The sequence below is a fragment of the Acomys minous genome, assembly GCF_964271855.1.
Source record: "Acomys minous genome assembly, chromosome: 10".
Classification (NCBI taxonomy): Eukaryota; Metazoa; Chordata; class Mammalia; order Rodentia; family Muridae; genus Acomys; species Acomys minous.
In genome coordinates, this window is record NC_140491.1 from 34,330,410 (window position 1) to 34,439,929 (window position 109,520).

Genomic DNA, 109,520 nt, shown 5'->3' on the forward strand with positions numbered 1-109,520 from the left:
TCCCACCAATCCTCTATGGAAATCCCTTTTCTGGAAAGCTCCGCCCCCCGAGAAATCCTATATAAGCCCTGCCTACTTTTCAATTCCCCGCTGTTTCTCCTGGGACCAGAGGTAGCACCAACCTCGAATTCTTCCTTCTCAACTAATCTCCTGTGTGAGATTTGCTGTGGAGTGTGACTTCATGGAAGCTGTAACACTTTCATTAGAGCAGAGCAAAACTGTTACACTCTTCCTAGCAGAGCAGAGCTGCAACACTTACAGCCAGGCTTTCGCGGATCTTGCTTAAGGTTTAATTAAGACACAGAAGTATCTATATAGTTTAAGTTTTGCTGGGATCGTCTCTTAGCTATCAAAACTTATCCTGACTTCTCCACCATCCCAGCTTCTCACGGCTTCCTTCCAGCTCAGTCCGGCTCCCAGGTAGGACTCTTGTGTCTCTCTGCCTGTATCCCTGCCTGCCAGGAAGTCCCGCCTCCTTTCGTATTTCCTGCCCCAGCTCTTGCCCTCAGCTCTTTATTATACAAATAGCCATATTCCAATCTGAACCAATCAGCAACAAGACAACACCTCATCCATCTCTTAGGCTTGCCTTTAAAAGCACTGGGGGCTGCTTTCATTTGCAGCGAGAGACTGGACTCCATTCATCCCTTGAGAAGGCGCTACACATGCTGGGACTTGTGGTCCCTGGAGGAAAAGCCCCGGTGGCACGCTGGGACTGGTAGTCCATTGGCTTGGCTCGCCCCTCACCTGGCCGGGGCTGGTGCACCCAGGCCAATGGGAGCCTTGCCGGCCGGCTGGCCCGCCCCGCCCCGCCCCGCGCCTCGGGACGTCTGTGCCAAGACTTGGCCGCTGCTAATACCGGGTCCTTGAGCTGAGCGCCTGCTGCCGGAACCAACCGCGGCCGTCAACCGTCCGGCGGGCCGGGCTCAGACACCGGGACGGCGGAGAGCTACCGAGGAAGCGGAGGCCGCTGTAGGACGCCGCCGCGGCGGGCGCATGGCGTCCATCTTGCTCAGGAGCTGCCGCGGCCGGGGGCCTGCTCGCCTCGCGCCGCCCCGCGCCGCCTCCCCGCGGGGTAAGCTGCCGCCTTGCACGGGACCTGTTGTGGGGCGACCATGTGCCCGCATGGGGACCCTTCCGTGCAGCTCCGAGGCAGTGCGGCGATGACAAGCACTCGGCTGCTTTGCGCCGCCCGGACTGGGCAGCTTCGCTGTGACCTTAGTTTCCCTGGTCGCCGCAGGTCACCGCTACCGACAGCGGCGTTGGGAAAGTTCCTTAGGGCTGTGGCTTCCCTGGCGCTCCTTTCGTTGATGAGCCGAGCCTAGGCGTGCCCTTTGGCCAGCTCAGGCCTAGAAGCCGGAACTCCGGGACAAGGAGATTGGGTTGTGGGTGATGCCAGCATAGTGGGCTGCCCCTTGGGGTGGGGTGGCCGCTAACTGGGCTTCCTAAGGAAACTTGTATGTGTCCTGTTTGTAAGTTACGGTAAGGATGAAACTTGGTCTATGAGAGTGGGACCCAAGACTTTATGGCTTCCTGGCAAAAGCCAGTTCTTACCACCTTAACAGTATTGGAGAGCCAGGCGTGGTGGCACACGCCTTTAATCCCAGCACCCTGGACGCAGAGACAGGTGGAACTCAGTTCCGGGCCACCCTGGTCTGCATTTCGAGTTTCAGGCCAAGCATGGCACAACTGTCTCAAAAAAAAAAAACAAGGAACAAAACCAGTTATGATGAGTGGAAAGACAGCAAGGTCTGCCCGGGTTTGGTGCGGTTTCTCAAGCTGCCTCTGCCGTAAGAGCTGTCTACCTGTTGACTTGTTCAGCATGCCGTAAAGCACTTCTGCCCTTCTGTGGCATGTTTATGGCTTTAAAATTAGCTGATATTTTTTTTTTTGTGTGTGTGTGTTCTTATTGTTCAAGGCACAAGAATCGTTTCTGTAGTTAACTTAATTCCCCTGAACAAAAATAACTACTTCTCTGACAGTGGGTTACTCAGCTGCTTAGTTGTGGACCGAACAGGGCTGGACTGGGTAGCAGGTCCCTGCATACCCTGGGATGATGCACTGGCAGAGACAGCACGCATAGGATGAACGTCCTACTTTTTAGTCATAGCGAATAAATCGAGGCCAACATTGTATCAAAATTCTCTTTATTCTTGATACTTACCTTATTCTGCACTTTTGTGTGGCATACTTTATCCTGAGGTTCTCTTTCTGTCTCTCTGTCTTCTTAGGAGATACCACACTACATTAGTCCTTGTAATGCTCAAAATGTAGCGGCTTCCCGGACTTTGTTTGTTTTCCATGACTTTGACAGTTCTAATGAGTACTTAGGTCAAGGTGTATTGTAGGATTCTTCATCGGTGTTTTGTTAATGAGTTCTGGAGTGGAAGGCCATGGGTGTTAAGTGCTTTCGCTCATCACGTGCTGCCGAGGCTCCACAGTTAAGGTTAAACTCGTCGTTGTTGATGTTGACATGGGTCCCCAGCTGGAGTGTGCTTGTCAGGTGTCCACTGTGAAGTCCCTTCCCCTTCCTATGCTGTTCTCTATGAAAGGAACATAGTGACAGATCCTGGAGTTTGTGGGACAGAAGCATCCAGTCCAGAGGCTGCAGTGCCATTTTGTAAACCTGTGAGGACTAGTCAAAGCTCAGGAAAAAGTAAAAGAGGACTGACTTGGAGTGAGACAAGTTCCTGCAGCTGTTGACAGGCGCAAGGTGCACCAGACCTGGAGGCTTTGTGTGAGGGTCAGGGAAGACAGGGTCTGGGTGTAAAGGTCTCCTGGAGGCCAGGAAAGCCGGGGAAGGCATTTGGTCTTTATCCCTGTTCCTGACACTGAGCTCCTAAAGCTTTGGGAGCGATAGGTAGCAATGGGTTTGTTGCTCTTAGCCCTTTCTATCCCACCTGAAAAGTGGGGCGTCGGGCCAGCTAGGTGAGAGAGGTCTGCTGCAGTGACATTAGAAGGCTGGAACTTGAGCTTACCCTCCAGGGAGGTGCAGAGTGTAGAGTGGTTGGTGGGCCAGAGGAAAGAACACAGAAAGGACCCTCCTGGTCACAGTCCCTGTCCCCTTCTCCGCCTACATACTTGTGTCCTTTATAATAAACTGATTATTCTGGGGTCTGTGACTTGTTCTAGCAATTTAGCAAAACCAAGAGCGCCTTGAGAACCCTTCAAATTTGTTTTGTTTGTTTGTTTTTTTCCCACAAGACAGGATTTCTCTGTGTAGCCTTGGCTGTCCTTTGTAGACCAGGCTGTCCTAGAGCTCAAAGAGATCCACCTGCCTCTGCCTCCCAAGTACTGGGATTATGAGTGTGTCCCACCACACCCAGCTAAATGTGTTTTATTTTATTTATTTATTTATTTTTAGTTTTTCAAGACAGGGTTTCTCTGTATAGCTTGGTTATCTTGGAGTTCACTCTGTAGACCAGGCTGGCCTCGAATTTACAGAGATCCACCTGCCTCTGCCTCCTGAGTGTTGGGATTAAAGGCATGGGCCACCACCACCTGGCTCAATTTTATTTGTTTATTTTAGTTTTTTAAATGTATGTATACTTGTGTATCTGTGTGGGTATGTGTACTGTATGAGATCAGGTGCCCATGGAGGCCAGAAGAAGAAGTCATAGACCTGGACTTACAGGCAGTTATGAACCAGCCAATAGGAGTGTTGGGAACTAAATCCAAGTCCTCTGCAAGAGCAGCAAGTGCTTTTAACTGCTGAACCGTCTCTTCAGCCCAAATCCCAAGTTTACAGAGAGCAGAAATGCCGGCAGCCTGGGCAGCTCCAGTGGAGTATGGACCTGTGAACCTATCACCCTGCATGGCTTTGACAATGGAGCAGGAACAGCCTTCAGATGTTATTTGGGGGAGAGCCCAGGAAGAGACCTGGTAGGACAGAAACATCTGAATAAGATCTACCTCTGGGTGCTGTGGGGTGTTTCTGAGCCAAATCCTATAGGAGTAGGGTTGGAAGGGGCAGAGAGGAAGTTCTGGGCCTCTTTGGATTAAGAAAAGTCTGGAAGGGCTTGGGTGACCTTGGTCTGTGCCTGAGGGCAGGGTGCACAGGGAGGCAGAGGTAGGTGGATTGCCATGAGTTTGAGGCCAGCCTGGTCTACAAAGTGAGTTTAGGGTAGCAAGGCTACACAGAGAAACTCTGTCTCGAAGGGGGAAAAAAAAGTAACATTTGCTACTTGTAAGAATGTAGCTGAGGTACAGCTACAGGCTCAGGTTCACATTTTCTGACTATAAGTCCCAGGCCCCATGTGCTGGAAGGAGAGAACCAAATCTTGTGAGTTGTCCTCTGGCCTCTGAATCAGTGTACACACAATAAATACATGCAAAATAAAAGTTAAAAACATGATTTTTATTAAAGAAAAAAAATTTATCCAAAATCTTTGTTATGATTTGTGAATAGTGTTGAAGGAACCAGAGTTCTCCCAGTGCTCCCAGACCCTGAGTATGACCTCTTTCCCCATAGAGCCAGAAGAGCTCCCTCCTGACATAAAATGGTAAACGCCTTTACTGCTACTCCTGCTTGGAGGACTGGGGCAGAGCATCACCTGCTGCCTTGCTGGCCCCTGCTCTTGCCTGAAATCTACATGGGCCACATGGTCTCTGTTGAGAATGGTACCTCTGGCTCCTACTGCAGGGAGTCTTCTTTCTGTCCCCTGCCTCACACAACAGTGGTGTGAGTAAACTCTCAACTTCATGTATTTGGAGAATTAGAGTGGATTAGGAAAAGCATCAAAAGTGTATTTTATCACTACTGTTTTTCTAGAAATGCCTTCTTTCAAAATTGCTGCTTTAATTACATTTATTGTTTGTGTGTGTACATGTGTGCCTGGACATGCCACGGCATGCTTATGTAGGCCACAAGACAATTTGTTGGGAATTATTTTACCTACCATGTGGGCTCTGGAATTGAACTCAGGTCTTGTTGGCAAGTGCTTTTATCCACTGAGCCATCTTGCATGCCCTGTAGGGTCTTCTTGGCATTTGTTTTCCCAGTAGTTGTCAGCCCTTGTCCCTTGGAATTGTTTTTTTGTTTGTTTGTTTGTAGGATAGCTATCAGTTTGCTAAGAGTCAGTGTGAGCTTGCCCCTGCCTACCAACACCAACTATAGTTGTAAGGGGTCCCACATTGGGAGAAGCCCCTGGGCCTTCAGTGCTCCCTCCTGGGGCCTTAACCTGAGGACCAGTTCCCAACCTGGGGAGAGCAGATGCTGTGCCTCACCGTCCTCCTCCGTCATTCACAGCAGTCCCCCAGAAACTTACCTTCGAAAGATGCCTGGTTGACACCTGTTTGCTTACCTTCTCTTTGTTTCTGTCGTAGGTAGTCTGAGGGACCGAGCTTGTCTCAGTTGTACCAGGACCGTGAGGTTGAAAAGCCATGAGTAAGTAAGCCCATCACCGAATGTGTCACCGTACATGCCTGCTTGAGGACTTATGCTTTGTCAGGGAACCGGCAGCTACTTTCTCCTTATTCCTTGTTCTTGTTTCTTTTAAATCTCCCTGTGTTTACTTTGGTGGTTATAACCACATAATGCTGGTGAATTAAGAGAGTAAGTACTGACAATCCCAGCACCAGTTATGCGCACTGCTGGCATTCTGGTGTGCTTCCCTTTTGGTTGTTGTTTCTGTCTGGTTGGTTCGATTTTGTTTGTTTGTTTTGTTTTGTTTTGTGAGACAGAGTCTCCATAGACTATGCGGCTTAGGCTGGCCTTGAGTTTTTGACAACCCTCCTGCCTAGCCTTCCATGTGCTGGAATTATACACGTGCTCCAGCATGCCCAGCCTGACATTTTTACTTAGGTAGCTGGTTTTTTGTGTAGTTGTTACCACTGTAGTTTTGTCTACTCAGAATGACTAACGTTCCCGTGCTTACACAGAGGTCCTCTTTATTGGCTTTCCACAGAATCCTGCCTAGTTCTTCTCAGCTGTGGGTGGTAGTGTTAGAACTGCTGGGATCTGTCCATGATGAGGCAGACCTTCTCTTGAATACTTTGCTCTCTCAAGGGCACCTGCCTCGGGGATGCTCACAGCATGCTCCTCGCCTCACTCCGGATGCCTAGAGAGTATGGTGTAGTTAGCCTACAAGATGGCAGTGCCTGTGAGATGGGAGCAGCTTCTCAGGCAAAGCTTTGGTGGCATTGCAAGGCCAGGCTCAGTGGAGCTTCTTCAAGAAAGTGGTGCCCACACTCTGTTGTATTGTAGACTTGGCCTACCCCCAGGGCTGCTGTACTTCTTAAACTGCCCTGCACCCCATGTCTCTTACTGTAAGGGCAGGCCAGGAGCTGCTCTCTGCTGTCAGTTCAGATCACTGAAAGGGGGTTCATCTCGTCCCACTTCCCTGTCCCTGTCCCTTCCTCTGGAGAGCTGGATACCACACTTCCCTGTCCCTGTCCCTTCTTCTGGAGAGCTGGATACCAGCACTACCTTCTGTGCACTTCCCTGCCTCTTGAGCTCTCATCTCTGGAGGTGGCTGTGTTCACGTAAAGCTGTTAACTAATTCCTCAGCTCTGAAACATAACTGGTGGTGCTTCTTGAGACAGGTATAAGTCCCTAAAATAAAGACAAGTCATCTGTGGAGACTTGGTTTCTGTTTCAGCACATTGTGGAGTGCTGGGGTGAATAGGAAGACCTGCAGGCTTCTTGGACAAGGCAGCATTTCTGCGACTGAACTGCACACACATCATTTGGTCAGATTCTCTCCCACACAGCTGACTTAGAGAGTCCTTGTGTGTGGGCTCCCACCATGTGCCTGTTGGGTGAAATGTTCATTAGATTTCTCTTTGGATAGTCAAGGCGTCTGTTATGGAATCTTCTTTGTGCCAGTAATGGTATCAATGTCTGTGTACAGAGCTTCTTTCATTCTTGTTTGTTTGTTTATTTGCTTGTTTTTCAAGACTGGGTTTCACTGTGCTACAGCCCTGGCTGTCCTGGAATTTGTTTGTACACCAGGCTGGCCTCAAACTCACATAGGCCCACCTGCCTCTGCCTCTGTTTTTGCCTCCTGAGTTCTGGGATTAAAGCATGTACCACCATGCCTAGCTTAGCGTCCTTTGCTCTCCCTAAAGTGTGCTGTGGGGCCTCACACACCCTGCTTTGAGGCTCAGGAGAAGTTAGAATAGGATTTGGTATGAAGTCTCTGGTTTTTGTGTTGTTGTTACTGTTTGTTTTGTTTTCAAGGAGTCTCTGGTTTTAAAGTGGAGTGCTCTGTGGACTCAGTTTCCCTTCATAAGTCCATGAAGGTGTGGGATATAGGTACTATGATTTCTGACTGAACTGGCCTAATGTTAGTCTTTGCAGATGGCAGTGCACATGGCTAGTACTGAGATCCACCATCTGCCATTTCCTGACTAAGTTCTCTAGTTAGCACTTGTGTAGGGGACAGTTCCTCGTCTTTATTCCTCTGAGAATTTGAGTGTCCTAGATGAACTCGTTAGTTCTTCCAGTCTAATAAAACAACCTTTGGGGCTGAAACAATACCAAACCCCTTGAGATTGGCAGCTTTTTGTTTTGTATTGTGGAGTTGGGAATAGACCCTAAAGCCTTGGGCTTGCTAGATGAGTAGGGTACCAGCAAGTACATCCACAGCCCCAAGATTAGCAGCTTCTTGTTCTGTTTAAAAACAGAACCTCCTATAGCTAAGCCTGGCCTTTAACTCTTGGTCCTGCCACCCCATCTTCCAGGATTTGTAGTTTAGAAGTAAGGATGGTAGCTGGGCATGGTGGCACACAACTTTGATCCCATCAGAGGCAGGCACAGATCTCTATGAGTTCCAGGACACCCAGAGCTATATAGTCAGGCCCTGCCTCCCCCAACTCCCCACCCCCCCAAAAAAATACTTTTCCCTTTTCTTTCAGAAAAAGTGGTGTCACTTCTTTTAGGTCATGAGCTTGGCCTTTGAGGCAGCCCTCATTATTCTTTCCTTCTGCCTTGCCAAGTGCTTGCTGCTGCCAGTCTAGTTGTCTATAGAGTCTGGCCACTTCACACCACTGTGTTTGCTTCCTGCTCAGCTCACATGGCAGCACAGGCTCAGGTTATGGCTGGAATATTGATGGCCTCAACAGTGCCCGTCTCCCCTCGAGTAGGGCCTGTGTCTCTGTAATTTCAGGGCCTGCCTCAGCAGCAGGTTCCGCACCAGGCCGGCTTCAGCCATCGGCCCAGCATGGCAGCCTCAGAGCGAGCTTAGCAGTGCTCATCTTGCTGAGTTTTAGCATTGAGGTGTCATTCCTGTCTACCCAGCTGCTTGTTCTTATTAAAGCGTTCTCATCAGAACCGGATGGTACATTTGTCAAGTACCTTTTTAGCATTTAAGATTCATTAAAATATAATGAGTTGTACTTTATTAATTAAAAAATGTTTTTATTTTCAGTGCTGGGAATCAAAACCAGGGTCTTGTACTGCTAGACAGGTGTTCTCCATCCTCAGGCCTTGTTTGGTGTGAGACAGTCTCACTATGTAATCCAGGTTAGTCTACATTACCCTACATCACAGTTACCCTACATTACAGTACTGGGATTACAGATATGTGCCACCATGCCCAGCTTAAACTTTTTTCTTGTAAGTTAACCATGTTGGACATTTGCTTTGAAAGCTAACAGTAATAACTGTGAAGTTCTGTCGAGCAACTTACACATTTTAAATGAACACTTATGGATGAGCAGCAAAAATACTCATTTTAGCTATGCAGGGTAAGAGATCCACCAACCTCTGCCTCCTGAGTGGTAGGATTAAAGGAATAAAAGAGTGTACCACCTTACCCGGCTGGCTATATTTATGTTTATATACATACAACATACCTATGTGTGTGAGTGTTCATGTGTCATGATGTAATGAAAGTTAGAGAACAACTTTTGGGAGTTGGTTCTTCCACTTCATGGGTCCAAGGGATTGAACTTGGGTCTTCAGGCTTTGCCCATTGAGCCTTCCTGCCACTGACCAGTTTTAGTTCTTCAGTGTGTGTGTGTGTGTGTGTGTGTGTGTGTGTGTGTGTGTGTGTGTGTGTGAGAGAGAGAGGGGGGGGGAGGGGACAGAGAGAGGAGGGAACGTGTGTGTACGTACATGTTAAAGTGCAGGTGTGAGGTTGGAGGACAACTTGGTGGGATTTAGATCTTTCCTTCCACCATGAGGATCTCTGGCTTAGTAGCTAGTGCCTGTTTCTGGTGAGCCATCTAGCCAACTCCTACACTACAGTTAGTGCTCGGTGGCAAAAATCTGCTTTGGGAAATTGTACCATGCTAATGGGTATCCCTGCAGAGCATAAGTCAAGCTCAAAACCTCATGTCATGGGCTGGACCAGGTGCTGTAGATTCTATTATATTTTACTGGTTTTTTCCTGTGTCGTCTAGTTTCTCAGTCAGGAAGCAAGTGTGGACTTATGTGGTATAACCACAGGCCTCTAAGTTACAGTTGTCCACACTTCTGGAATCATCTTTTTTTTTTTTTAATCATCTTTTGTTTTTGGAGGCTGTTGCTCCATGGTTCTTCCTTTTTGCTGAGGATGACTTGGTTCCTTGACATCACTTTCATGAAAAACAAGGTGACTTATCCTGGTCAGTAGGTTATTAGCTTGCTTTATGCCTTTCTAGGGGTAGCCTGTGCTGGGGGCGCTGAGGTGCCTCAAGGGAGTTTTCCTTGTAGGAGTGGCCATATAGGCATACCTCTGACATTGGTGTAATGCTGTTTAGAGTTAGAAACATGGACAGAAGAAGAGGTATCTGTGTCCTTGTGTGTGAGTGAGTGAGTGAGTGTGTGTGTGTGTTTATGTCAGTCCTTGTGTCCCATTCCTGTTCCTGACTGCCAGACAGCTGAGAATATGTAGCTGATATTGTAAGGATCATACACAGCCCTCTTATGTTAGGTGGTCTTTAGTCTTCCTGCTCCAGACACGAAGGCTGAACATTCAAACTGGGCAGGATGTAGGCTCAGGATCCTTATGTAAATGGTCATCCTTGGTAAGATTCCCAACCTCAGCCGGGCGTGGTGGCTCACGCCTTTAATCGCAGCACTCGGGAGGCAGAGGTAGGTGGATCGCTGTGAGTTCAAGGCCAGCCTGGTCTACAGAGCGAGTCCAGGACAGCCAAGGATAACACATAGAGACCCTGTCTCGAAAAATCAAAAAAAAAAATTTTTTTTCCCAGCCTCATAACATAGGTAGATGGGTGCTGTATGGTCAGCCATCCTAGCGCGCATGTGCGTGTGTCTTTCGCATTTATTTATTCTTTATATGTTTGGGGGGGAATGACATGTATGTGGGTGAACCTGTGGTATGGTGCATGTGTGGAGATCAGAGGATAAACTGGAAGCCAGTTATCTTCTACCATGGATCTCAGGGATTAAACTGAGGTCATGAGACCTGATGGCACGCACCCTTACCCACTGAGCCATCCTGCCAGCCTCATGGGTGTACTGTGCTTAGTTGGTGCTGTTTCACTCCACTTGGAGGGCGATTTCCAAAAGGGAAAGACAAAAACAAGAGGAAGTCACAGGCAGGATGATGGAAGCTGAGCCCCTAGTCTGGCCCTTTGGTGAGTGCTAGTTGAGCACCAGCAGGACCATGATTAGTTCTGTATTGGTAGAAAAATTAAGAATGTTATATAATTTGGGCTGAAGAGTAGTTCAGTGGTCAGCACTTAGCCTAGCATGTGCGAGGCCCTAGGTTCTATTCTTAGCACTGGCCCAAAAAAAAATAGAAGAGAGAGAGAGAAATTACTTGGTTTTCCACTGATTGAAAATGGTAAAACAGGCCGGGCGTGGTGGCACACGCCTTTAATCCCAGCACTCGGGAGGCAGAGGTAGGCGGATCGCTGTGAGTTCGAGACCAGCCTGGTCTACAAAGTGAGTCTAGGACAGCCAAGGCTACACAGAGAGACCCTGTCTTGAAAAACAAAACAAAACAAACAAACAAACAAAAAAAACACAGGGGCTGGAGAGATTCTCCAAAGGTCCTGAGTTCAATTCCCAGCAAGTACATGGTGGCTCGTAACCATCTATAATGTGATCTACTACCCTATTCTGGTCTGCAGGGGTACAAGCAGGCAAAGCACTGTATATATAATAAACAAATAAATATTTTTTTTAAAAAAGAAAATGGCAAAACAAGGCTGGGCCGGGTGGTGCACACTATATATATAATAAACAAATAAATATTTTAAAAAAAAATGGCAAAACAAGGCTGGGCCGGGTGGTGCACGTCTTTAATCCCAGCACTCAGGAGGCAGAGGCAGGTGGATTGCTGTGAGTTCAAGGCCAGCTTGGTCTACAAAGTGAGTCCAGGACAGCCAAGGCTACACAGAGAGACCCTGTTTTGAAAAATCAAAAAAAGAAAAAAGAAGATGGCAAAACATTATGTGTAAGTTGTTGGTAATGCTAGTTAGGAACCTCTCTGATGGCTGTGATGATGGCTCAGTGAGTAGAGGCCTCTGACACCAAACCTGTTGAGCTGAGTTTGATCCCTGAGAGCCACGTGATGAAAGGAAAGATAGGACTCCTGAAAAGTGACCTCTGACCCAGGAGGCTCTTACACCCCATCTTCCCCCAACAGCAACGAACTCCCTGATGAGTTTAAGAAGAGCAAGATCTTGGCCCGGCCCTTACCCAGAATGCTGTGTTGCCTGCTTCATCTTTGTATATACATCTTTGCCTTGGCCTGTTGGCTGCCTTGCGCCTGCAGGTGTCAAGCCTTCTGTAGAGGCCACACTCTTCATCACTGAAGATGGGAAACTGATATTTAACCCGATGATGCACTTGTCCCATGTGCAGAGCTGAACAAAATCTCTAATGTCACATGTCCAGTGCAGATGAAGTCTGCTTTTAGCTAACAGCTTCTGGCTGTGGCCTCACCTTTTTAGGACTCTTGTGGTAAAAGGGTGTAGACCTGATGACACATGTGCCCCTCACCTCTCTGTGGCAGGCGTGGCATAGGTACATGCACTAAGGGGGAAGTGGGCAGAGTGGGGAGTCATGCTAAAGCCAGGTAAAGGAACGGGCCCTGGACGCTCCTTTGAGGCTTCCCATTTGTTCCAGTGCCTTCTGTCAACCAGGAGTCACCTGTTGAGTGGGAATATGCAAACTGGACGGAGTCTTGACTTTGCTCCCCATATCATCAAGCCCCAAAGTCATGAATATCATTTCCTATGTCAGACTCCGCTGAGTGTGCTTGTCCACATGACTGACGTGTGTCTTTGGGGGCTTAAGAGTTAGGCCATCAAGGCTTGGGCCTAGCCTCATGTGTAAGCCCCCCCAAAGGCTCCTTCCAAGGAAGTAGGTGGGATACAGAATTTGAGCCACCGTATAGTTTGGTATTTGGTTCTGAGTGGTCAGATAGGTGGGAAATTCTCATCCCTGCTTTTCTGTTTTGTTGTTGTTGTTGTTTCTTTTCTTTTCAAGGAGTGTTCTGTCTCGCTGTTGTACTCCAGCCAAGCCTGTGTACCTCTGCTTCAAAGGGGAGCCCCTCAGCTCTTGGACTCAGAGGCCTGAGTGCCAGGGCCCCTTGGCAAGGGCAACATGGACACCTGCCTCTGCAAGATTGGTTGTTACAGGACCTCAGTACCTTCCTGTGCGCGGCTGGCACTCATCACCCCCCCTAGGAGAGGACTCTGTGATAGAGAAGTCCCTCAAGTCCTTAAAGGACAAGAATAAGAAGCTGGAGGAGGGTGGCCCCGTGTACAGCCCGCCAGCGCAGGTGGTGGTGAAGAAGTCCCTTGGGCAGAAGGTCCTGGACGAGCTGAAGCACTACTACCATGGCTTCCGCCTGCTCTGGATCGACACCAAGATAGCCGCCCGCATGCTGTGGCGCATCCTCAATGGCCACACACTGACCCGCCGGGAGCGCAGGCAGGTATGGGACACACCATACTCTTCTTCCTACTTCTTTTGATAAAAAACAGTGCTGACGTGCTGTTTCCTCCTTTGGTGGTTTTCCTGCAGCCTTGCCCTTTGTCCCTGTTTTGCTGCTTCTAGTATGTCTTCAGAGACACAGATGCTACGTGTGGTGGCACACAGCTTTAATCCCAGCACTTGGGAGGCAGAGGCAGGCAGATCTCTGTGAGTTCGAGGCCAGCCTGGTCTACAAAGTGAGTCTAGGACAGCCAAGGCTACACAGAGAGACCCTGTCTCGAAAACCACCAAAAACAAAACAAAACAGATACAGTGTCTCTCTAGGGAAGTCTCTTAAAGTTATTTCTTTGGCCCTGTGGACCTGGTGTGTAGTTGCTTTTGACCTTAATGCTCTGAAAAGGCCCTTCCTGGGGCTAGAGAGATGGCTCTCTAAAAGCAAATGCTTTTAATGATTTTTTCAAAGGACCTGGGTTCAATTTCTAGCACCCACATAAGTGGCTCACAGCTGCACTGTGTGTGTAACTCCAGTTCCAGGGAATCCCATACCTTCTTCTGGCTTACCAAGCCAGGCACACATGTAGTACCCTCACATGCATGCAGGTAAAACATTTACTGGGTTTCTCTGTGTATCCTTGGCTGTCCTGGACTTTGTAGACCAGGCTGGCCTTGAACTCAACAGTAATCTGCTTGCCTCTGCCTCCTGGGTGCTGGGATTAAAGGCGTGTGCCACCACCACCTGGCTACCTCAACTCTTGTAAAAATAACACATTTACTTGGGGTTTGCTTACAGTGTCAGAGCTTTAGTTCATTGTCATCATGGTGGGAAGCATGGCAGTATGCAGGCAGACATGGTGTTGGAGGGAGGAGCTGAGAGCCCCATATCTAGATCCACAGACAGCAAGAAGAGACACACAGTGCCTAAGCATTCAAGTACCTGAGCCTAGGAGTCTATTCTTACTCTCCAGGCAAGCACTCTATCAACTGCTATATTCTCAGCCCTGTTTAGTGATCTGTGCTATGAGTTTATTTTCAAAGGAATCTTAGCTAGGGGAACCCTGCGTGGTTTAAGAGCTAAGCCCTTTCTCCAGTGCAGCTACTGTTTTCTCTGAGTGCTGTGAGATCTCTGGGGCTGTGGAGGAAGCAGCCCTCGGTGGGAAGTGTATCTTTCCCACATGCATTCTCCTGACCCCCTTAACATCTACTTGTTTCTAGCTCCTGGGGATCTCCAATCTTTTTTTCATAGGCTTTAGTTTTATTTATTAATGATCTTTTTGTGGGTTGGGGGGGTTCAAGACAGGGTTTCTCTGTGTAGCCTAGGCTGTTCTGGACTTGTTTTGTAGACCAGGCTGGCCTCGAACTCACAGCAATCTGCCGGCCTCTGCCTCCAGAGTGCTGGGATTAAAGGCATGCCAGCATGCCCATCCCAAAGATTTATTACATGCCCATTTGCCCGCATGCCAGAGGAGGGCAGCAGATCCATCTCTCCAGCTCCTTTAGTTTTATTTTTAAATAAATCTTTAACTTTAGAATAACTTTAGATTTATAGCAAAATCTTAGTGACGGTGCTGTGCTTGGACCTCTCAGTCCTCTCATGTTTCACCCTCATGGTCATGGCTTAGCTTCCTACTTTGCTAAAACTCCAGACTTGATTCAGTTTTCCAGCTTTCCCACCAATAATCTTCTCCTGGTCCAGGACCTCACATTGTGTCCTGAGGGCTCCACTGCCCTGTGGGGAACACTTGCTAGTGTCCTGAGTTCATTTTGGGCTTATTAGGCATTTGTCTGAAGCACAGGCAGGTGACTTTTTACACCTCCTAGAGTGGGACATAACAAGGCATTTGGCCCAGGTGGCATCACCTTCCTTCTTAGGACACAGAAACCCCATCTGCAGCTGATGTCCTTACACCTGTGTCGCTCCCAGCCTGGCCTCTGCCCTCACCATGCGTACTGCTCTCTCTGTAGTCTCAGGGTCAGAATGGATGTGCAGAACAGACTTAGGTCCTCCCCCCCCCCCCAACTCCTGTACATCTCTGGGAAGCCTCTGCTGCTGTCATCTCAGCATAGCAGTCAGTCCTTGCTGGTGCTCAGGGTGAAGCTGTGCCAGCCCTGAAAACCAGTGTTCTTCTCGGGTGCCTAGCAGCTATCCAAACTCTCAAACAGAACCCAGGGCCAATGCTTCATACTGCTTAACCCTGTTGCCCTGCATTGTGGGCAGAGGGGCCGCCTGTCTCTGCACCCTAGCAGCAGCAGGCTTTTAAACTAGTAAGATGTGTCCTTCGGGGTCCTCTTCCTAGGTGAAGGCAACCCTCTAAGCAGCAGTCCGACCACATGCCCCAGCCTTAGCCTGACCTTACTTTCTCTCCCAGTTGCCCCATGTCAGCTCCTGGGTGTGCTTTTGTGCTGTTCAAAGACCGACTGTACCATCTTGTCAGACCTCTCCAGTAGGCAGGCTGAAGACCCAGTGCTTGTGTGTTTATTACAGCCTGATTGGCACTTGCAGATCCCCACAGGACTAGCATAAATTGGAAGTGGTAGTCCAGGATGGTGGCAAACACACCTTTAAGCTCAGAGCTTGGAAGGTAGGGGCAGGAGGACCTCTGTGATCTCAAGGCCAGGCTGGTCTACATAATGAGTTCCAGGCCTTTGAGGGGTATATAGTGAGAAGCAATAAACAGACAACAAATAAATGAAAAAGGAAAGAAACTAGAAATAAACTAAAGAAAGAAAAAAGAAACATAGATGGGCATTTAACCACTGAGCCATTTCTTTAGCCCCAGCCCCAACCTTTCAATTTATTTTTGAGACAGAGATGGCTGGTGTTGGCCTGGAATTCAGTATTTTTTTTTTTTTTTTTTTTGAGACAAGGTTTCTCTGTGTAGCTTTGGCTGTCCTAGACTCATTTTGTAGATCAGGCTGGCCTCGAACTCACAGCAATCCACCTGCCTCTGCCTCCCAAGTGCTGGGATTAAAGGCATGCGCCACCACGCCTAGCTGGAATTCAGTCTTGCTTAGCCTTTTCAGTACTCAGATAAAAACCTAATTAACTATTATTATCATGATGATGATGATGGTGGTGGTGGTGGTGGTGGTGGTAGTGGTATATAAAAGCAAAAAATTGATTATTTACATGTTGGAGATGGCTCAGAGGACCAGGGTTTGATTCCTAGCACCTGGTTCACAGCCTTCTGTAAGTCTGGTTCTAGGGAATCTGACACCATCCTAGCCTCCATTGGCACCAGGCACATAATACATAATATAGACAAGCCACCTACATACATAAAATTAAATAAACCTAAAATTATATATATATTGTTACTTTAAGTTGTATCCGTTCGGCACCAGATCTCATTATAGATGATTGTGAGCCACCATGCGAATGCTGGGAATTGAACTCAGGACCTCTGGAGGAGCAGCCAATGCCCTTAACTTCTGAACCATCTTTCCAGCCCCTAAAATTTTTTAAAAATTAAATATTTATGATTAACATGATATTTTAGTACAGGTTTTTTGGTACGGGGCCTTACTGTGTGGCCCAGGCTTACCTTGAATTTGAAATCTTGCCTCAGATTTTTTCAAGACAGGGTTTTTCTGTGTAGCCTTGGCTGTCCTAGACTCTGTAGACCAGGCTGGCCCTGAACTCACAGCAATCCACCTGCCTCTGCCTCCAGAGTACTGAGATTAAAGGCATGCACCACTGCCCGGCCTGCCTGAGATTCTTTTTTTTAAGATTTATTATTTATTTATTATCATGTATACAGTGTTCTGCCTGCATGTACACCTGCAGGCCAGAAGAGGGCATCAGATCACATCATATAGATGTGTGGTTGCTGGGACTTGAACTCAGGACCTCTGGAGGAGCAGTTGGTGCCCTTAGCCTCTGAGCCATCTCTCCAGCCCCTGCCTCAGATTATTTTTTAAAGATTTGTTTATTTATTTTTTATTATTATACAGTGTTCTGCCTCCATGTACACCTGCACACTAGAAGAGAACATCAGATCACATTATAGATGGTTGTGAGCCACCATGTGGTTGCTGGGAATTGAACTCAGGACCTTTGGAAGAGCAGGCGGAACTCCTAACCTCTGAGCCATCTCTCCAGCCCCTGCCTCAGATTTTAAAAAGCTAGGATTATAGGTGTGTGCCACCTCTATGCCTGGCACAGTCACCTTCTGTTTAAAGATAATTATAGAGTATTTAAGGTACCATACAACAAGTAGTTAAACTTTTTGGGGGAGAGTTTCGAGACAGGGTTTCTCTGTGTAGCCTTGGCTGTCCTGGACTCACTTTGTAGACCAGGCTGGCCTCAAACTCACAGCGATCCACCTGCCCCTGCCTCCCGAGTGCTGGGATTATAGGCGTGCGCCACCATGCCCAGCTACAAGTGATTAAACTTTTTTTTTTTTAAAGTAATTAAACTTTTGCTTTTGGTTTTTGTTGTGGTGGTTTGGGAGTTTTTTGTTTGTTTGTTTGTTTCTTGTTTTGTTGTTGTTTTTCAAGACAGAGTTTCTCTGTGTAACCTGGCCATCCTGTAGATCGGGCTGGCCTTGAACTTGGAAATACACCTGTCTCTGCCTCCCAAGTGCTGATTAAAGGCATGCACCACCACTGGTGTGTAGTAGTTTAGACTCTGAGAAAGAACTGGGTTTCTGAAGGGATCTGCTCAGAGCTCTTGAGGCGCCCTGTGGCTCGGTCTGTAGTGATGGTAGGAGAAATGCTCCTGCCCTCTTCCGTTCTGCTGATGTGCCTATGTCTTTGCAGTTTCTCCGGATTTGTGCAGACCTCTTCCGCCTAGTGCCCTTCCTGGTGTTCGTGGTGGTGCCCTTCATGGAATTCCTGCTGCCTGTGGTTGTGAAGCTCTTCCCCAACATGCTGCCGTCCACGTTTGAGACGCAATCCATCAAGGTGAGGGTACTGGGGCTTCGAGTACGCTTGACAATGAGTCTGAGAACTGGGGAGATGGCTGGGTGGGTAAAGAAAGCACTTGCACAGAAACACAAGGCCTTGAATTAAATCCCTGGAACTGTGTACTGGGTAGTGCATCTGTGCTCCTGTGGCAAAATGTAAGGTAGAGTCAGGACAATTCCCAAAGATCGTGTGCCAGCTAGTGTCAGACAACAAAGAAGAGACCCTGTCTCAAGCAGGTGGATGGTATGGTGAGGGCCAAGGTGCCCTCTGATCTTCCACACACAGTGTCTACACTCAGTAAGTCAACACACACACACACACACACACACACACACACACACACACACAAATAACAGAAAGAAAGAAAGGGAATCTAAAACTCCTCCTAGACCTCACACTGTTACCTATGTGTTGACTGCTCTTTTGTGAAGCACCAGCTGAGTCAAGTATGTCAGACCAAGTGACCCGTGAGGCCCCAGAGCCTCGCTGTCTGGCCCCTTGTGAAACAAGTTTACCACTTCTGCTATTGAGATAGGGGTGGGGTTTCACACCAATATATATTTTTTAAACTGTGAGCTAGAGTTTGAGGATGTATCACACTTAGATTGTGTTCCTTGAAGGGTACGGGATGTGGGAGACTTGCCTTGCAGTAGGCAGTAGTCTAAGCAGGCTTCGAGACTACTTTCCACGGTAGAGGCAGGTAGTGGTGGAATGCAGGCGGGGCGCCGCAGGGCCGGGTGGGGTGGGGCGGGGCGGGGCGGGGCGGGGCTGGAGTACAACCTCACTTTGTCTCACAGGAGGAAAGGCTCAAGAAGGAGCTTCGGGTGAAGCTGGAGCTAGCCAAGTTTCTCCAGGACACCATAGAGGAAATGGCCCTGAAGAACAAAGCAGCCAAGGGGAACGCCACCAAAGATTTCTCTGCATTTTTCCAGAAGGTGTAGTACTCCTCTGTCAGAGGACAATTCGGGTGTCAAGCACTTTTAGACACTTTCTTCCTTCTTCTTTCCTTTACCTTTTTTTTTTTTTGTACTCAGCAGAATAAAGGTCCAAGCTGCAAGGACAGAGCTTAAGCTAACTGCCTACTCCTTGTGTCCCTTTCAAGGGAGCTGTAGGTATATAAAAATGTGGCCTCTTGCCACATTTGGCAAGGAGAAACCTGGGTGTGGCATGAGAGCCGGGGCACTGCCCCACAGCTAGCATCCCCCGCCTCCTGGTGGACAACAGCCTGGATGGTACTGCAGGGATTGATGCTGCGTATGTTAGGGCATAGCACAGGCTTGGCGTGCCTGAGCTGCGACAGCTCCCTAGAGAGCCGGTGAGAGGTAGCTGGTCCAGCCCCCTGCATTCACTCTCTGTCGGTTCCTTCCTGCTGGGACCAGAGGCTACCTCTGGGAGCAGGAGAATGCATAGTTTGGACCCAGTGTAAAATACTTGGAATTGCTTCTGCAGATCCGGGAGACAGGAGAGAGGCCCAGCAATGAAGAAATCATGCGCTTTTCCAAATTATTTGAGGATGAACTGACCCTGGATAACCTCACGAGGCCTCAGCTGGTGGCGCTGTGCAAGCTGCTGGAGCTTCAGTCCATCGGCACCAACAACTTCCTGCGTTTCCAGCTCACCATGCGCCTGAGGTCCATAAAGGCTGATGATAAAGTGAGTTGGGCCAAAGGTTGAACCTACTGTAGTACTGTTGTGGCCGTGTGAGGTACCTTCTTGTCTTTGTTTTGTGCACACGTGTCCTGTTTACACTTTCTGTCTGCAACACTGTGTCTTCTTGTTTTTCTTTCTCATTTTCTGTCTCACATAGCTCAGGCTGGCCTAGAATTTACTAAGTGGCCCAGGCTAGCCCCACATTTGTGTCAATCCTCCTGTCCCCCAGGCTCCTCAGTGCTAAGATTATAAATATACCTGGTATGTTTTTTCCTTTGTCCTGAGGCTTGAGCCCAGAGCCTCACATGCTGTGTCAGCACTCTAGCCCTGAGCTCTATCCTCAGCCCTCTTTTCTTTTTTCTTTACCTCTTTAGATTTATTTACTTTATATGTAGGGATGTTTTGCCTGCATGTGTCTGTGTGTGCCTGGTGTCTTCAGTTCAGGACAGGGCATCTGTTGAGACACATCTTACAAGCCCTGCTCCATTTTTTTTTTACATTTCCCACCATTTTTTCATGTGTGTGTAGTATTTATGTGTGTTCGAATGTGTCTGGGGTGTATGTGTAGTGGGTTCACATGCATGTGGAAGCCCAAGGATGGTGTCGGGAATCATCCTTGATTGTTTCTCCATCTTACTCAGTGCAGCAGGCTCTTCCAGTCAAACCCAAGCTCACCACTATGACTACTCTCCTCTCCTCTCCTCCCCTCTCCTCTCCTCCCCTCTCCTCCCCTCCCCTCCCCTCCCCTCCCCTCCCCTCTCCTCCCCTCTCCTCTCCTCCCCTCTCCTCCCCTCTCCTCCCCTCTCCTCCCCTCCCCTCCCCTCTCCTCCCCTCTCCTCCCCTCTCCTCTCCTCTCCTCCCCTCTCCTCCCCTCCCCTCCCCTCCCCTCCCCTCCCCTCCCCTCCCCTCCCCTCTCCTCCCTTCTCCTCCCCTCCCCTCCCCTCTCCTCCCCTCCCCTCTCCTCCCCTCCCCTCCCCTCTCCTCCCCTCTCCTCCCCTCCCCTCCCCTCCCCTCCCCTCTCCTCCCCTCTCCTCCCCTCCCCTCCCCTCTCCTCCCCTCCCCTCCCCTCCCCTCCCCTCCCCTCTCCTCCCCTCTCCTCTCCTCCCCTCTCCTCCCCTCTCCTCCCCTCTCCTCCCCTCCCCTCCCCTCTCCTCCCCTCTCCTCCCCTCTCCTCTCCTCTCCTCCCCTCTCCTCCCCTCCCCTCCCCTCCCCTCCCCTCCCCTCTCCTCCCCTCTCCTCCCCTCTCCTCCCCTCCCCTCCCCTCTCCTCTCCTCTCCTCCCCTCTCCTCTCCTCTCCTCCCCTCCCCTCCCCTCCCCTCCCCTCTCCTCTCCTCCCCTCCCCTCCCCTCCCCTCTCCTCCCCTCTCCTCCCCTCCCCTCCCCTCCCCTCTCCTCTCCTCCCCTCCCCTCCCCTCTTCTATCTATCTATCTATCCATCTATTTTGAGACGCGCCAGGGCTCTCTACTTAGCCCTGGCTGTCCTAGAACTCACTATGTAGCCCAGGCTGGCTTTGACTTTACAGAGATCTGCCTCCCTCTCCCTCTGATACTAAGGTGTGCGTTACCGTGCCTGGCCCTTTTTCTTTCCCAGATATGCTAATTATAGCCCCTACTCACTGCACAGGACTGGGGGTCTGTGGCTCTTCGCCTTTGTTGTCCTTCTTGGTTTTGTTTGTTTGCTGTATTTCATGTTTCTGAAATACAGGCACTGACTGTACTGCTGGAGAGTCTTCTCTCAGAAGGGGCTTGGTGAGCAAGCTCAGAGGCTAGCGACCTCCACTCCTACCAGGATGGCCTTGGACTGGGAAGGAGTCAGGAAACTAGGAAGAAGGAAGCTAGTAAGGAGCTGACTCAGCAGGCAGTAACGTGTTGGGCCTCCTTTCCACCCAGGTGTCATTAGAGACAGTGTCAGGAGGGGTCAGCAGAGGCCCAGTGGAGTCAGGACCTTACACTTGTCCAGCAGGAACAAGACCAGCTTCTGTGGTATCACTTGGAGCTAGGTGGGAAGCGATAATGAGGAACTTCTGCCCTGGCTCCCAGGGTGTCTGCAGAAGTGGAGTAGGGGTGCAAACCACCCTTATAGTCATACTAGAGGTGTGTTTACCTTAGCGAGTCAGCCAGTGAAAAATGGGGATCCTATGCCCTCCCTTTTTCTAAAATTCACCCTTTAACTACATGGAAACTGGCTGTGGAGTAGGGAGAGAGAGCATGAGGAACTGCACCATGCCTTTGTTCCCTGTGGGGAGCAGACAGGGCGGTTTTGACTGTAGGACATGATCAGAAAGATGAAGGTTTGTGTTTGGTTGAGAAAACTAGATCATAGAGCAACTATGGCATCTGTGAAAATGGTACCCCAGACCTCTCAGTGTCAGAGCAGGCCAGGGAGGCAGAAGTCGAATCCCACCCAGATTCTTCTGCCATGTCCCCGTGTGTCTGGGTTTCATTGAAAAACCACCTTTCGGGCTGGAGAGATGACTCTGTGGCTAAGGCCCTTGCTGTCTTTACATTGAATGTGAGTTTGGCTTAACACTCACATGGTGGCTCACAGCTATCTGCACCTCCTGATCCAGGTTTTCTTTTTTCTTCTTGGCTTTTCAAAAGGATTCTCTGTGTAGTTCTACCTGTCCTGGATCTTGCTCTGTAGATCAGGTTAGCCTCGAACTCAAAGATCATCTGCCTCTGCCTGCTGGAATTAAAGGCATGTGCCACCACCACCTAGCTCCAGAAGATTCAATACCTCTTCTGACCTCTTTAGGCACCAGGCACACATGTGGTACACATACATATATGCAGGCAAAACACTCATGCACATAACATAAGTCTTTAAAAATTAAAAAGGGGGCTGGAGAGGTGGCTCAACAGTGAAGAGCACACTGACTGTTCTAGAGGTCTGGAGTTCATTTCCAGCAACCACATGGTGGCTCACAACCTTCTATAATGCGATTGGATGCCCTCTTCTGGCCTGTCAGTGTATATGCAGACAGAGCAATGTATACATAAAATAAATAAACAAATCAAAAAATAAAAAATAAAAATTATTAAGAAAGGGAAAAAGGAAGAGAAATCACTTGTCATGCCAAGAACCAGGAAGTGGTCCATAGGTAGAGAAAGGCAATGAGTGGATGCCAGTGTTGAGAGGTGGGTGCTGGAAAAACTGGAGAGATTTTGTTCTTACTTTGTTTTGAGAGAGCAGTCTTGCTTTGCTGCCCAAGCCAAGATTAAACTCCAGCCTCAGGCTTCTAGAACCACAGACACACACCACTGTACCGAGCTTCTGATAGAGACCTTGAAGCAGCCATTATATAGATGTTTAAACCTTACACACTGAACTAAGGGAAAGTCTCCTCAAGTGCAGAAGGGTGTAGAGAGTCGCAGGAAAAGCTACAGCCATGCAGGAAGCCTGGTGGTGGGGTGCAGCAGTGGTGGGACCATGGGCAGGAGTTGCCTCTGGGTGGCAGGCAGAAGACAGTAAAATATGAACAGCAGCACACTCTCTGTTCACAGCACAATGTCCAGTGTTTTTGTTGGAAGAACCCAGAGGACTTGAGAAACAGGGTGACCAGGACCACAAGAACCTGGAAGAAATAATGACCTTAAGCTTTCCAAATTCAACAGAATATATGCATTTATGACATTAAGAGACAGAGTGAACTTAGTGGTAGTGGTGCAGGCCTTTTATCTCAGGACTCGGGAGGCAGAGGCAAGTGGATCTGAGTTTAAGGACAGCCTGGTCTACAATGTAAGTTCCAGAGCAGCCAGGACTATACAGAGAAACCCTGTCTCAGAAATAATAATAATAATAATAATAATAATAATAATAATAATAATAATAATAATAATAATAATAATAATAATAATAATAATAATAAAAGAAAGAGGAGGAGGAAGAACAAGAAAGAAGAGGAGTAAACCTCTAACGGTATATCTGAACAAATTCCTACCTTGATGCTCCAGTTCGAACTAACAAGCACAGAGTGGAGAGCAGTAAGAGGGAGGGATGTGTCTCCCTGGAGGGAAAGAGCAGAGGGACAGTGGTTTCCTCGAAGAAGCTGAGGAGCCTAGGAAAGCTGGATGACTTTGCCCATACTGACTTCTGTTTGCAGCCAAAAAGTCCCATAAGAATAAGGAACAGTGCTGAACAGTAGTGGTGCACGCCTTTAAATCCCAGTATTTGGTAAACAGAGGCAGGCGGATCTTTGAGTTCACTACAGCCAGGGCTACACAGAGAAACCTTGTTTTGAAAAACCAAAACAGAAAGGAATGCGCACAACCAAGACGGTCTCAGGTGAAAGAACACGGGAGCATAAAGATTGAGATCCACAGAACTCACGTGAAAAGTGTGGCACTGAGGTCCGAGCCTGTAAACCCAGCACTGGTGTAGGCAGAGGCAGTGGCTCCCTGAAGCTTATTAGCCAGGCAGTCTAGCTAAATTGATGAGCTTAAGGTTCCGTTAGACTCTTGTCTCCAAAGAAACAGAGTGATCAAGGAAAGACACCCCACATATAATTCTGGCCTCCAAATCCACATGCACACATGTATACACATTAATGGGTAAAAACATTTGTAAATATGTATAACACAGTATACACACACATACTCTCTCATACACATAAATGCCAAGGAAAGTTTTCTACCCAAAATTAGTATACAATGGAAGATGAGCCTTTGGGGTGAGTATCAGAAGAAGAGGCAGGTCAGCCTTCACTACTACTTTCTAGTGAGTTGGAGGCCTACAGAGCTTGTGGTGTGGTTCTCTGAGAGAAGAGGAAATAGATAAGATGCCCAGATGAGGAATGGGAGAAGGCAAAGGAAGGCGAGCAGCTGCCCGTTGGTCCACTCTGTAAGTTGTGACCACAGTGTGCTCTATTCCAAGAGCACTCCTATATTCCCAGAAAATGCTGCAGTAGCCAGAGGGAAACAGATGCAAGAAAACCAACCAAAAAATAGTTTTTTTCATAGTTAATAAACTAGATATAGCCCCATCTTACTGGGAGAACAGGTAAGCAGAATTATCTACCCCGCCTGTGAGAAGCTGTCTATCAGTCAGAAGCCATCTTTGATGCCCACAGCAGCCAGATGTGTCCTCAGGAACTCCAGAGGTTCTTACCGGGTGGTTTCTGTGTTCCCACATGGATGGTGTTCTTTAAATAACAGGTGAGAGCCATGGGAGTCAGGTGTGTGCAAAAGGCAGCATAAGGAGTCCTTACTCAGGGGCACGAGGTCGGCCTGTCTAGAGTGAGAAGGTGCGTGCAGGTGGTGCGGTAGGTTAGCTGTACAAGGGCTCGGGAGTTGCCGAGCACAAAATGGCGCCCCAGTGTTTGTCTCATTTCTTCTCTCTCTCACCTGTTACTTCCTCTGGTCTGCAGGTCGCCTGCATTGCACACCGAGGTCACTGTGACCTGCAGAACCACAGACTGAAGCAGAGGAAACACCTGAGTATGAGGCCAAGGTGCCCTCACGGTCATGGGCCTCTCAGTATGTGGGCACTGAAGAGTCTGTGGCAGGTCCTGGGCAGGCAGGGCAGGGCTGGTTCTGCTGACAGGACAAAGTTCTGTCACGAGAAGGAGCAGGTCCTTCCTAGCATCGCATCTAGGGGGCTTTTTGACATCTTGGGGTCAAGTCTGGCCATTGTATGCTTTCAAGGTCCTTATCTTCTGTGGATGGCTCAGGTCATTGAGACTAAGAACTTGCTCTGGTGGCACTGTTTTGTCTTTTTCCTTTTTTCTGGTGCCAGGAAGAAACCCTTGAGTCTCAAGGCACTGGGCTATACCTTATAGCAATACTATAGCAAACATCAGGAAAATGGCTGCTGCTGCTGCTGCTTCCTCTTCTTCCTCCTGCCACTCCTCTTCCTGCTCTTCTTTTAGCTTTCTTTTTAAAATTAATTTATTCAGATTACAACTCAACTGCCATCCCATCACACGTATCCTCCCATTCTTCCCTCCCTCCCGCTCTCACCCTATTCCCCTCCCCTAGGTCTATGACCAAGGGGGACCTCCTCCCCCACTATATGGTCACAGGCTAACAAGTCTCATCTTGGTAGCCTGCTTATTCTTTCTCTGAATGCCACCAGGGCTCCCCTTCTTTTAGCTTTTAAAATTGTATGTGTATGAATGGTTTGCCCACCTGAGTGCCTGGTGCCCATGGAGGTCAGAAGAGGGCACCAGACCAGCCGGAACTATAGGTGGTTGTGAGCCACCATGTGGGCGCTGGGGCCAAATCCAGGTCTTCTACAAGGGCAACAGGTGCTCGCCACTCTCTAGAGCCAGGAAAATGGTTTCTAATTCAAATTTTTAAAAAAGATTTATTTATTATGTATACAATGTTTTGCCTGCACATACAACTGTAGGCCAGAAGAGGGCACCAGATCTCATAGATGGTTGTGAGCCAACATGTGGTTGCTGGGAATTGAACTCAGGACCTTTAGAAGAGCAGGCAGTGCTCTCAACCACTGAGCCATCTCTCTAGCCTTCAATATGCTTTTTTACCCAAGTTGTGTTAACAGCCGTGTTGTAGATCTTGCATGATCTTGAAAAGCATTCATTGCCTCGCTTACTTTCTTTTCCAGCTGATTTCTGAGGAAGGAGTGAACAGTCTGACTGTCAAGGAATTGCAGGCAGCATGTCGGGCGCGAGGCATGCGAGCACTTGGCGTCACAGAAGACCGTCTGAGAGGCCAGTTAAAACAGGTATGTGGCCTCAGTGGCTGCTTGGGGCAGGTTTATAACTTTCTCCTTTTGTCTACCTTTGCTCCAGACTGGCACAGGCTGTGTGTGTGTGTGTGTGTGTGTGCGTGTGTGTGTGTGTTGAGGGGAGGAGGTATCTTCAAACTAGAAGCAGGCAGACCACTGTGAATTAGAGTCCAGCCTTGTCTATATGGTAACTTACAGGCCAGCCAGAGCTACATATCAAGGCCTTGTCTTATTATAATAATAATAATAATAATAATAATAATAATAATAATAATAATAATTATTATTATTATTATTATTATTATTATTATTATTATTATTATTATTCCATCCTCAACACCACATGGAAGCATGCGTACTCACCAGCTTGAATGCAGTGGCACATGCTGAAACAGAGGGATCACTGAGTTTTATCCCAGAACAAGCAAGCAGAGAGAAAGAAAGAGGTCTTTAAAGATTCATTTACTGTACGTTTATGTACATGAGTGTTTTGCCTGCGTGTATGTATATGTATCACTTGCATTCCTGGTGCCCTCGAAGGTTAAGAGAAGGTGTTGGGCCCCCTGGAACTACAGTCACAGACAGTTGTGAGCTGCCATGTGGGTGCTGGGAACTGAGCCCAGGACCTCTACCAGATCAAGCGCTGCCAACCGCTGAGCTGTCTCTCTGGCCCCTCTTATCTGTTACCCTGTGTTCAGTGTGTGAACAAAACATAGCAGCCTTTTCTGAAAGCCTGTCTTGGTGTCACTAAAGTACCCTGATACCCTGACCAGGCTGGCCTCGAACTCACAGAGATCCACCCGCCTCTGCCTCTCGAGTGCTGGGATTAAAGGTGTGCGCCACCAACCAGCTCTTTTTTTTAATTTTGTAAAGCATCGGGTTATATAGCCCAGGCTGCCATGAAATGTGTGGTTCTCCTGCCTCAGCTAGCACAGGGATTATGGCCAGTATGCCAGCCGGAGGTTTGGGGTTTGGGTTTTTTTTTTTTTTTTTTTTTGATTTTTCGAGACAGGGTTTCTCTGTGTAGCCTTGGCTGTCCTGGACTAACTTTGTAGACCAGGCTGGCCTCGAACTCACAGCGATTCGCCTGCCTCTGCCTCCCAAGTGCTGGGATTAAAGGCGTGCGCCACCACGCCCGGCTTTTTTTGTTTTTTGTTTTGTTTTGTTTTGTTTTTGGTGGGGTTTGGGTTTTTTGAGATAGACTTTCTCTGTGTAGCCTTGGCTGTCCTGGACTTACTTTGCAGAGGCCACCAGGTTGGCCTTAAACTCAAAGCAGTCCACCTGCCTCAGTCTCCCTGGGATCACAGGTGTGTGCTACCACGCCTGGCTGGGTTTTTTGTTTTGTTTTGTTTTTTTCTGTTTTTTTGAGATAGGGTTTCTCTGTATAGCCTTGGCTGGGCTGGACTCACTTTGTAGACCAGGCTGGCCTTGAACTCACAGTGATCCACCAGCCTCTGCCTCCCGAGTGCTGGGATTAAAGGCATGCGCCACCACTGCCTGGCTTTGCCCGGCTGTTTTTAAGAACAGAACACACTAACCATTCTCAAGGTACCTGGAGCTGATTACTCAGTTGTTCAGTTTACTGAAGGGTGGGTTTGTATGTATGTACACTTTATACTATATATATTGAATTTTTAAATGTATATTTTCCCTGTATGGGTATTGTGTGTATGTTTGTGTACCTCATGCATGCAAGTGCCCATGGAGGCCAGAAGAGGGTGTCAGATCCCCTAGACCTGGAGTTAAAAATCGTTGTGAGCTGCCATGTGAATGCTGCTCCTCTGCAGGAGCGGCAGGTGCTGTTTTCAGCCCCCAAAAGATAGTTTTGAAAATTCACTTTTGGGAAATGCACTTTATTGACTTAATAAAGTATTTACTCAAGTCACATTTGCTTGTGGCACTCAGAATCTGTATCTGTCAGCTAAGCAACAGAAGGGAACCCTGGGGTGGACAGCCCAGCGCCTCGCAGGAGACATGGGGCTGCGGGTCAGGCAAGGACAGCCTGGGCAATGAATGTGCTTTGGTTCCAGTGGCTGGACTTGCACCTGCATCACGAGATCCCCACATCACTGCTCATACTGTCCCGGGCTATGTACCTCCCAGACACCCTCTCACCTGCCGACCAGCTCAAGTCCACCTTGCAGACCCTTCCAGAAATTGTGGTATGTGTTGTCAGAAGACCTTTGACTTGTTATCTCTGTGGGGTTGGGATTGGGACCGTCACCTCCAAGAGACCTTGGTCTTGTCCTCTTCATTAGCTCCCTGCTGTCTCCCTGCCCTGCCCCTATATGGCGCAGTCTCAGGCACAGCAGTGCCAAGGTGGTGTATTTGAGTTCTGCTTATGATGTAACTCAACAGTGCTCTGGTGGAGGGGAACCTTCCCCTTGGAAGCTTGGGGCCTCTAAACAATTAGGAGGCAACATGGATTAGTTACTTTCTTGCTTTGTGGGAAGGCCTTCCGGGTGGTAACAATGCTCAGAGGTAAGGGCAGCATGTCTGGCACTTCCAGCTCTCTGCAGTTACCTTCTCCTTTCTCCTTTCCTCTGAAGGCAAAGGAAGCCCAGGTGAAAGCCGCAGAGGTGGAGGGCGAACAGGTAGACAACAAGGCAAAGCTGGAGGCCACGCTGCAGGAGGAGGCGGCCATCCAGCAGGAACACTTGGAAGAGCTGCAGAGGGCTGCTGAGGCTGTGGTGAGCAGGCTGCACTGGCTGACACTCTGGGACTCAGGATGGTCCCGTCCAAGCTCCTTAGAGCCTGCCTTGTGGCCATGCATGTGCTCTCAGTCCGATCTTGTCTTTCCCTGCAGGGGTCAAATAGTGCCACACAGGAGTGCTTGACTGTAGAGCTACAGCTGTCAGGGACAGTGCAATAGAAGACATGATGTGCTTCTAACCCTGGTCACCATTACCATAGGAGCGGCCAGCTTAGCACCCAAGCAGGAGTCACCAAGGGACCCAGCTTCTCAGGGTCGTTTTCCTAAGAGTTGCTGCCTCCCTGTGGTGGGTGTGTGGGTACTCACCTCTTGGCTCCCTGGTCTCAGAAGCTGCAGCAAGCTGTGCTGTGACTGGGGCTTGGAGTTGCCTGGGTTATTCATGCACATACCTTCACCTAGACTCCATCCAGAGATGAGGAGCATGCTCTGACTGAATCTGTGGAGGGGCCTCAGCAGCCTGCTCATCCTGGCGCGGGAACTGCTGCTTCTAGGCAGCAATCAGTAGGTCTCCTTTACCACTTAGCGGAAGATTCCAGGTCTGACCTGCCAAGGCCACCTGCTGAACTTGGAGCCAAAGCCTAGTAACCAGGGTGACTGTAGTACTGCTTACATTCCAGAAGGACGTCCGGCCAGAAGTAGCAGAAGCCGCCGTCCCTGCGAAGCCAGGGGCCGAGCTTCAGCCAGAGGTGTCTGATGTGCTCCTGCCCTCAGAGGTACTGAAGGACACGGCACCTGTGCTGGAAGGTTTGAAGGTGAGTCACACCTGACTAGGGCAGGGGGAGGGCTGGGCTGTGTGGTCCCTTATCTCCTAAAGAGGTCTTGCTGGTCTTACCGTCCAGCCAGTCTACACTCAGACCCTCCCAGAGATCACAGTATGTTTTGTCAGAAAACCCCTTTGACTCATTCATTCTATGTATTGGAGTACGGAGGTGGGCCTCTCCTCCACAGCCGAGGGGCCCCCAGGAATACTTGTAGCCTCTGGTGCGATGTAGTGGTGACCATGAATATGAGAAGCTTAGAGCCTCTGACGCTGAACTTAGGCTGCCGTGCCACTCCAGGGTTTCTAGGCCTTTGTCCCTCTGTTGGGCAGTGGGAGGAGATGAGGGCTGGGCCTTCACATCCTAGCTTCCTCTGCAGAGGCCCACCCTGGTGTCATTTGTTGGGTGATTAGGTGTGATTCTTCTTGAGACAACCCTGTCAGCTTGTTGTCAGTGAACTGGTCAGAACATGAAAAACCTTCAGGGACCTTCTGTCCTGATATGTCAGGTGATTCCACATGCAGGAGCAGATGTTCCAGGTGTGCTGGGCAGATGAAAACTCTCCTAAGTGGATGGGGACAACTTGGTAGCTGACAGACAGACAGACAGACACCTAGATGAAGCTGTGAGTTCAGGAAGGTCTCTGCCTGGGGTCCTGTAGGACAGCAGAAGCCCTGAATGTCTTGAAGAGAATAGATGATCAGGATCACATGCAGGGCTCAGAGAAGGGGAAGGCTCGTTCTTGATGCGAGCAGAAGTGTGGAGGGCTGCCTCTGGCAGACGGTGGCCTTTGCAAGACATAGGAGCAAGTGTCCGACCCTGGCCTGGCTACCGATACTCTGCTGTGCTGAGAAGGGGAAGAAAGCATGGGCGGGCCCAGCAGAGCCTAGAGGGTTCCTCTGAAAATTGGCCTATAAAAAGCAGGCTGAGCCTTTAATCCCAGCACTGGCAAGGCAGAGGCAGGATCTCTGTGCGTTCAAGGACAGCCTGGTCTACAAAGTAAGGACAGCCAGGACAAGAGAAAGAAACCCTATGGGGGGGGCGGGGGGGTGAGGGGTAGGGGGGATAGGGGGAGACTGCCCAGGAGACCCCAGAACAGACATACGGCATGATCAAGGCTAGGTAGTGGCAGAAGTCCACAAAACCTGGACTCAAGGTCAGGCCTGGACATTGCTGCAGAAGCAGACTGTGAGGCAGAGGCAGGGTGACCCTTGGGGTTTGATGGCCAGCCTAGCTGAATTGATAACCTCCAAGTCCTACCCTGCAGAAGAAAGTGGAGGGTGGTGAGATGGCTTACCAGCTGCACCGTTCTTGCAGAGGACTTCAAGTTCTGTTCTCAGCTCACAACCATCTTTAGCTCTAGCTGCAGGGGCCTGATACCTCTGCTCGCCTTGAGCGCCTACACTCATGTGCACATTCCCACGCACACATACAGTTAAAAGGGTAACTTTAAAAAGTGCACACCCAACAAAACAGTCATGCCTTCAATTCCAGTACTCAGGAGGCAGACACACACTACTACTAGTGTTAGTACAAGTGCTGCTGCTGCTGCTGCTACTACTACTACTACTACTACTACTAATAATAATAATAATAATAATAATAATAATAATAACAACAACAACAACAGTAACCATAACAATAAATAAAAATAGTAAATAAGCTTCTCACAACTTAGTAAACAAGAAGAATATATTTTGGAATTATCAAGACTGAGCCAGCTTCTCAAGAGCCTCTCAAGTTCAAAGACAGCCAGGGCAATTTAGTGAAAGGCTGTATCCAAATAAAGAGTAAAATAGCAGAGTTAGGGAAACAGCTCAGAGGTTAAGAGCACTGACTGGGGGCTAGAGAGATGGCTCAGAGGCTAAGAGCACCGCCTGCTCTTCCAGAGGTTCTGAGTTCAATTCCCAGCACCCACATGGTGGCTCACAACCATCTGTAATGAGATCTGGTGCCCTCATCTGGACTGCAAGCAGAACACTGTAAACATAATAAATAAATAAATCTTTAGAAAGGGGGGGAGGCACTGACTGTTCTTCCATAAGACAAGGTTTGATTCTCAGCAGCCACAGGGCAGCTCACAGCTGTCTGTAACTCCAGTCTCAGGGGATCCAGTGCCCTCTTCTGGTCTCCTCAGGAGTAAAGCAGACATGTGGTGCACAGACATACATGTAGGCAAAACACACCTATGCAGATACATATAGAAACAAACAACTTTTAAAATGTAAAATAAGGTTGAGGATGAGATTCCATTAGAGTGCTTGCATAGCATGCACCCAGTGTTGGTGAGGATATGGAGGGCTGAGATCACTTTGGATATCACTTTTGTGGTTTCTTTTTCTTTCTTTCTTTGTTTTTTGTCTTTGTTATTGTTGTTGTTTTGTTTTTTGTCTGGGTGTTTGTTTTTATCAAGACAGGGTTTCTCTGTGTAGCCTTGGCTGTCCTAGATTTGCTTTGTAGACCAGGCTGGCCTCTAACTCACAGTGATCCACCTGCCTCTGCTTCCGAGTGCTGAGATTAAAGGGATGTGCCATGCTGGGCGGTGGTGGCGCACGCCTTTAATCCCACCACTTGGGAGGCAGAGGCAGGCGGATCGCTGTGAGTTAGAGGCCAGCCTGGTCTACAAAGTGAGTCTAGGACAGCCAAGGCTACACAGAGAAACCCTGTCTCGAAAAACCAAAAAAAAAGGGGGGGGGATGTGCCGATGTGCCACCTGCCTGGCCCCTTTCTTTTTCTTCTTTCTTTCTTTTTTCTTAAGATTTATTTATTATGTATGCAGTGTTCTGCCTGCGTGTATGCCTGCTCACCAGAAGAGGGCACCAGATCTCATTATAGACGGCTGTGAGCCACCATGTGGTTGCTGGGAATTAAACTCAGGACCTCTGGAAGAGCAACCACTGCTCTTAACCTCTGAGCCATCTCTCCAGTACAACTTTGATTTTTTTTTTAAAAACAGCAAACTCATACCCTGTGAGTTTGCTTTACTCCAATACACAGACATTCACAGCAGTTGTCATTATGGTCACTGAAAGCCAATAGGAAGGAGGAAGATGTGCTTTGATGTTGCTGTCCAGATTAGAATACTTCACCATTTGATGTCAAAATAGGTGAGTTGATCAAGAGGCAGAGCTGGTTTTCCTTCTCCTATAAAGTTCTGGAAAATAAAGGCTGTCCTACAGAGCAGAAGGCAAGTCAGTCATGCCTGGGGATGGAATCCTGGGGACTATAAGGGAGCATCTGGGAACAACCAGTGTACTCAGTCTGCTGGCACACCAAGAAGACACCGACAGCCGCGCCACAGCCAGCACAGCTGAGTTGCAGCTCACTTGAGGTTTCCTCAGCTGCTTGCCTATGTGGTGTGAGCAGAAAGGCTTTCAACGTTTAGAAACAGAAGCTCTTTGTTCCCTTGACGTGGGTTTATGTACTTATGCATTTCTTCCAGGGAGAAGAGATAACCAAGGAGGAGATTGACATCCTCAGCGATGCCTGCTCTAAGCTGCAGGAGCAGAAGAAGTCTCTGACCAAGGAGAAGGAGGAGCTGGAGCTGCTGAAAGAGGATGTCCAGGACTACAGTGAGGTGGGTGGCTCTCCATCAGCCGCTCAGGGCCTGGGCTGACACTGAAGAGGGGCAGGGAATAGAGCTTTATTAGACCCCAAATCATGGAGAAACATTGCTGTCACATATATAACAAGCTAGCCGGAGAGAATTCGGAGAAAATCAAATGGAATGTAAATTTTAACCAGGGATCTAGTTGAACAGTAGAGTACAAGGCTTGGACAAGCCCTGAGGTTAGAGACCCAGCACCAGAGAAGAAAGGTCATCCCAGAGCACTTCACTGTGACTCTAACTGGGTCGCCTTGTCGTAAATGATCTTTGCTGCGGCTGAGTAGATAGTGATGGACATCAAAACCTAGGTGCCACGTAAGCGGCTTGGCCACTTCATACTTGAGATCTTACTTTCATTCATGACCCTCCGAGGTTCCTATCTAGTGGTTGTCCCTCCCTTCCCTCTTTCCCTCCCTCCCTCCTTTTCTCTCTTTCATAGTACCAGGACTGACCCCGGGCCTTGAGTGTGCTAGACTAGTGCTGTTCCACTAAGACACCCTCAGCCCCATCACACATTGATTTCTGATCTGAGGTAGCAGTGCCATTACCCTCACTATATTGGGACAGTAATGATTTGGAGATTGTTAAAAATCAATTTTTAAAAATTTCACCTTCCCTGTGGTGGCTCCCTCTGGCTGTATGACTTCTCCACAGAAGCCATTTTTTCCCCCCTCGAGGCAGGGTTTCTCTGTGTAGCCTTGTCTGTCCTGGACTTAACTTTGTAGACCAGGCTGGCCTTGAACTCAGAGATCCTCTTGCCTCTGCCTCCCAACTGCTGGGATTACAGATGTGCCCCACCAGGCCCGGCAACCAAAGCCACATTTTCCACCAGACAGACAAGACAGTGCCTCAGTCCCTCTGCTCCTCACCCTGCTTATGTCCCTGTGATTGGTCACCCATGTAAAGAAAGCAGGTCCTCAGGTTTCCTGGAGCCTTTATATTTATTCTTTAGTAACTACAAAGGAAGTTGAAGTTCAGAATACATTTTTTCCCCTCTAATACAAAAAAAAAGTTTGCACTTACAAAACTAAGTTAATAACAACAAATTTGCATGATAGATATATGATCTTCCAACCTTCTGAGGCTGAGTTTAATTCTTTTGTTTGCCTGACTTTTGTTCTGTGGTGCTAGGGATCTGACACAGGACCCTGTGCGTTGTACCACTGAGCACGCCCCAGCGCAAACTAATGACGTCATTCTTTTTCAAGTTCAAATTAATGTAGAGCCTCCCTGTTTTTTGGGATAAACCTTTTTAAATTAGGACTTACAGGAGATCAAGAAGGAGCTTTCAAAGACGGGCGATGAGAAATACATAGAAGAATCCAAAGCTAGCAAGAGGCTGACAAAGCGAGTCCAGCAGATGATCGGGCAGATCGATGGCCTAATTGCACAGCTGGAGACCAGTCAACAGAATGGCAAACTGGGCCCCAAGGAGAGCTCTCCAACAGGGTAAGTGAGCCACAAGCCTCATCTCGCCTGGCCTGCAGCAGACAGGCGATAGGCTGCAATCGAATTCCAAAGCATGTCTCTTTGGCCTGTGCCTGCCCACCCCACCAAGGGCCAGGGGCAGCCAGGATCACAAGAGGCCCTCACTCTGATTTTCCTTTCTATATCCTGTGCTTGTTTTACCTAGGTAGTTCAGATGTGCCTCCTCCCTGTCCTTGTCCCCTGGTCCACCTTCCCTTCCCTTCCATGGGGCCATCCCCTTCAGCTTTAATCATAACGTCACTTGGCTCCTGGTTCTTCAAACTTTCAGGTTTTCTCCTGCTTCCTCCTATTTCTAATCCTAGTATTATGATACTGTTGTGGGCAGTCTGCCTTCCTGAGTAGCTAGCAGAAAACAGTGACACACTGCAGACTGTGGCTCAGCTACTTGCCACAAGTCCTGACCATAGAGTCTTCAGTGAGGGCAGGTGGCTGCAGCTGGGCTCCGACTCTGCTCCAAGCCTGTGTCCAGAGACCCTTGTTACCTCCAGGTGAGGATGTCTGCGCTTTGAATTGGCCATTGGCTCGCTGGAAGACTGTGGTGCTCCCCACTGTGAGGATGTGCACATGTGTGTGGTACCCATGGACTCAAGTCTTCTACAAGAGCAGTAATTGCTTTTAACCACTGAACCATCTCCAGCCTCAAGATTTTTTTTTTCTTTTTCTTTTTAAAAAAAAAATTGTATTGATGTTTTTTTCTGCATGTCTTCAAAGAGAACCATCTCCCCGCCCTCAAGTTTTTTTAAAAAGTGTGTGTGTGTGTGTGTGTGTGTGTGTGTGTGTGTAGTATGTATGAACAAGTGTGTGTGTGCTAGTATACACACTTGTGTACACATGGAGGCTGTCAACCTACAAGCCTGTGGTCTTCCTCTTTGTGCCCCCACCCAATAGCACTGGGGTTATAATAGGCACATGTATGACCACGCGCAGCTTTTTATATATGTTCTGAGGTTTTGAAGTCAGGTCCTCATGCAGAAAGAGCACTGATAGCAACTGCTGAGCAATCTCTCCAGCTTCCAGGATGCTTTCTATCAGTGTCCATGCTGGCCTTGCTTCTTAAAGGGAAAAAGCCTTAGGATCTCACTGTGGGAGAAGTTATGCCGATGTTCCCAGTTCATGCATGGCTCCAGGATCAGAGCCTACGGGAAGAGCTGTGGGTGAGGGCTGAGGCCAAGCGCCTGGCCAGTGTCCCATGCAGACTGTTCTCCCCAGGGAGAGTGTCATCAGCGTCAGTGAGCTCATCAGCGCCATGAAGCAAATCAAGCACATTCCAGAACACAAGCTGGTCAGTTTGGCCTCGGCCCTGGATGAGAACAAGGATGGCAACATCAACATCGATGACCTTGTCAAGGTGGGTCTCGGTGAGGCCTGAGCCAGGCGAGCTGGCGTGGCTGCTTTCCTGCTTTAGGGCCCAGGGATTGGGGAGGGGCTGCTTATTCGGAACCCTCAGACTATCAGGAGGGGGCTGGAGAGATGGCTCACTGGCTGTCTAGGGTTTTTTGTTTTTTGTTTGTTTGTTTTAGACAGGGTTTCTCTGTGTGGCCTTGGCTGTCCTGGACTCACTTTGTAGACCAGGCTGGCCTGGAACTCACAGCAATCTGCCTGCCTCTGCCTCTCGAGTGCTGGGATTAAAGGCGTGTGCCACCACTGCCCAGCTCCTGTTTTAGGTTTTTTGTTTGTTTGTTTGTTTGTTTGTTTAATTATTTACATTGGTATTTTATCTGCATGTATGTCTGTGTGACGGTGTCAGATCTTGCAGTTACAGACAGTTGTGAGCTGCCATGTGGGTGCTGTGAATTGAACCCTGGTCCTCTGGAAGAGCAATCAGTACTTTTAACCACTGAGCCATCTCTCCATCCTGAGTACTGGCTGTTCTTACAGAGGACTAGGGTTCAATTCCTACCCCCACATGGCAGCTCATAACTTTTTGTAACTCTGGCTCCAGGGGATCTGGCACTGTTACACATATGGAGACAGGCAAAACACCAATGCCCCTAATAAAAATAAATCCTTAAAAATAAAAAAAGACTTTATCAGGAGGTCAGGTCTGCAGGCCCAAGTGCCTCAGCCCTTTGCTCCCATTTGAAATCACACTGGGATTAAGTTACTAAAGTTACAAACATAGGTGAGATAACAAAATGAGTCCCTGCCCTGTCATAGGCCCACTCTAGCGCACCCCCTTGCACTGTTTCTGCATCCCTGCTAGATCTGGGGAGCAGGGTAAACAGCTCTACCAAGACCCCTGAGGCCGCTTGAAAACGAGAGGCACTGAGTGGGTAGAACTTGTAGGGATGGTGGCTAAGCTCCAGGTGCGTCAGCCCACAAGACCTGATTTGGGATCTAGCCGCTAGGGGGGTCTAGATTCCAGGCTGCAAATGGTCATGGACCTACTTAAATCATAAGACATGTTTTGAGGGGAAAAAATCTCTGCCCACTGTCTTCATGGTTCTCAGCACACCTGACAAGAGAGTGGGTAATTACCTTTAGTCCCATCCTTTTTTTTTTTTTTTTTAAATTTTTAACTTACGTACATTGGTGTGAGGGTGTCAGATCTTGGAGTTACAGACAGTTGTGAGCTGTCATGTGGGGGCTGGGAATTGAACCCAGGACCTTTGGAAGAACAGACAGTGCTCTTAACCACTGAACCAACTCTCCAGCCCCCTTAGCTCCATCTTTAAACAAGCACTATCAGACACCCATGCTGAGCATTTTCCATGCTTTCTCCTCAGTCCACACCACAGAGGCAGATGTACCCCAGCGTTCACCCCTTGCTGTACCGGGGAAGCCACATTCAGGGCAGATCCTAGCCTCCAGCAGTGTGGCAGGGTCATGCTGGCTGGAGTAGGGAACTGATGCCACAGCCTTGCTGTGAAGCCTGTGGCCCGTGGAGGGCTGAGGTTCTTGAGTACTAGAGCAGCAGGAGGAGCCCAGGCACCCACGGCATGCTGTAAAATGGCGAGTGCCCAGCCTAGAAGATGGCTCGGGGAGGAGTCGAGTCCTCTCCTTCCCAGAGCTGTTACGGGACAACAAGATAGTGCAGTGGTAGGGCGCCTCCTAAGTCTTCTCTCCTGTGTGTGTAGGTAATCGACTTGGTGGATAAAGAAGATATTCAGATCTCTACCACCCAAGTAGCTGAAATTGTGGCCACACTGGAAAAGGAGGAAAAGGTGGAAGAGAAGGAAAAAGCCAAGGAGAAGGCTGAGAAAGAGGCCGCAGAGGTGAAGAATTAGAGCTGCCTGGCTTTCAGCCCCACAGGGCCTGCTTTCATCATGCTACACCAGCCACAGTGGGGATGACACAAGAGTGATTGCTTTGAGGTGATTCTTAGTGGCAAATCTAATATTTTTGTCTGGAATAAATCAGAAACTTCCATAATCAAGTAAATTTTAATTTCATCATTCCACGAAGATTCAGTTAGGCTGTAGAGCCCTGGAGACCTCTGGGTGACTGCCTGGACTCACGCCATGAGTGACAGCAAATGGCCGCAACCCTTGGGTTAAGGCTACAGCCACCGATGGGATCGTAGCCCCACACTGACCTATGGCTTCAGAGAGAGCTCTGGCCAGGCTTGGTAGGAAGGCATTTCTGTGTGTGTATCCTTACTGGCTCAGGGTCCCTTGAGAAGAGAGTGAGGACCACTGGACTCCCAGCACCTGTGCGGAGCCTGTGGCTGTGCCTGCGTGTCCGCAGAGGCCTTGGCTAGGAGTTAGACAAACACAAACACAGGACTCCTCTGCTCTGAAGACGCAGTCAGTCTGAGGACTTGGGATTCCTAAATGCCAGTGTACAAAGATCTGTGTGCTCACACCTCCACAGCTGTCTTAACTACAGGTCCCTGGCAGCAGTGTCTGTTCTGCATGGATTCTGAGGCATGGTGACTGGAGCTTTCTCAATTTACCATTGATCTCCACCTAATAATTGTTTAATGGACTAGTACTCAATTTTCATACATGACCTTCCGCCTAATTCATGAGTAATTCCTGATACAGTGAGTGACACACTGAAGAGGCCTTTAAAATGAAGTATTTCCTATTGGGCTGCCCACGTTGCTGAACAGGCCTGGAGGATAGCACTGACGCCTGCAACCTGAACATACCTGAGGCTTTGTGTGGCTTTTAAGTCCTGTCACAGGACAGTGGTCAAGATGGGGCTTCATGAGGGAGTCTCAGCACGCTGCAGGCCCAGGCTTTAGCTTTTCTAGCAAAAGCTGCCCGTGGCTGTGCTCCTGCCCCCAGGGAGTGAGGACACTGTCCTGTGGTGCCACAGAGCTTTCAGCCTGGTGTTCCCTGCCTGCCAGCAGCCCTTCTCACTTGGGCAGGCCAGGGCTGGGTACCCTGTGGCCTCACCTTCCCACTGTAGCCCCATCCTAGAAGCATAGAGGGAGGAAGATGGTGAGGTCAGCTTGGACTACTTAGCAAGACCCTGTCTGGGGGAAAAATCCTTCTTGACTCCAGACAAGATTTGGAAGATGTACAGAGAAGTAGCAACTAGAAGGAACTTTGTTGGTGTGTTGACACTTCTTTCTTGAGTGTTAAGGAAGCGTGTGATGCTAAGCAGGAACAGGATGACTCTTACATGTAAACCTGTGCAGAGTAACAGTGAAGGAGCCTAGTGGATGCACGGTCACATCCGAGAATGCTGGTGCATCCTGGCAGTCTGGTTCCAGCTGTCAGGTATACTTCTGAGGACAAGACTGTGGTTGCAAATGTGTCCCCACTGTGGAGGGTGTTTCCTGTGACCAGCATTCTGGAGCCTGCCCTGTGTGCGCCCGTCGTCCTGAGTCTTTCTTGTATTACTGGGTACTGTCAGTGTACTGTGTTGGCCACTGCTGACTCGGGATTCCCTGCTGTCCCTCTACTCTGGACTCTGCCCTCACAGGTCACACCATCACCTTGTTGGAGGGCCTTAGACACGTCTTCTAGACGGCCTAGTAGTGCTTGGTTTTGGAGTTGTCCCTGCATCTGTTTGTTTCACTGATCTTACTTAGTACAGCTGGGTCCGGTTTAGAGCTGGCAGATCCACCTGGTAGTGGTGCCGATGCACGCCTTTAACCCCAGCACTCAGGAAGCAGAGGCAGGTAAGGCTCTTGAATTCCAGGACAGCCAGGGCTGTCACAGAGGAACCCTATCTTGAACCACCCAGCCCCTCCCCCAAAAGAAAAAGAAAGGAAGTTAAGGTTTCCACACAGGACTTTGGGATTCCTCACTCCACTCCAAACCACCTTCGCACACAGGATTTGGGAAGTTGGCACCTGAAGTGCAGGCTCCTCTTGCATCACAAGCCCCTTACGTGTGAAGAGCACCTTGCAGTTCTGAAAAGCCATCCTCAGCATGGCCGTGCGCTGGGCCTCCTGGGTCCCAGAGCCTCCAGCTGGGTCATGTGTAAACATCGTCCATGTTCATGTAACAGTGATGCTTCAGAACCCTGAGCAGTCTGACTAGCCGAGAAACCAAATGGAAACTCAGCACTATAAGCTCTAATGGCTGTGCTGTGGGCACCAGGTGTCCTCAGCTTTTAGAGGGGCTTCACCCTCCCCTCAGTCCCTCAGTGAGTGCCAGCTCACATTTGGGGGCTCAAGCCTGGGTTCCAGGTTATGCCTTATGGGACATCTGAGCAGGCCCATATCCCCGCACCCTGTGACAGCCCCGCTTTGTAGAGATGACAAGCAGACTCTCAGCTGACCCAGGGCCCTGTGGGGCTAGCAGGCTGCGTGGAGGCATTTTCTGAACAACTTGGTGTACTGAAGTGACTGAATAAAGTGCCACTGATGACTTGTCTGCTGTGTAATGGTTTGTCCAGGTTGGTAGCCCGACACCTAAACAGGCTGTGGGTCCTTAGAGGGCCAGAGACTAGTCACTAGTCACCTCACAGCCCTGTGTTGTGCCTGTCTTGAGGTAGCTGCCCAGGGAGACAGGCCTGTGCCCACACCAAGTCTACTACTCAGTCCAGGGCCAGGATCCAGCCACAGGAATGTGTAGAGGGTAGCAGGCCTGGTAGAGGCAGCTTCCCAGGCGCCACCTTGGTGCTTACTCTGGGGTAGCTCAGCTGGAGGAGGGTCTGGGTGTTAGGATAAAGATGTGATATTCATCCCCTGATCTCAGCAACAACCACTGCCCTAGTCCCAGGACACCAGCTTGCTGTGGGTGGCCTCCTATAGCCATTCTTGGTGTCTTTAAGAATGCTTAAGATCACACTGGTCCCCAGGCTCAAGAGACAGAAGCCTCAGGGGAAGGGTAGACTGCTTATTGGTGAGGAAGGACAGCCATTCAAAGGACACTGCGCGCCCACTGGCTATAGCAAGGACAGAGCAAACATTCAGATGAGGTGGAATCAGCAAGGTCCAGGCTAGTCCCCAAGTGACTCTTGAGGGAAGAACCTTATGTGCCAGGGAGTTGGGGGTGTGACTGCCTGAGTCACTGCAAAAATAGGACATTTAACACTCAGTATCAGTTTTTTGCCTGGTGCCCACAGAGACCAGAAGAGGTTGTCATATACCCTGGAACTTGGAGTTATGCAGTTGTGACCCTCATGTGGATGTTGTTAAACCCAGGTCCTCTGCAAGAGCGACAGTGACTGACCACCAAGCTATCCAATTCTCGTTGCTGGTCCTCAGAACACTAGGGCCTACCCCAACCCAGAATGATAGCCACAGGGGTGTCCTGGGAGCCAGCCTGTCCCTGATGCTAGCCAGAACGAGCCAGGTAACCGCCACCCATGTCCAAAAGGCAAGGCAGCTGGGTAGATATTCCTCCAGGAGATTAGACACGGCAGAAGAAAACAGACTTCATTAGGGCATGGAAGATCTGAGCACAAATCCAGAACTTGGTGGCATGGAGCCACTGTGTTCTCACTGGGCAGTGGCCACACAGGAAACCCTGGTGGTGCAGCTCAAGGCCCAAACTTTACCTCTTCCAAGGAGACAATGGCAGTGTCAGGGGCAAGAGTGGCCTAACCTATGGCTCCACCCCTCTCAGGACCACTTCTGTCCCAATGGGCCAACCAACCCCTTGGTGTTATCTTTCCTTGATCTACAAGGGCCCTGGACTTGAAAAGGGCCTCCAGGTTGCCATTCAGAGCTATGCTTGGCTTGCCACTAGGAGGCACTATAGGCCAGGAAATAGCTGGCTCAGGTAGTGCCAAGCCTGTTTCAGGGATAAGAATATATCTTTCTGGTGACACACCCCTATGCACACTTGCACGCAGCACATGCCCCATCACACACACACACACACACACACACACACACACACACACACTCCCTCTCCCTCCTCTCTGCGCTCTCCAGGTTTTAGTCAGATCCTTTAGGTGCCTCCTGCCTAGTCACTATCATCCTGTGTGTGTGGCTCTGAGTCTCTGGCATGAAACCCTGGTATCTCTTAAGAAGTTGCTATGGGTAACCAACAGACTCAGGTCTATAGGTTCTTCTTTTTTGTTTTGTTTTTTGAGACAGGGTTTCTTTGTGTAGCTCTGGCTGTCCTGGACTCACTTTGTAGACCAGGCTGGCCTCGAACTCACAGTGATCTGCCAGCCTCTGCCTCCCAAGTGCCGGGATTACAGGCGTGCGCCACCACGCCCGGCTATGGGTTCTTCTAAAACCCAGAACCTCCCTGAGGTTCCTATTTCAGTCTAGAACCAAGACTCCAGCCACCTTGGCTATAAAAAATGGCCCCTCACCTAAGGTAGGAACCAAGATGAAAGTTCATTCAGCCCCCAGGTCTTCTCCCAAGGCTAGAAAATATGACAGACAAAATGGACATAGGAAGGAGACACTCAAGTTTTCTCTACATTGTCCTGGAGCTCACTATGTAGAACAGGCTTACCTTGAACTCAGAAATTGCCTGCACCATGCCTGACCCAATAAAGATTGCTTAAACTAAGGGTTTGGCTACCTGCCCCGCCCCAAGACGTTACCCATACATTCTTAAGGATGTCCTCATGAAATCTCTCCCCTTATCAAGACAGCCATGTCCTCTTACATACCCAGGGTCCCTTCCTATGGACACAACTTTCTTGCATCCTGTCCTTGGCACCTCTGCTGACCTTGAAGTTCCGTTGCCACAGAAAGGTGGCCACAAGCTCAGCTGCCGTTACTCTGGGAAGGAAAAACCAAGACTGTCCCCTTGGAGCCTGAGACCAGCAGCTTGCTCTAGGGACCAGCCAGAGGCTATTATCCCTGTTTCCATTGGGGAGGAACCTCAGAACCTGCCCCCACAGGCAGTAAGGACACAGCTGCACATGTCCCAGAACAGAAGGTGAGGCACTCAAGGAAGTCAAAACAAGTTATCTCTTTTTTTATTTATTTATTTTTTTTTGGAAAGTTAAGTCGGCAGCATTAACAAACCACATCTGCCAGTGTGGGCTGACAACCTTGTGCTGGGCCCCAAGAGTCACCCTGAGCCACTGTCCTGGCCCTGATGACAGATAGGCAAGGGACAGCCATCAAAGCCTAGGGCCTAGTAACAGTACAAAAAGTAACAAAATTGCATTCACCACTCTCTCCCAAGCCTTGAAAGGTAGCAGGTCTAGGCTCTACAAGTCTAGAAGAACTGCATAGTAAGTGTTAAGCCTACAGCAAAACAACTTGTAAAGACTCAATAAATTATAGATAGATAAACTTGTAACATCTATTAACATCTGAACCTTCACACAGGGCCGGCCCCTCCCTGGCTACAGGCTCCTGCCTGGAATACATAGCAATTAGAATAATCTGTATGAAAAATATCAGTTCACCTTGAAATTTTAAAACATCTCCTAAAGAGAGTTCCTATATAAATCTAATCCCCCACAAAAGAGGGCCAAAGGCAATAGAAACTGTTTGCTGGAGCCACCTCTTTTTTTTTTTTTTTTTTTTTTTTTTTTTTTTTTTTTTTTTTTTGGTTTTTTGAGACAGGGTCTCTCTGTGTAGCCTTGGCTGCTCTGGACTTGCTTTGTAGACCAGGCTGGCCTCGAACTCACAGCGATCCGCCTGCCTCTGCCTCCCAAGTGCTGGGATTAAAGGCGTGCGCCACCACGCCCGGCCTGCTGGAGCCACCTCTTAACTATGAGGGCCACTTAAGCTTCCAAGGGCCGCCTTCACAGTCTCAGCAACCCCTACATTCAGCATAAACTTCTTCAGCTGTTAATAAGTTACCACTTAAATCTCTGCAATATCCTGGGGCTAAAGGCTATGAACCTGGGGTGGGGGACTGGAGCTCTGAGGGCTGATAAATAGCTTTACAAATATACAGGGTCCAGGTACAAACGAAATTGCTGTGCCAGAAAAGCCCCCTTGCTTCTCGGCTTGTTCTTGCCATCTGACGGCTGAGCCCCATGGGGTACACTCTGCCCCCCCCCTGGACCTCAGCTTTACCTTCCTCCATATAGATATTCTTATATATATGTATGTAAATATATCATACACATCTATTTATATAAATGTACATTTGCCTCTGGAATAAACCTTTCTGATAAAAGTTATGGCTCCCACCTTCAGGTACCCGTAATTTCAGTCTCTGTGGGGCAGGGTGGGAAGTAGACGGCCTGGAGGTGGAGAGCTGTGACTCACTGCCCCACCCCCACCCCAGGCACCAGGTGCCATGTAGGAGAGAGGCTTGCCACATAGGGCGGAGCTTCCCTGCAGGCTCAGCTTTGGGCACCAAAAAAGCCAAGGCCGTCCCTGGACTTAGAGTCTAGCCCTCTGCAATGGTTCCTGCAAGGTGGCAGTGGGGAGCGAGGGAGTCAGACCCCCAAGGCTGCACAGGCTGGGCCCTCTTACATTCTACAGGGCTCCTGGCCCTGACCAGTCAGGAGATCACGATTCAGCAGTGCGTGTTCCCAAGGGGCGTCTGCACCCAGGAGCCAAGGATGCACACGCAGGAAACTCCTATCTGTTGCTGGCCCATTGCACTGGGCTGGTTGGGGTCCACTGCGCACCGGCAGTAGCAGGGCGGGCTAGGGTCCGCGTAAACATTGCCTGGGACTTGGTCTGTGGGTCTGTTGGGTCTCTCACGTCCGAGGTCCCCCATTACTGGGTGGGCCTGGGGGTAGCAGGTCATGGGTGAACACAGAGTCATCCCCGGAGGAGCTGGAGCTAGGAGTATCTTGGCCACCCGGCGAGTACTGCTCAAAAGGCACTGATAGGTCCAGGTACTCCTGTTGGTGGACAAGGCTGTCAGGACTGTGCCTTGGCACACACCCTCTTCAATCCCGTGGCCATCAGGCTATGCCCCTAAAGGCCAGTCCCACCACCGCAGGAGCTCCAGGGAGCCACACCCACAGGAAGCAAAGCAGCCACAGGGGCGAGCAGGACTGAGAGGCACTTACATCAGTTGATGTCACAGTGAGTATGCGATCTAAATCCTCTACCAACTGCTTGAAAGTGGGCCTCTGGGACGGCACCGCATGCCAACATTCCCGCATGATCATGTACCTGCGGCAAGCATAGCTGTGGGTCCCTGGCCTGATGCCCATCCCTACCACCCCAGGCCACCAAGTCCCCTACTCATCCCAAGGGCCTTTGGGTAGGAATCCTGCCACTCCCAGGGACTGGGTAGAAGGTATGAGCAAGAGGTAGTCTGCTCACAGGTCATGTGTGCAGTTGGCCGGCTTGTCCATGCGATGGCCCTCTTTCAGTAACTTGAAAAGCTCTTCCACTGGGATGCCAGGATACGGTGAGCCCCCCAGCGTAAAGATCTCCCAGAGGAGGACCCCAAAGGACCAGCTGCAAGGGAGTGAGGGCGAAAGGCCTGTTATTCCTGGGCCATTGCTTCAGCAGCCCTGTACCAGGACACACAACCAATGGGCAAGGTGGGGCCCAAGGAGGGGTCCAAGACCCTGAAAAGCTGTGAGAGGTGCAATTTGCATCCTGTCTGTCCCCAGGTCTCCCTACCCCCACCCTACGTGGGGACACATACACATCACTCTGGTGGGTGTAGACTCGGTCAAATAGGGCTTCTGGTGCCATCCACTTCACAGGTAGCCGGCCCTGGACAGAGGGAGAGGTGTTGGCTCTCGGGTGTCCCCCTGATGGGGCCCTACACCCCCAAACACACAGAACTAGGGCTCACATTTGTGGTCTTCTTGTAGTAGTCCAGGTTGTGCACGTCACGGGCCAGGCCAAAGTCTGCAATCTTCATCACATTGTCCTCTGTCACCAGCACATTTCGGGCGGCCAAGTCTCTGTGTATGCACTAAGGAGACATAAAAGAAAAGAAACCTGGGCTGAGCTGACCCCTCTCCAGCCTAGGCGAGCTGGTCAGCCACTCTTCCACCCAGAGAGGGCCCCCACCACCCGGCACCTGGGCCTTGCCTCTGCTCACCTTCTGGGAAGCCAGGTATTCCATGCCCCGTGCCACCTGGTAGGCACAGGACACGAGATCCTTGCAGGTAAGCTGCTCTTCCGGCAGCCTGCAGGTGTCAAAGGAGTAGTCCATGCCTGGAGGCCGCCGCGCCCGCAGGAACTCTCGTAGGTTGCCCTTGGCTGCATACTCTACCAGGACATACAAGGGCCCTGGGAGCACAGGGGCCTTTAGAGATGCTGCTGTGTGACGCGGGAGCCCCGGTCACCTGTCCCCCCCCCCCCCCTGCCGCGCCTGCTGCACCTACCGCCCTGTGTGCAGGCCCCCAGCAGGTTGATGATGTTCTTGTGCTTGCCAATCATCTTCATCATCTCCATCTCGGACACCAGGTCCGACAGATCCTTGTCAGTGGCATCATCTACGCGGGAAGGGGATGGGGGTGTCAACTGATGGCCCCACAGCCTTCGAACGCCCCTTCTACACACACACACACACACACACACACACACACACACACACACACACACTCACTCACTCTCTCTCTCTCTCTCTCTCTCTCTCTCTCTCTCTCTCTCTCCAGAGTCTCTCTGTGTAGCCTTGGCTGTCCCACACTCACTACTTTGTAGACCAGGCTGGCCTCGAACTCACAACGAGCCACCTGCCTCTGCCTCCCAAGTGCTGGGATTAAAGGCGTGCGCCACCCACGCCCGGCTCCCCTTCTACTTCTCTGCCCCCTCACCTTTCAGCATCTTCACAGCCACGGTGACCGGCTTGGCAGTGCGCTCTTTGTCAATGCCGATAGCTTCTGCCATGACAACCTGGCCAAAGCAGCCTTCTCCAAGAGGCTTACCGAGAGTCAGCCTGGCCACAGAAACAGAGGTGATAAATACGTGCCCAACAGCCTGAACCCTCATGGTCATGCACGACTGTATCCCAGAAGCCCTAGGGGCATTTGCTGTGAAGACCAACAGTAACCTCTCAGATCTCGCCCTGCACTCCACCTCAGAGGTACCTCCACCAAGCCCCTGCCTAGCCCCATTACCAGCCATATACCAAACCCCACCAAGTACATATTGTCCCTCACCACCACTGACCGGGTCCTGGAGAGCTCCCACTTGGGGTCCGCAGGCAGCTCAAGTTCAGAAACATTGGCCAGCACAGGACCTTCTCCTGAAGACAGCCGGGCGATCCGGACGAGGGGTGTGTTGGAGTTCATAGAGGAGTTGGACTCCAAGGACACCTGCTTGGGTCATCAGGGACAGGTTGGTACCACGCAATGTAGACTGAGCATTGGAAAGGGGGTATGTACAGCCTCCAAGAATGGCAAGGTCAAGTCATCGTCGGGCAAGGTGTGGGGCCAAGAAAAGGGCTGGCTGGCTGCTCTGACTTCTATACAGTGGTGACTGAAGACTAGTAAAAGTTGCTTTGCACCTCAGAGTAACTTGGGCTCCAAATGGAGAGAAGAGATAGGTAGGGGTCAGCCCACCCAACGGCAGAGCAATGTGTCCCGGGCCCTCCTGGGATTCTAGGAGACCCAAGGCAGGACAGGGAGCTCAAAACCTGGTATCTACTTTCTGTTACCTGTCGCTTAAGCGGGAAGCGGGAGACCTTGTGCACGGTGGGCGAGCCCAGGCCCTTCTTTGGAGTGCTGCACAGGCAACAGGAAGTCACTGCTACCACCATTGGGATGAAGAGCAAGAAGACCATCCCCAGGCTGAGGATGCCTGTGTACATGCTGCCGGCCTCGCCAGCCTCCATCAGCTCCTCCTCAGCTGCAGAGACACAAAGTTTGGGGCCTCATCCAGCCTCTTCCAACTTCCCACCGGCCAGAACTACAGGTACCAGCAGGGAAGGGAAGGGCCTGGGACATTCAGAGATTGGGGGCGGGGGCAGCTGTGCCCCCCCCACTCGCCTTGGTAGTGTAGTTTAAAAAAAAAAATCGGTGAGTCAGCCAGACCCGGGAGAAAAGCCCAGCAGAGCCAGAAGCACCCATACCGCCACCCAGGCGCCCAGGAAATGCCAGAGCCTCAGATCAGGACTGTGGGAGCACAGCTGGAGGAGGAGGATCTTGCAGGACCAAGATGGGGCCAGGTTGATGTTCCAATACCAAGCACAAGGCCAGGTTAAGTTTCACAGGATGGGGGTGGGGGTGGGGGCGGGGGCGCAATTAAGCAGTAAGGGGCCCCCTTGTGGTTCCTGGAAGCTTTGGCATGTCCTGAGCCAGCACCCCAAGAAGACAGGTGCGGCGTGAGCAGCGCAGAAACCAGTACCTGGCAGCACCACCAGCCACGCAGAGTGATGAGAAAACCCGATAGAATTGCCCGCCAGGCAGGTGTACTCCCCAGCGTCCTCAAAGGTGACATTGTGCAAGGACAGAACCTCTAGCTCCTTGTCGGTGGTGTTAGCGCCTGCCGTCTACAAAGAAGAGAACAGAGCGCGATAGGCGGGCGCCAGCATCCCCCTCTGGGTACCACAGTAGTCCACACGGAGATGATCCAGCCAGGCTGCAAGGAAGACGCCGCTGCCGCCACCACCACCACCACAACCTTGGCCACCACCATGGCCCTGCCACAGCCACGGAGGCCCAGGGCCCTCTGCCTCCTGCACCGAGGCACTGAGCCTGAAGCCAGTCCCTCCACCGGTGGCGAGTCCTCTGTCCCAATGTGAGCAACTTGCAGGTGGGCAGCATGGTGCCACACAGAGGCAGCATTCAGAGTTAGTGCAGAAACAGGAGAGGTGCGGATGGAAAGATGGGCAGATAGATGTGTGAACGGGAAGCCGGAAGGCATCTACGTCAGCCAGAGATGGGGTAGGTCAATGCTCGCAAACAGCATGGGACTCGGCCCCTGGCAAGCTCTAAGGATTTTCTAAGCTTGCAAGTGGGGGATGCAAGAGGACGGCACACACCTGGGGGGCTTTGAAGCAGGTGGTCAGTCCGTGGTAGCTGGGACTACCAACAGTGCTGAGGCATCACAAGTAGAGTGCGAGCCACAGGCGGGCGGGGTCAAGCAGGACAGGGGTCGTGCAGGGCATGCAGGCAGGTGCACGGCTGGGGGCGTTGGAGCTGGAGCTCAGCGTGCCAGGCAGGCATGGGACAGAGTCGTTACCTGCTTGCGGCCCGTGAACACGCAGCCAAAAGGCCTTCTCAGCCACGCCTATGAAATTGGTGGCTCGACAGAGGTACTCGCCCCCGTCCCGCTCCGACACATTGGCCAGGCGGAGGCGTGCGTCTGCCTCCACATTCTCACTGATCCAGGACTGCGGGGACAAGAGACTGGGCTCAGGCACACCCCGAGCCAGCTCCAGAACAACATGAGGATGAGGCAGGGCAAGGGGAGACCCCCAAGGATGGGCGGGGGTGGGGGTGGCTGAGCGGCAACACCTGGAAGGCTGCCTGGAGGGGAGGCACATCACGGCAGTGGTAGGCGTGGTTTCAGAAAAGAGGCCTTCTCCATGCCCAAGACAGACACACACACACACACACACACACACACACACACACACACGTACGGAGAGAGAGGGGTGAAGAGAGGGAGAGACTATGAAGCCACAGCCTCCAAACCCTCACCCCAGGAGTCATGTTAGGGCAACTACCTTATTCTCATGAACGCCCACACCCATGGTGACAGGCACACTGGACAGGACCTCAACAGCCAGGATTCCTGTCCCAGCCAGTGCCTGCTCCCCTCTACCACCAGAGTTCCTTGTCTCTGAAGAGCTGTTTCTCTTTGGGTTTCCAGGCTCACAAAGTCTCAACTCAGGTGGCACCCCCACCCGAGGCCATGGGACAAAGGTGCACCCAGAGGAAGGCAGGGCAGAGCCAGTGCTACACCGCAAGCAGATGACATCGGCCAATCCAGGCCAGCTGGGGAGTGTCTAGCCTGTCCTCTGGGGCCCAGGGGGGCACTAACTCGGCAGTCATCCTCCAGCCCTGGGCCACCATTAACTGTCACCCAAGAGAAGACACCTGCAGGCCCGGCCCTTTGGAGCAGACTAATTCCCATGGCAGGGCACAAGTGACACAGAGCCGGCTTAGAGCTCAGAGCAGCTGAGAAACTCTGGGACTCAGCTGTCCCATCTCAGAAACTCCAACACCTGGGCCTAAATCCCAAAATATCCCTCAGCCAAGAGGGACTTGTGGACCAGAGCCAAGGCAGCCCCCACTGGCCCATCCACCCCACCCTACTCCCCCGCACCAGAAGGCAGCAGAGCCCACCTTGAGTACAGTGACGTAGGGCGTGCCATCAGGGCCCACCTTGCTGCCGTTCACCTCCACGTGCTTCAGCCACTGGATGTGTGGCTGCGCGTCACTGTACACCTTGCAGTGGAACTCCACGTCGCTGCCCAGGACGGCCGTCTGGTTGGCCGGCAGCCCAGCCTGGAGGATGGGCCGGTGTGGGGAGCGCTCTGCAAAAGGCAGCCAGGTCAGGGGCCATGGGCCGAGGGGTCCCGGCGGTACCCTGCCTTAACCGCCCGTCCTCGCCCTCACCCAGCACATCCAGGGTGTACGTCTGCCGGATGCTGCCGAACTTGTTCTCTACCACGCAGGTATAGTTGCCACGATCAGAGGGCACCACGCTCTCCATGACCAAGCTCCACTGCTGGTGCCGAAGCTGCAGGTGAAGTTGGTCTGTGAGTGGATGCAGGCTAGACGCTGCGTCCAGGCACCGCCCGGCCCTCCAGGCCCCTTCCCCAGACCCACCTTGATGCCCCCTATACGGTGCTCCCCTCGGAATTCTTTGCCATTCTTCAGCCAGGAGATGGAGGGGGTAGGGTTGCCGGCAGCTGGGCAGCGGAAGCGTACGGTGTTGGCAGCTGGCACAGCTAGCAGCTTCTTATCCATACGCTCAGGTCGGGTCCAGTAAGGGGCCCCTGATGGCAGAAGCGCCCGTCACAGCTGCCATCAGTGCACCCTTCCGAAACTTCCCTGCCTGCCCACCCTCTGACCTCTACTTCCCCTTCTGTACTGAGAGTCATTTACTTCATCCTGACAGGCTCCCCTGACGCCTCTATACTACGCATCTACAGCAACCATACTCTCAGGATTTGGACGCATCTTCTCCTCACCCTTTGGTGCAGGCCCACAGGTGCAGGTCCTCGCCTCGGGCCAGGTCATCCCACTAGTCTACAACACCTGAGCTAGCCTCCGCCAGCGCTCAGGCTCCCCCTCCACTAAGCTCCCTCACTGAGCAGGTGAGGAACGGAGCAGGGTCCAGGACAAAACAGGGAGGCAGTGACCTCATTACACTCATCACTGGACCATGTGTGTCTGTGAGAGGAGCGGCCACAGCACAGGGTTGGAGAGAGAACAGTGTGCAGACACTGGTGAGAGGCTCACTCCCCCCACCCCCCTCAAGCTGAGCCGTTCTCCCAGGCTCCCACAGTGGCCAGCAGGCTTAGCAGAGACTGCTACACTCGGAGACTACAGTGACCTAATACTGCCCGCTGCCAGGCAAGGTCCAAAAGGTGACCCTTTAGTCACCTCATAGCTAAAGGCCATGTGGGGAAAAGCCCATGTGGAGCACAGACACTAAATACAGTCTGGGAGCCGGGCGGTGGTAGCCCACGGCTTTAATCCCAGCCCTCTAGGAAGCAGAGACAGGTGGATCACTGTGTGTTCACGGCCAGCCTGGTCTACAAAGTGAGTCCAGGACAGCCAAGGCTACACAGAGAAATCTTGTCTCGAAAAGACTAAATAAATAAATAAATACAGCCTGGGAAGGCCAGGAAGGCAGAAGCAAACACAAACTCAGAGCAGGGCACTGGCAATGTGGCCAGGGCAAGAGCCGTAGGGCAACTGGGTTAGGAATTTTGCTCTGAACAACCTGAGCCAAAGGAAAAGGGGAAAGAAGTGAAACCTCTCCTCAGGACAGTAGCCTCTCCTCAGGACAGTAGCCTCTCCTCAGGACAGTAGCCTCTGTTGGCTTCAGTTCTAGATTCTAAACCCATTTCTGTGTAGATTCCAGTCTGAGGTCTCACACAAGCCCCTTTCCCACACTCTTTATCCCCACACACCCCTGAAACTAATTCCTCTGTCTTCCCATGAACTGCGTTTGATTCTCCTCAACACCTTGTCTAACTCTAGCCCCAGAATTCTCCAAGTGGTCCAAGGGCTGAGGCCACACAGCCTAGTCTCCAAGTTATAGCCTCCCCGCCCACACACACACAACGTCTTGACCCACGATGGTGCTCACACTCTGTTACATCCCTTTACAGTATAAGCCCTAGCATGGCACAGCCGCTCTCCTCCTGACGCCTGAACCAACAACCACTTCACCCTTAATCCCTGGGTCTACCTGCTCCTGGGCTCACACCACTGATTGCCCGTCCCACCAAAGTCCATACCAAAATCCCTGCAGACCAGACCCTCCCTTCCACTGCTCCTGGAGCACTGTGCTCTCCCGTCCACGCGCCTGTAGCAGTGCCTCTAAGAACCCCACCACCACGCCCCACCCCACCACCACGCCCCACCCCTGCCCTAACAGCTCAGTGCACCTGAACTCGCTCTCACCTGTGTCTTCAGCCACATCCTCCCCATCTTCATCATCTCCTGAGGACGGAGCATCTGCAATAGTTTATCAAGTGGGCAGTGGTTCTGTGACATTCCCACATCCGGAGACCTGCTGCTTCCCGTATCTGGGGGCCCACTACTCCCTTGCCTTTAGGGTCCTGCCTTCTCAAGGCCATTCATTCAGACAGCATCTACTTGGGGGTATCCCCTCCTCTCTCTATATAGCCGCAACAGTGTTGTTGTTGGTTTTTTGTTTTTTTTTTTAAGATTTATTTAATTTATTCTGTATACAGTGCTCTGCCTGCCAGTGCAACTGCAGGCCAGAAGAGGGCACCAGATCTCATTATAGATGGCTGTGAGCCACCACGTGGTTGCTGGGAATTGAACTCAGGACCTTTGGAAGAGCAGTCGGTGTTCTTAACCTCTGAGCCATCTGTCCAGCCCCAGCCAGCAACAGTCTTACTTCGGCCAGGGATGCTGCAGCTACCCTGCCCAGGAACATCCAGATCTCTCTGGCTGCTCAACATACTTGGCAGCCAGACCCAGCAGGGACTTACCTATCACACGCACACTGAAGTGGCACAGCACACGCTGAGTGGGCCGCTGCTGGTAGCTATAGACCCCTGCATCCTCCTGGGAGGCGTTCAGCACTTGGAGCCTCTGCGGCCCCACCAGGATGCGGTGGGAGGCCACCAGCACCGCCCCATCTTTAGCCCAGACGGTGGGGCCTATGGGGACACCTCCAGGTGGGTAGCAGCTCAGCTCCACAGTGTCCCCACTGCCAAAGGCCACCTGCTCCTGCTGGCTAGGTTCAGGCCCTGGAACCTCTGTGGAAGAAGTGGAAAGCTGTAGAATGAGTTCTCCAAAGCAGCATGCTGGGGGCCCAGCACTTTACTTCTAAAACACTAACAAAGGCTGTAGTAGACAAGCAAGGAGTATGGTTCCTGGGGCCTGGGGTCCTGCCAGACAATGTTCAAACCAAGGGTGGGAGACTGTTTTTGTTAAGAGCCCAGGCGTGGGCCAGGCATGGGGGCGCACGCCTTTGATCCCAGCACTTGGGAGGCAGAGGCAGGCGGATCACTGAGTTCGAGGCCAGCCTCATCTACAAAGTGAGTCTAGGACAGCCAAGGCTACACAGAGAAACCCTGTCTCAAAAAACAAAAACAAAAACAAAAACAAAAAAAAAAAAAAAAAAAGAGCCCAGGGGTGTCAGTATCAGCTCAGTCAATAGTCCGGGCTAAGGCTTCTGGCTCTGTCCCGTAGGAAGAAGCCGTCTTCCAACAACCAGCTCCGAGAGGCACACACAGCAGCCCTACCACCAACAGAAAAATCTCAAGTGCCAAGAAGGGTAGGGGGGTCAATTCCGTGGTCCAGCTCCTGCCTGGAATGTCTAGGACCCTAAGTTCATTCCCAGCACCAGGAAAAAGCCACCAATTTCTTCCTCCTCTGATCCTGCCACCATTTGGAAATGTAGAATCAATCCTTAGCTCACAGGGAAGCAACAAAAGCAGGTTGGGGACAGGCTGTCCTTCCTTGGCCCTTGGCTCAAAGCTCAGAGAAAGAATAGGGAGGCCTTTCAGGGCCCTCTTAGCACCCAACCCTCATCTTGGCTTCTGAAACAGTTTGGGTGGAGAGGCAGGGAACAGAACACACTTCAGCAGTAAGGAGAAACCTGGCTATGGTGGCTCACACACTCAGAAGACTTGAGGCAGGAGGATTACCCCAAGCTCAAAGCCAGGCTTGACTATAGACTGTCTCAAAAAACAGAATCAAGATAAACGAGAGAAGACAGCACAAGGTCATCCATGAACACGGGTGGGCGAGCCCCTCCTTGCACACACCACAGGGGCTGCTGTTCACAGGAACGGTGCACCTCCACCAGCGCCCCCAAGTATACCGGGTGAGGGAATCCTTGGGCTGGGCAGTCTGTGCCTTGCAACTTATTCCACATAGCAGCCAGTTAGGAAAACAAAACAAATATACACTAAGGACACCAATCTGGAAACTTCGGTCTCTAGGAAGTGGGCTAAGGAGCCCATATAAGCTCATAACAAGGTGGGTGGCTGAGGACATGGGACTTCCATTTCACAAATGAGGACCAGGTTTGGAGGGGGCCGTGTGAGTGGTCATGTGAGCCAAATGGGGCAAACCATCCACCCTGAGGGCTGAGAAATGCTCCTCCATTGGGCAGACACAGGTAGGACACCTCTCCCCTGCCCAGGTGCTGCCCAGCTCACAACAGGGCCCAAAGACCTCACCCTTGGGGACACACACCACCAGCTGGGCTATCTCCCTCAGGCCTCCCTGCCAGGACCTGACAATGCCCATCACAGAGCAGCTGGGCTCAGGGCCCAGGACAGGAGTGGGTGGTCCTGCTGAGCAGACCTCCTTCCTCAGATCCAGCTGGACTGGCTATAATGTCACTTGTCATTCTGCCGTCGCATGGCCTAGATTCGAGGCCCAGCTGTCCACTCTGGCCACACCAGCCCTTAGTCAGGCCCAATTCCGCCCGTCCCAGAGTCAGCCCACAAGCTCAAAGTCCACCACAACTCTGAAAGCCAGAGGGACCGGTATGTCCCCAGAGCATCCACAAAGCTCATGTCCTTCAGACTCTCACAGCTTTAAGCTGTCCTGGGCAGGTCTTCCACCTCTCCAGTCACGCTGCTATGTCCTATGGGACCACCCAATGCTGGAAGCTACTTTAACAGAAGAACAGGCTGGTCAAAAACCTCCGTCCAGGCCATTGACCCAAGGCCAACAGGCAGTTGGTTCCGGTTTGGTCTGGGCAAGACAACAGGTCAAGCCATTCACACAAGTATTTGGTTTAACCTAATCCAAAGATGAACTGGCTTGGAGATGCAGGATGCTGAGGGAAAATGTCTCAGTTAGCTCAGAGCTAACCTCTGACCTGTCCACTAGGAGCTAGCAGAAACCAGACACCTAGACTTCGGAGGCCTCAGACAATAAGGTACCCCACCAATAACCACCACCCCAGGGTCACGGGGCTTAGAGGAACTTGTGTCATAAATCAGGCAGGTAGAAGGGAAGGTACTTGAGACAACACCGAGCACAGCACACCACGTTCTGAGGCAGCAGAAGAGCACTGGACAACAGAGCTCCCACATCTTCGGCCTCCAGGAGTGCGCAGATAACTCCCTAGCCCCACCCCCCCCCCCCATCAACCAAAAGGGCCAAATGTGAGCCTGGCAGTGGTGGTGCACGCCTTTAATCCCAGCACTCGGGAGGCAGAGGTAGGCGGATCGCTGTGAGTTCAAGGCCAGCGTGGTCTACAAAGCGAGTCCAGGACAGCCAGGGCTACACAGAGAAACCCTGTCTTGAAAAAACCGAAAGAGCCAAATGCAACACAAAGGCATTGATACTTCTGCTGCGCCCACTGAGGGGGTAATGTCTCCCCCTGCAGGGACCCCCCCCAGCACCTGTCCCCACTGTCACATGGTACTGACATGGACCTGGGCACCATATTCTCACAGGTGCAGACTAAGAGATACTGTTGTCCCAGGAAGGCTGTGCTGGGCCTAGGGGTCTCCCAGATTGCCTCAGTTTTCTCCACTATGGCACAGTGGACAAATCCCAACTTGCAGACCTAAGGTCCAGATAGCCCTGGTTATGTGTCTAAAGCTTGTAAAAAGAGGTGTGGGGATAAGGGGGAACCTCTTCCTGGGCCTCTTGAATCAACCAATATAGTCAGACCACAGCTGAGCAGCTACTGGGAGGGAAGGAGGCATCCCCTGCCTGAGAGATCTGATACCCCAGTTCTGGTCACTACTGTTGAGACACAAGTGCACCCCCACAGAACTAGCATCAAATCCAGACCTGTTGCTGAGGTTGGACACCACCCCACCCCACCCCTTTGGAACGAGACCAGGACACGGATCTGCGAAACATCTGCTTTGTTAGTGAACACAGCTGGTACGGGAGGTAGGGCTAGGTGTGTAACTAAAATAGCCCAAGAGAAAGGTGGATACCCGAAGGGGCCCTGAAGCCAAGGTCTCCCTTGTCTCCCTCTTCTTCCCCACTCCCCGTCAGGAGACATTCCAGTTTCCAGAGTTTCATAACAAAGTCAGGAAAGAAAGAAAAATCCAGAGGCTGGGCGGGCTAATGAGGGCTTACTGAGGGATTGTCTGGTTTAATCCCCCGAAACAACTCTGCCATTACCAGTCCTCTTTAGCAGGACAGGTGAGGAGACTTAGGTTCTAGGACTGTACCCAAGCCTAGGCAGGCCTCAACCCCAGGTGGGTTTGCTCATACCTCAGTCAGTTCTCGGGCCACCTCTTCCTCAAAACCTCATTTCCCCCCAACCCACCCGGGGTAACTAGTTTCCCTTCAGAGATAATTGGGGGCGGGGGGGACTTGAAAGAGGTGTTCCAGCTCCCAGCGTCAGGCCCAAGTGAACCCCGGGGCCTGGAGGAAGAGGAGCTTCAAAAACTCCGCATCTCAGCATAGGACCCAAAAGCTTCAGGGTCTAAAACCAGCCTAGGTTAATGAACCACCGGGAAGGCCTTCAGGGCTCAAAGTCCAGCCCTGAGGGAGGGGGACTGAGGGGGGGGGGAGAAGGCAACGCCCAGGGAGGTGGAAAGCCATGTCCCAGCTTCCTATTTGCCACAGGCCGGAGTGGGAGTCAACCTCTGGACCCCGGCGAGTTACTCTCCTTACCCTTCCCGCCCGCCCCCCCCCCCCCGCCACAACAACTGCGCACACCAGCAGGGCTTGCCCCACCAAGGGTGGCCACTGCCCCACAGCCCTTGACCCCGGCCAGCTCCAGTTTAGTAATTTATGTTCCCGAGGAAAGCGCCAAGCCGGACCTCTGTAAACTTCACCAAGTCTTTGTATTTTTACTGCCCGTCCCATCTCGTTAAGGAACCGGATTAAGTTTATTGGCCTATCAATTCCCTACCTGTCTCACCAGCTCGAACGCAGAAGCGAGGGGCGGGAGCACACCCCACCGATCCCTGGCTGCCTGGCTCAGCTTCGGTTCCTGCAGCAGGGTCGTGCAAGGCCACCGTCACTGCCTGGAGCCCGCCGCCCCGCTGCCCTTACCCGAGCTCACTGACACCCGACGCAAGAAATATCTTCATCTGAATGCTCATGCTAATGCGGTCCCAATGCCGGCCATTCGGCGCCCGGGAAGCCCGGCCATCCTAGCAGGCGCTAAAAGCGCGCGCTGACCTCCCGACCGCCTCTGTCACTCCGCTGAAAGACACGCACATTCAAGCTCCCGGCCCACTTTCATTCATAAAAAAAGAAAAAAATGACATTGTTCCGGGAGACTGCAGGCGCTAAAGGAGAAAGGGGCGCGGGGGCGCCGGGAGGGGCATGCCGCCATCTGCCTCCTCCCGCTGCGCCCGCCGCGCTCGCACCTCCCCGAGAAGCTGCGCCGCCATCAATGCGCGGTCTGTGGCCGCCGGGGTACAAAGGAGCGGCTGTTCGGGCCTCGGCTCGGGTGGGGCGACAGCTTACCGAGCGAAAGCCTCTCTCCGCGCGGCCTCCCGCCAGACCACTGCTCTGCTTTGCCACGCTGCCACCGGGCACACCCGGGGGCTGCGCGCGTCGCACCTCCCGGGCGGCCGCGGAACGCAAGGCGGACCGTGGCTCCCTCCAGTATCTTCGTTCCACGGCACTCAATGTCCCATCGGACTTTGGCGGCTAGCCGGGCTACGTAGGCGGCACCACCACCCTAGGACAACCGCCTCTCACCTCCCAGTGTGCGGCCTGCAGGGCGGTCCCTGCGCGCCCCTGGGAACCGACCCCTCAGGCCGCCTACAGGATGAGAGGGGAGCGGGTGCACTGAAGCTGTCACCTTGTCATGCGAGGGACTGACTCGCTGAGATAGTCCTATCCACCCCTAAAGTCCAGCCTTTCTTTGGCCGAAGCGGAGCAAGAACTGTTCCGAGAGGACTGGGGAAGCAACAACAGGCACTTTTCGTCCTCGCAGATCCGAGAAGCAACAATGGGAATGTAGGAAGTCAGCTCGCACGCCCTCCCGACCCGCCAGGGCCAGGGACCACGGCTACCGCGCATCTCTACCCGTGGCGCCTCGCACTTGGGTGGTGACGCTGAGACTCCAGACACCCTATAAACAGCCGCGTCCGATCTGACAGCGGTCTAATGGGGCGGAGTACAGAACCCAAGCGCACTGGCCCGGGTGGTGCTACTCAACCTGACGCCCCTTCCTCACCCAAGGGTCGTTCGCTGTTTCCAAAGCCTCTGTGGGCCAGGGCCGGCCCCCAAGAAAAGACACCTTGGCTCAGTTCTTACCTGCTGCTCTCCGCACAACTCGCTGCTCTGGCCCAGGAGGCTCGGAGGTAGCTCCGGCCACTACCGCCACGCAGAACGCTAACACGCAGGCTGGGACTACCATGGCTCCAGAGCAAGGGCAGCGGCGTCCTCAAGCGCCGGGCGCGGGCATGCTGCACCCCCCACACCCGGCTCCGGCGCCGGTGGGAGGGCGCTGCTCCGGAGTCTACCGGAGGAGAGCACTGAGTTACTCAGGAGGGCAGCGAGGAAACTCGGCCTCGCTCCCCAGCCCGGATCCCCGGCCGCCCCGCCCGCCGCCTCCTAGCCCTCCCGGGCCGCCTGGCGCCGGTCGCCTCCTCCCAGCTGCGGTCCCTCCCTCCTCCTTCCCTCCCTGGTTGCCGCAGTTCGCAGAGCCCTCCCAGGACGGCGGCAATAGCCGCAAACTTTCCAGAGAGAGGAGCCCGCGCCTAGCCCGGCCTCGCTGCATTCCCAGACCGCTCCAGTTCCAGCCCGCCGCGCGCCCGACTGCTTCAGTGCCCGCCCGGCCCCTCCGAGCGCCAGCCGGGTCCACACCAACCTGGTGGCTGCTAGAGCCCAGCTCACCACGAGCAGCTCCGACTTCGGATCTCAGCCCGCTCTCCCAGGGACAGCTCTGTCCCAGGGGCCGCCCGCCCACCGGTGAGTCCCTGCGCCGGAGCGGACCGCACGGCGCCAGCTGCTCCCGCCACCCCCGCTGCCACCGTGCACTGAACTGGGGCTGCCCGGCGCGCAGCAGCCAGTGGGGGGGTGGGGGTGGAGGGGGGGTACGGTCTGCTCCCGCCACGCCCCGAACACTCCCCTTCTCTGGCGGCCAAGGGGCGGGGGACCCGAGGAGGCGTGGTCAGGCGGGGGCGCCGGGCGGTCCCGGAGGGCGTGGGAGCCCAGCTGGGGCGGGGCAGGCGAGGCCCGGGTCGCACACTCGACCCCTCGAAGCAATGCTGAGCTCAGGACTGTCTGCCACACGCTCCTTCGTCCAATAAGACTGTGCTCAGGGCCTCAGAGGGGGTGACTACCGTGGGGGGTCCAGGTGTTAGGGTGATTTCACAGTGAACCAGCCCCTGAGCTGAACCCTGTGCAAAGAGCAGTAATTCCTCAGGTGCAGAACCTGACAGCATTCTAGGAGGACAAACGCATGTGAAGCAAACGGCCTTTCGATGGAGGATGGAGCAAAGTTTACAGGATGGATGGCACCCTAGAAAAGGAGGGAATGCTGCTGTATTTATCAAACCAACTAGTGGCCTCCGGCATGAGCTCAGCTGCATGCACACTTACCCAAGAAGACACAAGTTTGCAAGTAACTTACTGCCCAGCCTCAGAGTAACGAGAAGAGCTGGGGATACGAGGTGGAGCGGCCTGCCCTGCCCTACAGTTGCCTGAGCTCCAGTCTGTGGAGGTCCCAGCACTGCACATCCATCCTGGGAACGCAGCCCATCTGGGCAATGTCACACTGACAGCTGGTCCCTGGAGGATCAGCCTGGCCACCCCATCATGCTGGCAAGCTGTAGGTGCTGCTTTGCAGACCTTCTGGAACAGCACCCACCACCACCACCCTGTGACTGGTGGCTTCTGTACCTATCCTCACAGGGCAGACAAAGTTGCCTCACTTTCAAACAAGCTCCCCAAAGTCTGAGGCCTGTGGGAGGCAGATAGGTGAGGTCTTGGTTCAATGCTTCTGCCTAGTCCTGCTGTGTGCAGCTTTGAAGGACTCAAACTGCTCATCAGAAAAACAAAACAAAACAAACAACAACAAAAAAAACCACAAGTGGTCTATGAAAACCCTTCAGTGACTCACTGATTACCCTTATCTTTCCCAGATAGCTGTGCAGGGCCCTGCCCCCAGAGCACTCATGCTATCCCTCTGTGTTCACCCTAGAGCTGGGCAGCTCTGCCTACTCTCACTAGTGCTCCCTGCTCTAGGCAAGCACATCTCCCTGCAGACTGGCTAGGATTCAGTCCTGGGTCCCCATGGCACCCCCCAGCTGCTCACGGGTGTCCTCCCAGGATGCTGCCCCAGGGGGATCATAGCAGACATTCTCCCCTAATCTATTGGCAGATTAGTTCAGTAAATGAACCAGAGTGTGAGCTCTAACCGCTCTTCCACCCCGCCCCCTACTTCTGGAGGATTTAACAGAACCAACGAGGAGCAGAGCAGCAGTACTTCTTTATTTCTGGCATGACCTCCTTGGTAGAAACATCCAGTCAGAAATCCCAAACCAATGCTGACTGCTCTCTGAGCCCCATGGCCCAATAGACCATATCTCCCAGGATACCTTGCTTTCCGACTTCAGGGTAGATTTGGCCAATGGGTGATGACTGATTACATAAGTGGAATGAGCTAATTGGTGACGAAGCTATACTATATAAATGTAGGTCTATTGGAAGTGGTACGGGATGGGGGAAGGGAAGGGGAAGGAAAGGAGAGAGGGCAGGGAGGTGGGAAAAGGGCAAAAAGTGGGGCCTTGGAACCAAAATGTCTGGTTTCTATAGAAAGTCTTTGGGAGAGGGGAAGTCCCGCCCCTAGGTAGAGGGCAGGCCACGCCCTGCGGCAGGGCCTAGCAGGCGGTCTGTGGAGAAAAGAGGACTCCAGACAGGGGGTTACTTCTACTCCTCTGCTCCTCCGCTAACCCTGTGGCCTGACATTGGCCAACTCGTGTGGACCCCTGCTCAGCTGCAGAGTGCAGGGGGCGGGGACAACTAGCCACCTTCGTCAAAAATCAGCTGTGTGAGGTTCACACCTTGTAATCCTGACCTGAGCCTACGGCCAGATTAACTTTCACAATTCAGGACAACAGAATTCTGAGGTCAAGATGGGCCAGCTGTGGGCCCTGGGGTGGTTTCTTCCTGCCTCATACAGCCCTGGTGCCTCCAGGCGTCCATGATTTTCTGCCATCTCAGTCTGGTCACCTCCACATGGCTTCTGTCCCTTTGTCATCTTGTCTTTCATCTCTCATGAGGACACGTGTGGTTGAATTTGGGGTTGTCTGTAAAGTGTGGGATGACCTCACCTCAAACTTCTTCCCACCGTTCTATTTGCAAGACTCTTTTATCCAGATAAGATCACATTCAGGTGGGCATGATGGCGCATGCCTTTAATCCCAGCACTCGGGAGGCAGAGGCAGGTGGATCACTGTGAGTTCGAGACCAGCCTGGTCTACAAAGGGAATCCAGGACAGCCAAGGCTACACAGAGAAACCCCGTCTCAAAAAAGAAACAAACAAAAAAAGATCACATTCAGAGATCCCAGGAGACAGCACACAGACTTGCCTTTGGGGGAGCTTCCTGCTGCCCACTGCACACCTGGCAGCTCCTGGCCCTTTGACATCATGCCCATCCTGACATGGCCTAGGTGTTAACAGACCCTCCAACATGGCTGCCACTGTCTGGGGGCCCTTACAGTGAAGGGGCACAATGTTTCTGAGACTCCACTGATTCTGTGGGAGCTGATCTCAAAGTAGCTGTGGCTCACTTCACCTGACCCTGGATACCTCAACATAATTCCTGAAAGGCATGATCTGTGGTCTTTCTTTTTTTGTTTTTGTTTTTGTTTTTGTTTTTGTAGACAGGGTGTCTCTGTGTAGCCACCTTGGGTGTCCTGGACTCACTTCATAAACCAGGCTGGCCTCGAACTCAAGATCTGCCTGCCTCTGCCTCTGGAGTGCTGGGGGTTAAAGGCGTGCACCACTATGCCTGACGCAGTGTGATTTTATTTTATTTGATTTCTTTTTTTCTTCTTCTTCTTCTTTTTTGGGTTTTTCAGGACAGGGTTTCTCTGTGTAGCCTCGGCTGTCCTAGACTCACTTTGTAGACTAGGCTGGCCTCGAACTCACCTGCCTCTGCTTCCCTGAGTGCTGGGATTAAAGGTGTGCGCCACCACACCCAGCCCCAGTGTGATTTTCTTACATGATGTAATTCTTCCCAAGTCAGAGACCTTCACAAGAAGAGGCTGAGCCCACCACTCTGTCATCTGTGCCAGGATGGTGTCAGCCCTTAAATCTCCATGGTTTAAATATCTAACTTAGCTGCTATTTTACCCAAGACCCCTCAGTTGAACTCCAGGCAGTTACTACAACCAGGCTCTGAGGAGGTGGTTCTCTTTGGTCTATGGCAGAGTCCCAGATGGCAAAGGTTGGAGCCTGCCAACAGCTAGCCCTCCTAATGGTAAAGTCCCCTTGCATGCCTACACCTCTTTGCCCACCTCCTGAGTGCCACCAGCTTTCTAAAGCTTACACAAATGGATGGAGTGTTCAGCAAACAAGAGTGGAGGAGGGCAGAGGCCAAGTCAGGCACACTAGGGACAGTGTGCCAAAGACTCAGCGTTGAGTGGCTCCCGCTTTCTGGGGCCTATGCTGCTGAGCAACAAAGAGAGAGACCATGGAGGGACACCGGCTGCATGTGCCCTGAAAGGGCATCTCTACAGGCTGGCAGTGGGCAGCCTGAAACCTGCCCTTCCCTGACCTCTGCAGCCACACCGGGGCTGAGGCTGGGAAAATGGCTATGAGGCACTGTCACCATATGTGAATTCACAACTCACTTTTTACCCGTTCCTGGCAGGTGGCAGCTGCTTTATGTCACAGTGGGCCTGGAACCGAGGTAGAAGGAACCCTGGGATCCTGTCTAGGTTGCCCTCAGGAAGGTTGCCTGGTTTGGGGGGGTGGGGGTGCTGCTGCCGCCATGACACTGAGTGAAGATATAAGGGAAACTGAGTCCCAGTGGACTTCACTGGATGGAGGGACCGAAGGCTTTCAGAGCCCCCCTCCCCCACCTGAGCTGCTCTGCCTCCTAGAAGTCCCCAGTGCCCCATCTACTGGGAAACGTCATAGAGGGCTGGCCTGACCCGGTTTCCCCAAGAGAGGAAAGAAGTGGGCAGGTTTGAAGAGGGATGTGGCTGTGAAAAGTGTGAGGGTAACTTCTGCCTTTCATATTTATAGTCTCAGAACTTGAGGGTTCAAATTAAAAAGTACATTTGATTTGCACATTATGACAGAAATGGGGCTTTAAGGGACATGAACAAGAAGGGAAAATATTCCAAAAGCCTTCAGTCAATACTAGCTACTATGTAAGATCCTTAATTTTAGCTGTGAGCTTCCTGGCAGGTGGAGCAAAAAAGGGCAATCACATGAGTCATGCACCGTTGGGAGCCTGGAAATGCTGTGATATTCCAGACCGAGCTTTCTGGCCTTTTTGCCCCTTGGTTCACTCAGACCACTAGACAGCAAATCCTAACTTTTGGTTTGGAAAATGTGCCTGGATGAACACAGAATGGAGATCAGAGCTCTGGACAGATGCTGGGAAAGGGTAAGGTTATCTGGCGTAGAAGAGCTTAGCAGAAAGCAGGAAGAGTTGGCAAGGGGCAACCAGGGTACCTCAAAAGCCCCTAGGAGCAGCGTGTGCACAGGGCAATGCCGAGCAGAGAGGGGTTAAGGCCTCGACTGCTCAAGGGACTGGCAGGGCCAGGCCAGTAGCTGCTGAGCAGTTCAGAAATCTATTTTCCTAAGCTCTTGGCCTGAAACCTCAAGTGTATTTTCCCTAAGTTTTATTTTTTCTTTGACCCCAAACTCTGGTAAATTTAAGGGAAATTTAATTATGGTGTTTTGGGTCCATTTACACTTAAACCCTCTCAGCATTTTTTCCAGGACCCTTTTGCAGTTCAGCACGCCTTGGGAGCCTTCTAAATGAATGTTTTATTATTATTTTTTTTTTTGAAAAGGCCTTGCCCCCCCTCCCAACCCCCCAGGACTAGCCTTCCTGCCAAGAATAAACAGGTCCTAACTCTGCAGGCTCCGGCAGAACTAGGAATCTAAGCCCCAGGGCCCAGCAGACCTTGCCACACCCTCCTTCTCCATCCCAGTGGGTCTCTATTGCACAGCACCCCTTCCTCTCAGTCCTCTGGCACCGCCTACGGCAGTCTTCCTTTGTCCCCCTTCTACTGGTTGGCCCTCAAACCCATCATCCATGTGTGACCTTCAGCCAAGCGTCCAGCTCCAGTCTCTTGAGTTTAGAGCAGCCGGCTTGGGTGTGGGTACACACGCACACACGCACTGCTCAGTTCCTAATGCTCCCGCAGATGGCTTGGGCCAGGCGATCCAGTCCTGTGTGGTAAGTAGGTAGTCTTGGTAGCCCCTCACAGCAGCCCCCCCGTTTGACACATGGGGGATGAGGAGGCACTGTCCTAGTACTCAGCCACCATAGGTGACCACGTGGCTCCCAGAGATGTTTCAGCTGAGCTTGGGAAGAACAGTGAAATGTCCAGGGAGCCCTCAGAGCAGTCAGGACCCCCACTAACCCTGGGCTAGGTACTCCCATCAGCCTGAGGGAGAAACCAGCCCACCCACAAGGCCTGTGGTGAGACTCTGGATGCTGGGGGAGCTGGGGATCCTGGGGGGTACTGGAGGCACTAGCTAGCACACAGGCTGCTCACAGCTAATTGGAAGAGGCAGCTGTTTGCAGAGGACTCACCAGACAGAGGCTGCCAGCTCACGACCCGTAGCCACTTCAGGAGCCACACTCTCCACGAGTGTCCCAACTAGGGCCCAAGGGCCATAGGCCCAACTTTCAGCACCTAAGTGTCTAGCAGAAGCCTGTAAAAGAGGATACAGCCTGCCTGGCAGTGGGTCCCTAAGCTAGTCCCTGCCCTATTCACAAACTAGGCACGCTAGGCCTGGGAGTTAAGTGAAGGGAGATAGACAGAGAGGTGAAGGGCAGAGGCCAGCTCTCTTCAGTCTACATCTGGAGGTGTCTGCTGGTCTCCATGGCGGTGGGGAGGGGTGCCTGATTGATACTGTTCAGCTCCTCGGCTTAGGGGCACAGTGCTGTCTGTGTAAGCCCTACACCCCATCACAGCCAGGAAACCTGAGGCATGTTCTGTGACCGTCTCTCTTCTGTGAGAATCCCTTTTCTCAGGGTCTTCTCAGGGCCTGAACAGAATGTTCACTCAGGATATTCCTGCCCACAGGGCACATGTAGAGTTCAGGTACAGTCAGAGGCCTGCGGGATGGACCGGCATCTGTCTCCACATGGCTGCCAGCTCCTTACTGACCTTGCTAACTATTCTGGCTAGCCTCTTCTCCCTGAGACACCACTTGCTCCCATCCCCCAAGGTCCCAGCACTGAGTAGGATGGACAGGCAGGGTCTACAGCCCCTAATAGAGACGTCTGTGCTTCTGGAGGCCCTCGCCTGGCCACGCCCATTGCCAGCCCTGGCCCTGGCTGCTGACAGCTTTATTGTCCACTAGTCTGGGACGGATAGGGACTGAGGGTGTGGTGAGTCAGCCCTCTGGGATGTGAGAATACTGAGTATCACTGAGAGAGAGGTTAGGAGTCTGATAGGAGGGTTTCCGAGCAGTGTGCACAACTACCCCTCTCCCCACAGGAATCCACTCTTGTGTCCATACTGACCCCTGGTCAAACTAGGCTGTCCCTTTAGGCCCCAGATAGGAAGTATTTGGTCCCAAGGTCTCTCAGACCCAAGTCAAAGACACTAACAACTGGCTGGAAGAGGAATACAAAAAATTTAGTACAGAGGAACAGGGTCAAAGGGAGAGCCTGTCTATTCCTAAAGTGGGCACCCAAACTCCTCTCCTTGAAGCCTGGTGGGCCTCAAGTTGTCTTGTCAACTCAGTTTAAAAACTATGCCCTAGAGGCCGGGCGTGGTGGCGCATGCCTTTAATCCCAGCACTCAGGAGGTAGAGGCAGACGGATCACTGTGAGTTCAAGGCCAGCCTGGTCTACACAATGAGTCCAGGACAACCAGGGCTACACAGAGAAACCCTGTCTTGAAAAACCAAAATAAATAAATAATAAAATAAAGCCGGGCGTGGTGGCGCATGCCTTTAATCCCAGCACTCAGGAGGCAGAGGTAGGTGGATCATTGTGAGTTTGAGGCCAGCCTAGTCTACAAAGCGAGTCCAGGACAGCCAAGGCTACACAGAGAACCCCTGTCTCAAAAAACAAACAAACAAACAAAAAGAACCATGCCCTAGCTGGGCACTCGAGAAGCAAAGGCAAGCAGACCTCTGTGAGTTTGAGCCTGGTTTACAGAGTGAGTTCCACCAACAGCCAGGGCTACATAGTGAAACCCTGTCTCGAAACAAAACGAGGCCCCAGCATTCAGGAGAGCCTCCCCAGAGAGCCAGTCACCACCTAGAGCAGTGTCTCTCCAGTGCAGGGCCCTGGAGGGCAGCTGGGGCCAGAGCCTAGGTTCCCAAGCCCAAGTTATCTCAGAAGTAGGGTCTGGGTTGCCTCAGTGTGGATCAAAGCGGCTTACCCAGCCTGCTACCAGAGCTGGATTCCCACAGTCACTTCCACCCTCTCTCCCCCTCCCCACTTCCCAGCAGGCTTTGCTGCCCCAGCCTCCTTATCCACAAGGACCCTCCCCTTCCCTGGAATGTGTTCCTGAACCTTTATACACCGACTCTTGGGTCTCTATGACTTATCCCTACATGTAACTGTCACCTCAGGGTCCCCATCCTAAGGAAGGCTGTAACTGACTTCTAGGAGGGGGTGAAAGGAAGCACCTCCAGGTCTGCAGTAGAGGACTTCAGGGCCTGTCTCTGGACAGTGCGTCAGCTCATCTGAAGGCCGAGGCACGTAACAGAGACTCCAAGGCAGGACCAGGTAGGATCATTGGCAACTCGAGTCCTAGGGATGCCTGTGTCCTTAGGGGACTAACTATAGTGACAGACAGTTAAATGCCCTGGGCAGGAAAGCTGCTGTGAGCCAGGGCACTGGTATTCCTGGGGGAAAAAAGTTCTATGAGTTCCCACTGCCTCTTGCCTGCCTGCCTGCCTGCCTGCCTGCCTGCCGGGGTGCAGAGGACTGGGTTGGGCCTGGAAAACTGGGTCAGAGCAAGGCTGGGCAGGCCCCTGTGCCAGCACCGCCTCATCTCACCCAGTGGAGCACATGCCTACAGCAGGACAGGGACTCTCATGGAGTCAGCCTGGGACCCACACCACCATCTGGACACACCTAGCCGTGTCCTGTATACACTCAGGTGCTACAATCTGAAAGCCACAAGAGCCTCAGTTACAGCTATAGGCTTCCTCCAGCGCCACATGTGCCTAGGCTAGCTCAGAAGAGCTGCAGCCTGTTCCACTTCCCAGGCTAGCCCACCAAAGTGACCACTGTCCTCAGGAACAGACTCCCTGCTGAGACCCTGAACCTCTTGGGCTCCTTGAGATAATGTAGTTAATGAAAAATTAAGGTCTTAGAAGGGCACAGTGGTGCACGCCTGTAATCCTAGAACTCAGAGAAACAGAGGCAGACAGTATCTGTGAGTCTAAGGCCAGCCTGGTCTACAAAGCAAGCCCAGGAAAGCCAAGGCTACACAGAGAAACCTTGTCTCAAAAATAAATAAATAAATTAATTAATTAATTAAAATAAAATAAGAAAGAAAGAAAGAAAAAGAAAATAAGGCTTACAAAAAGGCAGCCAGCCTCCCGCCCTGAGGCACATAGCAAGTCAAGAACCACCCCTTCTGCCTGCCCCAGAAAAATCTATCCCAGATTCCCCCTGGGGCAGCACATCCTCCCACCCAAGGATTTTTTCAGGGCACCCAGGACAGCCAGCTTCACCTGGGGCGACCCTAGAGAAGATTCCAGGATCTGCAAGGGCTATCCCACGGCTATAGGGCCAGCCTCATCCGGCGGGTCTCCTCTGTGCCCAATGTTCATTTTGGTTGTACAAGAGGCAACCTTGGCCCAGCTCACAGAAGGTGGGACACAGAGGGGCAGGGCTGCAGCTGCCCCTACCAGTACCCTCCCCCATTCCCTTAACCCATCTCTGGGATAGCCTCTGACCCCACAGAGACCTGGGCTTCCCCAGTCCTCCCTGTCTTCGCACCCCACCAAATAAAATCAGCCCTGCTCCTTCTTGCTGCATTTATTAGAGCGGACAAGCCCCCCAAAATCATGACCACCCATCCAGCCACCTATCAGCATTAGAGAACAGCTTCTAGCTCCTAAGACCAGGAAGCTCTGCCCAGGACCCTTGCTACATTCATTCACGGGCTGTACCTGCCCAGGGGTGGGGCTCCCTGTCACTGCGAGCCCCCACTTCTGCAGGGTTGGGGCTCCCTGTCACTGCGAGCCCCCACTTCTGCAGGGGTGGGGCTCCCTGTCACTGCGAGCCCCCACTTCTGCAGGGGTGGGGCTCCCTGTCACTGCGAGCCCCCACTTCTGCAGGGGTGGGGCTCCCTGTCACTCCAAGCCCCTACTAATGCTCCCAGGGGCATGTACCTATCTCACCCTGCATCATAGACCTAAGGATCCCAGAGCAGCACCTTAACCCTTTCTACACGCACGCACGCGCACACACACACACACACACACACACACACACATTCTCCTTGTAAAGGGCTTAAAGGATTCTACAGCTTGCTACTGTGGAGCTCACGAAACTGGTAGTGCCAGAAACCAGCAGGTTGGGCAGGTGGAGACTCGACGGGTGCCGCTCCCCAAGGCCTCTCCACTCAGCTTCTCCAAGCCTGCCCTGAACCTCCTGTTCTGGGGAAGGGGGGGTGAACACAACCCCACCTGCCTCAGCTGTGTCCATGTTAAAGGTTAGATAGACCACCTGCCCTGTTACCATGGGCCCCTAAGCCTCTACCGGATCTCTTGAGTGTCACACGCACCCCACCCCAGATCCTCACTGGAGGCTCCTGAACGTCTCTAACATGCAGGGTGAGGAGCCCCATCGACACCAGCTCTGAGAGGGTTCCTACGAGCTTCCAGCCTTGGCCTCCAGCAGACAACTATGCTTCCCACTTTGAACAATGTTGGGCCCCAGCTCATGAGAAGTCTTGGGCAGGCGGACTACTTAGAAAATGTGGGCCAAAAAGGTGTGACTTGGGAAGAGGAGAAGGCTTAGTAACTAAAGACTTCCTGGAGCGCACAGGATGGATCTTGGGCACACTATAATCATGACCATCAGCCTTCAGGCCACCCTCAGCCCTGGAACAGCTGGCCATGAGCAAAGAGAGGGAAGATACATGCTTACTTAGCACAAGTGGCAAAAAGCATCTGAGGTGGGATGTGTGTGAGAGCAGGAGGCTCAGATGGAGATGAAGGGACAAGTGCTGAGCAGGGAGACAGACCTAGTCTAGGTCAGGGTTCAAAGACAAACAGGCTGCTTGTGGCCCAGCAACAGGAATGGTCCTGCAGCAGAGCGTGAACACGCGGTCAAAGGAGCTGTGTTGATGCCGGTGCCCAGGCCATGAAAGAAAGGGGCAGCTCTAACCCTACCACAAAACAGATTCAGAGTCTGCTACCTCACTCTCTCACACAAGGTCAGCCCTGCCCCTGTCCTCTGCCAGAGTCCACCAATGCCACAGAGAAGGCGCCTGACGTCCCTCAGCCCATGGTGTCTCCCAAACTAGCCAGGGGTAAGAGCCTCTGTCAACTTTAGAGACCGATGAGAAAACCATAGGTGAGTTCTCAGGGCTGTGTGCCTGTGACTCTAGACAGGTAGCATTGGGGCATCAGAACCCAGGCGGGGGTAGTATCTGCATAGCCTGTATGCTGCTACATGCCCCTCCTCATCCATGGAGGGCATTCCTACTCAGCTACAGCTCAGGAGCTACGCAGTGGGCGCTCCCTTGGCCATGCAGACATGGTACACTCCTCCACCACTATGGATAGAACCCTATGGCCCAAAGCTGAGTTTATAGTTTGGCGGTGGTAGTCCACACCTTTAATCCCAGCACTCGGGGAGGCAGAGGCAGGAGGATCTCTGTGAGTTTGAGGTCAGCCTGGTCTACAAAGTGAGTCCAGGACAACCAAGGCTACACACAGAAACTCTGTCTCGAAAAAAACAAAAACAAAAACAAAACAAACAAACAAAAAAAACAAAAAAAAAACAAAAAAAACAAAAAACAATCTGAGTCTGTGACTTCCTGTCACCAAGTCAGCAGAAAAAATTCTGCTGTTGGGTCTCAGCCCAGTCACCGTTGCCACCCTAGGTCTCCAGTGCTTTTCTCCAGGGCTCCGTCCTTTGTTACGGACCATCGGGGTCTCTAACCAAGGGGCAGGAGCTAAAGGTCAACAGAAACAAGCTGAGCCCAGCCATCGTCCATCAGCACTTTCAGAAGTGCTCTGAAGTCTGTGAATGGGGCTTCAAGTTGAAGTGGAAAGACTTGGGGCTCCTAAAACTCCAGACCAGCTCATCAGATTATCAGGGGGCAGCTGGGTGAGGCCTGGACCAGTGCCTTACCTGTGCTCAGGTCCTCCAGGAACAAATGTGGCCCCAAGGACAGTTGGCCAGATGCAGGGATTATCAGGGCACAGAGCATGAACAATGCACTGTAAAGGAGCCCTTGAGCATCCAAGAGAGCACCAGATTCTGACTCAGTGATATGTGGCAAACCTTTCCTGGGGAGATGCAACGTACATCAAACAAAAGCATGGATACCACCCAAGTCCAACTTGGTGAAATGTGTATATATATATATGTAGTTGTTGTTGTTTTGTTTTGTTTTTTTCGAGACAGGGTTTCTTGGTGTAACAGCCCTGACTATCCTGGACTCCCTTTGTAGACCAGGCTGGCCTCGAACTCAGAGATCTGCCTGCCTCTGCCTCCCGAGTGCTGGGATTAAAGGCGTGCGCCACACATATAGCAGCAAAAAAGACTCAAAGACAGCTCCATCACCAAAGCCCATTCCAACACAGGTGACAGACAGCTCACGAGGCTGGGAACCTGGAATACACAGTACATCCTGCAGGCAGCTCCACAGGTTGGAGAGGGAGTGACCTTTCCAGGTGCTTTGGTTGGTCTAAACCTCTTCCAGACAGCTGCACTGGTTTCTGTTTTTTCCAGGCAGCTGGTCTGATTCTCAAGCGCTGTCTTTGCAGCTTGGCTTGTCTGAGGGAGAACTCTCTCCCCTTTCATTGCTTACTTTGGCAGGAAGTGGCTTAGTTTCTCATCAGTTTCAGGGACTTCCTGAAGCTATTTTGGGTTGTTTACCATCCTGCTTAAGCAGCTTCCCTGGAGGAGATAATGCTTCCATCTCAGAGGATACTGTTACTCGAAGTCCAGAGGCCCTACCCCTGCTGCCAGGGTCGGACCTAGGGCCAGCCAGCATGCATGAATGTGTCTTCCCTGGGGGCCAGCCAGCATAGATGAATGTGTCCTGCCCACTGGGCAGGGAGGGATTTGTGGCCTTCAAGAAGCATAAGAGTCTTAAAGTAGCCGGGTGTGGTGGCGCACGCCTTAAATCCCAGCACTCGGGAGGCAGAGGCAGGCGGATTGCTGTGATTTCCAGTACAGCCTGGTTTACAAAGCAAGTCCAGTACAGCCAGGGTGACACAGCCTACCAGCTCCCCCCTCAAAATCCAACCTTGCCACCTGTGCATCTCAGGGAGCTTCCTGGAAATTTTGGCGCTGATACCTCAGCTGGTCTTGCCACACCTTCTTGAGTGCAGTATCTCTACCATAGTAGCACCTGCCAGAGTCTTTGCCAGCAGCTTAGACTCTTAGGGGGATGATACTTCATGCTAGGAAGCAGTTCAGTTAGATTCACTATGATGAAGGAAGGTGTGTGTGTGTGTGTGTGTGTGTGTGTGTGTGTGTGTGTGTGTGTGTGTTGTACTAGAGGCTGGAACCTACAAGGAGATTATTGGCCAGGCTCATCACAGACCGTTTTCTAGTCTAGAGCAGCTAGTGTACTCTTGTAAGAGGTGGCTTTGCTGGAGCTTCAGGAGGTAGTGGGGAGGCTGCCGGGTTGCTGAGCTGTTGAGGCCTTAGGCTGCCAGAGAGGAAAGTGCTTGTTAGGGAAGCAGGCACAGCTGCTGTGTAGGGCGAGCCTTGCACTTCCTAGAAAATACAGCTTTTACAGCTTTTACACATCATATTTATTTAGGCCAAGAAAACAAAAGCATTCCAGAACTCCAGAGAGGGAGAGTTAATTGCTCTTGGGCCTCAGAGGGTGTTGGGAGGGGGTGCTGTGTGTCTGGTTGTTTTTGAGGCAGGGTCTTTCTGTGTAGCCTTGGCTGTCCTGGTACTAACTCTATAGACCAGGCTCCCCTCAAAGTCAGAGACCCTTCTGCCTCTGCCTCCTGCGTGGTGGGATTAGAGGTGTGTATCACCACCACCTGGCTCTTTGACTAGTTTTGTGCCCCCCTGGCGGCCAAAACAAGGACAGGAGAACAGGGTAAGGGCTGGGGTAGAGCCCAGCTGGGAGAGTGTTTGCCCTGAATGCATGAAGCCCTGAGTTCAACTCCCAGCACGACATAAAACCAAGCATGGCACTGTGTGCTTAGAATTCTAGCATTTAGGAGGCTGAGGCAGGAAGATCTGGAAAAGTTCCAAGCTAGCCTGTTCCAGGCCAGCCATGACTACATAGCCAGGCTTTGTCTCAAAAACCAAAATAGGGCTGGGCATGGTGGTGCACGCCTTTAATCCCAGCACTCGAGAGGCAGAGGCAGGGGGGGGTCTCTGAGTTTGAGGCCATCCTGGTCAACAAAGTGAGTCCAGGACAGCCAGGGCTGTTAACACAGACAAACCCTATCTCCAAAAACTGAAAAACAAAACAAAATAAAAACAAAGAAAGAGGGCTGGGCGGTGGTGGCGCATGCCTTTAATCCCATCATTTGGGAGGCAGAGGTAGGCGGATCTCTGTGAGTTCGAGGCCAGCCTGGTCTAGGATAGTCAAGGCTACACAGAGAAACCTTGTCTCAAAAAACAAAACAACAACAACAAAGAAAAAGAAAGAAAGAAAGAAAGAAAGAAAGAAAGAAAGAATAATGTGTTCAGGCATGATGGCTAACGCTTAAAATACCAGGACCCAGGATCTCAAATTCAAGGTCAGCCTGCGCTACACAATAGAACCTATCTCAACAACAAGCAGGGTATGGCAGCACATGGCTTTAAGTCCAGCACTGAGCAGAGGCAGACACATCTCTGTGAGTTCAAATGTAGCTTGATCTACAAAGCAAGTTCCGGGACAGCCAGGGCTACACAACGACACCCTGTTCCAAAACAACAGTGCAGCCAAGTCGTGTAGACAAAATGTAGGGCCTATCTCCACCTTAGGAGTTCATGTGTTCTTTCCACAGTGTGATCATATCCTGGCACTGAGGTGGCAAGACACGTCATCCAGAGGACAGCCTAGGGACACTGAGCAGGGGCACCTGTGACTGGTGCGTGGCCACCTTGGATAGCATCTTCACAGAGCTGTTGGCTGTAGCATCTGCCGCAAACCACCTGATGTCCTCATGGCCTCCTGACAGATTCGGTGACACCATCAGGCAGTCCAAGAGAGTATGCAGTCCTGAGTGGGTGTGTAGACTCCCTCCGATAGATCTGAGGCTCTTGGGCTCCTCACTAAGCTAGGTTGGAGTTTCTCTCTGCCTACACTTCCACCACAGCTCCTCAACCACCTCAGGGCTAGTCTGCACCTCTGCCTGGAGTTGCTCCCACTCCCCACACCCTCTCTCATTACTTAGAGGAACATTCCTGCCTCACTCTCATCCATAGGGCAGAGGCCCCTCGGGGCCCATCTGCCTCAGGCTTGACTGACCTCCTGACGTGGGGCAGCACCTGTGCTTGGACCCAGAATTATAAAGTGACCCAATGAGTGAACGGCTAAGCCTCAAAGCTTAGCATCTAAAGGAAACTAGCACCCTCAGGGGGCGGACAGTGCCTAGACTGCTTACCCACAACTTGACTGCCTGGTAGGCCTTGTCTGCTGCTTGGCTCCTACCACCAGCCCAGCCCAAACGATGAAGGACATGGCCTAGAAGGTGGCTCCTGGGTCCAGCCTACCAGAAGACACCACATTCCGTTCTGCTGGTCCGGCTGACAGAGGGCTTTTTTCCAAAGACATGTCTGATGAAGTGTTCTTGGAAGTTGACCATATGTGGCCACCCACACACACAGAGGCCTGGAGGGCTAAACCTGGCCAGGGGTTCCCAGCAGGAGCCAGGCTAATGCCTGTAGCCTGTTGTAGAATCAACATTTTGCTAACTACAACTAGATGTCCCTGACTTCTCACTTCCCACAGAGAGAGAGAGAGAGAGAGAGAGAGAGAGAGAGAGAGAGAGAGAGAGAGAGGTTTAGGTTCTTGGGCTTCTTGTTCAGGGACCAGGCTCAGTGATGCCCAGCAATGCCCCACCACCTCTTACCCTGCCATTCTCTGTTGTGCTGCTCTGAGAGTTAGGATGACCAGGTGATGCCAAAGCCTGACGTGGTGATGAAAAGGCTGTTGCCAAGAGTTCCTAATTAGGAGCGCTATCTAGCCTGGCTTTTCAGCCTGTTATACCTTACTGTCTGGGGACTATTGACACTCAGCTACAGGGGTGGCTGCCTTGTGTCTATGTATGTATGTGTCTATGGGTGACAGACTGCCTGTCCTCAGACCTTACTCAGCCTTATTATCAGAACCAGGACTTCCTGCAACCCTGCAGAGCCTCTCTGCACTTCCTGGTAACTGCCAGTCCCAGGTACCAGTTCCCTGATATCCTCCTGGTGCTCTGCCTGGCTGACAGGAGAAAACAGGCTGCACACAGGTGTGCGTGACCAGCATTGCAGACAAGCCCCGGGTCTGAGCACAGGCTCTGCCTTGGGTACTAGAGAAACAAAAGGATACGGCTCAGCTTAGTACCTGGTCAGTGCTGGAACCACAGGGCAGTACAGATGGCAAGTCCAAGCAAAAACTGGGGTTCAGGCTTCTCGAGGCCCCCAGCCAGCCTCAGAGCACTGACCTCAAGCCACAGGGACTTAATGGTGCTGATGGACGGCCACTCTGCCCTTCCCCACACAGCCGCCTTGAAGACACCATGCCTTGTCTGGGGTCTCAGGGACCTAGAGGTCCTGGGAAATACGGGCAACAGGGCCAGCATTCAAACTTTTGATACTTAAATGTGTGTTGGTGTCCCTAGTGCTAGGCAGGGACAGTTACCACACAGACCAGAGAGAGGGGCCCTGGTTTCAGTGGGGCTGAAGGGGGAGAACACGCAGAGCAAGGGAAAGCAGGGTCAGCTAGCCTGCCTTCAATAACAGGCTTTCCGCAGGGGCATGACATGATATGATTAAGGCTTCGAGAGCTCCCTGGCTGCTGGGTGGAAGGGGCCAAGAGGGCAGAACCTGCAGTCAGACAGATGGACAAGGCTCATGCTTGCTCAGGGATGGCCACAGGAGGTATGAGTGGGGTCCCCAGGAGCAGCCAACATCAGTAACACCAGGGAGAGAGGGTGGGGGCAGAGGAGGGGTCCTGAGTTGAGGGGGGGGGCTGACAGCTCAATCCTGCCCGTCACTGTTCAATGGGCCCTTGTCCCCCTTCCATTGAGTGCCGCATTCCCGGCCCCCTGGAGACCGCCTGGCCACGGCCATCTCCGGGGAGGCAGGAATGCGACAGGCGGGGCTGGAGCTGGGGGTGGGGGCTCCTGTTCTCACGCCCGGGGCCACTCTGGCCGACTCAATTGGAATTTAAATGCTGGCCATTGTTGTCCCGGGAATGGCCAGGAGTCAGCTCTGCCCTAGGGGCTTGGCCAGGCTTGGACTAGAGGGGCTAGCCAGCCCCACAGCCAGCCCCACAGCCAGCCCCACAACCAGCTCCTACCAGACCGAGCCAGTCACTCCTGCAGGCTGGTCCCCGCTCCTCCAGGCAGCCCTCCAGGACAGTTCCTACCATCTTCCATGGCTTTCCAGCTTTGATGGGTTTGGACAATGGGCTAAGGGAGGGCTTTAACTGTAGGGTCTGCTTTCCCAGGCCCTACCAGGGTCCTTCAGGGGCGACAAAGATGAGTGGACAGAGGGGCTCGGGACTACATTGGAGACTTGAGGAGCTGCTCGGCAGGAGGCTGAAGTGTGGCCGCCCTGAGGTGTCTTCCTGTACAGGCAGAACGGTTCAGGCCTCTGCAGGGACCTGACTCAAGCTGAGCTGAAATAAACCCAGATTCCTATAGGTTGACCTCCAGGTGGAGCAGGGGGAGGGGGGGGAAAGCTGGGGGGCGGGGGAGGGTCCTAAGAAGACAGGAATCATTCTGGCCTCTAATTTTAGAAGGCATCTCATCGAGGCCTCCAAGTCCTACTGACTCATCACAAACCTCATTTCCAACAGCAGAATCACCTCCTTTTCCAGTTCCAAGTAGGGACCCCAAGAAGACGTGCATGAAGGACACCCGGCTTTTAAGGACACACCGAGTGTCATATGCAGGCCCGCCGACCCACTGCCCCAGGCACCCGGCACAGGACTGTTGTTTCTCTGTTTCACATATCACCCAGGATGACACTGGCTACACAAACAACCCTAGGCCTCCCGACAGGGACCATCCCTCTGTGGGAGAAGCCCCTGTCTGTGCCTTGGCCTCGTATTCCAAACCCTCACAGAAACAGCTGGAGCCTCCAGAGGGTGAGCACATCCCCTCATCTCTGGGGACCTCTGAGAACTGGGCCAGTTGATGGGAGCCCCGGGGCTGCCTACCCCCTTGCCTTGCCCACCACCTCGTTCTCCTTTTCCTTCCTTGGACTTTATTCATGTATTTATTTGCTGAACCTCTGACGTCCCTGAAAGGGGCCTTTGTCCAAGTAGACAATCATCAGCACAAATAGAAACGGAGCTGTGTTTGAGCAAAGTCTGGTGTGTGTTTGTGGGGGTGGGGGAGTGGTTCAGGCCCGAGGTGGGGCGCACAGCCAGTGAGGAGTCTGCCGAGGGGGTCCTCCAGAACACCAACACATGCCTGGTCCATGCCAAGCTGGGAGTCTTGTAGAAATGACCCAGGCTCGTGAGCCCTGCCACAGACCCATGCCCCTGCTCCAGTCAGACCTCTGAATGAATGAAAGAGACAGTCCCGGAGGATGTGGCTGCTACACTCACGCTCACAGAGGCTGGACTAGGCTTGAGGCTCTCCATCCTCACAATGGCCTAGACAGGATGAGTAAAGAAGACACCCAGGAAATGATCCCATAGCTAGGTTCCTGACCACACCACACTGATGTTTCTAGAATAGCCCCTGTAAGGGCCCAGAGGCAAGGGAAAAGCGTCCCCCTACATCCCCTCACCTGCCCCTCATCAAGTTCCAATTGAAACTTGCTGGTGAGCTAGGTGATGGCACACCTGTAATCCCAACTCAGGAGGCAGAAGCAAGCATATCTCTTTAAGTTTGAGGCCAGTCTGGTCTTCAAAGCAAGTCCAGGCCAACCAAGACTACACAGAGAAACCCTGTCTCAAAAAAAAAAAAAAAAAAAAAAAAAAAAAAAAAAAAAGAAAAAGACTTGCTGGTGGATTGGAGAGAGGCAGCTCAACAGTTAAAAGCACTTGCCTGTCCTTGTAGTGGACCAGGGTTTGGTTCCTGACAGGCAGCATATAGCAGCTTACAACCTTCTTTAATTCCAGCTCCAGAGGATCCAGTCCCTCTGACCTTCTCATGCGCCTGCACGCATGTGCTATACATACTTACACACTCAGGCATGTATATACTCATTTAAAAATGAATTGTTAAAAAAAAACACACACACAAGAAAACTAGCTGGGTGCAGTGGCGCATGCCTGTAATCCTAGCGCTCTGGGAGGCAGAGGCAAGTGGATCTCTGTGAGTTCAAGACAAACCTGGTCTACAAAGTGAGTCTAAGACACCCTAGGCTACCCAGAAAAACCCTGTCACAAAAAAAACAAAACCATGGCTGGAGAGGTGGCTCAAAGGTTAAGAGCACTGACTGCTAGCACTCAGGAGGCAGAGGCAGGCGGATCTCCGTGAGTTCAAGGCTAGCCTGGTCTACAGAGTGAGCTCCAGGACAGCCAGAGCTGTTACACAGAGAAACCATGTCTTGAAACACCCCCCAAATAAGGGTGGGGCTGGAGAGATGGCTCAGAGGTTAAGAGCACTGTCTGTTCTTCCAAAGGTTCTGAGTTCAATTCCCAGCAACCACATGGTGGCTCACAACCATCTATAATGTGATCTGATGCCCTCTTCTGGCCTGCAGGTGTACAGGCAGGCAGAGCACTGTATACATAATAATAAATAAAATCTTAAAACAAAACAAGAAAACTGGCTGGTGCAGTCGCACAGACCTGAAATGCTAGCATTTGCAAAACAGAAGATCAGGAGTTCAAGCCCAGCCTCACACCTGAACTGTATGAAACCTTGTCTCTGTCTGTCTGTCTGTCTGTCTGTCTGTCTGTCTGTCTGTCTCTCTCTCTCTCTCTCTCTCTCTCTAACCCTGAGGACTAGCATTATAGGTGTTGTGCTACTCAGTGCATGTGGTCCTAGAGATGGAATGCAGGGCTTCCCGAATGCCAGGTAAGCACCCCCTAACTATGTTGTTTAAAACTATTTTGGGGGGTGCAGAAGGCCTCACTACAAGCCAAGTGGTAAATGCAGTGTCTTGCCTCAAGGAGAGGGAAGTTGACTGGGAAGCAGCCAGGGAGACTAGAGGTCTTCAGTATGTGTATGCTTTTGCCTTTTTATTTGCATTTTTCGTAATTTTGTTTTGTTTTGTTTTGTTTTTTGCATTAGTTTTAGCTGTTACTTTTTTTTTTGTTTTTGTTTTTTTGTTTTTTTTGAGACAGGGTCTCTCTGTGTAATCTTGGCTGTCCTAGACTCTCTTTGTAGACCAGGCTGGCTTCGAACTCACAGCGATCCGCCTGCCTCTGCCTCCCGAGTGCTGGGATTAAAGGCGTGCGCCACCACGCCCGGCCCTAGCTATTACTTTTTATAGACAGTGTCTAACCCTAACCATGTAGCTTGGAGTAGCCTTAAATTCAGAGCAATCCTCCTGCCTCAGCCTCCTGAGTGCTAGGGCTACAAGTGTGATCCACTGTGCCTCATCCAATGTGCTTTTGAATTTTTATTTAACTGCCAGGCGGTAGTGGCATACACCTTTAACCCTAGCATTGGCCAGGCGGTGGTGGCGCACACCTGTAATCCCAGCACTCAGGAGGCAGAGGCAGGTGGATCTCTGTGAGTTCGAGGCCAGCCTGGTCTACAATGTGAGTCCAGGACAACCAAGGCTACACAGAGAAATCCTGTCTTGAAAAAAAAAAATTAGCTTATTTAAACCCTTTATTTTTGGTGCTGCCAACCTGGTATCTTGAAGGTAGACTGTGTGCAATTGCTGATAGATTAGCTGGTATGAGGCCAGTGAGGGTACGTTCAGGAAAAAGATTTAAGTACAGTTTAGCAGACCCCCGACTGCCTCCCCACACAGGCATGGAACATAGCCCGTCCTAATAGCACTAGCCCTCGGAGTCTAGTATCCACTGTGGGCTTGACTGGATAGGAAGTCCCGTAGTTCTGATCCCGGAGACTTTCTGGTGGAGGCACGCTGTGGATGGATACAGAGTACAACTGACCACTCAGGTTGAATGGTGACGCCAGTGTTATGTCCTGGGCCCCAGGCCTAGGGGACTGGGGAGGGCTAGGAGCAGCTTCCTGTCGCTCTCAGGCCCGGCAATGCTGACCCAGCACTGGCCACATTACCCCAGCTCTGCTCCTGCTCCTACTGGCACTCTCACACACAGACAGGGCCCTTTTCACGGGCATCAGAGGCAAAGCCGCTAATGCCTCGGATAGGTGGGTATAAGCTTGAGCTGTCTGTCCAGTGTCTGTGTGTCTACACCTGATAGGCTGGCTGAACATACCACTTCGAGGTGGGACTCTGGGGTCTTCAGTCCTTATGGCAACTGTCACCACAGCTGAGGCCACAAAGACAGGAAGATTGGCACACAGCCCCTCGAACTGGTCCGCCTGTACCCAGAAACCCCCCAAAGTCATCCCAAAAGGTGGCTTCCTCTGAGGATGACACTGCCCTTAGGAGAATGAGCACAGACGTGAGAGACAGCTCATACATGCTGTCACAGTGTGTCCCCGGCCAGAGTCTTGTATCCTGCTGCCCACAGATCTGCTTAGCTAGCATATTTGCAGGCAGTAATTTCTGCTTCAAGCTGTATTCAGCTGCTCACTCCAAAAACTACCAAGAGTTCCCAAATCAGACCTGGGCCCAAGGCCACAGTTCCCACAACCCATAGCAGCAGCCTCAGCCTATGGGGGGGGGGCCTTTCACAAACCCAAAAGCCACGTGGCTGGGACACCTCTGGCTGGTATTTGAGAAGGCACAGGTAGGATAGGGACACTTCAGATATACTGATCCACCTACTCCTCCTCTGGCCTCACTCTGGGGTTCACTCCCCGCTTGGTGCTGGAGGGTGCCAGTGTGATCCTGCTCCCGTAACTCTGGAGCAGGTCTGGGAGAGCTCCAGTGGGCACCTGATCGCTCCCCATTGTACCCATGGCTTTGGGCTCCTTCAACTATCATCAGCTCAGGTTGAAAAGAAAATGAGGACTGAGTACAGGACACGCACCTCCTGCTGAGGTGGCTAGGACACAGCTCCCCGAATGAGCTGTCCCAGGGGAACAGCCCCATCGTGGACAAGAGTAGGGAGCCAGTCAGATATCAAGAACAGAGGCTAAGCCGAGCGTGGTGGCGCATGCCTTTAATCCCAGCACTCAGGAGGCAGAGGTAGGTGGATAGCCGTGAGTTCGAGGCCAGCCTGGTCTACAGAGCGAGTCCGGGAGAGTCAAGGCTACACAGAAAGACCCCTTCTCGAGGAGAAAAAAAAAAGAACTGAGGCTAGCTGTGGAGTTGAGCCTATAGTCCCACTCAAGGGGACCAGGTCAGAAGATCACTTGAGTCTGAGGGTTCAAGAGCAACTTGGACAACATAATGGTACCTTGTCTCAAAGAGGGAAAGGAGGAGGAGGAGGAAGAGGGAGGCAGGGTGAGCAAAAGGTACAGAATGGGAATCAGGCAGGAAGCTATCTGCAGAGGTGTGGACACAAGGGGTGAGCTGGGGGACATTCTGGACGGACGCGTGGAGGGGCCTGGAATGAAGAACAGCTCCAACACAGGAGTTCTGAAGCCTGTGGCACACAATTCAACTCCCAAGGGCCTGAATAAGTTGGGTTTTGTGCTTCAGTAAGATGAGCCGCAATCAACCAGGTCCCCATGCCACCTCTCACACCCAGGGCCAACTCTGCTTAGGGGTCGGGGGGCGATGTAGGTGGCCGGGCAAACATTCTGGAACTCCACCTAGACATACCCCCTCACACAAAACCAAAGCTGAGATGCCTTCCCTGTGAGCCCAGGCTGGCCCAGACTACCTGCAAGATGAGGACCTGAGGTCAGCTAGAGGTATGATCCTCCCAAGCAATCTTCCCCCATCACTCGGGGTCTGAGTGACGAAAAACCATGTAGTTAGTAAAGGGGTTGCAGGATGCGGATGGACGACGCTGATGAGCAGAAACCTGGCTGCCCATCTGTGGGCAACCTACTGTGGCTAACCCCTGGGGACAGTCTGGGTCTAGGATGCCCAGGGGGAGGCAGTGTGAGAACACCAGGTAAGTCAACACCGGAGCCATCTCTGTCCCTTCCACTCCTCCCCAGCCCTGTCCCAGATCTACTGCCATCTGATCAGGAAGCTTACCTGCCTGGGTTCTGGGTGTGTGCGCCACAGTGAGATCAATCCCTGCCCCCACCCCTACCCCCAACTCAGAGCCTTTCTTCCCAGGGCTTGCTTGTTCTGGAAAACGCTCCAGGCCCCGGTCACTATCTGGGACTGATCAGTTTTTGGGAGGGGCAGGGACAAGGGTCATGCTTATCTTTGTGTCTCCCGGGACAGCCCTCCAGTTTTGTAGCCAGTGAGGTTGGATTTCTAGTTGGCCTCTTCCCAGGCGCCGACACCTCCTTTGGGCGCGACGTGTCCATTCTGTTGCTGCCACAGATAACACCTCTAGCGCTCACCGGCTGTCCAGGGAACAAGGGCTGGCACCAGGCTCGAGCGAGAGAGAGCAGAGGTACCAAGGGCCAAGGCCCAAGGGAAGAAAGGCTGGGAGCCAGCAGCTTATTCCTCTTCCTGTGTCCCAGCAGCTTTTTCTCCAGGACTCAGACTGATCCTGTCGCACGCAGGTCCCAGGCACCTCCCTAGCTTGCTCTCAGCTCAACAGGGCCTCGTGGCCCCAGGAGACCCACAGGAAGGGGAAGTGTACTGCTTACTGCTTACACCATACAACACAAATTGCTCTTGTACCCACTGGCTTTCATCTCCAGACACACAGTGTCCAGAAAGGAGGCCTATGCCAGCTCTACGCACTTTCATAGCTTGCAGCCATTGCTTTGTGCCCAGAGAAGGTGACCATCTTGTGTTGACCTAACACATTCTCACGGCCTTGGTCTCACCATTTGAGATGGAGCAGGACGGAAGGGAATGGACAGGCTAGAGACCAGCCTGGGGATGTTTTCAGCTCTCAGGTTCCAGTGGGCTTTCCTGGGCCCCCCATCACCTCTGGGTCTTTGGGCATGTGTGAGAAGCACCCATGACTCTGTGTGGCCAGTGTTGGCTTCTGTCAACCCCACCTCCCCCCCCCCCCCCGCCTTTGCCTCTGCAGCTCCTCTGGCTCTCCCAGTAAACTGGGTCATCCTGTGGCCTCCAAATCCCAGCGTATAAATTTGGTCTCCACTGCCACACACCACAGATATTTACTGAGCCCCAACTCAGCCAAAGCTGGGCCAAGATACCCCCCACCGCCCACCGCTGCCCCAGGCACGAGGCCTGTGCTTTCCCTGGGGCTACGTGTTCATGTGTACTTTTTCATGTCCGCAGTCTTCAACAGAGCCCCTGCCAATCAAACACTGGGCCCCAAGCATGCTCACCGTTAGCAGGGTCAGGATTCTGATACAGGTTGCCGGCACCTAAAAGATGAGGTCTGTGTTTTTAGCCATATCCTAGCCTGCTCGGAGGTCCCAAAGGCTACCTGTTGTTCATCTGCATGCCAAGGCTCTGGTTCACTTTTTTCGAAGCTTAGAGCCCCCAAAATGGCAGTGTGTAGGTGTAAGGGGGCTACCGGGATGCACCATGGTTCAGATTTGGAGGCCCGGGGACTATACCATGAGGCTCCAGCATTGGGCAGGGCAAAGAGCACAGGAGTCCCTGGCCACACAGCTGGCTCCTCAGGGTTCAGCCTGTAGATTTCAGCTCAGGAGAAGTGGCACTCCAAGATCACACAGGACAATACAGCGGCACAGTACAGAGGGCTGGGAAAGCTTGCTGGGGGCGGGGAACGCTCCTGGCAGTGGCCTTCCCTATCCAGCCCTCTCGCCAGCATCCATCAACAACCATCTATCCTAGTCTAGCATTCAGTGTTGCCAGGGACTATCCCAGAGACCCTCCGATGTCCTCTTCCTTATATTAACCATGAATGCTGGGCCTTAGCGTGGGGCTCAAGGCCAAACCTGGTCCCTTGCCCAGACCACAGCCCCCAAGAGGCCAGAAGATCTTGGACTAGAAGGAAGTTTGCAAAAAACCCACCAAGGCTCTCAGGGGGTAACCTCCCAGTCTCAGATGGGCACGCCAGGTGGGCCTCAAAGCCGTTGGCAACTCCCTGGGCTTGTTGCCACTCTGTCTCCAGCTCTATTGAAGGGGCTCAGAGCCAGCGCCTGGGACCCCAAAGTCCACCCTCTCACTGCACTCTACTCCCCCTAGCTAGCCAGCCACATGGCCTTCAGGAAGTTCAGCCCCTACCCTGCTGTGGGTGCACCCTGACTCCCAAGTGCAGTTCCCAAGGCCTCACCCAGACAGGCCTTTCTCTTGGGGGAAGAGGCAAAAAGCTCATCCTGCTTGCCCATCCTGCCAGGTGGGCTAAGTGGGGGGTGTCTTTTGAGCCTCTCCCCTGGGAATGGACCCAAGTCACCCTTCCAGGGCCGGCTCCAACCCCCACCCCACCCCCGCCCTGCGCCCCCTGGCGCTGAGCCCAGCAGCCCACAGAGCTCATTAGCGCAGCAGCAGCCCTGCGGAGCTCGCTTTAATTGGGGCTGGCTGGACGTGAGAACCCGGGGACCCTGTGCCCGGCCCGCAGGGGGAGGGGGCGCCCGCCCGAGCTGCCCACAGAGGAGGCCCCAGATTAGCAAGAGCTCAATGGGCCCAGCGAGGAGGGTAATTAAAACTGCCCGCCTGGCCTAAAGCAGTTGAGGGGGGGTGGGGTGGGGGGCTCTGTTGCTGGCCTGTCTTGTGTGGTGTGTACCCTGGTGCCTAGGAGTCCTGTGTGGCCACATCTACCCACCCTACCCCATCCTCCATGGCAAGATGGCAGTCATGGTATCTGTGCATTGAGGTGCCTTCCTCAATGGTCCCTTTTAAAAGCTGGGTTCGCAGGGCCCAGTCTTAGGGTGCTTGGGGATGGTTGGGGTAACAACTGATCTTGGTTCATGGTGGGTGGCAGGGTATGGGAAGCCACTCCAGATGCCCCCGGACTATCTCTGTGCTGGTTCTCCTGGGACTGCCGGACTGACCAGGAGGTAGACAGCAGACCCAGAGTGGCCCAGCTAAGACCGTGGAGCTCTAAGACGCATGAAGAACCCTTCACAATAGGGCTCTTGGACTTGTTCCTTTTCCCCTTAGCTGATCTGTTGCTCTTCCTGGTCCTCACCTACACCAAGCAAAGAGGGGTCTAGGTCAGGGCCTACAGGTTGACCAATGCTGGGGTATATCCTTTTTGGTATGACATCCCACCCACCCTAGAAGACTCACAAGAGCAGTCTCGCTCACCCAGGAGCGTCCGAAAATTCTGTTCGGGAAAACAGGCTTGCCTGTTCACAAAGGGAGGCCAGCCAGTCAGACTGAAGATGAGAATTTGGGGTACAAAAGGGGTCCAGGCAAGAAGCACAGAAGGGCAGGGACATGAGGGTCCTTAGCTGCTGGTGGTGGATGGCTCCCCTCAGTCAGCTGCCCCACACCAACCCTATCATTACTTGATCGGGTTTCCAAAAGAAACCCCAGGCTCCTGTGGTTTCCCCAGAGCCATAGGATCTGGCCAGGCCCCGTTCTTGTCATAGCTAAAGTAGTGGGGGCCCACCAGGACCTAGCCTTCCTCACTCTGCTGTTCCAGAAGTTGAAGTGGGGGGTCAGAGTTAGTCACAGATGCTTGCCTGTGGCAGAGGCAGACTTCCTGGCACAGGGTTGCCCTGATGGGGCCCAGGACAGAAGGTGCCCACAGGCTTCTTTCTGCCTTAGGCATTGGTAGGCCCTGTGAGGGGCACCAGAGCGAGGTTTCTCTCCTAAGCCCCATGTAGATCTTCATATGGGTCCTAACCCTTCTGTAGTGACACACAGCAACACAATGGCAAAATTTACCTTGAGTATACAGGTAGGCCAAGCCTGGCTTCTCTTGACAAAACTGCAGGGCAAATGAGGAGGTGGTCTTGGGACTTTCCATGCTCCAAGAGAAGCCTCTTAGAAGCAACCCACTTTTTTTTTTTCCCGAGACAGGGTTTCTCTGTGTAGCCTTGGATATCCTGGACTCACTTTGTAGACCAGGCTGGCCTCAAACTCACATCGATCTGCCTGCCTCTGCCTCCCGAGTGCTGGGATTAAAGGCGTGCGCCACCACACCCGGCTGAACAACCCACTGTTGTGTGCACACACACACACACACCAACATCAAGTCCTACCCTGAAAGGGATGCCCACCTACCAGGCCCTAGTATCAATGTGGGTGCCAGCCCATGGGTGGAAGGCGGTGGGGCTGTCAATGACTTACCACCAAATTTGAGAGGCCAACATAACTCTTGTCGGTACAAAAGTGGGGGCTGCCAGCTCTCTACAGCCTGCCTGGGTCAGGTTTGGCCACATTTTTTCTCTCAGAGCCTGCTGCTTCCTCAGGTGAAGGTGTTTACTCTCCTGGGGCGCGGGCACTTGGAGCTGCAGGTGTGTGTGGGGTGCATGTGGGGGCATGCGTGCCCATGTCTATCAGTCTGGGTGGCTCAACAGGTCCCAAAAGGCAGGTGGGCTAGCAGGCTGCCCCACGCCCAGCACTGAGCAAGAACAGAACAGAGGATTAAGGAGAGGTGGTCCAGCCCTGGTGGAGCCTGGGGAGGGAGCTGCAGGACCATTGTGAGGGCAACCCACACCCCTACTCCTTAAAAGACAGGTGGCCAGAGGGAGCTGGCCCAGGCTAGAGGGATGCAGAGGCTGCCCAGTGACTCCTGCTCCAGTGGCGCTGGACAGTGATCTGGGCACTTTATTTTTAAAGAGTGAGTACCAAAACCCATAAGAACACCTCTTTTCCCTACTTTAATCCAAGTCCTGTGTCCAGGATACAGACAGAACTCAGAAAAAGGGAACTGGCCCTTAATTCTATTTGGGGAAGTGTCCTCCCATTAGGAGACACCGCCTCAGAGTCCCAGGACTGAGACAAAAGGTTCAGACCAGAGTAACACAGAGGAAGTCGGGCTAACCTGCCTATACACACCAGAGTCCAGGCTGCTATGGAGGGAACGAAGGGAAAAGGACAGTGCCTGGCTCTGAGTTTAGGAAGATCCAGCCTGCTGCCTGAAGGAAACAGTCTTTCGCAAGGAGGAAAATATCAAGGCCTGGTGGGCAGCACCCCCTCAACCTGGTGGCCAAGGGGCTGCGACCTCCCCCCCTGGCAGCCAAAGATGATCAAGGTATGGCTTGTCCCGAAGACTTGCCCGCCAGGGTGGGCGGCCAGATTGCAGAGTTGGCTGCAGCCCTATGCCTGACACGCCCCTGCGGCCCCGAGCTCAGAGTCCCAGGGGGCGAGGGCTAGGCCGCGTGGGGCGTGGCCGGGAAGGGGCGCCCCGGGCGCCGCTCAAAGGCCGCTAATGTTCGCTAATCCCGGCCTTTCAGGCGGCTGCGGCCCGAGCTGTTGGCCCAACAACAGGCGGCTGAAAGGGGAGCGCAGGGCGCGGGGGGCCCCGGCCCCGACGGCCGCTCCGCCCACGGCCTCCCTGCCGGGGACTGGCCCCCCGCGCAACGCTCGGGGACTCGGCGTGAAGCGGCGCGCACACGAGGCCGGAGAAGCCGCGCGCGGGCCCCGGACTGAGCCGCCCCTCCGCGCGCTGCGCTCAGGCCTGGCCCGGAGCTGGCCCCTCGCGGCACAGACGGCAGGGCCCCTCCGGAGCGTGACCCCAGCTTTCAGCGCCGCCCCTGGCCCGGCCCCAGCGCCTCGTTAGGGATTTAATTAAGGAGCCGCCGGGGATTTGCATAATCTCCGCGCCGGGCTGGGAAGCCCCGGGAGGGGGCGACTAACAGGGGCGGAGCGGGCTGGGCTCGTCCGTGTGGGCTGCGTGCAGGCCTCACAGCCAGGGCCCATAAGTGCTCGGGGTGGAGGCAGGAAGAACCCTTTTGTGTCAGGTCTTTGGCCCTGGAATTCCCCATCCCGGCTGAGGGTCCCTCTGTCTAACCCTGGCTGACCGAGCTGTAGACCCAGCTGGGCCTCAGTGCCCTGAACACCCTCCGCACCGCCCCCCTGCTCTCATACCCCCCACCCCCACCCCAGGACAAACATTGAGTGCAAACATTCCAATACCAGCCCCACCCCAGGAACGACAGGCCCCGCCCATGTCCTCAGGTCCTTGGGAGCCCGCGCGCCCACCCCATCCCTAGAGGCAGGCAGGGTTCAAGCCCTCACTGGGCCCAGAGCCAGGGCAAGGCTAGAAGCAGTGCCATGTTTCCCTATACGTATGACCTGGCCTGGGACATGTTTCTGGGCTGGCCAGTGCATACCGGACCCTGGATCTGTAAATAGGGTGAGACTTCTAGGGCTAGCCTATTGGGTCCTGTGGTTTTGGCTGAGCCTTTAAAGTCCGTGTCATTCAGGACAGCGACTGGAGGGGACCAACCCCAAGCGTCTACTGACACATTCCTAAGGTCTCTACCAGCTTACGGGATTTGGAGACAGAAGCACTGGTTATGGGCTTTGCCTTTGTAGCTGAGTCAAGAAGGACAGCACTTTTCTGCCTTCCACTGCCTGCTGGCATTTCAGATGGGTCACAGCCCCAGTTGCCCCCCTCCCTGTGCCCAGCATGGTCCTGCCCTGTGGGCATTCCCACAGCCTTCAAAGGGCACTGTGGGGCAGACACTTTCATCTCCCGGGTGGCAGCTGGGGCTGGAAGATTCCCCACGGGCATAACCACCTCGTAGGCCCTGCCCTCTAGTGTCCTGGTAGGACCTGCTCCTACCTCTGCAGCCCACCTGGGTTCTGCCTACCACGCTAGGAAGGGGACTTAAGACGGAGTAGGAGACTGTAGTCCAGGACTAGCCTGCTAAGGCCTGAGAAGCCACCCAGCTCTGCATAAGAACTTGCTCTCATGCCCGGAGTGGTGGCTCACGCCTTTAATCCTAGCGCTCGGGAGGCAGAGGCAGGTGGATCGCTGTGAGTTCGAGGCCAGCCTGGTCTACAAAGGGAGTCCAGGACAGCCAAGGCCACACAGAGAGACCCTGTCTCAAAAAACCAAAAAGAAAAAAGAAAGAAAGAAAAGAAAGACTTGCTCGTCTCTGGCTGATACCCTGATCTATGCAATAGAGACTCTCAGTGGCAAGAGAGCCCTCTCCCATCCCTATACCACTGTATACCAGTCATGGGCCAGCTTCTTTTTTTCTCCTCACCAGGGCTAGAATACCTCAGTGCTGTGCACCTAAGAGCCACCGAACCCTAACTTCTCATCACTGAAGACACAACCAAGAGCCTCCTCCCAGAAGCCCTCCTGGCTCCATAGTTTGCCCCTGAGTTACAGTAGTAGCTTATGCTATATTCTCTGTTCCTTAGGAGAGTAGCCCAAAGCCCCCAGGGGACAGTGTTTCTCCAAGACACTCTGCAGCCCAGAAGGGCCTAGTCACCAGGGGCTCTGGAGAGGTGAATTATGAACCGTGAGCGATGAGGGGGCAAGCAGAAGGTCACACTTAGGGTACCGGACACCGAACCAGCATCCTCTTTGACTGAGAGGCCCTGGCGTCCTGTTCTCTATTAGTGCCGTGCTCCGGTCACTTGCTGGGCCGAGGCTTCTGTCCCTACAGTGGCACAAGCAGGAAAGAAGGGGTGCAAATGAATGCCACCCACAGTGAGATCAGCTATGTACAGGCAGTGACCCCTGCTTTAGCTTGTAGGACAGGAAGGCAGGGACAGAGGGTGTTGGGCACAGGACTGGCTTTACTCTGAGAGAGCAGCTGCGGAGATAAACGCTGGGCTTGGCATGTGGACCATCTAAGCCGTGGTTCTGGGCCACGCTTTTACCTGGGTCTCCATCTACTTACTCACTGGATCTACAAGACCCTAGAGCACTCTGGTCACCACAGAGGGAGCTGGGATAAATCTTATAGTTATTTTGCCGGGCGTGGTGGCGCACGCCTTTAGTCCCAGCACTCGGGAGGCAGAGGCAGGCGGATCGCTGTGAGTTCGAGGCCAACCTGGTCTACAAAGCGAGTCCAGGACAGCCAAGGCTACACAGAGAGACCCTGTCTCGAAAAACCAAAAAAAAAAAAAAAAAAAAAATCTTATAGTTATTTCACTCCTTTTCATTTAAATTGTCTAAATATTGTAAGTGCCCAGCCCTCACTTTCCCTCCTCTGGCCCCCTTGGTCCCTCCAGATGCTGGGACAGACAAATGCTTACACTACCCAGCAGGCTGAGCTCCGGGCTCCCCCACCCTCACATCTCACTTCATCCTTTCTAGCACCCATCTGGCCAGAAGCAAGACACAGCAGCTCCCATGGGAGATGTGGCTCTAGGCCTAGATATCCTGGCCAAACATAGGTTGGCTTGAAATACTGAAAGACCCTAAGAAGATCTTCCCTGTTGGGGCAAGGGTGAGGCCATGGGCTTCTTGGGCTGTGGTGCAACTGGGAGCCCCCCACTGGCCCTCTTTCGAAGCCTGCCACTCCTGAAGGGGCCTTTCTGTGAGGCCCCGGTGCGGCAGGAGCCCCCGCCTGCCTGGTGCCCAGTCTTACTGTCGGCGCCTCTCGGCCTGGCGGCCACAACCCTGATGTTGCTTTAATAAAACAAAGTTTTTCTTTCGTGCGAGGCCTCCAGCGGTGAAAGGGCCGATTTACAGAGCCTGAGCCCCCTCCCGGCTGCCCCGCCCGCCCTGCGGTGGCGCTGGCTGAGGCCGTGGGTAATTTATAGCTTCAACTTAGCACACTCGCGCTGGGCCAGCCCGGCAGCATGACTGGGGCCCTTTATCCTGGCCCCCCAGCCAGCCCCAGGATGGCTCACAGGCTCCATTCACAGCAGCACGCTCCCTCCCCAGCCGCGTTCGTTATTCAGGCGTTTGGAAACCCCTCGGAACCCCGTGGGTGAAAACAAACCTGGCTGTTTGTGCCTTGGCAGCAGTCAGCCACACCCCTGGACCTCGGGGGCCCACTGTTACCCCTCTCCTCCTGTCATGGATGCCCCTTGGCTTGTTCCACAGGTGAGAAGACCAAGCTTTGAAGTACTACTTCCTGAATTAAGCTATTTGAGTGGTTAATGCACACTGGGGCCCCTGGGGGCCTGCACCCTTTTTCACAACTGCCCACCCCAAAGAGGAAGGTGTGAGCTGCTTATCTTAGGGCCAGGCCTCCTTTCAGAAGGAGAAACCTGGAAATTGGGGGCAGGGTGCAGTGGTATCCAGAACTTGGGGAAGCTCCAGGGACAACCAGCATTGTGATCCTTTGACAGTCATTGGTCCCAAGTACACAAAAGGCATGGCTGGATATTGTTGCCTGCCACCAAGACCTACCCATGCCACACATTTGGGCACTCAACTGTGGTTTAACATAGACACACACAGGCTCCCCGTTTGATGCAGACAAGCATGTCTGTCTATGTAGTTTCTGCACTTGGATCTCACTAATGGACATCAGTTTTTAAAAAGTGCTTTTAGATTTTTTTATTTTATTTTATAATTTTACAGTATGTGTATGAGTGTCTTGCCTACATGTATGTGTGTGCACCAAGCGTGTGCCCAGTGCCCATGGAGGTCAGAAGAAGGCACTGGCTCTCCTGCAACTGGAGTTACAGACAGGTGTGAGCCACCACATGGGTTCTGAGATCTTCTGCAAGAGCAACATGTGGTTTGTTTTGTTTTTCTTAGACAGGGTTTCTCTGTGTAGCCCTGGCTGTTGTGGAACTCTGTAGAGCACCCTAGCCTTGAACTCACAGAGATCTGTCTGCCTCTGCCTTCCAGGTTCGAAGTCCATCTCTGGGCCTGCAACAAGCGCTCTTAACTGCTGAGCCATTTCTCTAGCCCCCAGTGGGCATCCTGACTTTGCCTCTGAAACTCTCCAGGCCACACATACCCATCCCAAACTCAGCCACTGACAGGTCTGTTCTCCTCTTCAGACTCTTCTGATCTTGCCCACCCAACTTTCCAGCCCTCCCTCCGCTGGCTGGCCTCCCCCACCCTGTTGAGCCACCATAGGTGTCCTCTACTTATCTTGTGTACCCTCACTGCCCATGGTCTGGTCCCCTACTGGTCACCCTCCAGTGTTCAGTGCTCTCCAAACTTTCTGGCTGGGGGTCCTAAGGGCAGAGGTGCTGTCCGTAGTTCCTACCATCTGCTGCCTGCTCAGGCCTCATCATCGTAGACCTCTGGCCCTCAGGCCACATTGGAGAAACTAAAGCTCTCCCTGTTTCCTGAGTCTGTGTGAGGGGGCAGGCAGATTTAGCAGCCCTCCTGAAGAGGGACCCGTGCCTGAAGCCAATGCAGAAGACCGAGGGGCACACCACACACTGCCTGAGCTTTTTTGTTGTTGTTGTTGTTGTTATTGTTAATTGGTTTTTGTTGTTGTTGTTTTTTCGAGACAGAGTTTCTCTGTGTAACAGACCTGGCTGTCCTGGACTCACTTTGGAGACCAGGCTGGCCTTGAACTCACAATGATCCACCTGCCTCTGCCTCCCGAGTGCTGGGATTAAAGGTATGAGCCACCATGCCCGGCTTTATCTGAGCTTTCATCTCCCTGTCTGCTGTTGATTTTAAGGCTGCTGGCTGGGGTACAGTCCTGGGTATGGGGAGATCAGCAACCCCTGAGGACTTTTACCCATAAGGCTCAAGGCTCCCCATAAGTACCACCAGCCTATCCACTGGTCCCTTTTAGCCTCCAGTCCCTGAATGCTGCCCCTTTAACTACCTCGTGCCCCCCGATGCAGCCTTCCATGCTCAGGCAGGGCTATTGGGATTGCCAGTGCTTCTTGTGCGTACACCAAGACCTCACCCTGTCTCCTGTGCCACCAACCCTACACTGAAGGTGGGCTATTCTCACTCATTCCTTAAGACACCTGCCTGCTGCCTGGTCACACGCCCCTATTAGAGTTGGGGAAAGTGAGGCAGGGCCTGGAGTCCTCCTAGGGGCATAAACTGGTGGCGAGCACTGGTACTTTCTTGAATCCAGTTCACATCTGAATTTCTTCTACCTTCCAGAGTCAGATCTTCCAGAGATTGGGGGGTGAGGGGGTGGGGGTCGGGGGGAGGAACACCAGCATTTAGAGTCCCACCCAGGCAGGCTCTGCCAGGGCTTTCAGTCTGGAAGAGGGCAGGTTCCCACACACAGGAGACACGCAGGCTGGACTTGAGTTTCAGGGTCAGGAAATGGGACAGTCACAAGTGTAGAAGGAAGTGATGGCGGATGGGTGTGCGGTGTTCTGGGCCTGGGTCCAGCCGTGACCCACCCACTTCACAGCCTGCTCTGTACTGGGCAGCGGCTGGGAAACACAGGGTGGGACCCTGGCCCTGTATCTAGAGGTGACATTTGCACCTTGTTTCCTGAGTCTCATTTGGTCAATGATGGGTGCAGCAAAAGAGCTGGCTGGGGGCCTGGCTAGCACCAGGTAGGCCCAGTATGAGGGCCTGACAGGGTTAACTAGCTGCCTCTGCTCCCACCATTATAGCGTGGTCATTAAAACTCCATCTCCTGCTTCTGTCCCAGCCCTTCCAGGGCCTCCCAGGGCCTTTGTCTCTCTTTCTAAGGCTCTGACAGGATCAGGCGGGTGGGGGCCCCAGGAAGAGAAGGGGCTGCAGCATACAAAGCCCCCCGGCCCTTGGCCCCGGCGCCTTGTCTGCCAAAATGCCAGCTATAGCCACTCCCAGGATGCCCTCCTCTGGGGCTGGCACGGGCCAGGCTGGGAGGGAGTCTCTAGAGTCCAGCCCTGGATGGATCCGCCCTGGCCGCACCCCATGGCCACCCCTGCATCGTTCCCAGGCCTGGTGAGAGCCCCCAGCCCTTCTGAATTTGCCCATGCTTGGCTGCAGGTTGCTAGGAGCCCGGGTAGGGGGTGGGGGTGGGGGGTGCGGCCTGCCGCCAGGCCAGGCAGAGGATCTGGGCAGTGGGGCTAGTGCCCAGGGACAAAGCCCGCCTGTGATTAAGTCATCTGCCCGACGGCACCATGCACACACGGTGCAGCCAACTTGAGGGCTGGGCCTGCCCACACCCTGTGGCCAGTGTAGCCTTCTGCCTTGGGCTGGGTCCTCAGCTCTGTCCCCTTCTCTGAGGTAGCTGCCTCCTCAGTCCCCATGTAGCTTTTTGGCCCCAGGGCCCATGGTGTCCTACCAATGCCTGTCATCACCGGACCCATGTCTTCAGGACTCAGGATGCAGGATGCAGGATGGGCTGGGGAAAGTATCTGGCCATCCCCAAAGTCTAAGGTGTCTGCAGCTCTCTGGCTGTGCTCTGCAGCCCTGCTGTCTCAACAGCTGTCACCCCCAAAGCTGGAGGACTGAGCAGGGCAGCTGGTGGGCACACAGCCACTTTGTTCAGGTATCTGGCCCCATCTGTCTTTTCTGTAGTCTTGCCTGTCCACCTCTGGGGCCTGGAGGATCTCCAGTTTCCCCCAATCCAGTCGAGCAGACTCTTCCCTGCAGGCCCTGCCTTACTTGAGGAGTCTGACATGGTGGGAAGCAAGCTGCAACAGAGACATCGGGCTGGACCATGCAGGGCTGGCCAGAGCTGAGATAGAGGGGGACTTCTCCTATGTTTTAAAGCCAATATGGGACAGGTCAGTGGCTGCCTTGCTTGGTTCCCCTCTAAAGTGAGGCTGTGAGCTCCTGGAGAGGAGGTGGGTGCTCGAGGCTGACGGGTGGTAACAGGGATGGTGACAGTGGGATTACGGCAGTGAGGGAGATGGGGTTTCAGGATGGGGTGGAAACTTCCTGGGATTTGCAACTAATCAGGCCCGGGGCGGGCCACTAGCTTTTTGTTTTGTTTTCTCCCTCAGACCTTATCTCTGAGCCTGTCTTCTGGCAAGAGCCTCGGGAGTTGGGGAAGGGAGTCCGTCAGTGGGCAGGGGTGTGGATGGGTCTCCAGGGCCTCCAGCCTCTCTGTGGGACTGAGCCAGCCTTTCTTCCCTCCCAGTAGTGACACTGGAGCCAAAGCCAGGCAGCTCCTTAACAGGCCCCTGGAGTGCAATGGCAGAACCCCCCAGGATCCCAGCTTAGCTTGACCTCCGCGGCCTGGGAGGTAGGTGAACATGGCTGAGATGCCCAGAGAAGATGAGATGAGGGAGAGTCTTCTTACCCTACCCCAGGCTCACTGTGGGTAGAGAGTACTGGGTTAGGCTGGACCCTACTCACCACCCCGGGTGGGGGAGGGACACTGGACATGACTGTGCAGAGTCATGCTCTCCTTTTGCCAGATCTAAAGCAGAGGGCAGAGGCTAGCCCATCCTTATCTGATGCCACCAGGGGTGCATATGGCCCCCTAAGGGGTGAGGGCTTTTTGAGTTCATGCAAAGCTGTTCTCCTTGGCCAAGCCAGAAATCCACCAGTAGTAGCCGGTTTTAAGTGTCATGAGCTATTTAGGGAGGATGGGCCGAGGACCCTGAAATTTCCTGCCCAGCTGGAGGCCAGCAGCAGCAGAAGTGGGGCCCCCCCGCAGTGAAGATGCCGGTGCTTTCACTGGCTGTTGAAGGCCAAGGCAGATGGAGGTGGCAGTGAGCAGGTGTGAACCGCCATGCCACCTGCATAGTACTGAGCAAAGGGCTCCTGTGTCCCTTCCATCACTGATGCCTCCAAGCAGCCCCAATATAGTACAAGATCCTCCCGAGTTCTGTTCAGTGTTTCTCCTGCAGACCCAGAAGCTTTCCAGTGGGCCCTCAGCCTCTTGCCTGGGAGCCCTGACTGGGTATACAGTAGGCACTCAGGTGTTCTGCCCTGGGACTATCTCTCTAAATGCGTTCCTTCATGGACTCCCTCCCCCTGACACCTGAAGTCCTCTCTAACTCTCCCACCATGCCCACCCATAATGATCCCCAGGACACCCCTCACTGCCAGCTGGTGGCCACTCCATCTGGCTTATTTATTGACAACATCACCCAGGCAGGAGCAAGCTCCAATGAGAACTTGGCTTCTTCCCAACAATGTGGGGACAGTATACACAGTTGGTAAATGTTTGCCAGCAGATAAATGGACGGACCACCAGCAGGTGGACAGGGTGATCTGGGGGTGGGGGTGGGGTGAGTAGGATGGACATGCACAAGGTTGGCTAAGACTGGAGACAAGAGGAGGCTATGGTGGGGAGGCTCCGTAATGATGGGGCTTGGAGAGTGCAGGTGTGATGGCCAGAGGCCTGGAGGAGCCAATAGTTGGCAAATGTCTTCAATGTCCCTAAGTGGTCGGGAGAACTCATGACAGGTCAAATATGTGGGAAGAGAGGATATAGAAGGAAGACGGGGTGAGCGCCTGTTAGAAATCGTATGTGGAGATAAGGGTTGTAGGGTAAGGCGTGATGGAGGTGTGGAGGACAGAGTGGAAATGGAGTTGGCATTAAAAAAAAAAAGATTTATTTATTTTACTATGTGTACAGTGTTCTACCTGCACCCTATGGGCCCCCTGCAGGCTGGAAGACAGCACCGTATCTCATGATGGATGGCTGTGAGCCACCATGTGGTTGCTGGGAATTGAACTCAGAACCTTTGGAAGAGCAGACAGTGCTCTTAACCTGTGAGCCATCTCTCCAGGCCCGGGGTTGGCATTTTTGGGGATCCTGGGAGCTGGCACTTGCCGGTTATGACAGGGGTAAGAGGATGGGGTGATAGGACTGTGGAGGATGGAGAGTGGAAATTGAGTTGGCATCTCCAGAGATCCTGGTACCTGCAGGTATGTGTGGTTTCTGAGCTGCTCGCCATGGACAAGGAGAGGCAGGCAGGCCACTCAGTCCAAGTGTGACTCAACTCCTTGTGCTCTTGATATTAGTAGAAAGGGGCCTCAGGAGAGCTACAGAGAGCAGAAGTCTCACTCAGAGACACTGAGAGGCTGGCCTGAGGATGCCTGGCACAGGCAGGATTGCCTCTGTCTCCCCCTACCTAGGACAGGGGCCTTCAGTGGGCGGACAGAGATGAGTCATTGCCTTGGAAAGCCCATGCAAAGAAGCACCCACGCTTGCCTTGGTGGGTCCAGTAGGTGCCCCCACCTCTTCTGCATCCAGCAGGCGTGAGGCTGAAGAAAGATGAAGTCATGTCTGTTGTGGGTGCCCCGGGCCTGGCGGTAAGAGAGTGAACTGGCCTGGAGCCCAGGGCACAGTGTGCCTATGCCTTGACCCTGGCAGCCAATATTCACTCAGGTCATTTTGGGGTCACAAGGAAGGTAGAGCCGCATGAAGGAGATAGAATAGGGTCTACCTACCCACCCAACAAGCCAACCAATCACCTTCAGGCTGGAACCCTGCCCTCCCTCCTCCCCCCAAAACCTACTGTGGGCAGCGCTAGGCACTGCTGAGCTCCTCACATTCGCCACCAGGTTGTCCTGTTGACCATGGCCAAATGTTCCTCTCTCCTCTGGTCCCCTGGTAGAGGCTTGTAAGGAGCCCAGACCTTATGAGGTCTGAGGGATAAGTTTACTTCTGGGTTGCTAGCCTTGGGCAAACACGGGCAGCAGAGCTCGCCCCATGAGCAAGGCCATGGCCTAGATGTTATTGTTGGGGACCCCTGTGTCTATAACCTAAAGGTACCCCTGGGTTCCCTGACCACCTCTTCTATTTTGTTTTATTTTTGTTTTTTGAGACGGGATTTCTCTATGTAGCTTTGTCAGTCCTGGACTCGCTTTGTAGACCAGGCTGGCCTCGAACTCACAGCGATCCACCTGCCTCTGCCTCCCAAGTGCTGGGATTAAAGGTGTGTGCCACCATGCCCTCAGGATCACTGACTGGAGGGGAGGCAGGCAGGGATGTCTGCAGCACTGACTCTGAACCCTGAGTTGGTCCTCCCAATGTGGGTTAGCATCCTGAGGATTGGGCTGAGGCTAAGGGCAGGGCTCTTCCACTCCCCAAGCACACAGTAGTCACACCCTGGACCCCAGACCAGTTCTACCTCCAAGGCTTTGTAGCTCCAGTTCCCCTCTACTCTTCAAAGCTATCCTGTCCTCCTTAGCCTAGCTGGCCACCCTCTTCTGGACAGGAGTTGGGATGGGGTCTCCTGGAAGCCCTTCTGGTCCCTAACTGTCCGTCCATCCTCTGTGTATAGAACTGGGTCAGTGCTCAGCCTCAGTCCTGTCAGGCTGGAGTGGGGTGAGGTACAGCCAGGCAGGATGAAGCATCTCTAGTCCAGGCAGCCCCTCCATGGAAAGTGACAGGAAGACAGAGTGGGCAGATCTTATTAGCTGACAGTCTTCTGAGGTTTCCATTACTGATTGCCTAGTGACCTCCCTCCTGCTCAGCTAAGATGGGAATTGGAGTCATCCACCTGTGTATGGAACCCTTGGGTCAGTCCTTTTTTTTTTTTTAAAAGATTTATTCACTATTATGTATACAGTGCTGTCTGCATGCGCATCTGCAGGCCAGAAGAGGGCATCGGATCACATGGCAGATGGTTGTGAGCCACCATGTGGTTGCTGGGAATTAAACTCAGGACCTCTGGAAGAGCAGTCGGTGACCTTAACCTCTGAGCCATCTCTCCAGCCCAGGTCAGTCCTTCTAAGCACCTTGCATGAGATGCTATCTTGGGCTCTGCCTGTCACTTTTCTGGGGTCTGGCTTAGTTCACCCTAGCAGTCTCCCAGCCTGAGGTCAGGGTACCAACTGCCATATCTTAACTGTGTTGCCCAGACAGGAGGTCAGCTCCTCCAAAGTTGATTTTCTGAGCCTCAGTTTCCCCACCTGTCAAATGGAAAGTATGACTGAGGGTAACGGCCACTCCTAGCTGGCACAGACTTCTTGGCAAACACTGGCAAACCCTGTGCCAGGGGCCATGGTCAGTGTGGGGTGGGTTTGTGGTCTGTGTCCCCTCCTCCACCCTAGTTTGCTGGGAAGAGTGCCCATTCAGGGTCCCCATCTGGAAACAATTGTACTGGTGGTGTTCAAATATATAATTAAAATATATTGAGTTGTGTGCTCCATTCTCCACTGGGGCAGAATCCAGACTAGTTATGAAATCAGATCATGCTGACATCAAGCATAGGGGCACGCGGACATAGAGAGCTTTTCTGGCTTGGCTGACTTCATGGCTGTCTTTTACTATGATGCCCCCTGGGAGAATAGCCAGGGCTTCTTGGCGACAAAGGGCCTGGCCCCCAGCAAACTGGTGTTCACCGGCAGGGACAAGGGCAAGGATGCATGCCTGAAACATCTGAGGCAGCCGCCGTGCTCCCTATGGGAAGCCTGCGCTCTGAGCATCAGGAGGGATGGCTACCCTTGGCCCTTGGCTGGGCTGCAACCTCTTCTGGATTTTTCCTAGATGATGATTCTTCTTCTTCTTCTTCTTCTTCTTCTTCTTCTTCTTCTTCTTCTTCTTCTTCTTCTTCTTCTTCTTCAAAATAAAGATTTGTTTATTTATTATGTATACAGTGCTGTCTGCATGTACACCTACACGCTAAAAGAGGGCATCAGATCACATTATAGATGGTTGTGAGCCACCATGTGGTTGCCGGGAATTGAACTCAGGACCTCTTGAAGAGCAGTCAGTGCTCTTTACCTCTGAGCCATCTCTCCAGCCTCTCCCAGGTGCTTCTTAACCACTGGAAGCACCTGCTGGGGGAGCTGAGGGAATAGGCGCTTGGTAGGATCCTGGCTTGTGTTTAGCAGACCCTCCTCTCTTGAGTTGCCTAACAGCCTTGAAGGTTCTTCCCATCCCTCAGGCCTACAGCATCCTCATGAGACCCCTAGCTCAGGGTTCAATGGTCTATGGTGCCTCATGACCTCCAGCCCTCAACTCGGGGCCATGAGGGAGCGACCAGCAGGGCATCACCATTCTTGCTGGAGGCAGCTTTCCAGTTTGTTTGTTTTGAGACAGGGTCTCTCTGGGTAGCCCTGGCTGTCCTAGAACTCGATCTGTAGACCAGGCTGCCATGGAACTCACAGAGATCCGCCTGCCTCTGCCTCCCGAGTCCTGGGATTAAAAGTGTGTGTCACCACCAGGGCTCCAGTATAATCTTTACCAAGATGTTCCTCTCCACAGCTTTGTTCCCCCTTGGTCCTGTGTTCCTCAGACAGCGGCAGTTGACAAACTAGCTCAATTCCAGACCCCAAAGAGAAAGCTATTCCTGCTGAGTGCTGACTGTGTCCAAGTGAAGCTCCTCCCCTCACATGCCAGCCCTCCTCCCCAGTCACCTGGCTCAGAAGCAAGCCCTAAAATGACTATTATCCTTCTCCCACAATCTGTCTTTCTTTCTTTTTTATTTTTTTAATTTTTTTTTTTGAGACAGGGTTTCCCTGTGTAGCCTTAGCCATCGTGGACTCACTTTGTAGACCAGGCTGGCCTCGAACTCACAGCGACCTGCTTGCCTCTGCCTCCCGAGTGCTGGGATTAAAGGCGCGCACCACCAAGCCCAGCCTTTCTTTCTTTTAAAAATGTATTTACATTGGTGTTCTGCCCCTATGTATGTCTGTGTGAAGGTGTCTGATCCCTTGGAACTGGAATTACAGACAGGTACTGTCAGGTAGGTGCTGGGATTTGAACCTGGGTCCAGTGCTTTTAACAGCTGAGCCGTCTCTCCAGCCCCCTCCCATTGTCTTTCAAACCAGAGAACTGGTGGCAAACCCTCAATGGCCGTGTCCCTCACTAACCTTCCAGCAACACGAGGGCTCCAGAGCTTGGCTTTCCTCACAGGAAGAAGTCCTTGGACGGCAGAGCACTGAGCAATTCTCCCCACAAGGATTGGGGTGAGGGCACCCACCTCCCCATAGGGTTGCGGTGCCTGCTTTCGCGTGGCCAGGAGGAGAGCTCCACCTAGTGTTTGAGACTCAGAGCTTCTTGGCAGCTCCCAGACTCATGACTCCTTAAAGAGGGCACAGAGGAACTGCTCTCCACCCCCCCCACCCCCCCCCCCCCCCCGTTCCCCAGCACCAAACAGTCCAGGCCTCAGAGACCACTGTGACCAGCCCAGATGGCTCCTTGAGGCCTGTCACCTCTTTGGACTTAAGTCTTCCGGTTTGAACACCCCCACGGTCCCATCTGTGACCTGCCGCCAGAAAGCTCACCCCGACACCTTCTACCTCAAGTTCAACTTCCATCTGTGGTCTGTTCCTGAGCCTGTCTCAGTTTCTGGTCCCACTGTGTGGAAGTGCCTGTCCAAGGCTAGGATGCGCCCATAGGTTCCTGAGCAGGAAGTGCTTTTATGGCCTGAAGCTATGAATTCTGCCAGAGAGAAGGTTCTGGACTCAGGCTCCTCCAAGGGCTACCTATTTGGTAGGTGATTACATGGCTGGCAACAAGGGACTTGAGTCCTCTCATGGTGCTGAAGGTACAGGTAGGGGCTCCTTCCTCACCCCATAGAGGCTGGAGACGGTGACCAGAAGTGGGTCCAGCCTCACAGGAATTGTCCCCGTGTGTGCTGGCTCTTCTTTCCACATACTGTTGTTGCTCTAAAGAGGCTGCGTGAAAGCTGGGCGTGGTGGCTCACGCCTTTAATCCCAGCACTCAGGAGGCAGAGGCAGGTGGATCGCTGTGAGTTCGAGGCCAGCCTGGTCTACAAAGTGAGTCCAGGACAGCCAAGGCTACACAGAGAAACCCTGTCTCGAAAAACCAAAAAAAAAAAAAACAAAACAAAACAAAACAAAAAAAAGAGGCTGCGTGAACCAGGCGTGGGTGGCACACACCTGTAACCCCAGCACTCAGGGAGGCAGAGGCAAGCGGATCCCTGTGAGTTCGGAGACAAGCCTGGTCTACAAAAGCGAGTCCAGGACAGCCAAGGCTACACAGAGAGACCTTGTCTCTGAAAACAAAACACAAAATACAGAATAAAACCAAACAACCAAACAACAACAAAAACAAAAGAGGCTGTATAAAGGTTAGGGGTTTGGATTTTGAGGTTGAGGTTTGGGATTGTTAGGAAGGAGGGTGACAGAACACGGAGGAACTACTAGGGAAAATAGGAAGTGCCCCAGTCTAGGCCCCACACCTGCACTTCTTTGGCCTTTTCACCTTTCCTCAGTATGACCCCCTCCTCCTTCTAGCGTCCTTTATGGGCCCAGTCTACACCTCTCTGTTGGTATAGGGTTTTTTGTTTGTTTGTTTGTTTTTTTAAAGCTTTTTGGGTCCTTCTATCTATTGCTCTCTCCACCCTAATCTCTTCCAACCCCCCAACACCAGGTCGTTGAGAAAAAAGGTTAGTGGGGGAAAGGGAATGTGGGCCCCGTTAGACTACTTCTGCTGATCAAGGTCCTCCGGTTCCTAAGGGAAGCCCAACCTTCCTCAGGATATCTCCAACTTCTTCTCGTCAAACTGAAACAACCAGGAGCAGCAGGGAGAGCAGCAGCTTCCTCCTCCTTCAGAGTGCCCTGGCCCCGCTATGCACGAGGCAAATCATAACCACCGCAGTGAGCAGCCTCCTACCCAACGCCTGGGATTAAAACAAAAACATAGTCACATAACTGTTTGCTTGTTTTTGTTTTTGTTTTTGTTTTGTTTTTTTTCCAGACAGGGTTTCTCTGTGTAGCCCTGGCTGTCCCGGACTTGCTTTGTAGACCAGGCTGGCCTCGAACTCACAGAGATCTGCCTGCCTCTGCCTCCCTGAGTACCAGGATTACAGGTATGTACCACTGCACCCGGCTACATAACTGCGTGTTTTAAAGAAACCAAAACTCTCATACACCTCTCTTTTGGTTTGATGCTTCATACTATAGGAAACTTTTTTCTGCTTGGCTGCTCTGGCCTCACCCAGTTGTCCCCAGCTTGAAGGAGGGGGACACTGCAGCGGGACCTGGTGGGACACCTGGAGCCAGACAAGCCTAGACTCAGGGCAAGGGTACATTCCTGTTTTCTGGGCGTGTGGGGAGCAGGGGGGGGGTTCCCAGAAACAGCAAGGAGGCCTGGCTGTCAGCCCGCAGGGAGAGCCCCTGGCACTTCCTGCTTGGCTAGCAGAAGCAGAGGTGAAACACGTCAACAACAGCAGGCAGAACTTCTGGCGTGTGTTTGGATGGAGCCCCCTCTGCACTGGGCCTGGGGTGGTTTTGCTGGAGCCTGAGCTCCTATGCCTGATCCAAGGGGTTCTGGCATCCCATGCTTTGGACCGGACATCCTGCCTTCACATCTTTTGGTATCTTTAGCTAGGGCTCAGCTTACTGGACCCATCTAGTTAGCCTACAGGACCCTCCCTGATGTCCCTGGCTCCCTGTCAGAGCTGACTGGCAGTACCACCACACTTGAGAAGCCAGGACTTCAATGAGAAACTTAACAGGTTCAGACCCCCTGGAGTGTTCCAGGAAGTGGCAGGGGGTGGGCATCTAAGGCAGGGTGGGGAGCCAAAGAGATGGCTTCGTGACCTCCGGCAAGTCACGTTGCCTATGGGGTGGGGACACCTCTCCCATCCTGCCCCAGGGTCAAGGTGAGCTCATGTTCCTGGCAGAGGAGCAGCACCTGGCGCATCAGGCCTCCTGAGGGAGCAAGTAGGCACGTTGGGGCAGCGCAGATCTGGCCCAGCCCTCCTGCCTTGGGCAGTCCTGGTGCCAGGCAGGGCCTCCCAGAGACTCAGTGGATCCCTTGGAGACTCAGAGGTTGGACAAGTGAGGCTTCCCTCAAGCTTCTTCTAGAAGAAAGGCCCTCACCCTGCAGACTTTCTTCTCTCCACTCTGCCCCCCCCACACTAGTCTGCCTGGTCCTGTCCCCTGTTCAGGGTGGGTAAAGAACAGGCCTCATTTCTGCCACTGGTGTTTGGTCTCTAGCGTAAAGAGGCAAGAGAGAAACCCGGTCTCAAAAAACAAACAAACAGGGCTGGAGAGATGGCTCAGTGGGTAAGAGCACTGTCTGCTCTTCCAAAGGACCCAAGTTCAATTCCCAGTGCCCACATGGCAGCTCACAACTGTCTGCAACTCCAGTTCTAATGACTCTGACACTCTCACACCAATGCACATAAAATAAAATTAAATACATTGGAGACTTCCTGAAGACTCCAGGCCCAGGTCCTCTAGGCCAGGGCAGCTAGTGAGATTAGCTCAATGGTAGGTGGGCTTGTGTGTCCCTGGTGGACAGGCTCTGGGAGACTGGAAGACCCAGCAGCCCTGTCGCACTGGGTCCCACCCTTATGTGTCTGTGGATAAGTTGCTCAAGAGCTGGGTGGGAGACACTGATGGCCACATGTTTCTGATTTCTGGTGCCTCCTCAGTGAAACAAGAGGCACTCTGACTTGGGACTACCCAGTGCCAGGCTTCTTTGGCTGGTACTCAGTGGCCTCTACGTGTCTAGGGTGGGGAGTAGGGGTGGACTCCGGTCCAGAGGAACCTAAGCGTCACATGTCCCAGGGCAGAGTATGAAGTGGGCGGACCCCACCCAGCTGACCTTCCAGATGGAGAGCAGCTGCCATTCCTACCCACTGCTGCTTGGACCCTGGGCTGATTGGGGCTGTTGTTTCCCAGCATGCAGTGGGAAGCTGGGCCTCGCTAGGTTCCCCAGCCAGCCTCTCCCTGGTTGGGAAAGCTCTCTCCTATGCTCCACTGTTGTTCTGGCCTTGAACACTCAGGTGCCTTGGAGTCTGCGTTGGCTGTTACAGGTGGGGGAGCCATCAGTGTAGCCCAAGAGTGGAGAAGTGATGAGCCTCCAGTAGTAGGTGTTGGTTGGGGTCAGAGGACACAATGAGGAGAGGACTGAGGACATCAGTGGCCACAAAGGGAGAGACCTAAAATTGCCCTCTTCTTTCCACCCTGGTCCTTGCGACATGTCCTGTGAACATGTCCCAAATGTGTCTCCTTTTCTCTTCTGCCCCCTTCACACTTGCGTGGTGCTCACACATGACATGGGAATGAAAGGTCAAGTACGTCAGGACTCTTAGAGTCTTGAGGTCCAGCCCTTATTATATGATAGGTACTTGGGTTTCTGGTTGAGGGTCTGTGCCTGGTCCTGCCTGACCCCAGCCCTGGACAAGGAATGTCATTTTCTGATCTCCATTCAGCCCTGTTGTCTAGACATTCACCCTGGAGCTTGGGCAAGGGTAGGAAGACTTCCTGAAAACTCCAGGCCCAGGTCCTCCAGGCCAGCGGAATTAGTAAGACTAACTAAATGGTAGATGGACTGGCATGTCCGTGGTGGACACTGTGAGACTGGAACACCAGAAGTTCCTGTCATTGGGTCCTACCCTTATATGACTATGGGTAAGTTGCTTAAAGGTCGGGTGGAAGACACTGCTGGCATTGTGTGGGCAGACAGCCCAAGGCCTGGACAGATACCCAAAGTGGAAGGGCTAGCCCTACCAGGCTTCAGATATGCAGTGCTGGCCTCATGGGCTCTGCTCTGGAATTGTCCTGTCAGATGGGTGTGTGGTGTACCATAGTAAGGCTCAGAGAGTTTTCTCTAGGGGGTTCCCACTGATTATCTGTAACCCAGCTCCACCCTAGCTCATCCAACGCAACATAAAGGATTCCAGGATGCTGTCAATCTCTGTGCCTTAGCAAGCACTGTGGATCTGGCTTCCTCCCATGGCTCTGGCTGCATCCCTGCCACCTCTTTTTGTGAAGGCAGCTCCTTAGCCTGAGGCTAGCCCAGATTGGGGCTCTTGGCTCCGGGAGGGTTTGAGGGGTAGGCAGAAGGGGTGGAGGGCTACAGAGGTGTGGGGGACCATGCAGGTGATCATGACAAAGAAATGAGAATGAAAACTTAGTTCAGACTGACTTCATCAACCAGGATCAGCTAATGCCAGGTAGAGTTCATTGTCAGTATTTTTTATTTTATTTTTAATTGTTTTCTGAGACAGGGTTTCTCTTTGTAGCCTTGGCTGTCCTGGAACTCACTCTGTAGACCAGGCTGGCCTCAAGCTCACAGAGATCCATCTGCCTGCCTCTGCCTCACTGAGTGCTGGGATTACAGGCATGTGCCCGGCCATTGTCTGTCTGTCTGTTTGTTTGTTTATTTGGTCTTTTGAGACAGGGTTTCTCTTTGTAACAGCTCTGGCTGTCCTGGAACTCATTCTGTAGACCAGGCTGGCCTCAAACTCACAGTGATCCACCTGCCTCTGTCTCCCAAGTGCTAGGATTAAAGGCATGCACCACCAGTGTATTTAAAACAAAGTACAACTTGGGGAAAAGTTTTCAAGCAACACTCATGCCAAGTCTAAGTGCACAATGACGCTTAAGGTATGACTACTTGGAAACTCTTTTACTAAGTACAAGTGACCATGAGGGTTGCTTCTGTAGCTAAAAGGTCTAGAATCTAGTGTGGTCAGCATTCTGTGTGACATCTTCCCTAGGGCAGGAGATTAGGAGTTAACTGGGAGCTAGGGAGGGAGAGTCTGGTTAAACATTCTGGGGAATTTGGTGATGTCAGTTTGTATAGCACAAGATGGGTGAGGTCTGCCTCCACAGATAGCAAAAGGTCACCAGCTAGTTAACAATATCCACTCTCAGCTTTCTGGGTAGAGTACAGGTATTTTATCTTCCTGGTGAACATTCCTAGTTTCCCTGTGTGTCTGTGGGTGCAAGGACCTCTCTGCTCCCAACGCTGAGGGCCCCTAGGACACAGGGATGCTGGCCTTCAGGCAGCCTCTTTTAGGAGTCTGGCCTGCTGAGGCATGATGTTCTCACCTACCCTTGCTGGCCTGAGTGGAAGAGACAAGCTTGTGGGTGTGAGTGTCTTGTGATCTTTCAGTCTGGAGCTCAGTGCCAGGTTTTCTGGGGTTTCTGGCCTGCTCCCTCAGAATGTGAAGGAGTGCAGGATAGCAAGCCCTGCATAGATGAGGAGGAATGGGTGAGTTTGGGGGACCTGGTGGTTCAGGGTATTGGGATGCAGTATCCATATTTGCTTACCACTGAGCCCTGGGCCAGGTTTCCTTCGCTTTTGGACTTCTATGTGATGTTGCCTGCTATGACTGGCTCCTACCCTTCAGGGCCTGGAACCGCTTCGCTGTGGCCTGGCATGTGGTTTCTCCTGACGAAGGGGAGGTGTGAGTTGGCGAGGGCATTCATGATCAGAGCTACAGTTAGCTGGTGAGGGTCTAATGGGAGGGCTAGGAAGTCCTCAGTGCCCCAAGGTATGAGACTAGACACTCACATGCAGGAGCCTGGGAGTATAGGGCTGGCTTGGTAGAGACAACGCCTATGGGCTTCATGAGGGGGTCAGGCCTGTCTAGTGGTGCCCCCTGCAGGCTGCCTGACCTGATGGCTGATAACTGCAAGGCTTGGGATCAATTCCTGGGGTGAGGGAACAGGGGCCACTGGTGTAGTATTGGCACATTTGTGCCTGTCCCTATATCCGTAGGGTCATCATGGGGAGTCCCTGTACTCCTTGGACATAGCTCACCCTGTGATCTATCCTTGAGCGCATCTGTAACAGCACGGTCTGGTGCTTTGTGTTGTGATTTGTGTTATTATTTTGCTCCCTGAGATCTGGTTGTTGGCCACTAGAGTGCATTCTCACGTACACCTGTCCTTGTGGTGTAAACCTTGCTCTACCTCATTTATGGAATTATGGATGGGAAGTAGCCCAGATAGAAATTATTAGAGCAATTGGCATGGGATGTGGAGCTGGGAGGTGAAGGTGGTTTTGATAGGGGGTTAATATCTGCCTAGCCCCCAAGTAAGATAAGGCTTATTTAAAAGGTGTCTGTGTCTTTTGTTTTGTTTTTGAGACAGGGTTTCTCTCTGTAGCTCTGGCTGTCCTGGATTCACTTTGTAGACCAGGCTGGCCTCAAACTCATAGTGATCCACCTGCCTCTGCTTCCCCTCACCCCACCCGAATGCTGGGATTGAAGGCGTGCACCACCACCGTCCGGCGGTTCCAACATTCTTTTTTATTTTTATTTTTTTGGTTTGGTTTTCTTTTGAGACAGGGTTTCTCTGTGTAGCCTTGGCTGTCCTGGACTCACTTTGTAGACCAGGCTGGTCTTGAACTCACAGTGATCTGCCTGCTTCTACCTCCCAAGTGCTGGGATTAAAGGCATGTACTGCCATGCCTGGCGGCTCCAACATTCTTATGTAGACTTGGGACCTCAGAGGTGAGTGGGCTTCCTCTGGTGGGGCTCAAGCTCCCAGGATGCACCTCTGATGGTGAGCTTCTTTTACTAGGCTTGCAAAAATAAAGCCACCATGGGCTGGGGAGGGGACTTACAGGACAGTGATCCCTGAGGCTGGAAGCTAGAGATGTCTGGGAAAGCAGTTTCCCTGGCCTATACTACCCACAGTCATATGGCAGAGCTCAACTCTCCCGTTTTTGGGCGGTAGGGTGCAATGATTTGAGACAAGTTCTCACTTTGTGGCTTTGGCTGTTCTGGATCTCACTATGTAGACCAGCCTGGCCTCAAACTCAGATCTGCCTGCTGCTGCCTCCCAAGTGCTGGGATTAAAGGCATGCACCGTGCATGGTTAACTCTCCTTTTTTACTCTCATGATCTCAGATACTTAAATTACTAAGGTCTCACCTCTTCACACCATCTTGGGGACTTGGGCTTTGGCGTATACATTTTTTAGGGAAACTCATTTTATCTTCAACAGCAACCGTGGCTCGGTGGGAAGGGCTGCTCTGGTGCTTTCCTTCGGTGCACTGGTAACCTCCGTCCTTCCCGTTGCCTCAGGGCTTCCCCTGTTCCCATGTTCTACCCTGGCAGGAGGCCCACAAGCACCCACTGTGTAATGTCAAGGGATACAGGGCTACGGAAGTCTGGCCCTGCTGCTATGTGCCCAGCTAGGGTCATGTTTACTCACGGAGGACCAGTGCCAGGGCCCCCTTCAGCCCCCAGGATAAATGCCCATTCAGCCATACAAGGCTCCTTTGTCCTGGAGTGGCTCGGCCCAGGCTGCTGCTGGGCTGCCGGTGTCCTCAGCGTGGCCCCAGGCCAGGCTGGCTACCCTAATGCATCCAGCTGCCCTACAGGACTTTCTCTGGGTAGACTCTGGCTTGGCTGGGAGAGGTTCCAGCAGGGGATAGGGCAGTTCTGGGAGGGACTGGAGAGGCCAGACAGGACCCCGTGAGGCAGCCTGGCTACAGCACTCTACCTCTCAAGGCCTCCATAACAGTACCCCCAAGTAACAGGAAACCCTTGGAGCCATATTGCTGCCCTGCATGTGGGTAGCAGGTCAACTCCAAGGCTTCAGGTCCTACCCGACCTGGCAAGAGAAGTGCTGCCATGTATCTGGTTAGCCTTTCTCAGTCAGTCAGGGCTGTTTCAATGGAACTCAGCTCCCTTGTCTGTGAAGTGAGCCTGGCTGGCTCTGCCATGCTCAGCAACTAAGAAGCCCCTGGGTGGAAGTCTGCCTGCTTCTTCTCTTGTTAGGGCTGCTCTGTGTGTGTGCGCGTATGCGTGTGTGTAGGGGGTCTTTGGCAAGGGGTTAGTGGCATGGTCCTAAGAGAGTAGTCAGGAGGTCCCATGATCTGGAAGAGCATGAAGAACATGGTAACTTGGCCTGAGGGAGGCCTAAAGCCCCACAAGGCTGGTCAGGTATCTGCCCTAGGAATGCCTTATCTAGCTCTACTTGGCAAGATGCTATCCTCCAAATAGGTCCAACATGGGCCTCCTCTGGGCTTCCGAGTCTGTTCTGCAAAAGCCCCCATTTACCTCTACGGCAGCGCACCCAGCTTCTCTTATTTTTGGTTTTTCAGGACAGGGTTTCTCTGTGTAACAGCCTTGGCTGTCTTGGATTCTCTTTGTAGACTGGCTTTAAACTCAGAGATCCGCCTGCCTCTGCCTCCCAGTGCTGGGACT

The 109,520-nt window shown here is 52.7% G+C and overlaps 2 protein-coding genes across 7 annotated transcripts; one reads left to right on the forward strand and one right to left on the reverse strand.

Moving 5' to 3' along the window:
• Positions 1-588: 588 nt before the first annotated feature.
• On the forward strand, positions 589-40,419 carry LETM1 (leucine zipper and EF-hand containing transmembrane protein 1). Its single transcript, XM_084799217.1, has 14 exons — positions 589-1,075; positions 5,326-5,386; positions 12,386-12,836; positions 17,594-17,737; positions 18,538-18,675; positions 19,190-19,393; positions 25,958-26,077; positions 28,111-28,242; positions 28,630-28,770; positions 29,411-29,545; positions 32,994-33,128; positions 34,420-34,607; positions 35,856-35,994; positions 37,724-40,419. Exons 1-14 carry the CDS (start codon positions 997-999, stop codon positions 37,871-37,873), a joined length of 2,217 nt encoding a protein of 738 aa, XP_084655343.1. The 5' UTR covers positions 589-996; the 3' UTR covers positions 37,874-40,419.
• Positions 40,420-44,074: 3,655 nt separating this feature from the next.
• FGFR3 (fibroblast growth factor receptor 3) lies at positions 44,075-59,444 on the reverse strand. Of its 6 annotated transcripts, none has more exons than XM_084799215.1 (18): positions 59,263-59,444; positions 58,707-58,911; positions 52,988-53,257; positions 52,431-52,469; positions 50,622-50,791; positions 50,409-50,532; positions 50,136-50,326; positions 49,027-49,177; positions 47,501-47,691; positions 47,014-47,162; positions 46,659-46,780; positions 46,227-46,337; positions 45,941-46,131; positions 45,689-45,811; positions 45,536-45,606; positions 45,205-45,342; positions 44,946-45,051; positions 44,075-44,774 (listed from the first exon to the last, which is right to left on the reverse strand). In XM_084799215.1, exons 2-18 carry the CDS (start codon positions 58,807-58,809, stop codon positions 44,628-44,630), a joined length of 2,397 nt encoding a protein of 798 aa, XP_084655341.1. In that variant the 5' UTR covers positions 58,810-58,911; positions 59,263-59,444; the 3' UTR covers positions 44,075-44,627. The 6 variants fall into 6 exon arrangements, with proteins under 6 accessions (XP_084655341.1, XP_084655337.1, XP_084655339.1 ...); XM_084799211.1 differs by having other exon boundaries at positions 52,431-52,484; positions 59,263-59,443; XM_084799213.1 differs by lacking the exon at positions 49,027-49,177 and adding an exon at positions 48,190-48,334 and having other exon boundaries at positions 52,431-52,484; positions 59,263-59,442.
• Positions 59,445-109,520: the final 50,076 nt, after the last annotated feature.

Excerpts from the sequence above, each read along its gene's own strand:
- LETM1 (XM_084799217.1), top strand. The coding sequence starts at position 997 with ATGGCGTCCATCTTGCTCAGGAGCTGCCGCGGCCGGGGGCCTGCTCGC. Across the intron at positions 17,738-18,537 it reads TTGAGACGCAATCCATCAAG|GAGGAAAGGCTCAAGAAGGA; the intron begins GTGAGGGTACTG and ends TTTGTCTCACAG. Across the intron at positions 18,676-19,189 it reads TCTCTGCATTTTTCCAGAAG|ATCCGGGAGACAGGAGAGAG; the intron begins GTGTAGTACTCC and ends TTGCTTCTGCAG.
- FGFR3 (XM_084799211.1), bottom strand. The coding sequence starts at position 58,809 with ATGGTAGTCCCAGCCTGCGTGTTAGCGTTCTGCGTGGCGGTAGTGGCC. Across the intron at positions 47,692-49,026 it reads TGTTCACGGGCCGCAAGCAG|CTGAGGAGGAGCTGATGGAG; the intron begins GTAACGACTCTG and ends GTGTCTCTGCAG. Across the intron at positions 45,812-45,940 it reads AATACCTGGCTTCCCAGAAG|TGCATACACAGAGACTTGGC; the intron begins GTGAGCAGAGGC and ends ATGTCTCCTTAG.